Source organism: Zea mays, chromosome 1 (assembly GCF_902167145.1).
Source record: "Zea mays cultivar B73 chromosome 1, Zm-B73-REFERENCE-NAM-5.0, whole genome shotgun sequence".
NCBI classification, from domain to species: domain Eukaryota; kingdom Viridiplantae; phylum Streptophyta; class Magnoliopsida; order Poales; family Poaceae; genus Zea; species Zea mays.
Window position 1 is genome coordinate 287292852 of NC_050096.1, and position 142448 is coordinate 287435299.

Sequence of the window (142448 nt, forward strand, 5' to 3'; positions counted from 1 at the left end):
AATACGGAGTAAGGGAGAAACTAGCAACGCACACAAGACTCAAAATCAGAGCAACAGCACGCACACAAGTCGCAACAAGAGCTCGCAACACAACTCAATGAGTCCACAACTCAACAAGAGCTCTAGATGCTATCACAATGAACCAAATGCGTGGAATCGATGTCTTGGTGCTTAGGAATGTTGTAGGAATGCTTGGTGTCCTCTTCCATGCGCCTAGGGGTCCCTTTTATAGCCCCAAGGCAGCTAGGAGCCGTTGAGAACAAATCCAGAAGGCCATCCTTGCCTTCTGTCGTCGGGCGCACCGGACAGTCCGGTGCACACCGGACACTGTCTGGTGCCCGATTTCCTTCCTTAAACAGCGCAGTCGACTGTTGCAGGTCTGGGAGCCGTTGGCGCACCGGACATGTCCGGTGCACACCGGACAGTCCGGTGCCCCCTTCCGACCGTTGGCTCGGCCACGTGTCCCGCGCAGATCGCGCGGCCGACCGTTGGCCCGGCCGACCGTTGGCTCACCGGACAGTCCGGTGCACACCGGACAGTCCGGTGAATTTTAGCCGTACGTCGCCAGTCAACTCCCGAGAGCGGCCAGTTCGCCCGAGGCAGCCTGGCGCACCGGACACTGTCCGGTGCACCACCGGACAGTCCGGTGCCCCAGACCGAAACAGCCTTTTGGCTGTACATAGCCAACTCTCCTCTTTTCTTCTTCTTCCTGTTTCTGATTCTTAGACAAGTATATTAGTACACAAAACCAATGTACTAAGACTTAGAAACATACCTTTGCTCTAGATTTGCACTTTGTTCATCTATGGGCATTGATTCACATTTAAGCACTTGTGTTGACACTCAATCACCAAAATACTTAGAAATGGCCCAAGGGCACATTTCCCTTTCAATCTCCCCCTTTTTGGTGATTTATGCCAACACAACATAAAGCAACTAGAACAAGTGCAATATTACTTCAAATAAAATAAATTTGAGTTTTATTCAATTTTGGCATATATGGATCATCCTTTGCCACCACTTGGTTTGTTTTTGCAAATCAAACTCAAATCTCTATCTCTAAGTCAAACACACATGTTGAAGCATAAAGAGAGTCATTCCAAAAGAGATTGATCAAAGATTTCAAAAACTCCCCCTACTTCCCATAGTCAAAACTTCTCCCCACAAGAAGCCAACTTTTGACGAAAGAGACAATGCAAGAGTTTTGACAAACCAAAAGCTCTATCCTACTATTTTCAAAGTTTCTCAAGTGGTAGCTGATCCATTTATTGCTTTGGCCTTTATTTTCTCCCCCTTTGGCATCAAGCACCAAAACGGGATCAATCTTGGCCCTTTAACCCCATTGCCTCACCAAAATCTTCAATTAAGAGCAAATAGGCAATAAGAGTTTAAAGATGAACTTGGAATAAGTTACCCTATCATCGGAGTGCAGTGGAAGTCTTTCATGGTCCAAGTCCACCTTTTCCCTTTCAATTCCTCCTTCGAGACTAAATCATCAACTCAAGCACATGGTTAGTCTCAAAGGGTCAAGTTGTAACACATCTCCCCCTAAACATGTGCATCACTTTGCAACGGACTTGTGAGGTCCAGGGAGTGTTTGTACAACTTGAGCACCATAATAAGCAACAAAATGCAGAAAGGAACATGATCAAAAGCATAAATATAAGTATGCTACAATTCAATCCAAGTTCCGCGAATCTAAGACATTTAGCTCACTACGCAGCCTGCAAAAGGTCTTCTCATCTAGAGGCTTGGTAAAGATATCGGCTAGCTGGTTCTCGGTGCTAACATGAAACACTTCGATATCTCCCTTTTGCTGGTGGTCTCTCAAAAAGTGATGCCGGATGTCTATGTGCTTTGTGCGGCTGTGCTCAACAGGATTTTCCGCCATGCGGATAGCACTCTCATTATCACATAGGAGTGGGATTTTGCTCAGATTGTAGCCAAAGTCCCTGAGGGTTTGCCTCATCCAAAGCAGTTGCGCGCAACACTGTCCTGCGGCAACGTACTCGGCCTCAGCGGTGGATAGGGCAACAGAAGTTTGTTTCTTAGAGTTCCATGACACTAGGGACCTTCCTAAGAATTGGCACGTCCCCGATGTGCTCTTCCTATCGACCTTACATCCAGCATAGTCGGAGTCTGAGTATCCAACCAAGTCAAAGGTAGACCCCTTTGGATACCAGAGTCCGAAGCAAGGCGTAGCAACCAAATATCTAAGAATTCACATCACCGCCACTAAGTGACACTCCTTAGGATCGGATTGAAATCTAGCACACATGCATACGCTAAGCATAATATCCGGTCTACTAGCACATAAATAAAGTAGAGACCCTATCATTGACCGGTATGCTTTTTGATCAACGGACTTACCTCCTTTGTTGAGGTCGGTGTGTCCGTCGGTTCCCATCGGAGTCTTTGCGGGCTTGGCGTCCTTCATCCCAAACCGCTTTAGCAGATCTTGCGTGTACTTCGTTTGGGAGATGAAGGTGCCGTCCTTGAGTTGCTTCACTTGGAACCCAAGGAAGTAGTTCAACTCGCCCATCATCGACATCTCGAATTTCTGAGTCATTACCCTGCTAAACTCTTCACAAGACTTTTGGTTAGTAGAACCAAATATTATGTCATCGACATAAATTTGGCACACAAACAAATCACCATCACATGTCTTAGTGAACAGAGTTGGATCGGCTTTCCCAACCTTGAAAGCATTAGCAAGTAAAAAGTCTCTAAGGCATTCATACCATGCTCTTGGGGCTTGCTTAAGTCCATAGAGCGCCTTAGAGAGCTTACACACGTGGTCGGGGTACCGTTCATCCTCGAAGCCAGGGGGTTGCTCTACGTACACCTCCTCCTTGATTGGCCCATTGAGGAAAGCGCTCTTCACATCCATTTGGTACAACCTGAAAGAATGGTGAGCGGCATATGCTAGCAAGATACGAATTGATTCTAGCCTGGCCACAGGAGCAAACGTCTCCTCAAAGTCCAAACCTGCGACTTGGGCATAACCTTTTGCCACAAGTCGAGCCTTGTTCCTCGTCACCACCCCATGCTCGTCCTGTTTGTTGCGGAACACCCACTTGGTTCCCACAACATTTTGCTTGGGACGAGGCACCAGTGTCCAAACTTCATTGCGCTTGAAGTTGTTGAGTTCCTCCTGCATGGCTAACACCCAGTCCAGATCTAGCAAGGCCTCTTCTACCCTGAAAGGCTCAATAGAAGAGACAAAGGAGTAATGCTCACAAAAATTAACTAATCGAGATCGAGTAGTTACTCCCTTGCTATTATCACCCAGAATTTGGTCGACGGGATGATCCCTTTGAATCATCGCTCGAACTTGGGTTGGAGGTGCCGGTTGCGCTTCTTCCTCCATCACGTGATCATCTTGTGCTCCCCCTTGATCACACGCCTCCTTTTGATGAACCTGTTCATCGTCTTGAGTTGGGGGATGCACCGTTGTTGAGGAAGAAGGTTGATCTCGTTCATCTTGTTCCTGTGGCCGCACTTCTCCAATCGTCATGGTTCGTATAGCAGCCGTCGGAACATCTTCTTCATCTACATCATCACAATCAACAACTTGCTCTCTTGGAGAGCCATTAGTCTCATCAAATACAACGTCGCTAGAGACTTCAACCAAACCCGATGATTTGTTGAAGACTCTATACGCCTTTGTATTTGAGTCATAACCTAACAAAAACCCTTCTACAGCTTTGGGAGCAAACTTAGAATTTCTACCCTTCTTCACTAGAATGTAGCATTTGCTCCCAAATACACGAAAGTAAGATACATTGGGTTTGTTACCGGTTAGAAGCTCATACGACGTCTTCTTGAGGAGGCGGTGAAGGTAGACCCTGTTGATGGCGTGACAAGCCGTGTTCACGGCTTCCGACCAAAAGCACTCGGGGGTCTTGAACTCTCCAAGCATCGTCCTCGCCATATCAATGAGTGTCCTGTTTTTCCTCTCTACCACAGCATTTTGTTGTGGTGTGTAGGGAGCGGAGAACTCGTGCTTGATCCCTTCCTCCTCAAGGAACTCCTCCACTTGAAGGTTCTTGAACTCGGATCCGTTGTCGCTCCTTATCTTCTTCACCTTGAGCTCAAACTCATTTTGAGCTCTCCTGAGGAAGCGCTTGAGGGTCCCTTGGGTTTCAGACTTATCCTGCAAAAAGAACACCCAAGTGAAGCGGGAAAAGTCATCAACAATAACTAGACCATACTTACTCCCTCCTATGCTCAGATAGGCGACAGGTCCGAAAAGGTCCATATGCAGCAGCTCCAGGGGTCTTGAAGTGGTCATCACATTCTTGCTGTGATGCGCTCCTCCCGCTTGTTTACCTGCTTGACAAGCTGCACAAGGTCTATCTTTTTCGAATTGCACGTTAGTCAAACCTATCACGTGTTCTCCCTTTAGAAGCTTGTGAAGGTTCTTCATCCCCACATGTGCTAAGCGGCGATGCCACAGCCAGCCCATGCTAGTCTTAGCTATTAAGCATGCATCTAGACCGGCCTCTTCTTTTGCAAAATCAACTAAATAAAGTTTGTCGTCTAATACACCCTTAAAAGCTAGTGAACCATCACTTCTTCTAAAGACAGACACATCTACATTTGTAAATAGACAGTTATACCCCATGTTGCATAATTGACTAACAGATAGCAAATTATATCCAAGAGACTCTACTAAAAACACATTAGATATGGAGTGCTCATTAGAAATTGCAATTTTACCTAACCCTTTTACCTTGCCTTGATTCCCATCACCGAATATAATTGAATCTTGGGAATCCTTATTCTTGACGTAGGAGGTGAACATCTTCTTCTCCCCCGTCATATGGTTTGTGCATCCGCTATCAATAATCCAGCTTGAACCCCCGGATGCATAAACCTGCAAGGCAAATTTAGGCTTGGGTCTTAGGTACCCAACTCATGTTGGGTCCTATAAGGTTAGTGCAAATATCCTTAGGGACCCAAATGCAAGTTTTGTCTCCCTTGCATTTTGCCCCTAACTTCCTGGCAATTATTTTCCTATCCTTTCTACAAATAGCAAAGGAAGCATTTAAAGCACAATAAATTGTAGAAGGTTCATTCACTACTTTCCTAGGAGCATGAATAATATTCTTTTTAGGCACATGATGAATAGCATTTCTCCTAGATATATTTCTACCATGCATATAGGAAGAACTAGAAGCAAACATGGCATGAGAGTCAAAATCATCATAAGCATTATGATTCCTATAAGCATTTCTAGTTTGTCTCCTATCATGATACATAAAAGCATGGTTCCTTTTAGTACTACTTGCCATAGGGGCCTTCCCTTTCTCCTTGGCGGAGATGGGAGCCTTATGGCTTGTTAAGTTCTTGGCTTCCCTCTTGAAGCCAAGTCCATCCTTAATTGAGGGGTGTCTACCAATCGTGTAGGCATCCCTTGCAAATTTTAGCTTATCAAAATCATTCTTGCTAGTCTTATTTTGAGCATTAAGACTAGCCAATTCATCATTAAGCTTGGAAATTGAAACTAGGTGTTCACTACACGCATCAATGTCAAAGTCTTTACACCTAGTACAAATTACAACATGTTCTACACAAGAATTGGATTTATTTGCCACTTCTAATTTAGCATTTAAATCATTGTTGACACCTTCCAAAGTAGAAATGGTTTCATGACAAGTAGATAGTTCAAAAGAAAGCATTCCATTTCTCTTAATCTCTAATGCAAGTGATTTTTGTGCTTCTACAAATTTGTCATGTTCTTCATACAACAAATCCTCTTGCTTTTCTAAAAGCCTATTCTTATCATTCAAGGCATCAATCAATTCATTAATTTTATCTATCTTAGATCTATCTAAGCCCTTGAACAAGCATGAATAATCTATGTCATCATCGTCACTAGACTCATTATCACTAGAAGAAGTATAAGTGGAGTCTTGAGTACTCACCTTCTTCTCCCTTGCCATAAGGCATGTGTGATGCTCGTTGGGGAAGAGGGATGACTTGTTGAAGGCAGTGGCGGCGAGTCCTTCATTGTCGGAGTCGGACGAGGAGCAGTCTGAATCCCACTCCTTGCCGAGATGAGCTTCGCCCTTTGCCTTCTTATAATTCTTCTTCTTCTCCCTCTTGTTCCCTTGGTCTTGATCACTATCATTGTCAGGACAGTTAGCAATAAAATGACCAAGCTTACCGCATTTGAAACATGAGCGCTTTCCCTTGGTCTTGGTCTTGCTTGGTTGTCCCTTGCGATCTTTTAGCGCCGTCTTGAATCTTTTGATGATGAGGGCCATCTCTTCATCATTAAGTCCGGCCGCCTCAATTTGCGCCACCTTGCTAGGTAGCGCCTCCTTGCTCCTTATTGCCTTGAGAGCAATGGGTTGAGGCTCATGGGTTGGACCATTCAATGCGTCGTCCACGTACCTTGCTTCCTTGATCATCATTCGCCCGCTTACAAATTTTCCAAGAACTTCTTCGGGCGACATCTTGGTGTACCTAGGATTTTCACGAATATTGTTCACCAAATGAGGATCAAGAACGGTAAAGGACCTTAGCATTAGGCGGACAACGTCGTGGTCCGTCCATCGCGTGCTTCCGTAGCTCCTTATTTTGTTGATAAGGGTCTTGAGCCTGTTGTAAGTTTGGGTTGGCTCTTCTCCCCTTATCATTGCGAATCGTCCAAGCTCGCCCTCCACCAACTCCATTTTAGTGAGCATGGTGATGTCGTTCCCTTCGTGAGAGATCTTGAGGGTGTCCCATATCTGCTTGGCGTTGTCTAGGCCGCTCACCTTATTGTACTCTTCCCTGCACAAAGATGCTAATAGAACAGTAGTAGCTTGTGCATTTCTATGGATTTGTTCATTTATAAGCATAGGGCTATCCGAGCTATCAAATTTCATTCCATTCTCTACAATCTCACATATGCTTGGATGGAGAGAGAATAAGTGACTACGCATTTTGTGACTCCAAAATCCGTAGTCTTCCCCATCGAAGTGTGGAGGTTTGCCAAGAGGAATGGAAAGCAAATGCGAATTCGAACTATGTGGAATACGAGAATAATCAAATGAAAAGTTCGAATTGACCGTCTTCCTGTAGTCGTTGTCGTCGTCCTTTTGGGAAGAAGTCGACTCATCGCTATCGTCGTAGTAGACGATCTCCTTGATGCGCCTTGTCTTCTTCTTCTTCCCATCTTTACGCTTGTGGCCCGAGCCCGAGTCAGTAGGCTTGTCATCCTTCGGCTCGTTGACGAAGGACTCCTTCTCCTTGTCGTTGATCACGATTCCCTTCCCCTTAGGATCCATCTCTTCGGGCGATTAGTCCCTTCTTGAAGAGAACAGCTCTGATACCAATTGAGAGCACCTAGAGGGGGGGGTGAATAGGTGATCCTGTGAAACTTAAACTTATAGCCACAAAAACTTGTTAAGTGTTAGCACAATAATCACCAAGTGGCTAGAGATGAGTCTCAACAAAACACAATACCACAAAAGATCAACACAGAGAAGACACAGTGGTTTATCCCGTGGTTCGGCCAAGTACAAAACTTGCCTACTCCACGTTGTGGCGTCCCAACGGACGAGAGTTGCACTCAACTCCTCTCAAGTGATCCAATGATCAACTTGAATACCACAGTGTTATGCTTTTCCTTTCAATATCCCGTTTGCGAGGAATCTCCACAACTTGGAGCCTCTCGCCCTTACACTTAAGATTCACAAAGAAATACGGAGTAAGGGAGAAACTAGCAACGCACACAAGACTCAAAATCAGAGCAACAGCACGCACACAAGTCGCAACAAGAGCTCGCAACACAACTCAATGAGTCCACAACTCAACAAGAGCTCTAGATGCTATCACAATGAACCAAATGCGTGGAATCGATGTCTTGGTGCTTAGGAATGTTGTAGGAATGCTTGGTGTCCTCTTCCATGCGCCTAGGGGTCCCTTTTATAGCCCCAAGGCAGCTAGGAGCCGTTGAGAACAAATCCAGAAGGCCATCCTTGCCTTCTGTCGTCGGGCGCACCGGACAGTCCGGTGCACACTGGACACTGTCCGGTGCACACTGGACACTGTCCGGTGCCCGATTTCCTTCCTTAAACAGCGCAGTCGACCGTTGCAGGTCTGGGAGCCGTTGGCGCACCGGACATGTCCGGTGCACACCGGACAGTCCGGTGCCCCCTTCCGACCGTTGGCTCGGCCACGTGTCCCGCGCAGATCGCGCGGCCGACCGTTGGCCCGGCCGACCGTTGGCTCACCGGACAGTCCGGTGCACACCGGACAGTCCGGTGAATTTTAGCCGTACGTCGCCAGTCAACTCCCGAGAGCGGCCAGTTCGCCCGAGGCAGCCTGGCGCACCGGACACTGTCCGGTGCACCACCGGACACTGTCCGGTGCACCACCGGACAGTCCGGTGCCATAGACCGAAACAGCCTTTTGGCTGTACATAGCCAACTCTCCTCTTTTCTTCTTCTTCCTGTTTCTGATTCTTAGACAAGTATATTAGTACACAAAACCAATGTACTAAGACTTAGAAACATACCTTTGCTCTAGATTTGCACTTTGTTCATCCATGGGCATTGATTCACATTTAAGCACTTGTGTTGACACTCAATCACCAAAATACTTAGAAATGGCCCAAGGGCACATTTCCCTTTCAAACATGTTCTACACAAGATGTTGATTTATTAGCTATTTCTAACTTAGCATTCAAATCATCATTTGTGCTCTTTAAGCTAGAAATGGAGTCATGGCATGTAGACAATTCACAAGAAAGCATTTCATTCCTTTTAATTTCTAAAGCAAGGGATTTTTGTGCCTCTACAAACTTATCATGTTCTTCATACAAAAGATCCTCTTGCTTTTCTAATAACCTATTTTTATCATTCAAGGCATCAATTAATTCATTAATCTTATCAACCTTAGTTCTATCTAGGCCCTTGAATAAGCATGAATAGTCTATCTCATCATCGCTAGATTCTTCATCACTTGAGGAAGCGTAAGTACTAGTATCACGAGTGCTTACCTTCTTTTCCCTTGCCATGAGGCAGGTGTGATGCTCATTGGGGAAGAGGGCCGACTTGTTGAAGGCGGTGGCGGCGAGTCCTTCGTTGTCAGAGTCGGACGACGAACAATCCGAGTCCCACTCCTTTCCAAGGTGTGCCTCGCCCTTAGCTTTCTTGTAAGCCTTCTTCTTTTCCCTCTTGTTCCCTTGTTCCTGGTCACTATCATTATCGGGACAATTAGCGATAAAATGACCAATCTTACCACATTTGAAGCATGAGTGCTTCCCCTTTGTCTTGGTCTTGTTGGGATGCTCCTTGCGACCCCTTAGCGCCGTCTTGAAGCGCTTGATGATGAGGGCCATTTCTTCATCATTAAGTCCGGCCGCCTCAACTTGTGTTACCTTGCTAGGTAGCGCCTCCTTGCTCCTTGTTGCTTTGAGAGCAACGGTTTGAGGCTCATGGATTGGACCGTTCAACGCATCGTCAACGTATCTTGCCTCCTTGATCATCATCCGCCCGCTTACAAACTTTCCAAGTATCTCCTTGGGCGTCATCTTGGTGTACCTAGGATTCTCACGAATATTGTTCACAAGATGTGGATCAAGGATAGTAAAAGACCTTAGCATTAGGCGGACGACGTCGTGGTCCGTCCATCGCGTGCTTCCATAACTCCTTATTTTGTTGACGAGGGTCTTGAGCCGGTTGTATGTTTGGGTTGGCTCCTCGCCCCTGATCATTGCAAATCTCCCAAGTTCGCCCTCCAATAACTCCATCTTGGTGAGCATGGCGACGTCATTTCCCTCATGAGAGATCTTGAGGGTGTCCCAAATCTTCTTGGCGTTATCCAAGCCGCTCACCTTATGGTATTCATCCCTGCACAAAGATGCTAGAAGAACAATAGTAGCTTGTGCATTTTTGTGAATTTTCTCATTGATAAATGTGGGACTATCAGTACTATCAAATTGCATTCCACTCTCTACTATCTCCCATATGCTTGGATGGAGAGAGAACAAGTGACTACGCATTTTGTGACTCCAAAATCCGTAGTCCTCTCCATCAAAGTGAGGAGGTTTACCAAGTGGAATGGAGAGTAAATGAGCATTTGTATTTTGCGGAATACGAGAATAATCAAAAGAAAAGTTTGAATTGACCGTTTTCTTTTTCTCGTAGTTGTCGTCGTCCTTTTGGGAAGAAGAGGACTCGTCACTGTCGTCGTAGTAGACGATCTCCTTGATGCGCCTTGTTTTCTTCTTCTTCCCGTCTTTTCTTTTGTGGCTTGAGCCCGAGTCAGTAGGCTTGTCATCTTTTGGGTCATTGACGAAGGACTCCTTCTCCTTATCATTGACCACCATCCCCTTGCCCCTAGGATCCATCTCTTCGGGCGATTAGTCCCTTTCTTGAAGAGAACGACTTTGATACCAATTGAGAGCACCTAGAGGGGGGTGAATAGGTGATCCTGTAAAACTTAAAACTTAACACCATAAACTTGATTAAGAGTTAGAACACTGAAATCAAGTGAGTAGAGAGGAGAGCTCTTGTGAATCACAAAGGACACAATAAAGACAAGCACAAGAGACACGAGGATTTATCCCGTGGTTCATCCAAGTACAAAACTTTGCCTACTCCATGTTGTGGCGTCCCAACGGACGAGAGTTGCACTCAACTCCTCTCAAGTGATCCAATGATCAACTTGAATACCACGGTGTTCTTCTTTACTTTACTCTTTTCCCGCTTGCGAGGAATCTCCACAACTTGGAGTCTCTCGCCCGTACAATAAGAATCTCAATGAAGCACTAGAGTAAGGGAGGGAAGCAACACACTCAAAACCACAGCAAATACGCACACACAAGATCAAGACTTGAGCTCAAGACAATATCTCGAGGTTCTCACTAGAACAGAGCTCAAATCACTAAGAATGTCGAACAAGTGCGCAAGAATAAAGCGTGAGTGATCAACAATGCTCAAGGAATGCTTGGTGTACTCCTCCATGCGCCTAGGGGTCCCTTTTATAGCCCCAAGGCAGCTAGGAGCCGTTGAGAGCATTTCAAGAAGGAAATTCTTGCCTTCTGTCGCCTGGTGCACCGGACAGTCCGGTGCACCATCGGACACTGTCCGGTGCGAATTTCTTTCCTTCTTTGGCGAAGCCGACCGTTGGCGCTTTGGAGCCGTTGGCGCACCGGACACTGTCCGGTGCACACCGGACAGTCCGGTGCCCCTTCTGACCGTTGGCTCTTGCCACACGTCGCATGCGGATTATGCGGTCGACTGTTGGCTCACCGGACAGTCCGGTGCACCAACGGACAGTCCAGTGATTTATAGCCGTACGCCGTTAATTGCTTCCCGAGAGCAGTCAGTTGACAGTCGCCGGCCTGGCGCACCGGACACTGTCCGGTGCACCCAAACCGAGCTATCTATGGCTGAACAAAGCCGTCTCTTTTCCAACTTGATTTCTCCTGTTTCCAGCACTTAGACACAATACATTAGTCTCCAAAACAATGTACTAAGTCTTAGAAACATACCTTTTTACTTGATTTGCACTTTATCCATCACTTTGCATAGATTAACATTAGTCCACTTGTGTTGGCACTCAATTACCAAAATACTTAGAAATGGCCCAAGGGCACATTTCTCTTTCAATTATACCTCCTAGTTATGATAGGATAAATGCTTCCGACGAAGATCAACGATGTATATGCTTAAACTATCTAGCTTATGACATCTTAAGTAATTCTCTTAGCAATGAAGATTATCGTGCCTTCATATCAAATTATAATGAATCTATTCATGATGCACATGATATTTCGACTAGAATTAAAATCAAATTTGATGAGTCCAAACATGATAGTTCATTTTGTGCTTCTACTTCCTTTGGTATTTGCGAAACTAACCCTTTGAAGGAAGAGGAGGAAAATGAACGATGGAGACCAAACGATGAATCCACCTCTCCAAAAGGTTTGTCTTCCCATTTCGATTCCTACATATGTTGTGTGGCTAATGAAAATGATAGCGGAAGCACAAACGAGGATGAGGAGGAAGAAAGAAGCTTCATGCAACTCTATGCTCGCCTAAGCCAAGAAGATAAGGCGGTCATGCTCAAACTTCTAGAAAGAGCGAGAGAGCAAAGCGAAGCTCGTCAAAGGCTAGAAAATGTTCTCTCCATGAAAATGCTCCACTTTGACGAGTTGACTAAAGAACATGAGGAGCTAAAGTGCTCTCATGTTGATTTGGTCCAAAGGTATGAAACTATTTCAATTGAGCAAGATAACGCTCTACATTGTATCGCTCAATTAGTAAATAGGAATGCCTTGCTTAAGGACCAAGTAGAAAAGCTAAAAGATGAAAATCTAGCTTTTCAAGAAACATATGATATGCTCTATGTTCTCATGAAAATCTTATGGATGATCATATCATATTAAATATTACTCATGAGGTTGTGATAGAAAACTTAAAATCCCAACAACCTCACTCATGCACATGTATTCAAATTGAAACTACATTACCATGTGCTAATGCTTGTTGTCCGTCGACAAGCAAATCTTCCTTTGAGCTAGAATTTGCAGGAACAAACGATGATACATATCAAAAGCTCAAAAAAGAAAATGAGAGGCTAAAAATGAGCTTGACTCAACTAAAAGGGAAGTACATTGCTCAACCTTCTCAAGATAACTGTGATCACATGGTGAAGAAGCTTGAGACGGGAACAACCATGGCATGCACTAAATCCCTTGAAGAAAATGTCAAGGACTTGAGGATTGTCAAGAGGAAGGAACAAAAGAAGAAAATCAATACCTCTTCCAAAAGCCTCAACCACGCCTCCATAAAAGGTAACATCCAAGGTAATAATCAAGTCACACTTCATACTAAGAGAGGTAAGAAGTGTAGTGAATGCTTTGAAAAGGGACACTCGATTAGGTCATGTCCTTATATTAAAAATGACTTGATTACTAACAAGGATGATAAACTTTGTTTTAAATGCTCAAAGAAGGGACACTTAATTAAGTCTTATCCCTATTTAAAACAAAAAGGCATAATGTTAGAAAAGAAAATATTAACTAACCATGTAGCAAGCAAGAAACAAGGAAAGAAGAAATCTTCAAAACTTGAAGATCGCCTTTGCTACATATGCCGAAAGAAGGGACATCAATGCAAGGATTGTCCCATTGGTAACTATCCCTCCTCTAGCTTGTCAATTATTTCTCATGTAACTAGGCAACCCAAAATTGCAACTTGTGCTAGAAAGGTAATGAGTTTACCAAGTGCTAACACAAAGGACTCTTGGGTTCCTAGATCTTTGTTGACAAACCTTGATGGATCCATCAAGCGATGGGTACCAAAATATGCTTGACAAGCTTTGCAGGAGAAGGAGATGGTATGAAGATTTGGGGTGCTTGAGAGAATCAATTCAATTTTTATTAACTCAAGTTATCAATCCTCAATGATCTATATCCAAGATTGACCCAAAGTTATTTTGAATTGTTATATCTAAAACTCATATCATCTCGAGAAAGATATTGATGTTGTAGGAATTAAAGAATTAATCATATGCCGAAAAGTCGAGGCCTGCAACATGGAGGAAAATCAAAGGATGGTAACAATTATGCTTTTAAGTGCAAGTACCTTAAATTATCATTTCTTATGTGTCTTGTGAAAAAAGAAAGCACTTCAAATGTTTTTAAATTATGTCACCATTCCTTGAAGACATTCCTCTCATATGGTAGATTGTATATTCATCATTTCTATACCATGGCAATCTACATGCTTTAAATTGTTGTAAGTACCCCATGGCATGTTTTACTCTAATTATCTTATTATTGCCATGATTCTAGATATAGAGAGATATTCCAAGTTCCTAAAAGAATAAGGTGTCATGTAAGGAATTCAAATCCTTAGGACACTTATAAAAAGAAAATTCTCTCTATAACTAGAATAGTGAGACTAATGCTTTTATTTAAGTAACCCATGTAGTCTCACTAGTAGAGAATAAGTTTCTCTTTGGAAGTGCGCAATATAACATAAAAAGAAAAATCAATCCAATGACTTATGTTGTTGTGCTTCTTGCTTATATTGGATATGATTCTTCTACATTCATCGCTCTCCATGATTGAATTAGATTTGTTCCCATTATCTTAAAGAATTAACTATGCTTGTTTCATAAGTTAAAACTAAGCATATATCATGGAATAATCTAGTTCATATTATAAAGTTTCCATGCTTTAGTAATCCACTTTTCAATATTGTCAAAATGATTACAAAAAGGGAAACTTGTGCTTGTGTTACTAACCATGTATCTCTTGAGCTTACTTATGGAAATCTACAAAAGAGAAAGTGCATGTCTAAAGTCACAAGCCTCTAGGGTTACTCTTCACCCTAAGGAAGAAAGATAAAAGCAAAGGTATGGGAACTCTTTTTCCCATCAATGGATATTTACTCTTAATTATCTTATTCTATCTATGTAAAGAATAGATTCTTTATTAGACTTAATTTTTGCTAGGTGTGCATTCAATCTCGTTCTCATAAATACACTAGTCCATTAGAATCTATTTCATGCCTTTACTATATCTATTCTCATATTGATGTGCTTTTAAGATGTGATAATAAAATCAATATGAAGAAGTAAAAATCCATATGATTGATCAAAATATTTAAAAGGTGTTTATTCCTCCTTTTTAAATAATATGCACTAATGTTAAGGATTTTACTTCATATCTATGTGACTAGTGGATGATGAATTACTTACATTTATTATCAAAAAGAAATCATCTTTCACCTTTTACTCTCTTGTGCTATTAACATCTCTCTTGAAGTATTTTCAATAAGTTTGGAAGGAAAAAGAGTCAACTACAAGGGAGGTCACTCAAATGAAAAGGGAGGACATCAAGAACAACAACACCTACTTGGATAATGAGATCCTCAAAATATCAATGGTGTGGTTGTAAGCATTCTAAATCTTTTTCATTGTGAGAATACTAGGCATAAAATGTTTATTGCAAATTTTATAAGCCTTGATCAATATGAATAATGATTCTCCCTATTTGTCTTTAAAAGTGAGTGCATCTATCCAATTCATTCATTTTCTTGATGCATATCTTTAGGGGGAGCCTATTTCTATATCTTAATTATATTGAGACTAACACTTTATCTTAGTGATCTCATATAGTCTCAAGTATGAGAGTAAAGTTTCTCATGAAGTATGCTACTACATATCAATCCATCTTGGTAAAGTAATGACACCCTTATCAAGGATTGTAACTTTCATTGCTAAAGTAGCATATTTACTGGATTCTCCTCTTTCAAAGCTTATCTAATGCATATGTTGTTCTTTTGATCACATCTGTTATTTGTTTGATCATTGAATAAACACTTATGTTTCTTAGTGCCGCATATTCTATCAATCAATATCTCTTGATATGCACTAAGTTAAAAGGAGAATTCATGATACAATTATGCAATTTGTGATCCACTTGATATAAAATAACAATGATTTAGAAAAGGATCACTAGTTGTAGAACCCTCTCTTGTGCAAAATATTTCCATACGCTGTCTTGAATATAGGTCTTAAAGTAACTAAGACTAAGGACAAAGCACAATGAAGAGAGCGTCTCTATGTGAAGGTACAAAAGGGTAAAACTACTTCCTCTCATTTTTACATGTACCTACATCTTCCTTTTCTATACATTCCTTGCTTATCTTGTATAAAAGGAAGAGAAAGCATGTCTAGGCAATATCCATGCTTCATACATTTCATTCCTGCATTTATGCAATTTTGTTACAACTAGGTGAAGTGAGTTTATTGTCAAAGAGCTTAAAGCTTAACCTTGTAACGAGGATAAGCTACCTTTGTTTCAAAGGCGGAGGGTCCTTAAGTCTCTTTGAAATCCTTAAGGGTGATTGCTTAAAATGTTTTCAACATGCTTTCATAAGTGCATAGTCTGTCATGAGCATCACACTTTTATTATGACACATTGCACTTCACAGGTTCTATAAAGGTATGTTCTCATTAACCTAATTATGTGCACTTGGCATTTAAGGCCAAAATTTGTATTCCTCTCAACGCACAAATTTAGGGGGAGCAATCTATAGAACTGTTTAAGCTTAATTGACATATCCTTTTAACCATGTCTCTTTCCTTTGGTGCATTTGCATATTTCCTATCTCTCTTGTGCCAAGGCTAAGACTAATATGTTTCCATGAGTATCTTGTATATTAGGTCTTAGATTGAAAGGGAAATGGAGTATTCGGCAAAGACATCGCTTCCACTCTACATCTTTGATATTATCCTTCCTTGCCAGTATTTCGCCATCTCTCCAAATTTGGTATAATCTTAACTCATACATTATCTATCAAAGGGGGAGAAAGTATGAACAAGGGCTTATATTTCACTCACAAGTATTCGTTTTTGGCGATTCATGCCAAAGAGGGAGAAAGTATTAGCCCAAAGCAAAAGTACCGCACCACCACCAATTTCAAAAATTATAGTCTTTCAATTTGCATTTAAAGAAGTATTTTTAATTGATATCTTATTTTTTATACAATTTCAAATTGGTATAACCTCTCTTAAAATTAATATCTAAAACCATCTTGAACACTAAGAGGAGGATTTTATTGAGGGGGAGTTTTGTCTAGTCAAAGGAAAATCATTTGAAACAAGGGGAGAAAATTTCAAATCTTGAAAATGCTTCTCAAAATCTATGGAGACAAACCTATTGTACTCTAAGATCAAGTTGGCAAGTAGCCATATGAGCCCAAAGGGGTGAGGCACAAAGCATTGCATCCATGGAAATATTACATTGATAAGTTGGGTTGTAACCCAACATTTAATCAGACTCAACAACATGATAAAACTACATTATATAGTGTTTTCATACCACACCAAGCCCGATTAGACCCACTATACACAAACTCAATAAACAATTGGTCCTACAAGTACTAGAACCCAAAAAAATCCATTAAAAACATCCACAGCCAAGCATATAGAAATATATGATAGTAATAGCTCAGAGATTTGAAAAACATCGCATAAAAAACATTATGACGATAGGTATACAAAACAAGTACATTAGTAGCTTCACTTGCATAATAACTTCAATAACAACCACATCAAGAAACCAATATTAAATAGAAGTAACTTATCATATCAAACATTAAGTCATTAATGACATATCCCATCAAACCATAAAGGGATTTGGAGTAAGGGAATTCTAGTCATCTATACAATAAAATACTAATATGAAAGATATACGAACCCATACCCTTCCTATATGTGCAAGTGTGTCAAATTTATCTTCAAATTGCGTAGAATCTAAAGCCTATTCTCTGATACCAATTGTAACACCCCGGGATCCACAAACACCCCGGAATGCCACTGAACTACACTTTTGACATCCGTATATAAATTTTGGCAACATCTCGTTTGCAAAATTGCATAAATGAGGGGGCAACAGTGTATAAACATATATCATGACAAAAAACATACTAAGTATTATTAATTGGCTAGCAAAGGGAAGTTAAACATACGACATGAACTGAATTAACCAGTGTGCACAACTAGTTAAAAAACAAACATCCTCTGACAACAAGTTTCTAATTAAATCATGGCTGCGCCTGGACAGCGTTATTATGAGAGTGAAAGTGGACGTGCTGCTACTCCCCTCATTCCCAACATGTATCAAGTACCTGCATTGAGTAATGCAAGAGTAAGATGACACATCTCAGCAAGTAAAATAATAACAAACTGTTTAACCACATAAGAACATTGTTTTACCACCACTTAATTTCACAACCTTCTTATTACGAAGGTGCAGCACGAATACAACGTACAGCACGCCTAGTTACCACACATCGCAGGTAGAAACCACAATAGTAACATAGTAATGCAACACTTCATATATACCTCATGAGTGCAAATGTCTTCAAATACAATGATGACTTCTGCCTTCATACCTCTAAGGATATGAAACCGCATCGTACCCCTCCTCGGGCAACGTACGATGCTAAAAGTGTACCGGTACGGTCGGACCATAAGATCACGACATAACTTCAACATGCAAGATGGATGATGCGATGTGCATGACATGCCTACAACACTTCATATAACGTGATTCAAAAAGATACTCCAACTTCATCCAAGATGGGAATCAACCACATATATCATTCCCAAATCATGATCATCCGCAATATTAGACAATTGAGAATTAATACTTTCGAACAAATAAACTTCATCATAGAATTCAATGATTAACACATTTAATATTTATGCATACTCAATGACAAGGCATATGATGCAAACCAAACGGTAGCAACCACCACTGTATTTACTTGCCTTCACCGGGAATTTGGAATGGTACTAAGTACGATCCGGAAGTCCACCACCTGTTTTTGACACATATCTTAGTACACAAATCAACATAACAAATGCTAATAAACAACGCCGCACCTACGCACAATTCCAACCCGTCGCGAGCGACAACTCTCCCCATCACCACCAAACTGCAGCGACGCTGCTTGATAATTTCATAACTTTAAAATTATAACAGCAGTGATATCAATAAAAAACTCCGGAAGCATTTACATAAAATTTCCCACAAGTTTTATATTCAAATGGTAATTAAATTCCAACCCCTAATTAGCCCAAAACAGTCCACAAGATAAACCCTGCAATCTGTTTTTGGACAGCAGCATACCCGGATTCAAACAGCGATATCCCCTAAAATATAACTCCGAATCGAGCGCATAAGTACTCGTTAGAAAGGTATGACAAAGCTCTACATGATTATCATATTGATTATCACTAATTACCCACGAAAAATCCCCAGAAACTACTAATACTACTGCTGTTCGCCCACCTGCAAATCTGTTTTTTTGGACAGCAACATACCCGTATTCAAACAGCGATATCTCCTAAAATATAACTCCGAATCGAGCGCATAAGTACTCGTTGGAAAGGTATGACAAAGCTCTACATGATTCTCCCACTGATTTCCACTAATTACCCACGAAAAATGCCCAGAAACTGCTAGAACTACTGCTGTTCGCCCACCCACAAAATTTCTGGACAACACCTCTACCCATTCGCATACGTAAACATCTAATCGATTGAATTGCAGCACAAATAAACAAGAGTTAATCACAAAATCACCTTGACTTCTCCTCCTTTCCTCTCTCCTTCCTTTAACCAAATTCCAAATGGAGATTTGCACCCACGCGACGTAGATCAAGCAGGAGGGCTGCACCTAGGAGAGGAGGAGATGGGGGGCTAGGGTTTGTGGGATGGTGGCTGCAAGAGTTTGAGGGAGGAGGAGATGAGAGAGGGGGGCGGCTGCACAAAGGCTAGAGAGAGGGGGGGCTGCACAAGGGGGAGGGGATTAGAGGGAGGGCGGCTAGGGTTAGGGGGGCTAGTGGGCCGGATCGAGTTTCACGGCCCAACTCGCTAACACGACAGCTCCCGACCGCAGCGCATGAGTCTAACCAAAAATTCTACTGTTTTACTGGTAAATGCTTCCCAAAAATTCCAAACCCTTGTAGCAAAGGACCCGGAAGAGAAAACAAAGAAAAAAAAGAATAATCTTCTATTTCTCTTCTTTTTTTTTGAAAATTGGGTATCACAGATCAATATGAATAATGCTTCTCCCTATTTGTCTTTAAAAGTGAGTGCATCTATCCAATTCATTCATTTTCTTGATGCATATCTTTAGGGGGAGCCTATTTCTATATCTTAATTATATTGAGACTAACACTTTATCTTAGTAATCTCATATAGTCTCAAGTATGAGAGTAAAGTTTCTCATGAAGTATGCTACTACATATCAATCCATCTTGGTATAGTAATGACACCCTTATCAAGGATTGTAACTTTCATTGCTAAAGTAGCATATTTACTGGATTCTCCTCTTTCAAAGCTTATCTAATGCATATGTTGTTCTTTTGATCACATTTGTTATTTGTTTGATCATTGAATAAACACTTATGTTTCTTAGTGCCGCATATTCTATCAATCAATATTTCTTGATATGCACTAAGTTAAAAGGAGAATTCATGATACAATTATACAATTTGTGATCCACTTGATATAAAATAACAATGATTTAGAAAAGGATCACTAGTTGTAGAACCCTCTCTTGTGCAAAATATTTCCATACACTGTCTTGAATATAGGTCTTAAAGTAACTAAGACTAAGGACAAAGCACAATGAAGAGAGCGTCTCTATGTGAAGGTACAAAAGGGTAAAACTACTTCCTCTCATTTTTACATGTACCTAAATCTTCCTTTTCTATACATTCCTCGCTTATCTTGTATAAAAGGAAGAGAAAGCATGTCTAGGCAATATCCCTGCTTCATACATTTCATTCCTGCATTTATGCAATTTTGTTACAACTAGGTGAAGTGAGTTTATTGTCAAAGAGCTTAAAGCTTAACCTTGTAACGAGGATAAGCTACCTTTGTTTCAAAGGTGGAGGGTCCTTAAGTCTCTTTGAAATCCTTAAGGGTGATTGCTTAAAATGTTTTCAACATGCTTTCATAAGTGCATAGTCTGTCATGAGCATCACACTTTTATTATGACACATTGCACTTCACAGGTTCTATAAAGATATGTTCTCATTAACCTAACTATGTGCACTTGGCATTTAAGGCTAAAATTTATATTCCTCTCAACGCACAAATTTAGGGGGAGCAATCTATAGAACTGTTTAAGCTTAATTGACATATCCTTTTAACCATGTCTCTTTCCTTTGGTGCATTTGCATATTTCCTATCTCTCTTGTGCCAAGGCTAAGACTAATATGTTTTCATGAGTATCTTGTATATTAAGTCTTAAATTGAAAGGGAAATGGAGTTCGGCAAAGACATCGCTTCCACTCTACATCTTCGATATTATCCTTCCTTGTCGGTATTCCGCCATCTCTCCAAATTTGGTATAATCTTAACTCATACATTATCTATCAAAGGGGGAGAAAGTATGAACAAGGGCTTATATTTCACTCACAAGTATCCGTTTTTGGCGATTCATGCCAAAGGGGGAGAAAGTATTAGCCCAAAGCAAAAGTACCGCACCACCACCAATTTCAAAAATTATAGTCTTTCAATTTGCATTTAAAGAAGTATTTTTAATTGATATCTTATTTTTGATACAATTTAAAATTGGTATAACCTCTCTTAAAATTAATATCTAAAACCCTCTTGAACACTAAGAGGATTTTATTGAGGGGGAGTTTTGTCTAGTCAAAGGAAAAGCATTTGAAACAGGGAGAGAAAATTTCAAATCTTGAAAATGCTTCTCAAAATCTTATTCATTTACCTTTGACTATTTTGCAATAGACTTTGAAAAGAATTTCCAAAAGAGTTTGCAAAAACAAAACAAGTGGTGCAAGTGTGGTCCAAAATGTTAAAATTAAGAAAGCAATCCTTACATATCTTATGAAAATGTAAATTGGTTTAATTCCAAGCAACCTTTGCACTTATCTTATGCAAACTAGTTCAATTATGCATTTACATATTTGCTTTGGTTTGTGTTGGCATCAATCACCAAAAAGGGGGAGATTGAAAGGGAAATAGGGTCAAACCTTTTCCTATATGATTTTGGTGGTTGAATTGCTCAACACAAATTATTGGACTAACTAGTTTGCTCTAGAGTATATGTTCTACAGGTACCAAAGGTTTAACTCAAAACCAACACAAAGATTAAAAAGGGTTCAAGAAGAAAGATGCAAAGGAAACCGAAGTGCTCTCTGGTCTGGGGCACCGGACTGTCCGGTGCACCACTGGACAGCGTCCGGTGCACCAGGGAGGAACGACTTTAAACTCTTCACCTTCGGGTTTCCCAGGCGCACCTCCGCTATAATTCACCGGACTGTCCGGTGTGCCACCGGACTGTCCGGTGAGCCAGCGGAGCAACGACTATCTACGCGCAACGATCGACTTTGACAGTGAACAGTGCAGCACAGTACACGCGGCAGAAGTCAGAGCAGATGGTCAGAGGGGCACCGGACTGTCCGGTGCCGCATGAGGACAAAGCCTCCAACGATCGACAAGCTCCAACCCTGACGAACAGGATGACGTGGTGGCGCACCGGACACTGTCCGGTGGCACACCGGACTGTCCGATGCACCCATCGCCAGCAGCCATCTCCAACGGCTACATTTTGGTTGGTGGATATAAATACCACCCCAACCGGCCACTTCAAGGTGTGGGAGCCCAAGCAACATTCCAAGTCATATAGTTGACATATCCAAGCCCTCCCAACCACCTCTATTCATTAATTCATCCTATACACAAGATTTAGACCACTACACCCCACATAAGTGCCACAAAAGTGAGAGCAAGCAAAAGAAAGCTTCTCGTGTGAGTTTAGCTCTAGTGCCTTTTGAGATTCATTGAGAGAAAGTGTGTGCTACATCTTGCGTTCATTTGTGCGTGGAGTTTTGACTCCCATTGAACTTCCTCCAAAGTTTTGGAGGCTTGTAAAGCTAGCAAGAGACACCAAAGTGTGTGGTGATCCTTGCGGGGTCTTAAGTGATCCTTGAGAAGAAGAAGAGCTCGCCGATCTTGGGGATCAATTGAGAGAGGGAAAGGGTTGAAAGAGACCCGTCCTTAGTGAACTCCTCAACGGGGACTAGGCCTTTGAGGGCCGAACCTCGGTAAAACAAATCACCCGTGTCTCTTGTGTTTATTGCTTGTGATTTGTTTGTTCTTTCCCTTTCTAAGTTCTCTTGCGCTACTCTTTGCTAATATTATTGTGTGTTGCTTCAAGATAAATTCTCATTTAGAGAAGCAACTCCTTGCAAGAAAGAACTTGTGCTTATCTTCTTCTTATCTAAGCCCTCTTGCATTATTCTCCACTAACATTTCTAGGAGTATTGCTATTGATTAAAATTCCGCACTCTTTGAAAACAATACTCGTTGCAAGCAAAGGACTTAGTTTTATACTCCGATAATTGTGTGTCTTGTTCTAACCACTAATCAAGGGATCTAGTTGGGGGATAAAGTTTTTAATTTTCTGGTTTCGCCTATCCACCCCCCTCTAGGCGACTTTCAACCCTTTTCCTCTTCCATGTCCTGCTCTACTCGCCCCTTTGACGTCATTCATTATGACCTTTGAACATCCCCCATTTCCAGCATCTTCGGTATGAGGTACTATCTTGTCATTCTAGAAGACTTCTCTCACTACTTGTGGACCTTTCCCCTCCACCGTAAGTCTGACACCTTCTCCCACCTTTCTAACTTCTTCACGTGGGTGTCGACTCAGTTCGATCATTCCATCCAGGTTGTTTAGTGTGACAATGGACATGAGTTTGATAACTCTTCGTCTCGCACCTTCTTTCTCTCCCACGGCGTACATCTGCGGATGTCGTGCCCCCACACCAACCCTCGGAATGGTCGAGTCAAGCGCATGATTCGCACCATCACCAACATGTCATGTTGCCTGCTATTTCAGGTTTCTCTTCTCGCCCGCTACTAGGCTGAGGCCATGAACACAACCACCTACCTCCTCAATCGTCTTCCCTCCAAGGCGGTTTTCCATCCCACTCCTGTTGGGGATATAATCCCCGTCCCCTAGGGCCTATCGGTCAGTGAGCACACTGGGTAAAGGCTTCTGGCAACTGGGTCCCAAAGATCAGTCGGAGGAAATAGGTAACATCTACACTGGAAGAACCCGGCTTCGGACGAACTCTACAGCACTGAGCCTGGGGTCGGGCGTGGCGGAACCGGACAGGGTGTCAGACGCGTTGAAGGGAAACCACTCGAGTGGATCTCGCGTGTGGCCCAAGACCGACCCATCATAAAACGATCGATCACATTAACTACGTGTGGCGCCACACCACAGCGGAGGCGTCGGTCTGCCTCCCACTTCATCTAAAGAAATGTATCATTATTCTCCACGTTGTTCATAGCCTAGATCTATTATTTACAGTTAGACTGGTCCAGAGTGGTTTCACCGCCCTTGGTAGCGATTGAACTGACCTGCACAGTCGAACTGATAATTTGATTTTATTTTAAAGTTTGTGGTGAAAATTTTAGGTGTAGTCTATTCACCCATCTCTACTTTCAATACCGCACAATAAATTTCATATCTTGTATGGTGAATTCTTCCCTTTGTTGTTGAATTTATTTCTTGTACATTCGTAGAGCTTTGTTACTATAGGTTGCAAACCTATTTTAGTTCAACTTTGGTTGGACTATTTAATTCTCTTATGATTCTAACTAAATGTAATGAGCGTGTTCAATTTCATATCCTTCATCCTACAATATCCAGATGTTTTGTGCAATATCAATTTTTTTGCCTAGCTAGACTTTACAGTAGATAGTAAAAAATCCAAACGTACCCCAAACGTCTTTAGCTGGGCAAAGTGAGGTAAAGCCCTAGCAAGAGATTCGAACAACTTTTTTTTGGGGGATGGAGGGTGTACTCCTGAAGCCCTAGCAAGAGATTCTGCAAGAGATTCTGCAGTTTATAGAAACTTATGACATTGTAGTATATACATGACGTGATAAAGATTGGCGCAACTTTATAAGCCATGTCAAAAAATATGTACAATTACCGACATCTACAGAAATTATTTCATGCATTGAAAATACTTTAACAGATTGATTTTAAGTAAGATGTTTAATCCACCGAACGGCCCAAGCCCACTGGAGGCCTGGTGGGTGCACGCTAAGAGGTCTGTTTAACGTTTTGCTAGCGAACCAGATTGTAAAGGCATATAGGAAGCCCGACGTCTAGACAGATGTCAGCATTGTAAGTTAATGGGCCGAAGTTGTACAGTGAACCATCTCCCACCTTTGACACTTCGCGCTCCCCATCCAAACCGTACTGATCCGCCGGCCGCCGTTCTCCATTTCAAATTGCAAACCTATACTCCTTTTCCGCCTCCTCGACGCAACTCGTCGCCGTCTTCTCCAACTCGCACTTCGTCCCTCGCCCCACCCAGGGGCGGATCTCCACCCGGGGCTGCCTGGGCTGCAGCCCCTGTCGGCAGTCGCGGCCCAGTCCATCATCGCGCGACATGACCTAGCAGTAGCAGCAGACGTCCTACGTCCAGCCCCAGCCGCCGCCGTTTGGCTCCTGCGTTCGATCTCGCTGCGTCCTGGTCCTGCGCCCTGCGGTCCAGCCTCCTCTCCAAGACTCCACTTCTCCAGCGCGCTCGCCCGCGCCAGCCGCCAGGCCGCCACCGGCCACCGCCATTGGCCCCACCATTTGCCGCTCCCGCCTACGATGCCGACGAGTGAGGTGTGGAGCTTGTCCGATTTTGAAATCAGCAAGTACATCGCTGAGGGCAGGTTCGGCAAGGTCTACCTCGCCCGCGAGAAGCAGGTCTGCCCAATCAGCCCCTTCCAATGCTCTTGATTTACCCCAAAATATTGCCTACATGGAAGTTAATCTACGCGCGGGGACGATCCAGAGCGGGTACGTGGTGGCGCTCAAGGTGATATTTAAGGCGAAACTGAAGAAGCACCGCTTCCACGCGCACCTACGGCGGGAGATCGAGATCCAGCAGAGTCTCGACCACCCTAACGTGCTCCGCCTCTTCACCTGGTTCCACGACGAAGAGCGAGTCGTCCTCGTCCTCGAGTACGCGGCCCGTGGCGAGCTCTACAAGGTCCTTCGCGCTGCTGGCCGCTTCACCGAGCGCACGTCCGCCACAGTAAAAAACCCCCCGTTTTCCTTTTGCTTCACTTTTATTTCCCGGTTGTGCCTACGGCTGGATTGCCATTCCTCCTACTGTTATTAACCTAAATCATGTTAACCTGAACCATAATAACCGATGCAAAGTCTCATGTGACAGCGACTGTGTACATACAAAGTTCCCTAGGCAGCTAGACCATGAGCCGAGTAGTTATATGGTTGGTAATTCTGTGATATTACTTCTATTCAGGTCATGAATGGTAGCAAGAAAGTTTTGAGTAATGGCCTAACTTGATTTTACTGGAATCAGATATCGTGTATGACAGGAGTCATCAATTGCTGGTACATTGTGTGCAATGGTCAATGGTTACAAGTTACATCAAAGGCAGTTGACATTGAACAAAATTCGATATTTGCAAATTCTTAGTGCCATTTAATAAGCTTTCAAAATGATATTTTGGATTTTATGGATCTTTGCATTATCTGATTGCAGCATTAAGTACTCTTTAGAAACTCTTAATGTATTTCCTAGGAGTATAAGTTAAGCTGAACCAAATGTTTATGTGAACTGCTAATCATGTGTCACACATGCAGTGCGCTCTGCAGTTTATGACTTTATTGCCGTGAACCCATACATTTATACACAAAACATAGAGAGAATGCATGACATCTCTTTTAACATGACACTGTCTCAGTCTCAACTTGTGATGATGCCATTATTGCCAAGAACTTGTGCTGCCATTGGCATACCACACCCTAGAGCATGGTGTGTGTGTGTGTGTATGCAGGTTTCCTTCTGGTTTGCCATTCTTTTGTTAGATTGTGATAACCATGAATCTTATGTGTTTTAGTATGTAGCGAGTCTTGCTGGTGCACTGGCATACTGTCACAAAAAGCAAGTCATTCATAGGGACATCAAGCCTGAGAATTTGCTAATCGACATCGAGGTTGGTTCTTCTTTATGAAGTTGTTGCGGCTGTTATTGTTTCTAGCACCATATTTGATTCATGCGTTTATTCTGTTGTTATTTATTGTTGCAAACAATTTTATCCGTGTATGTCTTTGTACTTTTACTGTTTTGTGTTGTTGTAATTTACTAACTTTTATTACCAGATGGCTTTAAAAAAACTTGACATGTGGGGGTAAAACTGCCACACGACATTATATTAAGAAGACCATCTCAGCAGGTCGAGAAAACCCCTGCCCCACCCATACACGGCGAAACCGTAGCCCATATAAGAACGACCGCGACTCGGGCTAGACCTTAGACCTGTGCTTTGGCGTGGGACGGACGAGGTGATTTTTTAAACCATGGACTAAAATTCGCTCCCACTGTTATGACTAGAGATGGTATTGGGGAATTGAGGATGGATTGGAACAGGGGATTGGAGGCTAGAACCCCGGCCGGGCAAGAAGAAGTACTATCCTTGTTCTTGCTTGCCTTAGACTGATACAATCCCTCTCCTTATATAGAGAGGTTACCTTGGACTCTACGTAACTTGGACCCTAAGCAATAGATCTAATATTCTAATCTTATCTCTAACTAATCTTATCTAATCCCCCTTATAGGGCCCATGGCTGCTGGTGCCACAGCCCCTCCGTGGGCCTCCTGTAACGACCTAACCTATCATCGAAAAATGAACCTTTTACATATCGACTGGTTTTTTAATTTTTCTAGAAATATTGCAACTGCAAGCATCATCCTGTTTCCCAATGAAACGTTACACAACGAAGAGGAGAGTGTGAGCTGAAACCACGGAGGTAAAGACACAACAACCTTCGGAGGCCCGTGGAGGCCTACGTTGGTGTTGCCTGTAGCAAGTGGATCCCGTGCAGCGCAACCCCTCTTGGTCCTGTGGCCACCAGTGCACAGAGGGTGGCGTGGCTAGAGCAGAGGGTGGCAAGGCCACCAGACCCCCTTGTACGAAGGAGAGTAGTCGAGGTAGTTTCTCGGTCGCCACAGATGAGGGCCAGCGCCGGACAGAGCGATGCAGAGGGGCGTCGTGTCTTGCAGCCTCTCGTACGGTGAGGTGAACAACCACCATGTTGCTCAGCCGCGCTGGTGCAGTTATGACTCCCCGCAATGGAGCATCGCCAACATTTGCTTCACTCGTCGACGCGCTAGTAAACCGCGTGCTGCAACCTGCAGGTGGACGATCGTCGTTGTCTGTCATGGAGCAACCACACTCTGCTAGATGTCGCTCTTGGGGTCAAGGGTAGCGGTGATGGCTGCCCCTGATGACGGGGGCGGTGTCGGCGACGAGGACACGACAAACGTGGCAGCAGAAGTCGCCACTACCGCGAGGGAACCAAAGCGCTGCTGGCACATGATCTTGAACTGTGGCCACGTGACCTAATGCTCGCCGTGTTCCAGCCACTAGAACCACGTATGTGCGTGGCCCATGAGGTGATACTATGCCAACTAGGCCTTGTCGGACTCCAGGGTGCGCTGGCTCCAGAAGAACCGTTCGCTGTCGTTTAACCATCCCAGAGGGTCACCGCTGCCATCGTAGATGGGCAAGGAGTGGGGTGTTACGGTCACCGGCATGGTAGCAGCAGCGAGGGTTGGCGCCAGGGGCTGGTATACCAGTCCTAGTATGGTTGCCCCTAGTGTCGTCAGCCATGCAGCCGATGATGAAGACAACCTCGAGGGTGCAAAGCAACTGGTAGGCATCGCTGTTCACAAAGATGTAGGTGCCAAAACGGCCGATGACGACCAGGCCGTTATTGGCGTGCTGCTGGAGAGCGCCATGCTGATGGTGTTGAGCCATTGAGCCACGCAAACAGATTGTCGAAGTACACCTCGGGAACCTAAGCAAACAGAATGTCGAAGTACACCTCGGGAACCTAAGGACCATGAGAGGCAGAGGCGTGGTCGTGGGCCGCTCGTACTGTGTGACGTTGGTGTCAGGGTTCCAGTAGTAGAGGTAGCTGGTGATGTCGTCGACGAGCCCGCGCCATGGCTTGGGCAGCGATGGGTCTTTCAGCGCGTACCACGGGGCTACGCGCCCGAACGAGCCACTACCGCGCGACATCGGGTCCGATTGGGTCTAGGAAACCCGTTGTGGCGCCCGGCGGCGTGGGGCAGAGGCGTCCTGATGGTGCAGAGGGTGTCGCAACCTGCCGGCATGGAGGTGGAGGCGGTAGCGGACCCAGATCAGCGAGGCCTCTGGCGTGGAAGTGGCCTGGCGGGGGGCGCAGAGTGGGTCGCCGGGCTGCACGCGAGGGATCACGCGTCGGCGCTAGCGGGTCAGCTGTATGCACGTTGTTTGAGGTGTGGTGGTGAGTGACTACGTAGATGTGGCGGACGCACGATGGAGATGTGGTTGCGGCTATGCGTTGCGGGCGATAGCGCAGGAACAGACGCGATGGAAGGGCGGTGGGAAAAAAATTGGCTCCAAATACTAGATTGTTTTGACTAGAGATGGGATTGGGGAATTGAGGAAGGATTGGAACATGGGATTGGAGGCTAGAACCTCGGCCGGGGGCCTTTCGCCCACGGCCGGGGGCCTTTCGCCCACGGCCGGGGGCCTTTCGCCCACGGCCGGGGGCCTTTCGCCCACGGCTGGGCAAGAAGAAGTATTATCGTTGTTCTTGCTTGCCTTAGACTGATACAATCCCTCTCCTTATATAGAGAGGGTACCTTGGACTCTAAGCAATAGATCTAATCTTCTAATCTTATTTCTAACTATCCTTATCTAATCCCTTTGGAGGATCCATGGCTGTTGCTGCCACATCCCCTCCGTGAGCCTCCTTAGGCCCTGATACGGGTAGTCGAATTTAGGACATGAGTGCTATTCAGACCATCTAACCAACTTAGCTAGAGGCCTTTTAGCTTTACCAGACGGTCTTATTCTACAAAAAAATGAATTTTAATATCTAAGGGTAGTGCCTGTAGTTTTTGCACCATTTCGTTATAAGAATATAATAGAACCATTACGTTGAGTTTGCTCAAGAATCCAATTTACAGCTTTTTCTCATAGGTTGAAAATTATCTCTAAATGTTTGCCCTTCTTAAGTGTACATTATAAAAGTATTTTACTGTTTATGCAAACAATGCAGACTTGGCTCTTTGCAAGGGTTTAGGGTTTAGAGTAAGGGCAATTCATCTTGAATACAAGTTACACCTGGACAGGATATATATCATGCATCTGAATAAATCTGAAAACACATATAACAGTTTATTGCCGGTTCACTAACATACGTGGAGAAATGGTTATACAAATGTTTCTTCAATGCCTCATTTCTGAAAAACTGCATTGTCGTGTGATGGGTATTATTCTTGACGCATCAAATGCTAGGTGATGATTTGATAACTAGTTAACTTTTTCTCCAGGGCCGGCTTAAAATTGCAGATTTTGGATGGGCGGCTCGTTCAAATGCTAAACGCCACACACTCTGTGGCACAATCGATTATCTGGCACCAGAGATGGTAGAGAAAAAAGCTCATGACCATGCTGTGGACAACTGGACATTAGGAATCCTGTGCTATGAGTTCTTATATGGTTCACCTCCTTTTGAAGCTGATGAACAGGATGATACCTTGAGAAGGTATGGGCTGATAGATCTGTTTTTTCTCTCTTCCTGGTCTTCATTCCTTATCATTTTGTGCCATGTGAATTTTGTGCAGGATAGTTAGGGTGGATTTGGCATTCCCTTCATCTCCTTGTGTATCTTCAGAGGCTAAGGATCTCATTTCCAAGGTGACATCTAAAAGTAGTGGTTATATAAGAGATTAATCAAAAGTGATGGGTGTTGCCTGAACTATTGATTGTTAAGTGTGATTGTGTATGCAGCTTCTAGTTAAGGATTCAAGCAAGAGGCTTTGCCTTGAAGACATCATGAAGCATCCATGGATAAAGAAGAATGCAGACCCTTCAGGCAGTTGCATTAAGCAAAAAGATGTCACAAGATCAAAGGTAAAACGATAAGTGAATATGCAAGATATCTTCTGAGCCATGGTGTTTAGTGTTCTTGTTCCTTGGAGATAACCATGGTGTTTAGTGTAAGTAGAAGCCAGCCTATGTACTGTGATCTTAGTTATGGACCATGTGTCGAAGTTGCTAAACTTCTGTTGCCTGCCTCATCTGGGGAGGCAATTAATCTTAGCTTTTGTGTGGATACAGTAGTTCCATATTTTTCAGCCCCTCTGTGATATATAGATGTTTGGCGGGTGGGCGCTTTTATTTTGCTATTATGGACTCATTGACATTGTGCTTCGGTAAAGAAATTTGGGCTTACCGTTGTAAAAAAAACACACTGGTGTTATCTGATTACTATGCTGAGTATGAAAAAAATATAAGTTAATTTTATTTTGGCCTCATTGGCATGGTATTCTTGCTTAGCTTCACATGTCTATTTTTTATCATATAGTTTGCTCTCAAATGCAAATAATAAAACTATGGATTACACTCACAAGAATAAGTAGCTAGTATATATTTGAATGTGATAAAACACTTCAATCCCAGCTCAGCTACTTGGTCTGGATAAAAGGACGACTTTTTCCTTTTAGTTTCTGATCAATCTGCATGTTCTTCTAGACGAGAAGGGCACCTTTTAGTTATCAGAAATAGATATAATGTGTAATATCAGTACGACATTCACAGCTAATTTGGTCTCGGTTTTCTCTACAGCTTCTGTAATATCAGTACAACGTGCTTGCCAGTGGGCAAGAACCTTCTGATGTGGTGCCAAACTCGTCACTACTGGAGGACAAATATAATGACCTGTTGTAGTTTTAAGTTCCGATAGTTCTGGAGTGGATTGGTGTGTGTGTGTATCCCTGCAAGCTTTCTCCTACAGGCTGGAGTTCTAGTTCTGATACAGCGTTTGTGTTACCCTTTTGAACTGAGTGGTGAAACCAATGTTCACTGGAGAGGAATGTAGTTTTCAACTGAGTTGTTGAACCTTCGCGAATTGGAGGGTCAATGGTCTGTGGAGATTGGAGAGGAACGTGGCTTTCGCTGTGGCGATCGTATTTTGTAATTGTCGAATCTACAGTATTTTGGTCTTTAGCAATGAAATATGGAGATGCCCGTAGTTTTTCTATGACGCGAAAAGGGAGGGAAAAACTGGTAATTTCAAATGGCCATATATCTATTATTCTGAGTTTAATGGCTGTCTAGTCTTGATGCACACAGAGAATGGAAGTCCTATTGTCTTCTTCAAAAGTTGGTACCAACATCGTTCAAAATCTGCACACTGCAGCTAAGCCTGGGCATATTACCTGTTAATCGAACCTGAAAAATCTGGACTTATCCAAATCTGCAGTACCGAATTCTAGTTTGATAGTAAATGCTATTACCCGAATTTAGTTTGGATAATTCGGATAGCAGCACAGGTGCTCGAAATAGTGCCAGTGTGTGTCACCTGGCCCCTAGCACGTGTGGATGTTTCAGTCCAACAGGAAACACGCGGACATGGGCCACGCGGCCCATCAACAAATCAGTCCGCTTCCTCCATGGCTCTGTCCATAAGGTGCCCTCCCTAGTCCCTATTCTGGCATTCGACATCTCGACCACTCCCCAGGCCCTAGTAGCTTCCAATCCCTCCATAACCTAGCTGCCACCCGTCGCTCTCCTTGTGCCCGCCTGCCCAGAGGCTAGATAGCCGGACGCCAGAGCGACCTCCAGTGCCTGGAGGCCGGAGCGACCATGACGGTGTCACGATGCTCGCCGTCGCTGCCTCCTTCGTCCACCTCTGTCCTCTGACCTCTACTCCTCACAAGTCACAACCTCACTCACCTCACTGGTTAAGGATCGCGAGTGTTGAGGTTGACGATGCTGTTCGGGTAAATTGGATATAACTGAACCCGCGGGTAGCGTTTTGGTAAGACTGTGATCGGGTAACAAAATATATTACTCGAATTTATCAAAACTAGAATTACCTGACCCGAACTAATCGGGTAACCCGAACATCCCGAATCTTAACTGCAGCTACAGACAACTAGGTTTTTTTATCTCAAACATGTACGATAGCTACGTATCATTTTATTAAAGAGAGAAAGAAACAACATATTACAAAAGAGGCCAACACAGCCTTCCCCCGCCACACACACATACACTCAACACAACATGCAGGCTACAACCCCAAGAACACCTCAACCTAAGTCAACCACATAAGGTGAGAGCAAGGACAAACCTTTTGCTCCAACCATACACCACAATCTAAAATCATTTTCAGCAAGAATAAGGGCCTTGGAAATACTAGACCGCACACCATTGAGCATAGTCATTACGGTGGCAGCCACCAAAGACACCAAGCCACGTTCCTCACCACATTACTCCATTCCCCTTACCTACTACCAATGTTTATATAACTCTCTATTTTTTTTCATTTTACCCTCCTCTTTTGAGTTGGTTTAATTTAACCATTAACAAGATTTTTCTTTTTAGTTCTTTATGTACAAACTGAGTTTTCAGTCAATTTTTTTATTAGTAGCTAATAGCATAATTTAGTTTAGAAAATAAATTATATTTTTATAATTACTTTTATAGGTTAGGGATCTGATAAGACAAAAATTTAATGCTACAAAACTTAATATAAAATAATGATGAAAATTATTAACATATTTTTCAATATAAGGTATGATGTCTTTAATCACCTCAAAAAATATGAATTTAAAATTTAATTTATACATGTAGAAACGAAAAGGACGATCTTATTAGAGAGATTTTTATTTTTTTTGTTTCTCTATGTATAAGTTAAATTTGAAGTTTGTATTTTCTAGGTGATTGAGAAAATCATAATTTATGGAGAAAAAATGTTATTTTTTTCATTATTAAAGTTATTATTTTATTTTAAGTTTATATTTAATTTTATCTTATTACAGTTATTATTTTATCTAATTACTAACCTATTAAAAATAATTATAAAAAACATAATATATTTTGCTAAACTAAATTATGTTGTTAGCTACTAATAGGTAAAATTTTGAACTGAAAATTCAGTTTGAAATTGAAAAGGACAAATTTCTATTAAGGTGTAAACTGAACGGACTCAAAGAAATGGAGGGATAAAATGAATTGAAAAATAATTTAGGTAGTTACACGAACATTGTCGAGAGTAATGTGGGGGTTTTTTCTAGAATAAAAAGGATTGTCAAAATAAGCTAGGTTGATTCTGTTTTTTATACAAATAACAAGAGTAGGAATAAGTGAGGCTGGAATGAAGTAAAAAAACATATCGTTTGGGCGTTGATTTTAGCTTATTTTAACCAATAGCTTATAAGCTACACAGACAGATCAAATAACTTCAGTACATAGGAGCTTTATAATATTATATAGAATTTAGAAGAATCGATTTTATTTTGACATAGAACACATAAAAAGCAAGCGTTTGAAAAAAAGAAGAGGCTAGGCCAAGCCGTGACCGTGATGCTTTCTTTTTTGTGCCACCGTTTTCGAGCCACTTTCGACGATCCGAGCAGAGCAAGCGAAACCACTACGTAATCGGGTACATGGATTCTATTCCAAAATTTTGCCATCACAAGAAGCCTTATGAGGCAAGATGCATGGATTCAACTAAAACCTTTACACCAGACTGACCTTGCCTTAATCTTTGATCCAAGATGCAATAATGAATAGATACATAACACAAGTTGAGCAGTCTTTTATGCTTTGTATTTCCTTTTTACATAAGTTTCGAACACCATGTCGTCACATAAAACAAGAGAACTGACATCCTTATCACTCATTGATGCTTGTTCATCTACTTCTGCAACATTTATATGACATTCATTCTTAGCTACAGAGAAAATTTGTTGCTTTCGAACAAGCATCTGCCCGTAGGGAGTGAAAAAAAAAACAATCTGTCTGCCAAGCTGCGCAATCGACATTTGAGGCAAGGCTACAACCAAATAGCTAATAAATAAAGAACCTAAAGGCTCAGCATATCCCTTGTCAGCAGAGAAAGGAAAAATGGACCTGCAGCATGTGGTATTGCCACAATGTACTATCAGGATGCAGCAGCTGTGTACTGCACCATGTCATGCTCATATATTGTATCTGTTATCCTCGATAAGTATCGGAGCACAGATCTCCCAAGGATGTTCTTAAATGGAAGTGGACCCCTGCAGAAACCATACAACACGTGAGCTATTGCTGTAGAAACTGGGGTTAAAAATGAAACATAAAGCATCTATTTTAGTTCAACTTATGTTGGAGTATTTAATTCTCTTATGATTCTAACTAAATTTACTCAGCGTGTTCAATTTTATTTAAAACTGTCTATTCGCGTCTCTTCTAGCTGGCATCCTTCATCCTACAACATCCAAATGTTTTGTGCAATATCAATTTCTTGCCTATACAGTAGATAGTAAAAGATCCAAACGTACCCCAAACGTCTTTAGCTGGCAAGGTGAGGTAAAGCCCTAGCAAGAGATTCGAACTACTTTTTCTGGGATGGAGGGTGTACTCCCGAAGGAAGTTTATAGAAACTTACGACATTGTAGTATATACATGTTGGCGCAACTTTATAAGCCATGTAAAAAAAATGTACAGTTACCGACATCTACACAAATTATTTCATGCTTTGAAATTACTTTAACAGATTGATTTTAAGTAAGATGTTTAATCCGCAGAACGGCCCAAGCCCACTAGAGGCCTGGTGGGTGCACGCTAAGGGGCCTGTTTAACGTTTTGCTAGCGAACCAGATTGCAAAGCCATATAGGAAGCGCGGCGTCTAGACAGATGTCGGTATTGTAAGTTAATGGGCCGAAGTTGTACAGTGAACTATCTCCCACCTTTGGCACTTCGCGCTCCCCAACCAAACGGTACTGATCAGCCGGCCGCCGTTCTCCATTTCAAATTGCAAACCCGTTCTCCTTTTCCGTCTCCTCGACGCAACTCGTCGCCGTCTTCTCCAACTCGCACCTCGTTCCTCGCCCCACCATTTGCCGCTCCCGCCTACGATGTCGACGAGTGAGGTGTGGAGCTTGTCCGATTTCGAAATCAGCAAGTACATCGGTGAGGGCAGGTTCGGCAAGGTCTACCTCGCCCGCGAGAAGCAGGTCTGCCCAATCAGCCCCTTCCAATTCTCTCGATTTACCCTAAAATATCGCCTACATGGAAGTTAATCTACGCGCGGTGACGATCCAGAGCGGGTACGTGGTGGCGCTCAAGGTGATATTTAAGGCGAAACTGCAGAAGTACCACTTCCACGCGCACCTGCGGCGGGAGATCGAGATCCAGCAGAGTCTCGACCACCCTAACGTGCTCCGCCTCTTCACCTGGTTCCACGACGAAGAGCGAGTCGTCCTCGTCCTCGAGTACGCGGCCCGTGGCGAGCTCTACAAGGTCCTTCGCGCTGCTGGCCGCTTCACCGAGCGCACGTCCGCCACAGTAAAAAACCCCCCCGTTTTCCTTTTGCTTCACTTTTATTTCCCGGTTGTGCCTACGGCTGGATTGCCATTCCTCCTACTGTTATTAACCTAAATCATGTTAACCTGAACCATAATAACCGATGCAAAGTCTCATGTGACAGCAACTGTGTACATACAAAGTTCCCGAGAACTAGGCAGCTAGACCATGAGCCGAGTAGTTATATGGTTGGTAATTCTGTGATATTACTTCTATTCAGGTCATGAATGGTAGCAAGAAAGTTTTGAGTAATGGCCTAACTTGATTTTACTGGAATCAGATATCGTGTATGACAGGAGTCATCAATTGCTGGTACATTGTGTGCAATGGCCAATGGTTACAAGTCACATCAAAGGCAGTTGACATTGAACAAAATTCGATATTTGCAAATTTTTAGTGCCATTTAATAAACTTTCAAAATGATATTTTGGATTTTATGGATCTTTGCATTATCTGATTGCAGCATTAAGTATTCTTTAGAAACTCTTAATGCATAGGAGTATAAGTTAAGCTGAACCAAATGTTTATGTGAACTGCTAATCATGTGTCACACATGCAGTGCGCTCTGCAGTTTATGACTTTATTGCCCTGAACCCATACATTTATACACAAAACATAGAGAGAATGCATGACATCTCTTTTAACATGACACTGTCTCAGTCTCAACTTGTGATGATGCCATTATTGCCAAGAACTTGTGCTGCCATTGGCATACCACACCCTAGAGCATGGTGTGTGTGTGTGTATGCAGGTTTCCTTCTGGTTTGCCATTCTTTTGTTAGATTGTGATAACCGTGAATCTTATGTGTTTTAGTATGTAGCGAGTCTTGCTGGTGCACTGGCATACTGTCACAAAAAGCAAGTCATTCATAGGGACATCAAGCCTGAGAATTTGCTAATCGACATCGAGGTTGGTTCTTCTTTATGAAGTTGTTGCGGCTGTTATTGTTTCTAGCACCATATTTGATTCATGCGTTTATTCTGTTGTTATTTATTGTTGCAAACAATTTTATCCGTGTATGTCTTTGTACTTTTACTGTTTTGTGTTGTTGTAATTTACTAACTTTTATTACCAGATGGCTTTAAAAAAACTTGACATGTGGGGGTAAAACTGCCACACGACATTATATTAAGAAGACCAGCTCAGCAGGTCGAGAAAACCCCTACCCCACTCATACACGGCGAAACCGTAGCCCATATAAGAACGACCGCGACTCGGGCTAGACCTTAGACCTGTGCTTTGGCGTGGGACGGACGAGGTGATTTTTTAAACCATGGACTAAAATTCGCTCCCACTGTTATGACTAGAGATGGTATTGGGGAATTGAGGATGGATTGGAACAGGGGATTGGAGGCTAGAACCCCGGCCGGGCAAGAAGAAGTACTATCCTTGTTCTTGCTTGCCTTAGACTGATACAATCCCTCACCTTATATAGAGAGGTTACCTTGGACTCTACGTAACTTGGACCCTAAGCAATAGATCTAATCTTCTAATCTTATCTCTAACTAATCTTATCTAATCCCCCTTGGAGGGCCCATGGCTGCTGCTGCCACATCCCCTCCGTGGGCCTCCTTAGGCCCTGACACTCACCCCCACTGGACAAGCAGCTCGTTCTCGAGCTGCAACATTCAACAAACGACCTGTAAAGACCTTAGCTATCATCGAAAAATGAACCTTTTACATATCGATTGATTTTTTAATTTTTCTAGAAATATTGCAACTGCAAGCATCATCCTGTTTCCCAATGAAACGTTACACAACGAAGAGGAGGGCGTGAGCTGGAACCACGGAGGTAAAGACACAGCAACCTTCGGAGGCCCGTGGAGGTCGACGTTGGTGTTGCATGTAGCAAGTGGATCCCGTGCAGCGCAACACCTCTTGGTTCTGTGACCACCAGTGCACAGAGGGTGGCGTGGCTAGAGCAGAGGGTGGCAAGGCCACCAGATCCCCTTGTACGAAGGAGAGTAGTCGAGGTAGTTGCTCGGTCGCCACAGATGAGGGCCAGCGCCGGACAGAGCGATGCAGAGGGGCGTCGTGTCTTGCAGCCTCTCGTACGGTGAGGTGAACAACCACCATGTTGCTGGGCCGCGCTGGTGCAGTTACGACTCCCCGCAATGGAACATCGCCAACATCTGCTTCACTCGTCGACGCGCTAGTAAACCGCGTGCTGCAACCTGCAGGTGGACGATCGTCGTCGTCTGTCGTGGAGCAACCACACTCTGCTAGACGTCGCTCTTGGGGTCAAGGGTAGTGGTGATGGCTGCCCCTGATGACGGGGGCGGTGTCGGCGACGAGGACACGACAAACGTGGCAGCAGAAGTCGCCACTACCGCGAGGGAACCAAAGCGCTGCTGGCACATGATCTTGAACTGTGGCCACGTGACCTGATGCTCGCCGTGTTCCAGCCACTAGAACCACGTATGTGCGTGGCCCATGAGGTGATACTATGCCAACTAGGCCTTGTCGGACTCCAGGGTGCGCTGGCTCCAGAAGAACCGTTCGCTGTCGTTTAACCATCCCAGAGGGTCACCGCTGCCATCGTAGATGGGCAAGGAGTGGGGTGTTGCGGTCACTGGCATGGTAGCAGCAGCGAGGGTTGGCGCCGGGGGCTGGTATACCAGTCCTAGTATGGTTGCCCCTAGTGTCGTCAGCCATGCAGCCGATGATGAAGACAGCCTCGAGGGTGCAAAGCAACTGGTAGGCATCGCTGTTCACAAAGATGTAGGTGCCGAAACGGCCGATGACGACCAGGCCGTTATTGGCGTGCTGCTGGAGAGCGCCATGCTGATGGTGTTGAGCCATTGAGCCACGCAAACAGATTGTCGAAGTACACCTCGGGAACCTAAGCAAACAGAATGTCGAAGTACACCTCGGGAACCTAAGGACCATGAGAGACAGAGGTGTGGTCGTGGGCCGCTCGTACTGTGTGACGTTGGTGTCAGGGTTCCAGTAGTAGAGGTAGCTGGTGATGTCGTCGACGAGCCCGCGCCATGGCTTGGGCAGCGATGGGTCTTTCAGCGCGTACCACGGGGCTACACGCCCGAACGAGCCACTACCGCGCGACATCGGGTCCGATTGGGTCTAGGAAACCCGCTGTGGCGCCCACAGCGTGGTGCGGAGGTGGCGCCCGGCGGCGTGGGGCAGAGGCGTCCTGATGGTGCAGAGGGTGTCGCAACCTGCCGGCATGGAGGTGGAGGCGGTAGCGGACCCAGATCAGCGAGGCCTCTGGCGTGGAAGTGGCCTGGCGGGGGGCGCAGAGTGGGTCGCCGGGTTGCACACGAGGGATCACGCGTCGGCGCTAGCGGGTCGGCTGTATGCGCGCCGTTTGAGGTGTGGTGGTGAGTGACTACGTAGATGTGGCGGACGCACGATGGAGATGTGGTTGCGGCTACGCGTTGCGGGCGATCAGCGCAGGAACAGACGCGATGGAAGGGCGGTGGGAAAAAAATTGGCTCCGAATACTAGATTGTTTTGACTAGAGATGGGATTTGGGAATTGAGGAAGGATTGGAACATGGGATTGGAGGCTAGAACCTCGGCCGGGGGCCTTTCGCCCACGGCCGGGCAAGAAGTATTATCGTTGTTCTTGCTTGCCTTAGACTGATACAGTCACTCTCCTTATATAGAGAGGGTACCTTGGACTCTACATAACTTGGACTCTAAGCAATAAATCTAATCTTCTAATCTTATTTCTAACTATCCTTATCTAATCCCCTTGGAGGATCCATGGCTGCTGCTGCCACATCCCCTCCATGAGCCTCCTTAGGCCTTGACACGGGTAGTCGAATTTAGGACATGAGTGCTATACAGACCATCTAACCAACTTAGCTAGAGGCCTTTTAGCTTTACCAGACGGTCTTATTCTACAAAAAAATGAATTTTAATATCTAAGGGTAGTGCCTGTAGTTTTTGCACCATTTCGTTATAAGAATATAATAGAACCATTACGTTGAGTTTGCTCAAGAATCCAATTTACAGCTTTTTCTCATAGGTTGAAAATTATCTCTAAATGTTTGCCCTTCTTAAGTGTACATTATAAAAGTATTTTACTGTTTATGCAAACAATGCAGACTTGGCTCTTTGCAAGGGTTTAGGGTTTAGAGTAAGGGCAATTCATCTTGAATACAAGTTACACCTGGACAGGATATATATCATGCATCTGAATAAATCTGAAAACACATATAACAGTTTATTGCCGGTTCACTAACATACGTGGAGAAATGGTTATACAAATGTTTCTTCAATGCCTCATTTCTGAAAAACTGCATTGTCGTGTGATGGGTATTATTCTTGACGCATCAAATGCTAGGTGATGATTTGATAACTAGTTAACTTTTTCTCCAGGGCCGGCTTAAAATTGCAGATTTTGGATGGGCGGCTCGTTCAAATGCTAAACGCCACACACTCTGTGGCACAATCGATTATCTGGCACCAGAGATGGTAGAGAAAAAAGCTCATGACCATGCTGTGGACAACTGGACATTAGGAATCCTGTGCTATGAGTTCTTATATGGTTCACCTCCTTTTGAAGCTGATGAACAGGATGATACCTTGAGAAGGTATGGGCTGATAGATCTGTTTTTTCTCTCTTCCTGATCTTCATTCCTTATCATTTTGTGCCATGTGAATTTTGTGCAGGATAGTTAGGGTGGATTTGGCATTCCCTTCATCTCCTTGTGTATCTTCAGAGGCTAAGGATCTCATTTCCAAGGTGACATCTAAAAGTAGTGGTTATATAAGAGATTAATCAAAAGTGATGGGTGTTGCCTGAACTATTGATTGTTAAGTGTGATTGTGTATGCAGCTTCTAGTTAAGGATTCAAGCAAGAGGCTTTGCCTTGAAGACATCATGAAGCATCCATGGATAAAGAAGAATGCAGACCCTTCAGGCAGTTGCATTAAGCAAAAAGATGTCACAAGATCAAAGGTAAAACGATAAGTGAATATGCAAGATATCTTCTGAGCCATGGTGTTTAGTGTTCTTGTTCCTTGGAGATAACCATGGTGTTTAGTGTAAGTAGAAGCCAGCCTATGTACTGTGATCTTAGTTATGGACCATGTGTCGAAGTTGCTAAACTTCTGTTGCCTGCCTCATCTGGGGAGGCAATTAATCTTAGCTTTTGTGTGGATACAGTAGTTCCATATTTTTCAGCCCCTCTGTGATATATAGATGTTTGGCGGGTGGGCGCTTTTATTTTGCTATTATGGACTCATTGACATTGTGCTTCGGTAAAGAAATTTGGGCTTACCGTTGTAAAAAAAACACACTGGTGTTATCTGATTACTATGCTGAGTATGAAAAAAATATAAGTTAATTTTATTTTGGCCTCATTGGCATGGTATTCTTGCTTAGCTTCACATGTCTATTTTTTATCATATAGTTTGCTCTCAAATGCAAATAATAAAACTATGGATTACACTCACAAGAATAAGTAGCTAGTATATATTTGAATGTGATAAAACACTTCAATCCCAGCTCAGCTACTTGGTCTGGATAAAAGGACGACTTTTTCCTTTTAGTTTCTGATCAATCTGCATGTTCTTCTAGACGAGAAGGGCACCTTTTAGTTATCAGAAATAGATATAATGTGTAATATCAGTACGACATTCACAGCTAATTTGGTTTTCTCTACAGCTTCTGTAATATCAGTACAACCTGCTTGCCAGTGGGCAAGAATCTTCTGATGTGGTGCCAAACTCGTCACTACTGGAGGACAAATATGATGACATGTTGTAGTTTTAAGTTCCGATAGTTCTGGAGTGGATTGGTGTGTGTCCCTGCAAGCTTTCTCCTACAGGCTGGAGTTCTAGTTCTGATGCAGCGTTTGTGTTTCCCTTTTGAACTGAGTCGTGAAAACCAATGTTCACTGGAGAGGAATGTAGTTTTCTACTGAGTTGTTGAACCTTCGCAAATTGGAGGGTCAATGGTCTGTGGAGACTGGAGAGGAACGTGGCTTTCGCTGTGGCGATCGTATTTTGTAATTGTCGAATCTGCAGTATTTTGGCCTTTAGCAATGATATATGGAATGGAGATGCACGTAGTTTTTCTATGACGCGAAAAGGGAGGGAAAAACTGGTAATTTCAAATGGCCATATATCTATTATTATGAGTTTAATGGCTGTCTAGTCTTGATGCACACAGAGAATGGAAGTCGTATTGTCTTCCTCAAAAGTTGGTACCAACATCGTTCAAAATCTGCACACTGCAGCTAAGCCTGGGGATATTACCTGTTACTCGAACCTGAAAAATCCGGACTCAGACCCGAATTACACGAATCTGTAGTACCCGATGTCTAGTTTGATAGTAAATGCTATTACCCGAATTTTGTTTGAATAATTCGGGTAGCACCACCGGTGCCCGAAACAGTGTCAGTGTGTCACCTGCCCTCTAGCACGTGGATGTTTCAGTACAACAGGAAACACGCGGACATGAGCCACGCAACCCATCAACAAATCAATCCGCTTTCTCCATGACTCTATCCATAAGGTGTCCTCCCTATTCTAGCATTCGACATCTCAGCCACTCCCCAGGCCGTAGCAGCTTCCAATCCCTCCATAACCTAGCTGTCACTCGTCGCTCTCCTTGTGCCCGCCTGCCCAGAGGCTGGATAACCGGACGCCGGAGCGACCTCAAGTGCCTGGAGGCCGGCGCGACCATGACGGCGTCACGACGCTCGCTGTCGCTGCCTCCTTCGTCCACCTCTGTCCTCTGACCTCTACTCCTCACAAGTCACAACCTCACTCACCTCACTGGTTAAGGATCACGAGTGCTAAGGTTGACGATGATGTTCGGGTAAATTGTGTTCGGGTAAATTGGATATAACTGAACCCGCGGTAGCGTTTTGGTAAGACTGTGATCGGGTAACAAAATATATTACTCAAATTTATCAAAACCAGAATTACCCGACCCGAACTAATCGGAGAATCGGAACATCCAGTCTTAACTGCAGCGACAGATAACTAGTTTTTTTTTCTCAAACATATATGAGAGCTACGTATCATTTTATTGAAGAGAGAAAGAAACAACATATTACAAAAGAGACCAACATAGCCTTCCGCCGCCACACACACACTCAACACGACACAACACAACATGCAAGCTACAAACCCAAGAAACACCTCAACCCGAGTCAACCACATAAGGTGAGAGCAAGGACAAACCTTTTGCTCCAGCCATACACCACAACCTAAAATCATCTTCAGCCAGAATGAGGGCCTTGGAAATACTAGGCCGCACACCATTGAGCATAGTCATTACGGTGGCGCCAAAGACACCAAGCCACGTTCCTCACCACATTACTCCCTTCCCCTTACCTACGACCAATTTTTATATAATTCTCTAAAATATTTTTTTCATTTTACCCTCCTCTTTTGAGTCGGTTCAATTTAACAATTAACAAGATTTTTCTTTTAAGTTCTTTATGTACAAATTGAGTTTTCAGTCAAAATTTTTTAGTAGCTAATAGCATAATTTAGTTTAAAAAATAAATTCTATTTTTATAATTACTTCTATAGGTTAGGGATCTGATAAGACAAAAAAATTAATGCTACAAAACTAAATACAAAATAATGATGAAAAATTATTAACATATTTTTCAATATAAGGTATGATGTCTTTTTAATCACCTCAAAAAATATGAATTTAAAATTTAATTTGTATATGTAGAAACGAACAAAGACAATCTTATTAGAGAGAGATTTTTCTTTTTTTTTGTATCTCTATGTATAAGTTAAATTTGAAGTTTGTATTTCCTAGGTGACTGAGAAAATCATAACTTATGTAGAAAAATATGTTAAAATTTTTCATTATTATTTTATATTTAATTTTATCTTATTAAATTTATTATTTTATCTAATTACTAACCTATCAAAATAATTATAAAAAACATAATATATTTTGCTAAGCTAAATTATGTTGTTAGCTACTAACAGGTAAAAAATTGAAATAAAAATTCAGTTTGGAAATGAAAAGGACAAATTTCTATTAAGGTGTAAATTGAACGGACTCAAAGAAATGGAGAGATAAAATGAACTGAAAATAGTTTAAGTAGTTATATGAACATTGTCGAGAGTAATTTGGAGTTTTTTCTATAATAAAAAGGATTGTCAAAATAAGCTAGGTTGATTCTGTTTTTTTATACAAATAACAAGGGTAGGAATAAGTGAGGCTGAAATGAAGTAAAAAACATATCATTTGGACGTCGATTTCAGCTTATTTTAACCAATAGCTTATAAGCTACACACAGATCAAATATCTTCAGTACATAGGAGCTTTATAATATTATATAGAATTTAGAAGAATCAGTTTTATTTTGACATAGATCACACAAAAAGCAAGCGTTTGAAAAAAAAGGGGCTAGGCCAAGCCGTGACCGTGATGCTTTCTTTTTTTGTGCCACCGTTTTCGAGCCACTTTCGTCGATCCGAGCAGAGCAAACGAAACCACTACGTAATAGGGTACATGGATTCTATTCCAAAATTTTGCCATCACAAGAAGCCTTATGAGGCAGGATATATGGATTCAACCAAAACCTTTGCACCAGGCTGACCTTGCCTTAATCTTTGGTCCTAGATGCAATAATGAATAGATACATAGCACAAGTTGAGCAGCCTTTTATGCTTTGTATTTCCTTTTTACATAAGTTTTGAACAACATGTCGTCACATAAAACAAGAGAACTGACATCCTTATCACTCATTGATGCTCGTTCATCTACTTCTGCAACATTTATATGACATTCATTCTTAGCTACAGAGAAAATTTGTTGCTTTCGAACAAGCATCTGCCCGTAGGGAGTGAAAAAAAAATCAATCTGTCTGCCAAGCTGCGCAATCGACATTTGAGGCAAGGCTACAGCCAGTAAATAAAGAACCTAAGGGCTTGTTCGGTTATATCCCAATCCATATGGATTGAGGGGGATTGAGGGGGTTTCAATCCCTAGTAAGTCAAAATCCCCCTCAATCCGTATCAATCCCCTTCAATCCATATGGATTGAAAATAACCGAACAAGCCCTAAAGGCTCAGCATAACCCTTTGTCAGCAGGGAAAGGAAAAATGGACCTGCAGCATGTGGTATTGCCACAATGTACTATCAGGATGCAGCAGCTGTGTACTGCACTATGTCATGCTCATATATTGTATCTGTTATCCTCGATGGTGGCCAGTATCGGAGCACAGATCTCCCAAGGATGTTCTTAAATGGAAGTGGACCCCTGCAGAAACCACACAACACGTGAGCTATTGCTGTAGAAACTGGGGTTATAAATGAAACATAAAGCATCTATTAGAGGTTTATCATACCAGTTATGTGAATCAAAGCTGTTGTTTCTGTTATCCCCCAGGACAAAGACATAGCCTTCAGGCACAGTCTGGCCAAGCAACAATAAATCAGGATTCATTGGATGAAAATAGTAAACTTAATATGTGATCAACACATAACAGGTGCAGCCTATAGAACTATCCACCAACATAGAACACAGGAATAATTTCGAGGCTGCAACCTATTTATAACAATTCAAAAGTAAAGAACTGATGCCACATAACTATGATGGTGTTAATTTAACAGGACTACAAAAAATGGTTCTTTAGTAGCATGTGGTAAGATTAGTTATTATACCAGCGGATCCATTTCATAGTTGGCTGGTTCCAGCACAAATTCCTCCTCCTGAACTACTCCATTAACCAACAAGTTACCATCACGTACCTATTAAATACAAGGGACACTGATAAGCTCATATACTCCCAAAAAAAGTAATGCCAAAATGATGGAAAATATAGAGAAGGTTACTACCATTGGGATAAAAGCTTACTTCAACGGTGTCCCCGCTCTTAGCCACAACTCTCTTGATGAACACATCACCTGAGTTGTAGCCCAATGCCTACAAAGATTGTTCTGATTATAATAAGAAGCCCCGAAGAACTACATAAGACAATGGAGAAACAATGTATCACACCTGAAGGACTGGAGGTGCACGAAATATCACAATGTCCAAAATTTCTGGCTCCCGGAAAATGTACGAAACCTACAGCCACAATAGGGGCTAGACATTAGATGCATGTTCACCAATAGAAGCAGATGATACATTATAAATTCACATCTGTATTCATATAACAAAGGGAACCAAAATAAAACATACTACCTTCTCAGCAAGGATCCGGTCACCAACATCAAATGTTGGGAACATTGACCTGGATGGGATGGATCTCGGCTCAGCTAGGGATGATTTATAGAGCAGTGGCACGGTCACGGCGGCGAAGACTGTCTTTGCATCATCTGAGCATGAGCTCACCCACTTTGAGAGCCAACCAGTCTTCCTTCTCACCCCTGCACCAGCAGGAATACTAGCACCACTCTTCTTCACCATTCCAGCCACACCAGAGGCAATGGCTCCCCTTCCAATCTCAGCTGAACCTGAGGCGATGCTAGCACTACCAACCAATGCTTGTATGCCGACCTTGGAAGGAGCAGCAACAGCAGGTGATGGCACAGGGCAGGGAGATGGAGCGGCTGCGCGTTGTGTAGGACGGGGCGATGGTGCAGTTGTCCGCGGTACAGGCGAAGCAGTTGAACCTGCTGGGCGTCCTGAGCTGCGCGACGTCGTTGCAACAGTGACTATGTCGCTGCAGGGGAGCCACTTGCTCGCCTGCAAGAACGGGAGGAGCGCCGCAGGGTTGAACCCGGCTGATATTGACGGCGACGCAGCAAGGGAGGACGCACCAGCAATGCCACCAGTCGATCCCATCCCAGACGCGAACACCGACAGCAGCCCCACGGCCAACGAGGCTGGGGGGTCATCCACCGGCGGCGCCGCCTTCCCGGAACACGACCGCGGCAGCAGCAATGAGTGGCCGCCTCCTCTTGCTGCGGCGGCGGGGGCTAGAGCCTTGGACCTGGGCTTCGGGTGGTTGTGATCCTCGGCGTCATGGTGGGGGTCGGCGCGGCGGGAGGAAGCGAAGAGGCAGAAGGGGTGGGATAGCGCGTCCTGGAGGAAGCGGCACCCCGGGCCGAGCGCCGCGCTTGCGCCCGCAGCCACGGTGCAGCGGAGGCCGAAGGACGCGGCCAGGTTCTGCGCCACGTAGCCCGAGTAGGACACCGTAATGCGGATCGCCATCGCGGCCGCGCTTCGCGCACGAGCGAAGGCGGAGGAGGGTTCCCTTGGGTCCTTAGACCTTACTGAAGACAGCGGCCCATTCCGGTCGGGTGGCCGTCGGCGGGAGGGAGCGCGGGGTATCGGAGATCTAGAGTTCCGCGGGTGGGCAGCCGGAGGCGGCTACGCGGATCCTCGGAGTAGGATATAATATCGAGTAGCGGGGGTGGGTGACCGGCGAGGTGCGGCCTCGCCGGTGGCGGCCGCCGAGGTGAACGTCGGAGGCGGCGGGGTTGGTGAGGAAGGGGAGAGATGCGGGGTGCTGTGCTGTGCTGTGCTGTGCAGGGAGGCGGGAGGCCTGGACCCTGGAAGCCGGGAGGGAAGGGACGACGCGGAGTTACCGGATTTTTGGCCCAACTAGTTGGAACGAGTGCGGTGGCCACAGGCCAGTGGCTGGCCCGTGTGGGTGGGTAAAAACTGGATGTCGCGTGTTTTATAACATTCTGGAAAAGTAAATAGTAAAAAACGATTGAGAGTGAGAGACCTTTTCCATGCTTGGATAATTTGGTGCTCGGTGTACTTTGTGCTTCCCATCACTAGTATATCTGTACATTGATGCCTTGATGCTTATGGTATTTTTCATATCCTATTTTCAGTAGAAGAAAAGAAGCTTTGTGGATATTTATATTTAATCACATCTATACTACTCTTTAAGACAATAGTGTAGGCGTCCATATCCACGGTTATGCCCCTATCCTCCGCGATCCCCAAGCGCGCAAATCCCGTCTCTAGCGCACTCGTCGCTCGCGAGATCTCGACGCCGCCGCCGAGGCCCCAGCACCGATCGTGGCAGCAGAGGAAGAGAGGGAGGTGGTGGGCTTGTCCAGGGCGACAGCACCTGCACCGATCGTGGCAGCAAATGATGAAGGGAGGGAGGCGGCGGGCTTGTCCACGGCGAAAATGGCCATCTCCGGCATGGTCGCCCCTAGCTCTAGAGACGGTGCCGTGGTAGGGTGGGCTGCGCGTGGCGGCTGCCCAGGTGCCGAGGTGCGGTCGTGATGCTCGGGAGCCGCAACAGCCAGCCGCCACCTCCCCCGTGGCCCTGCCCCCAAACCCGCGATCCTCTCGAGCCGCCCCCACCCCGCCCCACCGTTCTCTAGCAGTCTGGCTCCATCCGCAAGCCCCGCACGTCTCCATGATTCCACGCCCCCCGCCACCAGCTCTACACCCGGTGCTCCGCCTCCATGCCGCAGATCGATCACGTCCCCACTCCCCAAGGCTTTGGTTTACACCGGCAACTATTCGCCCTTCCCTACTAAATCTGCGATCATTTCTTCTCGATTGTGACCATGGCGACTCAGGTATCCCTCGTCATGTGGAGGGCGGTCTTCTCAGCGCTAGGCTTGCTCGTGGTGGCCACGCTGGTGTACACATTGGCCACTGACGGCTCGCTGTTCCATCCTGAGCTGGTTACGCCGTAAGTACTGCTTTTAGCAACGTTTCTAGCTTCTTATGTGCACGGTTCTATATTAGTAGGAACCCACCACATTTTTGTGGAAACAGGTATTTGTGAGGGATTCGGGTTATATTTGAGTTGTATGCTGAGAACAAGGATGAGACTAAAGAATTCTTTCAAACAACAGCTGGTGCCATTTTTCTCTCTTAATTTTCATGAGCATCCAACACATAAAATTGAACGTTTCATCTAAGCTGAGCAGGTTCATCATTTTTATTCTTACATTTAAAATTGTTCTTTTGAGGAGTAATTCAGAACATATTAGTGCCTTATAACGTATGTCTTCTCTTAAATTCAGAACATATTAATGCCTGAATGATGGTCTTCTACCAATCGTGAGTTGATACATGTTTATGCCTTTTATGGTTTTCTTCAAAAGGTTGGCAGTGAATACAACTTTACAAATGTAATTTCTCTCAAGGAGCTATTCAGGCAACTTTGTATTGTTAATTAGAATTTTTTGGATCATGTAGAGGAATGTTTCTAACTCTAATAATCACAGGGATTAGCATGGGGAGGTATATGGGACAGGGAGTAGTAATGTTTGTCTGGTTATGAATGCATTCAAGAAAGAATATCTAAAATAACTCCCAAATCCAAATAGTATGGCGAGCATTGTAAAATCATTATAACGAATTTTTGCTTTTAAAGTTCTGCTCTCTTTGCAGGTCAATTTTGCTACTTAGCATTCTTTTAGATATCATAACTTGTTGCATTCTTAATTTGTTCCCACATGTATAAGTTTTAGGCAAAGAAGGAAATGGTTATTTGAAGCTTCCCGTTTTGCCTTAAAATATGCTCTCTTTTCATTTCCTAAAATTAAACCATCTCTTTTATTAAAACTCCATGGCGTTTTAGCCTCTCTCCAATATTTAACTCATTCATTTAACTCTGATGAATGATTTGTAATGATTTTTGTTAACCTCGTAGCAACGCAGACACCTAAATTATTTTTATTCTTCACTACATGTTACCTTCTCTGTGGTACGGGAGTAATATATAGTGACGCTAAAGTATGAGAGTTTTGAGTTCCTTATTAATGTAGCACCCCATTTTTGTTGGAGCTCCTTATTATCATAAAAACATTTATTTATTTCTTGACCCCTTCTTTGCTAATAAGAAGTTTCTTGCGTTTTTCTTTTTAGTCGCCTGATCAACTTTCGCTCTTATGTTCATCTTCACAAGAAATGGAGCAGCAACATTTGGACGATCCACAACCTGTTGCGGCCCTACCTGCAAGCCTGCACCTGTGGTCTCTCTAGCTATTGTGGTATTTCCTCTTGTGCCTGTGGAAGCTCGCTTCAGTTCCATCGCCAGTTCGGCAGTTCAGGTCTCAGTTCCAGTTTCATCTCCAGTGATGATATCTCAGCCTATGGAACAGGACTAAGATGCCACAAGTTCAATTGCTGGAGAGGCAGGGACGGTGATGCCAGGAGCCACGACTCCCAATCTTTACCGAGTGCTGATTCTTCCTTCATACTATCAATACTGTTTTTGTGCCTGTGCACTGCTACGATTATATTCCTTTTTATTGTGGGCCACCAGAAGTTGCACAAGCTCTGCATGAGGTTATCAAGCCAGTGGTTGTGCACTCAACGCCTCTATTGAACACCAAGACCTTTACAATATGTCTAAATTAGACGACTCAAATGCAAACGGTGGTATTATATGTTCCCGTTGCAACGCACGGACACTCACCTAGTAATAAAAGAAATCAAACAACTGAGTTTGAAAGACGTTACATGATTGGCTAATAAGTTATATATATATATATATATATATATATATATATATATATATATATATATATATATATATATATATATATATATATATATACACACGTATAAAACCACGATAAACTATGTACAAATGTGTGTTATACTTTTATAGGTCAGTGCACGTGCGTTGCAACGGAGACATATAATATCTCGATAACTTATATATGCACATGTGTTATATATACAAAATATGTCTTATATTGTTATAGGTATATGCTCGTGCGTTGCTACGGAATCAATATGATAAAAATTATGGGAACTACATAATCTAGTTTATCACTTACCAGTATACAATATCAAATAACTTCAGGAGGTCAACTTTCTGACGCAATGACGCTTGCCACAAGTTTATCTGTTTTTGATTAAAAGAATTAGGAAAGGTCCACCTAACTGTTCTAGTTGCTCAGTGTCTTGTGGGGTCGAGGCAGATACTTGTTCCGAATTCAAAGCAGATGTGAAACTGCCAAACCTTAACTTGGTCTGCTCATATTCTAGCACACGAAGATGTTCCGGAATAATAACATGCTCCACCTCATGCAAGTTAGTTTGTGAAATTTTTCAGACAATTCGTTTACATTCAGTGTGTTGGCACTTTCACAGTTGATAGCTGAAGGAGATGTAGCATCAGCTATACTGTTATCTGCATCGATGGTCGGTGACTTCTTTGTCGATTTTGGCTTCCACTCCTTAATAGGGTGTATTACTGAAGATAAAATGTAATTTTATCAGATTGTTTACCTAATATATAATGAATAAAGAAAAACTATAAAGCCAGACATCAAGTGGCAAATATAATTTTTTAAACTCAGCAATTCTGTGGTAACACAAAACATTTCCAGAAAGTGCATTCTAAGTTCCAAATCCATTTTGCCAATTAACAAGTATTTCAGTGAATAGTCAGTCACATGAGAATAAATCTTAGGGTAGCTATATAGATCTTCATACAAAGCAAAAAGTAACATACAGTTAAAATGAAGTTAAACATGAGGTCCACCATTTTTTATATATAAGGGGGAAAAGGAATTGCCCAGGGCTGAAACCCTCACAACACAAGGTGGAGATAAATGTACATGGAAACACAAAAAAGCAAAATATGTCGATTCCTGGAACACAATAGTTATATGCCCGTTCGTTGTTACGGAATCAATATGATAAAAATCATAGAAACTACATAATCTAGTTTATCACTTATCAGTATACAATATCAAATAACTTCAGGAGGTCAACTTCCTGACGCAATGACGCTTGCCACAAGTTTATCTGTTTTTTATTAAAAGAATTGGTACATCAGTTCTAACAAGCACATCAGCAGTCGATCTACGCACCGCCGACCCCGTCCGTACTGGTGATATGGCAGCGGCAGCGTCAGGGTTCCAACTTCCAACAAGTCAGTGCTCCTAGTCCTAGCATAGCCTGCCCTCCCTACTCATGCTTAACTACGTCAGCATTTAGATCTAGAACAGAAACTTGAGGTCCGCCTCTGTAAGCTTCGACATGGCATCCGGCGAGTCCCCCACGGTGCTGGAGAAAGAGAAATAGGCAGCAGCATAGCATCGACATTCACAGAACAGCGGCACTCAAATAAAAATTAGTACACATTACTGGATGGACGATGGAGGAGGTCTAGCTGTTACCCTTCAAACACCAGCTGCTTCTTCTGTTGCAGTTGCAATATGCGCTCTTCAACCGTGCCCTTTATCACAAACCTAGTGCTCCTGCCCAACCACAACCGGAAGGTAGTTAGAAAGGAGAGGGGTGTTGCACCGGGGAAAACATTTCGATTGATTCAACTAATCAGCATTGCGAGCTCTACTCAACTTGATTGTCTTGAACTGCCCAATTCGGTGGATACGGTCCTGCGCTTGGTTCTCGACCGCTGGATTCCACCAAGGGTCCATCAGGAACACCTATAATCCAGCAAGGTATGGACCCACTATCAGAAAAATAAACTGTCTCCTCCCCCCTGTAGAGTTCACTGCAAGTTTAAGAAATTTTTGCTGTGCAAAAGTTGGCAAAGAAATAAGGTTGGCTAAGCTCACATGAGATGCTACAGTGAGATTCAGCGCGACTCCTCCAGCTTTTAAGCTCATCAGGAAGACCCTGTAGTCTGCATCCTTGGGATTTAGCTCAGAAACACGCTTTTGGAGAGGTCCAAGTGAATACTCCTTCTGAAGCTTATACTCTTCGATACACTTTATCACAGCCCTTAAAGCGAGCAGCACCCTAGATTTTGGGTCATCCTAAAAATTGGATTCAAGTCACAAGACAAATATGTTGAGTTATAATATAACATTAGAAGTCAAACATAAAAGAATTACAAATCCGAGCAGAAGATTTAATATAAGAAAAGACTTATTTCAAATCAGCATTGATAACATTGTGGTCATCATCCCACAATGCAAAAGTCAGTTGTGAGGTATAGTCTAAGCGCCTAACAACACATGCAGTAACATTCACAGACAGCACACCAACCATTATATGATGAGAGCAATATAACATTTCCCGTGAAAAAAATTGAAGGTAGAGATAAAAATAAATTTCATGAAATTAAAGATGGGCTCTCAATGGTCAATCTTATCAAACATCTAAATACTTATATTTGACCAAAGAAAACAAACATAAGATTAAATTTGGGATTTTAAAACAATCACAATAATATACAAGGATGTCATCATGTTACTGAAAGTAACCATAAGATTATATTAGGACTTCATAAAAATACAATAATACAGGAGGAGATCCTTCTTGTACTGAAAATGCTGGATTAGCACAACTGAGTGGAAATGATAGTTCAGTTAGGCGGGTGGGGGTGCCTCCTCCACGTCGCGCGCAGTCGCTACCGCCCGCCGCAAGCAGAGCTAGGGTTTTTGTGGAGGGGCGGTGCAGATGGGGCGGGCGGTTGGTGCGGGGTGGGGAGGGGGAGGGGACGGACATCGTGGACAGGGAAGGAGCGCGTGCGGCTGGATGGCATAGACAATAGAAACAGGCGGTCCAGATAGATGGGAGGCAGAATGGTAGAACGGCAGAACGAGGGGAGGCAGACTACTATTGCTTACTTAATAAGTAGTAGAGATAGAGATAGATGACCTTCTATCCTAAGTGTAGACAAGCAAACATGCACAATCCTGAGGGTAACTCATATCTTTTACACTAAAGCCAATGAAGAAAAGAACGATATATATACCAAATGGTTTGTGATGGAAACATACGCCACATCAGAGAACAAAGGGGATCGAATATGTGTATTGAGTTGTTGTTGACTTACTATCTGCCGTCCATCTTCTCTATGCATTTGGCACCATCTTTCCTGTCTTTGAATCTTACCAATATGACACCTTGTGGATTATTTTCACAAACCTGCAAGCAGCAAAACAATAAGCATCTTAATCAATGTAACTGTGGCGGTTTAGTGGAGAACAGCAACAGGAACAGTTAAGCAAATTATGGCTGACCCATGCCGATTTGGCTTATTTTTCTTTAGTATAAAATATGTGCCTCATCATTGTTACTGAAACGGTGAGAAGTTTCCTTTGGAAAGCGGTTGGTCAGATCTGTTTTCCAGACAAGTTCACAAAAAAACTATATATCTGGGGGTTAGGTGTACCTTGACATTATCCACCAGACCAAACTTGATGCATTCCTCTCTAACATCAGCCTCAAGCTCAGAAAGAAGCTCTTCATCAGCCTGCGGGATATTATCGGTGAGAATCCAGTAAGAACGAAAATAAAGCTGCTATGAAGCATGAACCTCATATGAGCAACCTGAATGATCCAATGGGCAACCAAGTACAACAAGAGCTGTCTCAGATCAAAAGAACACATTTTGCAGGAGGCGTCAAGCATATTTCAGCTACTTACTCTCAGCTCAGCAGGAGTGAACATGTGCCTTAAAATTACTGTAGCAGGAATCATCAGCTTCTTATCGTCATGCCCACCTAGTTAGAGGAAATTGTCAAGAAAACAAATGAAATAAGACCCTATTCTTGAATCAACTGTATAATTTAAAGCAACTGTCAAAAAACAGCAGTCCAAATTACCCCATCGAAGCATTTTGTCCTCAACCTTCTTTATCTTCCTTTTCTTTTGCTTGTCAGTTTCTTTGAAACGAAAACATCACCTAAAACATGTACATATGCGATGGCATCAGTGACAGCTGACAAGTTCTGTAGCTGATGTATTTGATTTTGGCATCACGAAACAATACCTTTCTGCTCAAATTTGGCTGGACTTACAGACATATGAGTCTTACCACCAGGACGGAATGGTGTCCCATCCAACAATTGAACCGCTAAAGCTACAGAAGGCTCCTGAATCATTGGAAAAAGAAGGCACGTGAAAAAGAAATGCATAATGAGTCCAAATAATCTGAGCACGTTAACAAGGTGATACCTTGAAATATGTCACCAAGGCATCACCCTTCTTCCTGCCGGTTTCTCTATCAGTATAAATCTTCACTCGTGGCTTTTTAGTCTCTGGGTCCTGTATTATAAATTATCAGCATTTAAAGGTGTCTAAATGCTTTGATGTTCAGGAAAGAACTATAAATGCCACAGCACAACCGTATGCTTTTATAACATAATATTAATATAAGAGAAACAATAGTACCTGCTCAAAATAAAATATCACATAAATGTTGTTATCTTTTCGGTTTATAAGGCATCCACAACAACAAATATCATATCCATCTATGACCAATGGAAAGCTGTACCAATATCTAGTATTATAACGCATGCTGCAAGGACAGCTAAAATTTGCTAAATGCTTGGTTAGACAGTAAAATACATAATTGATGAGTTGAACAGTGCAATAATGAACAGCCTTGACATGATTAATTTAAGGTCCCAAGATTCTGATAAGTTAGCATAGTTCCTTTGCCAGTATTCCAATTAGTTGCGTTCTCAGATCGCAACTATAATTAGTCCAAATACTGACAACTAATTCTTTCCACGAGTGAGAAACATCAAAACAACATCAAGAATGAATGTTACAGCACAACAATTTTGTCTTTGCAACATAGCAGACTAAAAGTATACCTCCTTTATTATTCCGCACTTGGAAAATACCTCCACAATCTGCAAAAGAAATCCAGCATCACAAGTGCAGAACAAGTACTTTTTAAATAACCAAATAATTAAGCATTTGCTACATGGTCATTAAACAAAATTATCTCTATAAGAGAAATGAAATGTAGAGTTAGTTGGTAGAAGCAATTTACCTCCTCCACCGTGACATCATTAGGCAAACCAGTTACATAGACATGTGTGTTTACTTTGAGATCAAACCAACTGTCCGGAGGTTTGTTAGCTTCCTACCACAAAAGTTCAATAGGTTACTACTAACTCCAGCAGCTTTATCATAAAATAGTCAATTGACTATAAAACTGGACATGGAACCTTTTGGTTCAAATAGGAAGAGAGCACCCCAACTGAAACAGAAATACAAATGGGCAGGGACATGATGGTAGAATACAACTCACATGTGCTGCTCGTTGGCGAAAACATAGAATCTCCGTGCTTTGTTGATACACAGTGCCTTGATCCTGTTGAAAACTAAAAGGTTCTTATTCTTCACCTCGTCCAGCATCACTGACAGCAGGACGACATCCTCAATCGCCGGGTTCTCCAGCAAATCGATCTGACGCAGCATCTCAACTCATCATCCCAGCGCACCCTCACACCTAGGCTAAGCGGGAGATGGAGGAACACTTCAGTTACCTGGTGGAGCACGACGTTGGTGTCGACGACGAAAGGAACACTTCAGTTACCAGAAAGGGATTGTTTGTTACTGGGCCCATGCCTACCTGTGGCTGCATAGGTGGTCCAAAAGGATTTGGTTGCATCATCGTGGGGATCTGCTGATGCTGCTGAGACATGGCAGCCATTTGAACTGATGGTGGGGGAGCAACATGGTTTGACATCACGAAAGGATCATTTGTCATGAATGGATTAGGCATTGCTGAACCATACACCTGTTGCTGTTGCCTCTGCCTGTAGGCCCCGTCATCATAAAAGCTGTCCAAAATGAGCTTGTCGAATCCACCACCCTGTAAAACGAGGCCACAAGTTAGTTTTGATTGAACGCAGTTTGCAATGCCACATTGTATGAAATATTATTGCTATGATTCAATGCTTAGCCAGTTAAACTTTTCTAAATTTCATTCTGGCTAGCATACTGATCAATTGATTCAAGTGCCCAAGGTATACTACTACCACCTCCGTTCCAAATTCTAGGTCATTTTAACTTTTCTAGAGTGTACAGTAAAAACTATGTACCTTGAAAAGCTAAAACAACTTAATAGTTTGGAATGGAAGTATTTCACAAGGTGCACATGCTCTGCCAAACGTGTAATTAACGTCATTGGCATCACTATGCAGTTTAGAGCTACTGATTATGGGCGTAAGGCATAAGACTTATGCATGTTTATCTTCACAAATGTTGAAGTGCAGAAAAGAAGAGCTACTCATTATGTTTATCTTCAGCCAAAAATCTATAACAATGATCTGAATTTATACATGTAGTTAGGCACTCCCCACTCTTCAAATAAGGGAAAAGGAAAATAAGACTATAAATGCCTTATGATGGTCATATGTAAGATAAGATATGCAAGGCTGCATATGATCTATGGGCCACAGCAATACTGAGTACATCAAGCGACATGGCCTTGATCCACGGAAAAACCTGGCACATGGCACAAGTTGTCTCTAGAACATATGGCTACAGAAATGATGGGACAAATTTTTGACCAAAATGTATGGATTTGTTTAATAGTACAACTGGAACACCATACTAAATAGTTCTGATGATGTCAGAGATGTGTGAATATAGCAGCTTTGACATAATTAGATGCCACAACATTTGAACATGCAATGGAAACATAAATACATCAGAAAAAGGATACGATGGTTAAAGAAACAAACCAATTGACCGACAGACGCAGATGAAGTCGTGTTGCTAGGTGCAGTAACAAGGGCGAGTTCCCATCCTGTAGGATCAAACCCCTTATCTTGAAATGCAGTGTTACCAGTTGTGGAAGCCCCATCTGATGAAGATGCAAAAAAGAACCGACTGGTTAACCAAAGATACTTGACAGGTACTTCACATGTGCTAGGAATTCAGTGGTAACAGACTACCTGTTGGAACAATAGCCAAGGCAAGAGCATTGCTTTCCTCTATAGCTGATACAGCAGGATTTGGATCATTTAAGCCCTATGAGCAAACAAAACTTCAGAGTATCAACCAAATCCTCAGGGGCACTGCAGTAGCTGGGGCTCTGGTTTGCACCATCCAACTGATGAACCTAGTAGTTGAATACAAAGAATAATAGCAGGGATGAACTGAACATACGAGGCTTTAGAAAAAAATGGATCATGATCCAAACCAAAAAACAAGAACCGACACATTTACTGAGACTATAAAGATCGTTTTTAATTCCTGATTTGCTAGAACAATGCATATGGAAAAACAAAGCTTCACAATTTAGTATTGTACTCTCATGTATCAACCAAACAACTAATGCCTTTTGTTTGTAAGTATTTATCTGTTTTCACAAATCATACCTTTTGTTTGGAAGTCTTTATCTGTTTTCACGAAACCAGCAACTAATGCCCTTGCCCTTGGCAATGCAGCTGACCACTCCTCACTTGTAAGATTTGGAGGAATAGCAGCCAAGACATTGTTTAAAAGGCTCTCCTTTGTGTATATGGCAGCTGCAGGCCCACAATTACAAATAAAATAAAAATGGATGTTTAAAAGGCCCTCCCGCAGTCACTGATAAAATACCCCAGACCAAGGCAGCCATTTTCATTTGAACCCCAAAAATACAGATCGCAGCTATCTATCAAAACATCAGCACATAATTTTCAAAATTGTATGACAAGTTAACAAATGAAAATTTTGATAATTCCGCATTAACAAGATACAAAACAAAGACTGCACAAACACCAATACCTGTTACAACAAAAGGATGGTAACCTCCACAAGCAACTTCTTTTGAAAATTGTATCTCTTCAACAATATTAGGTCTAAATTCTTCGTTCGATCTTCCAAATCCATAAAATGGTTTGTTAAACCCAAAGAAATGGAGGGAGATAAAAAGTATTTTGATAACATGTGAAGGTGCCAAGGTGGTCTGATTGGATACGACCTGCTCAGTGTTCTGCACAAATATGAACAAAGTGCATTTTCTGTAAGCTTACCATCAATGCAAGCTGAGTGCAACATTCATGTAGCTATCTTTTAAATCTAGCCAAATGCATGTAACTAAAAGTCACTACACGACTAAAAGATGTGAGACTACTGAGCTTTGAGAAAAACTGCCCAAATATAACTCTTCAATGGCACTCTGGAAGCCAACCATTGTCAATCTTTGTGCCTTATTTGCAGAAGAGCATTGTTTTCAAACAAGCATAGTACCATACACAGCACAAGTTCGAGGCCACAAGTATGCTCAACAAAGGTTCTTAAATAATGAAAAGAACATATATGTTAAAGCAAGGCAAGGATGATGAATCAAAATGAACTAACCAGCTTGCCCTTTCACCAGAAGACGAGACCGACGGTCGCCTTCTCTGTGTGATCTCAAACTTGAGATACCCAGAGTCAACAGTGCAAGGCCAAGAACAATACCAAAACGAAGAGCAGAGGTACTTCCAGTCAACATGAAGTTGAGGAAACCCCCTACTGTAAGAAAGGTACCTACAAAAGGCGATGCAAGAATAACTTTAACCCTTCCAGTCAGCATGGAATTATATCAACAGCTAATTGACGGTACAAAACATCACATGGTCTAGTTTTCAGATGTGTCATCTAGATCCATGTACTATTAAATGTCACAGGAACCCCCATTAACTATTTAAAGTATGTCATCTATTCTAGATCCATGTACTATTAAAGGTCACATGAAACCCCATTAACTATTTCGGGTGTGTCATCTAGGTCCATGTACTATTCAAGGCCGCGTCAGTACGTCACCAGTTGGACTGAGGTGGAACGCCACGTCAGTTGTGCATGGACCTAGATGACACACCCTAAAAAGTTTAAATAGTTAATGGGGGTTCTTGTGACTTAGAATAGTACATGCGCCTAGATGACACACCCAAAATAGTTCATGACTGCTGATGCACTTTACTCTCCTCAACCCAAGGTAACGAAATTAAATTGCATTGAAAATTTCACCAGTGTAGAACATTGACATACCAAACGGAATGCCCACATGATAATCCTCATACTCTGATGGCCAATTCAATCTCTCAAGAGCCCTGAACGTTGTTGTAATATCCTTGATCGAGTCTGGGGAGCTCCGAGCTGCCATCACCAGATATTCATGTCCCTCCTGACTAACCTCGGTGGCGATCACGCTGAGGTCCTTCTGTGCTTTGTCTGCCTGTATCTTCAGCTTCTCAGAGGCTTCCAGCAAGACCTCCCTCGCCCTCTTGGAGTAGACATCATATGCCTGCATTGACAGGGCCTGCATCCGCAGGGCCTCAGCCTTGAACTGCTCCAGCATTACCTTCCAAGCTTCCTGAGCCTCCTCGGGCTTTATCTCCCCGTTGCTGTTATCCTTGTCATCGCCCACCTCTGAACCCTCCTGGATCCAGTACCAGGATATAGATAATTTAAGCGCCAGCGTTCAGCGACTGAATTATTAAATTTACCATAACAAAGTGAACGAAACATAGCGAGGAGCCCAGTAATCGAAATCAGCATCGCCATACGACAGATAGGCTACACTCTACACCCATTACATTCATGAAAGTGAAACGAAGCACCTGAATCAACATTTTATTGCCGGAATTTTTGTGGCAGCGTAGAGAAAAGGGGAAGGTGAAACTACGAAAAATGAGTTAGGGAGAAACAAACAAAAAAAACACGCCTGAGGAGAGGAGAATCTCGTCGCCGGAAACGGCAAGAGACGCAGGGATCTCGGAGAGAGGGTTGACTCACAGTTGGCTCCCCTGCTAGGGCGGCGACGACGCGGCGGCCCCGGGGTGCTCCCCTCCCCGCGAAACGGTGACCGGCCAAAACCGCCCGGAGTGAAACCTCGAGGCGGCGATTGGACGAGAACGAGGAGCGTGCGAGGCGTATGGATGGGGTGGACGCGAGGGGGTGAAAGGCGGTGGCGGCGCCCGCGCCCGCGCGTGCGGGCTGGGACGAGCTCTGGAGCGAGGCGGTGGCGGCGTGGAGGAGAGTGGCAGCCATCGGGGTGGGCACGGCTGGATCGTGGACAGGGAAGGGGCGCCGGGGCGGGCACCGCTGGATCGTGGACAGCGTGTGGCTGGATGACATAGGGCAATAGAAACGGACGGTCCAGATAGATGGGAGGCAGAACGGCAGAACGACAGAACGAGGGGAGGCAGACTACTATTGCTTACTTAATAAGTAGTAGAGATATATATATATATAGCTTGGCATGTTCATTTGAAATTATAATCTGTTTAGATTATATAATCTGATTTATTTTAATAAGTTAGATTATATATAATCTAGATAAATTATAATCCCAACAAATAACCCCTTAGGATAATCATCAAAGCACTGCATGACCCTCCATTGTTGATCGGTTACCACTTCATACTCTCTTTAGGACTTTGAATGCATTAGACCTAATAATTAAAGACATCAAAACAATCTAGTTAATAGTTTAATTATTAGTTGCTTTTAGCTGGAGAAATCCAAACACCCTTAGTTAATTCTCTAACTAACCATCAGCTACACTTCCAACTACACATTAGTTCATTAGCTAGTTCAACCTAGCTAAAACCAGATAATAGTTAGCTAGGTATTTCACTACCGGAAACGGGCGCTTTGCCGAGTGCCCGAAGCACTCGGCAAAGCCCCAAAAACACTCGGCAAAGGCTTTGCCGAGTGTCGCACTCGGCAAAGAAGGCTCGACAAACAGTACATCGGCAAAGGCTTCTTTGCCGAGTACTTTTTCTCGGGCACTCGGCAAAGAGGTTTGCCGAGTGCCTGAAAGGGAAATGTGCCCTTGGGCCATTTCTAAGTATTTTGGTGATTGAGTGCAAACACAAGTGCTTAAATGTGAAAATATGCCCATGGGTGAACAAGGTGCAAATCACAAGTAAAGGTATGTTTCTAAGCCTTAGTACATTAGTTTTGTATACTAACATCTTGTCTAAGTGATAGAAACAGGAGAAAGAAGAAAAGGAGAGTGGCTGTGTACAGCCAAAGGCTGTTTCGGTCTGGGGCACCGGACTGTCCGGTGGTGCACCGGACAGTGTCCGGTGCGCCAGGCTGCCTCGGCCGAAGAGGCCGCTCTCGGGTTTTTCTCCGGCGACTTCGGCTAAAATTCACCGGACAGTCCGGTGTGCACTGGACTGTCCGGTGAGCCAACGGTCGGCCGGGCCAACGGTCGGCCGCGCGATCGGCGCGCGACACGTGGCCGAGCCAACGGTCGGAAGGAAGCACCGGACTGTCCGGTGTGCACCGGACATGTCCGGTGCGCCAACGGTGCGCCAACGGTGCGCAGATCTGACTCAGACAGCAACGGTCGGATGCGCTGTTTAAGGAAACAAATCGGGCACCGGACAGTGTCCGGTGTGCACCGGACTGTCCGGTGCGCCCGACGACAGAAGGCAAGGATAGCCTTCCAGATGTGCTCTCAACGGCTCCTAGCTGCCTTGGGGCTATAAAAGGGACCCCTAGGCGCATGGAAGAGTAGACCAAGCATTCCTTGAGCACTCTTGATCACTCACACATCAATCTCGCGCACTTGTTCGACATTCTAGTGATTTGAGCTCCGTTCTAGTGTGCTAGTCTTTTGAGCTCAAGTCTGGGTCTTGTGTGTGCGTATTCGCTGTGATCTTTGTGTCGTGTGTGAGTTGCTAATCCCTCCCTTGCTCCGTGATTCTCTGTGAACATCTTTTGTAAGGGCGAGAGGCTCCAAGTTGTGGAGATTCCTCGCAAACGGGATTGAGAAAAGAAAAGCAAGAACACCGTGGTATTCAAGTTGATCATTGGATCACTTGAGAGGAGTTGAGTGCAACTCTCGTCCGTTGGGACGCCACAACGTGGAGTAGGCAAGTTTTTGTACTTGGCCGAACCACGGGATAACCACCGTGTCATCTCTGTGATTGATTTCTTGTGGTTATTGTGTTTTGACTCCTCTCTAGCCACTTGGCCATACTTGTGCTAACCATTAACAAGTTTTTGTGGCTTAAGTTTTGAAGTTTTACAGGATCACCTATTCACCCCCCCTCTAGGTGCTCTCAATTGGTATCAGAGGCGTTCTCTTCAAGAAAGGGACTAACCGCCCGAAGAGATGGATCCTAAGGGGAAGGGAATTGTGATCAACGACAAGGAGAAGGAGTCCTTCGTCAACGAGCCAAGGGATGACAAGTCAAATGACTCGGGCTCGGGCCACAAGCGAAAAGATGGGAAGAAGAAGAAGACAAGACGCATCAAGGAGATCGTCTACTACGACAGCGATGAGTCCTCTTCTTCCCAAAAGGACGACGATCACGACAAACAAAGGAAACCGGTTAATTCTAACTTTTCTTTTGACTACTCTCGTATTCCGCAAAGTTCAAATTCACATTTGCTTTCCATTCCACTCGGCAAGCCCCCACACTTTGATGGGGAGGACTACGGATTTTGGAGCCACAAAATGCGTAGTCACCTATTCTCTCTCCATCCTAGCATATGGGAGATTGTAGATAGTGGAATGCACTTTAATAGTTCGGATAGTCCTATATTCATTAATGAGCAAATCCATAAGAATGCACAAGCTACTACTGTTCTTCTAGCCTCATTGTGCAGGGATGAATATAATAAAGTGAGTGGCTTGGATAACGCCAAGCAAATCTGGGATACCCTCAAGATCTCTCATGAGGGAAATGACGCTACCTTGCTCACCAAAATGGAGTTGGTGGAGGGCGAGCTTGGACGGTTCGCGATGATAAGGGGCGAGGAGCCAACTCAGACATACAACCGGCTCAAGACCCTTATCAACAAAATAAGGAGCTACGGAAGCACGCGATGGACGGACCACGACGTCGTCCGACTAATGCTCAGGTCCTTTACCGTTCTTGATCCTCATTTGGTGAATAATATTCGTGAGAATCCCAGGTACACCAAAATGTCGCCCGAAGAAGTCCTAGGAAAATTCGTCAGCGGGCGAATGATGATCAAGGAGGCATGGTATGTGGACGACGCCTTGAATGGACCGATCAACGAGCCGCAACCTTTTGCTCTCAAAGCCACAGGGAACAAGGAGGCGCTACCCAGCAAGGTGGCGCAAATTGAGGCGGCCGGTCTTAATGAAGAAGAAATGGCCCTCATTATCAAGAGATTCAAGACGGTGCTAAAGGGTCGCAATGGACAGCCGAGCAAGACTAAGACCAAGGGGAAGCGATCATGCTTCAAATGCGGTAAGCTTGGTCATTTTATTGCTAACTGTCCCAATAATGATAGTGACCAGGAAAAGGGAAACAAGAGGGAAAAGAAGAAGCATTACAAGAAGGCAAAGGGCGAGGCGCATCTAGGCAAGGAGTGGGACTCGGATTGCTCCTCGTCCGACTCCGACAATGAAGGACTCGCCGCCACCGCCTTCAACAAATCAACCCTCTTCCCCAACGAGCGTCACACATGCCTTATGGCAAGGGAGAAGAAGGTATGTACTCGCAACTCTACCTATGCTTCTTCAAGTGAGGACGAATCTAGCGATGAGGATGAAGTAGATTATTCATGTTTGTTCAAGGGCTTAGATAGATCTAAGATAGACAAAATTAATGAATTAATTGATGCCTTGAATGAAAAGAATATACTTTTAGAAAAGCAAGAGGATTTGTTGTATGAAGAGCATGATAAATTTGTTGAGGCACAAAAATCCTATGCTTTAGAAGTTAAGAGAAATGAAATGCTTTCTTTTGAACTATCTACTTGTCATGAAACCATTTCTACTTTGAAAGGTGTCAACAATGATTTAAATGCTAAATTAGAAGTAACAAATAAATCCAATTCTTGTGTAGAACATGTTGAAATTTGTACTAGGTGTAAAGATTTTGACATTAATGCTTGTAGTGAACACCTAGTTTCAATTTCCAAGCTTAATGATGAACTGGCTAGTCTTAATGCTCAACTTAAGACTAGCAAGAATGATTTCGATAAGCTAAAATTTGCAAGGGATGCCTACACAATTGGTAGACACCCCTCAATTAAGGATGGACTTGGCTTCAAGAGAGAAGCTAAGAACTTAACAAGCCATAAGGCTCCCATTCCCGCCAAGGAGAAAGGGAAGGCCCCTATGGCTAGTAATGTGCAAAAGAACCATGCTTTTATGTATTATGATAGGAGACAAACTAGAAATGCTTATAGGAGTTATAATTCTTTTGATGATTTTGACTCTCATGCCATGTTTGCTTCTAGTTCTTCCTATATGCATGGTAGAAATATGTCTAGGAGAAATGCTATTCATCGTGTGTCTAGAAAGAATGCTATTCATGCTCCTAGGAAAGTAGTGAATGAACCTTCCACAATTTATTATGCTTTAAATGCTTCCTTTGCTATTTGTAGAAAGGATAAGAAAATTGTTGCTAGGAAGTTAGGGGCAAAATGCAAGGGAGACAAAACTTGCATTTGGGTCCCTAAGGATATTTGCACTAACCTTGTAGGACCCAACATGAGTTGGGTACCTAAGACCCAAGCCTAAATTTGCCTTGCAGGTTTATGCATCCGGGGGTTCAAGCTGGATTATTGATAGCGGATGCACAAACCATATGACGGGGGAGAAGAAGATGTTCACCTCCTACGTCAAGAATAAGGATTCCCAAGATTCAATCATATTCGGTGATGGGAATCAAGGCAAGGTAAAAGGGTTAGGTAAAATTGCAATTTCTAATGAGCACTCTATCTCTAATGTGTTTTTAGTAGAGACACTAGGTTATAATTTGCTATCTGTTAGTCAGTTATGCAACATGGGGTATAACTGTCTATTCACAAATGTAGATGTGTCTGTCTTTAGAAGAAGTGATGGTTCACTAGCTTTTAAGGGTGTACTAGACGGCAAACTTTATTTAGTTGATTTTGCAAAAGAGGAGGCCGGTCTAGATGCATGCTTAATAGCTAAGACTAGCATGGGCTGGCTGTGGCATCGCCGCTTAGCACATGTGGGAATGAAGAACCTTCACAAGCTTCTAAAGGGAGAACACGTGATAGGGCTAACGAATGTTCAATTCGAAAAAGATAGACCTTGTGCAGCTTGTCAGGCAGGGAAACAGGTGGGAGGCTCTCATCACACCAAAAATGTGATGACGACATCAAGACCCTTGGAGATGCTGCATATGGACCTTTTTGGACCCGTCGCCTATCTGAGCATAGGAGGAAGTAAGTATGGTTTAGTTATTGTTGATGACTTTTCCCGCTTCACTTGGGTGTTCTTTTTGCAGGAAAAGTCCGAAACCCAATGGACTCTCAAACGCTTCCTCAGGAGAGCTCAAAATGAGTTTGAGCTCAAAGTGAAGAAGATAAGGAGCGACAACGGATCCGAGTTCAAGAACCTTCAAGTGGAGGAGTTCCTTGAAGAAGAAGGGATCAAGCACGAGTTCTCCGCTCCCTACACACCACAGCAAAATGGTGTGGTAGAGAGGAAGAACAGGACGCTCATCGATATGGCGAGGACGATGCTAGGAGAGTTCAAGACCCCCGAGTGCTTTTGGACGGAAGCCGTTAACACTGCTTGCCACGCCATCAACAGGGTCTACCTTCATCGCCTCCTCAAGAAGACGTCGTATGAGCTACTAACCGGTAACAAACCCAATGTATCGTACTTTCGTGTATTTGGGAGTAAATGCTACATTCTAGTAAAGAAGGGTAGAAATTCTAAGTTTGCTCCCAAAGCTGTAGAAGGGTTTTTTTTAGGTTATGACTCAAATACAAAGGCGTATAGAGTCTTCAACAAATCATCGGGTTTGGTTGAAGTCTCTAGCGACGTTGTATTTGATGAGACTAATGGCTCTCCAAGAGAGCAAGTTGTTGATCTTGATGATGTAGATGAAGAAGATATTCCGACGGCCGCTATACGAACCATGGCGATTGGTGATGTGCGACCACAGGAACAAGAAGAACAAGATCAACCTTCTTCCTCAACTATGGTGAATCCCCCAACTCAAGACGATGAACAGATTCATCAACAGGAGGCGTGTGATCAAGGGGGAGCACAAGATGATCTTGTGGTGGAGGAAGAAGCGCAACCGGCACCTCCAACCCAAGTTCGAGCGATGATTCAAAGGGATCATCCCGTCGACCAAATTCTGGGTGACATTAGCAAGGGAGTAACTACTCGATCTCGATTAGTTAATTTTTGTGAGCATTACTCCTTTGTCTCTTCTATTGAGCCTTTCAGGGTAGAAGAGGCCTTGCTAGATCCGGACTGGGTGTTGGCCATGCAGGAGGAGTTAAACAACTTCAAGCGCAATGAAGTGTGGACACTGGTGCCTCGTCCCAAGCAAAATGTTGTGGGAACCAAGTGGGTGTTCCGCAACAAACAAGACGAGCACGGGGTGGTGACAAGGAACAAGGCTCGACTTGTGGCAAAAGGTTATGCCCAAGTCGCAGGTTTGGACTTTGAGGAGACTTTTGCTCCTGTGGCTAGGCTAGAGTCAATTCGTATCTTGCTAGCATATGCCGCTCACCATTCTTTCAGGTTGTACCAAATGGATGTGAAGAGCGCTTTCCTCAACGGGCCAATCAAGGAGGAGGTGTACGTGGAGCAACCCCCTGGCTTCGAGGATGAACGGTACCCCGACCATGTGTGTAAGCTCTCTAAGGCGCTCTATGGACTTAAGCAAGCCCCAAGAGCATGGTATGAATGCCTTAGAGACTTTTTAATTGCTAATGCTTTCAAGGTTGGGAAAGCCGATCCAACTCTTTTTACAAAGACATGTGATGGTGATTTGTTTGTGTGCCAAATTTATGTCGATGACATAATATTTGGTTCTACTAACCAAAAGTCTTGTGAAGAGTTTAGCAGGGTGATGACGCAGAAATTCGAGATGTCGATGATGGGCGAGTTGAACTACTTCCTTGGGTTCCAAGTGAAGCAACTCAAGGACGACACCTTCATCTCCCAAACGAAGTACACGCAAGATCTGCTAAAGCGGTTTGGGATGAAGGACGCCAAGCCCGCAAAGACTCCGATGGGGACTGACGGACACACCGACCTCAACAAAGGAGGTAAGTCCGTTGATCAAAAAGCATACCGGTCAATGATAGGTTCTTTACTTTATTTATGTGCTAGTAGACCGGATATTATGCTTAGCGTATGCATGTGTGCTAGATTTCAATCCGATCCTAAGGAGTGTCACTTAGTGGCGGTGAAGCGAATCCTTAGATATTTAGTTGCTACGCCTTGCTTCGGGCTCTGGTATCCAAAAGGGTCTACCTTTGACTTGGTTGGATACTCAGACTCCGACTATGCTGGATGTAAGGTCGATAGGAAGAGTACATCGGGGACGTGCCAATTCTTAGGAAGGTCCCTGGTGTCATGGAACTCTAAGAAACAAACATCCGTTGCCCTATCCACCGCTGAGGCCGAGTATGTTGCCGCAGGACAGTGTTGCGCGCAACTACTTTGGATGAGGCAAACCCTCCGGGACTTTGGCTACAATCTGAGCAAAGTCCCACTCCTATGTGATAATGAGAGTGCTATCCGCATGGCGGAAAATCCTGTTGAACACAGCCGCACAAAGCACATAGACATCCGGCATCACTTTTTGAGAGACCACCAGCAAAAGGGGATATCGAAGTGTTTCATGTTAGCACCGAGAACCAGCTAGCCGATATCTTTACCAAGCCTCTAGATGAGAAGACCTTTTGCAGGCTGCGTAGTGAGCTAAATGTCTTAGATTCGCGGAACTTGGATTGAAGTGTAGCATACATGTGTTTATGCCTTTGATCATGTTCATTCTGCATTTTGTTGTTTATTGTGGTGCTCAAGTTGTACAACCACTCCCTGGACCTCACAAGTCCGTTGCAAAGTGATGCACAGTTTTAGGGGGAGATGTGTTACAACTTGACCCTTTGAGACTAACCATATGCTTGAGTTTGTTTGACTTAGTCTCGAAGGAGAATTGAAAGGGAAAAGGTGGACTTGGACCATGAAAGACTTCCACTGCACTCCGATGAGAGGGTAACTAATTCCAAGTTCATCTCATGAACTCTTATTGCCATTTGATCTTAATTGAAGATTTTTGTGAGGCAATGGGGTTAAAGGGCCAAGATTGATCCCGTTTTGGTGCTTGATGCCAAAGGGGGAGAAAATAAAGGCCAAAGTGATAAATGGATCAGCTACCACTTGAGAGATTTTGAAAACAGTAGAATAGAGCTTTTTGTTTTAGCAAAACTCTTTTATTGCGTCTCTTGTCAAAAGTTGGCTTCTTGTGGGGAGAAGTGTTGATTATGGGAAATAGGGGGAGTTTTTGAAATCTTTGATCAATCTCTTTTGGAATAACTCTCTTTATACTTCAACATGTGTGTTTGACTTAGAGATAGAGATTTGAATTTGATTTGCAAAAACAAACCAAGTGGTGGCAAAGGATGATCCATATATGCCAAAATTGAATAAAACTCAAAGTCAGTTTTTATTTGAAGTGATTTTGCACTTGTTCTAGTTGCTTTATGTTGTGTTGGCATAAATCACCAAAAAGGGGGAGATTGAAAGGGAAATGTGCCCTTGGGCCATTTCTAAGTATTTTGGTGATTGAGTGCAAACACAAGTGCTTAAATGTGAAAATATGCCCATGGGTGAACAAGGTGCAAATCACAAGTAAAGGTATGTTTCTAAGCCTTAGTACATTAGTTTTGTATACTAACATCTTGTCTAAGTGATAGAAACAGGAGAAAGAAGAAAAGGAGAGTGGCTGTGTACAGCCAAAGGCTGTTTCGGTCTGGGGCACCGGACTGTCCGGTGGTGCACCGGACAGTGTCCGGTGCGCCAGGCTGCCTCGGCCGAAGAGGCCGCTCTCGGGTTTTTCTCCGGCGACTTCGGCTAAAATTCACCGGACAGTCCGGTGTGCACCGGACTGTCCGGTGAGCCAACGGTCGGCCGGGCCAACGGTCGGCCGCGCGATCGGCGCGCGACACGTGGCCAAGCCAACGGTCGGAAGGAAGCACCGGACTGTCCGGTGTGCACCGGACATGTCCGGTGCGCCAACGGTGCGCAGATCTGACTCAGACAGCAACGGTTGGATGCGCTGTTTAAGGAAACAAATCGGGCACCGGACAGTGTCCGGTGTGCACCGGACTGTCCGGTGCGCCCGACGACAGAAGGCAAGGATAGCCTTCCAGATGTGCTCTCAACGGCTCCTAGCTGCCTTGGGGCTATAAAAGGGACCCCTAGGCGCATGGAAGAGTAGACCAAGCATTCCTTGAGCACTCTTGATCACTCACACATCAATCTCGCGCACTTGTTCGACATTCTAGTGATTTGAGCTCCGTTCTAGTGTGCTAGTCTTTTGAGCTCAAGTCTGGGTCTTGTGTGTGCGTATTCGCTGTGATCTTTGTGTCGTGTGTGAGTTGCTAATCCCTCCCTTGCTCCGTGATTCTCTGTGAACATCTTTTGTAAGGGCGAGAGGCTCCAAGTTGTGGAGATTCCTCGCAAACGGGATTGAGAAAAGAAAAGCAAGAACACCGTGGTATTCAAGTTGATCATTGGATCACTTGAGAGGAGTTGAGTGCAACTCTCGTCCGTTGGGACGCCACAACGTGGATTAGGCAAGTTTTTGTACTTGGCCGAACCACGGGATAACCACCGTGTCATCTCTGTGATTGATTTCTTGTGGTTATTGTGTTTTGACTCCTCTCTAGCCACTTGGCCATACTTGTGCTAACCATTAACAAGTTTTTGTGGCTTAAGTTTTGAAGTTTTACAGGATCACCTATTCACCCCCCCCCTCTAGGTGCTCTCAGTGCCAGGGAGCACTCGACAAAGAAAAGTGGTCGTTACGGCGACGAGGTAACGGAGACGGCTTCTTTGCCGAGTGTCAAGGACGACACTCGGCAAAGGCTTCACCTTTGCCGAGTGTCTTCCCGGAAGCACTCGGCAAAGAATACATCACCAGAGTCTACCTCCATGAACCTAGACGATGTACACTTGGGACAGTATTTTGCCTCCGCGTATTCTTTCCTAAATAGCACGCAGCCCTTCGGACAAGCATGAATCTGCTCATACGTCATCTTGAGTGCACGAAGGAGTTTCTGTGCCTCGTACATGCTCTTTGACAGAACGTGATCATCTGGAAGCAGGCTCCCAATAACCGTCAACAAGCCATCGAATGCGTCTCTACTCATGCTGTACTGCGACTTGAACGCCATTACACGCTCAATGGCATCCAGTTGAGAAACCTTTGTCTGGCCGTGAAGGGGCTTCTGTGCCGCATCGAACATGTCGTAGAACGCCTTTGCAGTCAGCTCTGGCTCGTCATCCATACATCCTCCCGTGTACTGTGCCTCCTGATAGTCGTTCAACATATCTGCTACCCCCGCATCCGCGTCATAATCCTCGACACGTTGTCTCAGCACCTCCTCTCTCGTACGATGCGCTTCACCATGAAATATCCACCGAGTATAGCCCGACGTAAATCCATTCTTCCAAATATGTTCTACCATGGCCTTCTTTGGTTTTCTTTTCCGGTTGGTGAAAGGGAATTAGGCTTACACCTAGTTCCTATATAATTTTGGTGGTTGAATTGCCCAACACAAATCTTTGGACTAACTAGTTTATTCTAGTGTATAAGTTATACAGGTGCAAAAGGTTCACACTTAGCCAATAAAAATACCAAGTATTGAGTTCAACAAAAGAGCAAAGGAGCAACCGAAGGCTCCTCTGGTCTGGCGCACCGGACTGTCCGGTGTGCCACCGGACAGTGTCCGGTGCACCACCGGACAGTGTCCGGTGCACCAGAGGACTCCCACTCCAACTCGTCACCTTCGGGAAAATCCAGAACCGGCACGCTATAATTCACCGGACTGTCCGGTGTACACCGGACAGTGTCCGATGCTCCAACGAAGACGCTGCTCCGGAACTCGCCAGCCTCGGGATTTCACGAAGGCTGCTCCGCTATAATTCACCGGACATGTCCGATGTGCACCGGACTGTCCGGTGCATCCTCGGAGCAACGGCTACTTCGCGCCAACGGCTACCTGCAACGCATTAAATGCGCGCGCAGCGCGCGCAGAAGGCAGGTGCGCCCATACCGGCACACCGGACACTGAACAGTTCATGTCCGGTGCGCCACCGGACATCGAGGCGGGCCCAGAAGTCAGAACTCCAACGGTCAGATTCCAACGGCACTGGTGACGTGGCTGGGGCACCGAACATGTCCGGTGTGCACCGAACTGTCCGGTGCGCCATCGAACAGACAGCCTCCACCAACGGTCAAGTTTGGTGGTTGGGGCTATAAATACCCCAACCACCCCACCATTCATTGCATCCAAGTTTTCCACTTCCCAACTACTTACAAGAGCTCTAGCATTCAATTCTAGACACACCAAAGAGATCAAATCCTCTCAAAATTCCACACAACGCTCTAGTGACTAGAGAGAGAGATTTGCTTGTGTTCTTTCGAGCTCTTGCGCTTGGATTGCTTTCTTCTTTGGCTTTCTTTCATTGCGATCAAACTCACTTGTAATTGAGGCAAGAGACACCAAACTTGTGGTGGTCCTTGTGGGAACTTTGTGTTCCAAGTGATTAAGAAGAGAAAGCTCACTCGATCCGTGGATCGTTTGAGAGAGGGAAGGGTTGAAAGAGACCCGGCCTTTGTGGCCTCCTCAACGGGGAGTAGGTTTGCGAGAACCGAACCTCGGTAAAACAAATCCCGTGTCACACTCTCCATTTGGTTGCGATTTGTTTTTCACCCTCTCTCGTGGACTCGTTTATATTTTTAACGCTAATCCGGCTTGTAGTTGTGTTTATATTTGTAAATTTCAGTTTCACCCTATTCACCCCCCCTCTAGGCGACTATCAATTGGTATCAGAGCCCGGTGCTTCATTAGAGCCTAACCGCTCGAAGTAATGTCGGGAGATCACGCCAAGAAGGAGATGGAGACCGGCGAAAAGCCCACTACAAGCCACGGGAGCACTTCATCGGAAGAGTCCCGCACCAAGAGGAAGGAGAAGAAGAAGAGCTCCTCCAACAAAGGGAAGGAGAAGAAATCTTCTTCTCACCACAAAGAGAAGAAGGAGAGATCTTCCTCTCACAAGCCACATCGGAGTGGGGACAAGCACAAGAGGATGAGGAAAGTGGTCTACTACGAGACCGACACTTCATCAACATCGACCTCCGGCTCCGATGCGCCCTCCGTAACTTCTAAACGCCAAGAGCGTAAGAAGTTTAGTAAGATCTCCTTACACTATCCTCGTACATCTAGACACACTCCATTACTTTCCGTTCCATTAGGCAAACCGCCAACCTTTGACGGTGAAGATTATGCTAGGTGGAGTGATTTAATGAAATTTCATCTAACCTCACTCCACAAAAGTATATGAAATGTTGTTGAGTTTGGAGCACAGGTACCATCCGTAGGGGATGAGGATTATGATGAGGACGAGGTGGCCCAAATCGAGCACTTCAACTCCCAAGCCACAACCATACTCTTGGCCTCTCTAAATAGAGAGGAATACAACAAGGTGCAAGGGTTGAAGAATGCAAAGGAAATTTGGGACCTCCTCAAGACCGCGCACAAGGGTGATGAACTAACAAAGATCACCAAGCGGGAAACGATCGAAGGGGAGCTCGGTCGCTTTCGACTTCGCCAAGGGGAAGAGCCACAAGACATGTACAACCGGCTCAAGACTTTGGTGAACCAAGTGCGCAACCTCGAGAGCAAGAAGTGGGATGACCACGAGGTGGTTAAGGTTATTCTTAGATCACTCATTTTCCTTAACCCCACTCAAGTTCAATTAATTCGTGGTAATCCTAGATATACTCAAATGACCCCCGAGGAAGTTATCGGGAATTTTGTGAGCTTTGAATGTATGATCAAGGGCTCCAAGAAGATCAACGAGCTTGATGAACCCTCCACGTCCGAAGCACAACCGGTGGCATTTAAGGCGACGGAGGAGAAGAAGGAGGAGTCTACACCGAGTAGACAACCAATTGACGCCTCCAAGCTCGACAATGAGGAGATGGCTTTAATCATCAAAAGCTTTCGCCAAATCCTCAAGCAACGGAAGGGGAAGGATCACAAATCCCGTTCTAAGAAGGTTTGCTACAAGTGTGGTAAGCCCGGTCACTTTATCGCTAAATGTCCATTATCAAGTGACAGTGACAGGGATAACGACAAGAAGGGAAAGAGGAAAGAAAAGAAGAGGTACCACAAGAAGAGGGGCGGCGATGCCCACGTGTGCCGCGAGTGGGACTCCGACGAGAGCTCCACCGACTCCTCCTCCGACGAGGACGCCGCCAACATCGCCGTCACCAAGGGACTCCTCTTCCCAAACGTCGGCCACAAGTGCCTCATGGCAAAGGACGGCAAAAAGAAGAAGGTAAAATCAAGATCCTCCACTAAATATGAAACCTCTAGTGATGAGGATGATGCTAGCAATGAGGAGGATAACTTGCGCGTTCTTTTTGCCAACCTTAACATGGAACAAAAGGAAAAACTAAATGAGCTAATTAGTGCCATCCATGAAAAGGATGACCTCTTGGACTCCCAAGAGGACTTCCTAATCAAGGAAAATAAAAAGCATGTTAAGGTTAAAAATGCTTATGCCCTAGAGGTAGAAAAATGTGAGAAATTATCTAGTGAGCTAAGTACTTGCCATGATACTATTACCAACCTTAGAAATGAAAATGCTAGTTTAAATGCTAAGGTTGACTCACATGTTTGTAATGTTTCAATTCCCAATCTTAGAAATGATAATGATGATTTGCTTGCTAAGATTGAAGAATTAAACATTTCTCTTGCTAGCCTTAGAGTAGAAAATGAAAATTTAATTGCTAAGGCTAAAGAACTAGATGTTTGCAATGTTACAATTTCCGATCTTAGAGATAATAATGATATCTTGCGTGCTAAGATCGTTGAACTTAATTCATGCAAACCCTCTACATCTAGTGTTGAGCATGTTTCCATTTGTACTAGATGTAGAGATGTTGATATTAATGCTATTCATGATCACATGACTTTGATTAAACAACAAAATGATCATATAGCAATATTAGATGCAAAAATTGCCGAGCATAACTTAGAAAATGAAAAGTTTAAATTTGCTAGAAGTATGCTCTATAATGGGAGACACCCTAGCATTAAGGATGGCATTGGCTACCAAAGGGGAGACAATGTCAAACTTAGTGCCCCTCCTAAAAGATTGTCAAATTTTGTTAAGGGCAAGGCTCCCATGCCTCAGGATAACGAGGGTTACATTTTATACCCTGCCGGTTATCCTGAGAGCAAAATTAGGAAAATTCACTCTAGGAAGTCTCACTCTGGCCCTAACCATGCTTTTATGTATAAGGGTGAGACATCTAGCTCTAGGCAACCAACCCGTGCTAAGTTGCCTAAGAAGAAAACTCCTAGTGCATCAAATGAGCATGACATTTCTTTTAAAACTTTTGATGCATCATATGTTTTAACTAACAAATCCGGCAAGATAGTTGCCAAGTTTGTTGAGGGCAAACACAAGGGGTCAAAGACTTGTGTTTAGGTACCCAAAGTTCTTGTATCTAATGCCAAAGGACCCAAAACCGTTTGGGTACCTAAAGTCAAGAACTAAACTTGTTTTGTAGGTTTATGCATCCGGGGGCTCAAGTTGGATACTCGACAGCGGGTGCACAAACCACATGACAGGGGAGAAGAATATGTTCTCCTCATATGAGAAAAACAAAGATCCCCAACGAGCTATCACATTCGGGGATGGAAATCAAGGTTTGGTCAAAGGTTTGGGTAAAATTGCTATTTCACCCGACCATTCCATTTCCAATGTTTTTCTTGTTGATTCATTAGATTACAACTTGCTTTCTGTTTCCCAATTATGTCAAATAGGCTACAACTGTCTATTCACTGATGTAGGTGTCACTGTCTTTAGAAGAAGTGATGATTCAATAGCATTTAAGGGAGTGTTAGAAGGTCAGCTATACCTGGTAGATTTTGATAGAGCTGAACTTGACACTTGCTTAATTGCTAAGACTAACATGGGTTGGCTCTGGCACCGTCGACTAGCCCATGTTGGGATGAAGAATCTTCATAAGCTTCTAAAAGGAGAACACATTTTAGGATTAACAAATGTTCATTTTGAGAAAGACAGGATTTGTAGCGCATGCCAGGCAGGGAAGCAAGTTGGAGCCCATCATCCACACAAAAACATCATGACGACCGACAGGCCACTGGAGCTCCTACACATGGATCTATTCGGCCCCATTGCTTACATAAGCATCGGCGGGAGTAAGTACTGTCTAGTTATTGTGGATGATTATTCTCGCTTCACTTGGGTATTCTTTTTACAGGAAAAATCTCAAACCCAAGAGACCTTAAAGGGATTCTTGAGACGGGCTCAAAATGAGTTTGGCTTAAGGATCAAGAAAATAAGAAGCGACAACGGGACGGAGTTCAAGAACTCTCAAATCGAAGGTTTCCTTAAGGAGGAGGGCATCAAGCATGAGTTCTCTTCTCCCTACACACCTCAACAAAATGGTGTAGTGGAGAGGAAGAATCGAACTCTATTGGACATGGCAAGGACCATGCTTGATGAGTACAAGACTTCGGATCGGTTTTGGGCCGAGGCGGTCAACACCGCCTGCTACGCCATCAACCGGTTATATCTACACCGAATCCTCAAGAAGACATCCTATGAACTCCTAACCGGTAAAAAGCCCAACATTTCATATTTTAGAGTCTTTGGTAGCAAATGCTTTATTCTTGTTAAAAGAGGTAGAAAATCTAAATTTGCTCCTAAGACTGTAGAAGGCTTTTTACTTGGTTATGACTCAAACACAAGGGCATATAGGGTCTTTAACAAGTCCACTGGACTAGTTGAAGTCTCATGTGACGTTGTGTTTGATGAAACTAACGGCTCTCAAGAAGAGCAAGTTGATCTTGATGAGATAGGTGATGAAGAGGCTCCGTGCATAGCGCTAAGGAACATGTCCATTGGGGATGTGTGTCCTAAGGAATCTGAAGAGCCTCCAAAAGCACAAGATCAACCATCCTCCTCCACGCAAGCATCTCCATCGACTCAAAATGAGGTTGAAGCTCAAGTTGATGAAGTAGAAGATCAAGCAAATGAGCCACCTCAAGATGATGGCAATGATCAAGGGGGAGATGCAAATGATCAAGAAAAGGAGGATGAGCAAGAACCAAGGCCGCCACACCCAAGAGTCCACCAAGCAATACAACGAGATCACCCCGTCGACACCATCCTCGGCGACATTCATAAGGGGGTAACTACTAGATCTCGTGTTGCACATTTTTGTGAACATTACTCGTTTGTTTCCTCTATTGAGCCACACAGGGTAGAGGAAGCACTACAAGATTCGGATTGGGTGGTGGCGATGCAAGAGGAGCTCAACAACTTCACTAGAAATGAGGTATGGCATTTAGTTCCACGTCCTAATCAAAATGTTGTAGGAACCAAATGGGTTTTCTGCAACAAGCAAGATGAGCATGGTGTGGTGACAAGGAACAAAGCACGACTTGTGGCCAAGGGATACTCCCAAGTCGAAGGTTTGGATTTCGGTGAAACCTATGCACCCGTAGCTAGGCTTGAGTCAATTCGCATATTATTGGCCTATGCTACTTACCATGGCTTTAAGCTTTATCAAATGGACGTGAAAAGTGCCTTCCTCAATGGACCAATCAAGGAAGAGGTCTATGTTGAGCAACCTCCCGGCTTTGAAGATAGTGAGTACCCTAACCATGTCTATAAGCTCTCTAAGGCGCTTTATGGGCTCAAGCAAGCCCCAAGAGCATGGTATGAATGCCTTAGAGATTTCCTTATTGCTAATGGCTTCAAAGTCGGAAAGGCCGATCCTACGCTATTTACCAAAACACTTGAGAATGATTTGTTTGTATGCCAAATTTATGTTGATGATATTATATTTGGGTCTACTAACGAATCTACATGTGAAGAGTTTAGTAGGATCATGACACAAAAGTTCGAGATGTCTATGATGGGGGAGTTGAAGTACTTCTTAGGATTTCAAGTGAAGCAACTCCAAGAGGGCTCCTTCATTAGCCAAACAAAGTATACTCAAGACATTCTAAACAAGTTTGGAATGAAGGACGCCAAGCCCATCAAGACACCCATGGGAACTAATGGGCATCTCGACCTCGACACGGGAGGTAAGTCCGTGGATCAAAAGGTATACCGGTCGATGATAGGTTCTTTACTCTATTTATGCGCATCTCGACCGGATATTATGCTTTCCGTTTGCATGTGTGCAAGGTTCCAATCCGACCCTAAGGAATCCCACCTTACGGCCGTAAAACGAATCTTGAGATATTTGGCTTATACTCCTAAGTTTGGGCTTTGGTACCCTCGGGGATCCACTTTTGATTTAATTGGTTATTCGGATGCCGATTGGGCGGGGTGTAAGATTAATAGAAAGAGCACATCGGGGACTTGCCAGTTCTTGGGAAGATCCTTGGTGTCTTGGGCTTCAAAGAAGCAAAATTCGGTCGCTCTTTCAACCGCCGAAGCCGAGTACATTGCCGCAGGTCATTGTTGCGCGCAATTGCTTTGGATGAGGCAAACCCTGCGGGACTACGGTTACAAATTAACCAAAGTCCCTTTGCTATGTGATAATGAGAGTGCAATTAAAATGGCCGACAATCCCGTCGAGCATAGCCGCACTAAGCACATAGCCATTAGGTATCATTTTCTTAGGGATCACCAACAAAAGGGGGATATCGAGATTGCATACATTAATACTAAAGATCAATTAGCCGATATCTTTACCAAGCCACTTGATGAACAAACTTTTACCAAACTTAGGCATGAGCTCAATATTCTTGATTCTAGAAATTTCCTTTGCTAACTTGCACACATAGCTCATAAATATACCTTTGATCATGTCTCTTATATGCTATGACTAATGTATTGTCAAGTCTATTTCAAACCAAGTCATAGGTGTATTGAAAGGGAATTGGAGTCTTCGACGAAGACAAAGGCTTCCACTCCGTAACTCATCCTTCGTCGTCACTCCGAACCGCTCTCTATCTTTGGGGGAGAGAGCAAAGCAAAAGGACTCCTACTTTGGTTTAATCTTCACTCTTTTATTTATGACCAAAGGAGGAGAAAGTAATTTAAAGGGCTCTAATGACTCCGTTTTTGGCGATTCATGCCAAAGGGGGAGAAAGTATTAGCCCAAAGCAAAAGGACCGCACCATCACCTAATTTTAAAATATAATTTTCAATTGTCAATTTGGTATCTTAATATGTTCAAAAAGGGGAGAAAGTAGTATTTCAAAATTGATTCATCAAAACCCTCTTGAACACTAAGAGGATGATTTCATTTAGGGGGAGTTTTGTTTGGTCAAAGGAAAAGCATTTGAAACAGGGGGAGAAAATTTCAAAACTTGAAAATGCTTTGCAAACTCTTATTCATTTACCTTTGACTATTTGCAAAAGAACTTTGAAAATTTTTTTACAAAAGATCTTGCAAAAACAAAACATGTGGTGCAAGCGTGGTCCAAAATGTTAAAAATGAAGAAACAATCCATGCATATCTTGTAAATATTTATATTGGCTCAATTCCAAGCAACCTTTGCACTTATATTATGCAAACTAGTTCAATTATGCACTTCTATATTTGCTTTGGTTTGTGTTGGCATCAATCACCAAAAAGGGGGAGATTGAAAGGGAATTAGGCTTACACCTAGTTCCTATATAATTTTGGTGGTTGAATTGCCCAACACAAATCTTTGGACTAACTAGTTTATTCTAGTGTATAAGTTATACAAGTGCAAAAGGTTCACACTTAGCCAATAAAAAGACCAAGTATTGAGTTCAACAAAAGAGCAAAGGAGCAACCGAAGGCTCCTCTGGTCTGGTGCACCAGAGGACTCCCACTCCAACTCGTCACCTTCGGGAAAATCCAGAACCGGCGCGCTATAATTCACCGGACTGTCCGGTGTACACCGGACAGTGTCCGGTGCTCCAACGAAGACGCTGCTCCGGAACTCGCCAGCCTCAGGATTTCACGAAGGCTGCTCCGCTATAATTCACCGGACATGTCCGGTGTGCACCGGACTGTCCGGTGCATCCTCGGAGCAACGGCTACTTCGCGCCAACGGATACCTGCAACGCATTAAATGCGCGCGCAGTGCGCGCAGAAGGCAGGCGCGCCCATACCGGCACACCGGACACTGAACAGTTCATGTCCGGTGCGCCACCGGACATCGAGGCGGGCCCAGAAGTCAGAACTCCAACGGTCAGATTCCAACGGCACTGGTGACGTGGCTGAGGCACCGGACATGTCCGGTGTGCACCGGACTGTCCGGTGCGCCATCGAACAGACAGCCTCCACCAACGGTCAAGTTTGGTGGTTGGGGCTATAAATACCCCAACCACCCCACCATTCATTGCATCCAAGTTTTCCACTTCCCAACTACTTACAAGAGCTCTAGCATTCAATTCTAGACACACCAAAGAGATCAAATCCTCTCAAAATTCCACACAACGCTCTAGTGACTAGAGAGAGAGATTTGCTTGTGTTCTTTCGAGCTCTTGCGCTTGGATTGCTTTCTTCTTTGGCTTTCTTTCATTGCGATCAAACTCACTTGTAATTGAGGCAAGAGACACCAAACTTGTGGTGGTCCTTGTGGGAACTTTGTGTTCCAAGTGATTAAGAAGAGAAAGCTCACTCGATCCGTGGATCGTTTGAGAGAGGGAAGGGTTGAAAGAGACCCGGCCTTTGTGGCCTCCTCAACGGGGAGTAGGTTTGCGAGAACCGAACCTCGGTAAAACAAATCCCGTGTCACACTCTCCATTTGGTTGCGATTTGTTTTTCACCCTCTCTCGTGGACTCGTTTATATTTCTAACGCTAATCCGGCTTGTAGTTGTGTTTATATTTGTAAATTTCAGTTTCGCCCTATTCACCCCCCCTCTAGGCGACTATCAGTTGGCACATTTGCTGCACGGGCATGGGACTAGACTCGCTCCTTTAGCAGCTTCGTCATATGCCCGTTCCACGAAATCATCGGTCTTTCTAATCCATTCAGTGGTGACATCGTTCCTTCCTCTACGGCCCGTGTATATCCATTCACGGTTCACCATCCTCTAACAGAAGCCTAGCAACAGAAAATTTCGGCAGCACCTCCCCTGCACGGGGAGGTTTCGAAATCCTGCAAATAAAAGTATCAGCACGATGGCTGTCTTCCACTAATAATTCAACGGCACGATGGCCGGCAATCATATATATATATATATATATATATATATATATATATATTCAATTCAACGGCACGACGACGAGGAATTGTAGACGTTGGCGTGGTGAGGGTCGGTGCGGTGGTGGATAGGATGGGGAGTGTGTTGTGCGAGTGGCGTGGTGAGGGTCGGTGACGGCGTGATGGATAGGATGTGATAGTGTGTTGTGGGAGTGTGTTGTGTGAGGGTCGGTGACGGCGTGGTGGATAGGATACAACATAATATAAACATGTGTTTATGAAATACATAATATAACACATTAATATAAACATGTGTTTATGAAATACATAATATATGAAACATCAATACATTAATCTATAAAACATAAATACATTAATATAAAAATTAATACATAATTTAATAAAATTATACCTTAAGACGGTGGCGGGCGGGGGAGACGGTGGCGTACGGCAGGACGACGGTGGGGCGGCGCGGCGAGCGGCGCTCGCGGTGGCACGGCGAGCTGGCGGCGCGCGGCGGGCGGCCTCGGCGGGCGCGGGCGGGCGCGGCTTGCGCGGGCGGGCGCAGGCGAGCTCGACACGTCGGCGGCGGCGCAGGGCGCGGCGAGGCGGCGCACTGCGGTTAGACAGAGAGAGTGAGAGGAGAGAAAGAAGAAGAAAGAAGCCGGGCGCGAAGTATATTTTACTTCTTTGCCAAGTGCCCGCGATCTGGCACTCGGTAAAGATTTTTTTTATTTTTAAAATAAGCTTTGCCGAGTGTCAGATCGGCGACACTCGGCAAAGGCTCCTTTGCCGAGTGTCGGCCAGTAGGCACTCGGCAAAGTACATTTGTATTTTTTTACACATTGTAGATCTCTTAGGTTTTTACACATTGTGTCTCACAAAATTCTCCAACCATTCTAAAATTTTTATCATAGTCTGTACATATGATATCATGACACATGAACAAGTTTCATGATTTTCTGACTTTGTTTGTGTTTTATACAATTTTTAAACATGTGGATGGTAAGTTCACGACCATGTTTAGTGAGCATGTTGCTCGAAGTTTTCGGTACGATCCTAGAATTGGTCGTAACTTATGGTAAGTAACATGAATATCATTTTTGCATGCACGGTTTTCTAAGTTTCGAGTGACCTACAGTTCAAATATGAATTTTCCGAAGAAATTCAAATAAACAAACTAAATCTACTAGATAATGCAAACACAGTTATAATTGTCCACAAATGATACATGTAGGTATACATAGTGTAGGAACATACCACAAAAAGTTTGGTAGACAAAATAAAAAAACAAAAATATACTTTGCCGAGTGTCTAGAGAAGACACTCGGCAAAGAGTCCTTTGCCGAGTGCCTACAAGTTGGCACTCGGCAAAGAAGACTCTTTGCCGAGTGCCAACCTGAAAGGGAAATAGGCTTTAAACCTTTTCCTAAATGATTTTGGTGATTGAATGTCCAACACAAACAATTGGACTAATTAGTTTGCTCTAGATCATATATTCTACAGGTGTCAAAGATTCAACATAAAACCAATAAAAAGAAAAAGACAAGGGTCAAGAGAAAGGAGCAAAGGGGCAACCGAAGGCACCCCTGGTCTGGCGCACCGGACTGTCCGGTGTGCCACCAGACAGTGAACAGTACCTGTCCGGTGCACCAGGGGACTCAGACTCAAACTCGCCACCTTCGGGAAAGTCCTGGGCCGGCGCGCTATAATTCACCGGACTGTCCGGTGTACACCGGACAGTGTCCGGTGCTCCAACGGAACGCGGCCTCAGGAACTCGGCAGCCTCGGGATTTCACGAAGACTGCTCCGCTAAAATTCACCGGACTGTCCGGTGTACACCGGACTGTCCGGTGTGCCAGCGGAGCAACGGTCATCTTCGCGCCAACGGTCGACTCTGACAGTAAACAGTGCAGAAGTCAGAGCAGAGGATCAGAGAGGCACCGGACTGTCCGGTGTGCACCGGACTGTCCGGTGCCACATGAGGACAAAAGCCTCCAACCGTCGACCAGCTCCAACCCCAACGGATAAGATGACGTGGCTGGGGCACCGGACATGTCCGGTGTGCACCGGACTGTCCGGTGCGCCCATCGCCAGCAGACTTCTCCAACGGCTACAAAATTGGTTGGTGGCTATAAATACCACCCCAACCGGCCACTTCAAGGGGTGGGAGTCCAAGCAACATTCCAAGTCATCTAGTTGACATACTCAAGCCCTCCCAACCACCTATATTCATTGATCCATCCCATACACAAGATTTAGTCCACTACAACCAACACAAGTGCCACAAAAGAGAGAGCAAGCAATTGAGAGCTACTCAATTGAGTTTAGCCCTAGCGCCTTGTGAGATTCATTGAGAGATAGTGTGTGCTACATCTTTGTGTTCATTTGCGCGTGGAGTTTTTGACTCCCATTCGAACTTCCTCCAAAGTGTTGGAGGCTTGTAAAAGCTAGCAAGAGACACCAAAGATTGTGGTGGTCCTTGTGGGATCGAGAGTGATCCTTGAAAGGAAGAAGAGCTCGCCGATCCTTGTGTGATCGGGAGAGAGGGAAAGGGTTGAAAAAGACCCGTCCTTAAGTGGACTCCTCAACGGGGACTAGGCCTTCGAGGGCCGAACCTCGGTAAAACAAATCACCCGTGTTCATTGTGCTTTTGCTTGTGATTTGTTTGCTTTCCCTTACTCTAAGTTCTCTTGCACTATTCTTTGCTCATATCATTTGGTGTTGCTTCAAGTTAAAATCTCATTTAAGAGAAGCAACACTCCGCAAGAAAAGAACTTGAGTTAGTGCTCTTTTTCATCTAAGCTTTCTTGCTTTGTTATCATAGAATTATTAGTTGTATTGATTTATCACTTCCGCATTATTTGAAAGCTATACTCTTTACTAGCAAGAACTTAGTTTTTATACTCCGATAATTGTTCATCTTGTTCTAACCACTAATCAAAGGATCTAGTTGGGGGATAAAGTTTTAATTTTCAGGTTTCGCCTATCCACCCCCCCTCTAGGCGACTTTCAATTGGTATCAGAGCTAGGCACTTCATCTTGAGTCTAACAACTCGAAGTGATGGCTCGTAGAAGATCCCAAAAGAACAAGAAGACCCAGGAGAACCCAACTCGGAAGGAGGTAACTCTTGAGATTTTATTTGATGATTGTTCTAACTATGATTCATGGTCATCTAGTGTGATAAATGCTTTTAGAACCATAGATCCTCGATTAGAACAAATTATAGACAAGAGTATTTTTCCCTCTAATTTCAATGGAAAAATTAATTCCGAGGAGGATCAAAGATGTTATCGCTTAAACTATCTAGCTTTTGACATCTTAACTAATTCTCTTAGCAAAGAAGATTATCATGCCTTCATATCAAACTATGACGAATCCGTCCATGATGCGCATGATATTTGGACTAGAATTAGAAGCAAATTTGATGAGTCCAAACATGATAGTTCATTTTGTGTCTCTACTTCCTTTGGTATTTGTGATACTAACCCTTGCAAGGAAGAAGAAGAGAATGAACGATGGAGACCAAACGATGAATCCACCTCTCCAAAAGGTTTGTCTTCCCATTTCGATTCCCACATGTGTTGTGTGGCTAATGAAAATGATAGCGGAAGCACAAATGAGGATGAGGAGGAAGAAAGAAGCCTTGTGCATCTCTACGCTCGCCTAAGCCAAGAAGATAAGGCGGTCATGCTCAAACTTCTAGAAAGAGCGAGAGAGCAAAGCGAAGCTCGTCAAAGGCTAGAAGATATTCTCTCCATAAAGATGCAACACTTTGACGAGTTGACTAAAGAACATGAGGAGCTAAAGTGCTCTCATGTTGATTTGGTCCAAAGGTATGAAACTATTTCAATTGAGCAAGATAACGCTTCACATTGTATCGCTCAATTAGTAAATAGGAATACCTTGCTCAAGGACCAAGTAGAAAAGCTAAAAGTTGAAAATCTAGCTTTTCAAGATAAATATGATATGCTTCTATGTTCTCATGAAAATCTTATAGATGATCATATCATATTAAACATTGCTCATGAGGTTGTGATAGAAAATTTAAAATCCCAACAACCTCACTCATGCACATGTATTCAAATTGATACTATATTACCATGTGCTAATGCTTGTTGTTCGTCGACAAGCAAATCTTCTTTTGAGCTAGAACTTGCAGGAACAAATGATGATACATATCAAAAGCTCAAGGAAGAAAATGAGAGGCTAAAAATGAGCTTGACACAACTAAAAGGGAAGTGCATTGCTCAACCTTCTCAAGATAATCGTAATCACATGGTGAAGAAGCTTGAGACGGGAACAACCGTGGCATGCACTACATCCCTTGAAGAAAACGTCAAGGATTTGAGGATTGCCAAGAGGAAGAAACAAAAAATGAAATTCAACACCTCCTCCAAAAGCCTCAACCACGCCTCCACAAAAGGTAACATCCAAGGTAATGATCAAACCACACTTCACATTAAGAGGTGTAGTGAATGCTTTGAAGTGGGGCACTTGATTAGATCATGTCCCTATTTTAATGGCTTGATTATTAACAAGGATGATAGACTTTGTTTTAAATGCTCCAAGAAGGGACACTTACTTAGATCTTGTCCCCATTTAAAACAAAGAGGCATAGGGTTAGAAAAGAAAATTTTTACTAACCATGCAGCAAGCAATAAACAAGGAAAGAAGAAATCTTCAAAATTTGGAAAACGCCTATGCTACACATGCCGAAAGAAGGGACATCAATGCAAAGATTGTCCCATTGGTAAAAATCTCACTACTAACTTGTCATTTGATTCATATATAACTAAGCAACCCAAGATTGCAACCTGTGCTAGAAAGGTAACAAGTTTACCAAGCGCTAGCACAAAGGACACTTGGGTTCCTAGATCTTTGTTTACTAACCTTAACGGACCCATCAAGCAATGGGTACCAAAATGTGCTTGACAAGATTTGTAGGAGAAGGAGATGGTATGAACCTTTGGGGTGCTTGAGGGAGTTAATTCAATTCTTATCAACTCAAGCTATCAATCTTCAAATGATCTACATATTCAAGATTGACCCAAGGTTACTTCAGTTTATTGTATTCAAAACTCATATCATCTCGGCAAGATATTAATGTTGTAGGAAATAAAGAATCATCATGTGCGGAATATCAAAGCCTACAACATGGAGGAGAGTCAAGGGATGGTAACATTTATATTCTTAAGTGCAATTATCTTAATTCGTCATGTGTCTTGTGTAGTCACATAGAAATAGAAAGCACTTAAGGATGTTTTAAAATTATGCCATCATTCTTTGAGGAAATTCCTCTCATATGGTAGATTGTGTATTTATCAAATTCTATATTATGACAATCTACATGCTTTAAATTATTGCAAGTTCTCATGGCATGTTTCTACATTAATTATTCTATTATTGCCATGTTCTAGATATAGAGAGATACTTCATGTTCTTAAAGGAATAAGGTGTCATGTAAGGAATTCAAATACTTAGGACACTTATAAAAGGAAAATTCTCTCTATAGCTAGAAAAGTGAGACTAATGTTTTTTATCTAAGTAATTTAAGTAGTCTCACTTGTAGAGATAAATTTCTCTATGGAAATGCGTAATCCATTATGATTCTTCTACATTTATCGCTCTCCATGTAATAAATTAGATTTATTCCCTTAAGTTTCAAGAATTTAACCATGCTTGTTTTATGAGTTTAAAACGAGGCATACTTCTTGGAATGATCTAGTTCATATTATAAAGTTTCCATGCTTTAGTAATTCACCTTTTCATTCCCTATCAAAATAATTACTAAATGGAAACTAGTGCTTGTGTTGCTAACGTATCTCTTGAGCTTACTTATAAATATGCATAGAAGGGAAAGTACACAAGCCTCATGGGTTGATCTTCACCCAAAAGAAGAAAGGTAAAAGCAAAGGTATGAGAACTCATCTTCTTAATTAAGTTTAGTTCCCATCTCAATGGGTATTTAATCTAAATTATCATATTCTACCCTTGTGAGGAATAGATTCGCTATTGGACCGAAATTAACTAAGTGTGCATTCAAATATCATTTTCTTAATGTTCATGTCCATTAGAATCTATTTAATGCCTTTGCGATATTTATATATATGTTATCATATTGATTTGCTCCCAAGTGATGATTAACTAACTTCAATATGATAAAGTAAAATCTCCAATGATTATTAAAATGCTTAAAAGGTGCTCACTCATTTTTCTCAAATAAAATGCACTAATGTTAAGGATTTTACTTCATGTCTGTGTGACTTGTGGATGATGAATTTTGTATGCTAATTATCTAAAGTAATCATCCTTCACCATATACTCCCTTGCGCTATTAACATGTCTCTTGAGTATTTTCAATAAGTTTGGAAGGAAAAAGAGACGAATACAAAGGGAGGACACTCAAATGAAAAAGAAAGAACATCAAGAACAACAACACCTACTTGAACAATAAAGGTTTCACAACAATCAATGGTGTGGTTGTAAGCATTCTAAGTCCTTTTTCATTATGGAGTTTCCCGGCTTAAGTTGTTTATTGCAAAATTTATGAGCCTTGATCAAGATGTATAATGATTCTCCTTTTATGTTCTTAAAATTGAATGCATTGAAATCAATTCTCTCAATTACTTGATGCATATCTTTAGGGGGAGTCCATTATTATATGTTGATTATGTTGAGACTATTGCTTTATCTTAATAATTTCATATAGTCTCTTGCATGAGAATAATGTTTCTCATATAGTATGCTACTACACATCAATCCAACTTGTTCAAGTAATGTCGCTTTTATCAAGGATTGTTGCTTTCATTTCTAAAGTAGCATGCTTATTGGATTCTCCTATTTTTAAGCTTGATTGAAAATTTAATGTCTTTGTTGTTTTCTTGATCGCATATTGGTTGATCATTGAACAACTTTGATTATCACTTATGTTTCTTAGTGCCTCATGTAATTTCAATTTGATTGACATCTATCTTGATATGCACTAAGGAAAAAAGGAGAATTCATGATTCATTTATGCAACTTGTGATCCATTTGATATATGCTAACAATAACTTGAAAAAGATCACTAGTTGTAGAACTCTCTCTTGTGCAAAGTATTTCCATATATTCATTGAGTATAGGTCTTGAGCAACTAAGACTAAGGACAAAGCACAATGAAGAGAGCGTCTCTATGTGAAGGTACAAAAGGGTAAAACCACTTCCTTTCATTCAAACTTGTACCTAAATCTTCCTTTTTCTATACTCTCTTTACATATCTTATTTATAAGGAAGAGAAAGCATGTCCTTTGCATTTATCCCTGCTTCATACCTAGTTTAACCTCTTAAAATTTCACTCATGCATTATTGCATCTTTGCTAAAACTAGATGAAGTGATTCTATTGTCAAAGAGCTTAAAGCTTAACCTTGTAACGAGGATAAGCTACCTTTGTTCCAAAGGTGGATGGTCCTTAAGTCTCTTTGAAATCCTTAAAGGAAAATGCTTAAAATATCTGCAACATGCTTTCATAAGTGCATAAACTGTCTTGAGCATCACTCATATACTATGACACAATGCACTTCACTTTCTCTATGATATAGACTTGTTCTCATTAACCTAATTATGTGCACTTGGCATTTAAGGCCAAAATATGTATTCCTCTCAAGGCACATATTTAGGGGGAGAAATCTATATTATATAGAACTATGATCATGCTTAATTGACATATCTCTTGATCATATCTCTTTCATTTTGGTACAAATGCATATATCCTATTATTCCCGTACCATGACTACGACTAATATGTTTCCAAGTATATTACTATGCTAAGTCGTAGATTGAAAGGGAAATGGAGTCTTCGGCGAAAACAAAGGCTTCCACTCCGTATATCATACTTCGCCATCACTCCAAGCAACTCTCTATTCTTTGAGGGAGAAATGAGCATCAAAGAAAAGGACTTCGTCTCTGGAAGAGAGTAAGAGCCCTAAGCTAAAAGACCGGACTTCGCCTTTGGTATAATCTTAACTCATTTATTTATGACCAAAGTGGAAGATAGCACTTCAAGGGCTCTAATGATTCCGTTTTTGGCGATTCATGCCAAAAAGGGGGAGAAATGAGCCCAAAGCAAAAGGACCGCACCACCACCACCAAATTCAAAAACTTAGTGCTTTCCAAAAAGTATTTATCATTTGGTATCCTATTGTGTTCAAAAGAGGGAGAAAGTAGTATTTCAAAAATGGTATATCAAAACCCTCTTGAACACTAAGAAGTGGATCTCTTTTAGGGGGAGTTTTGTTAAGTCAAAGGAAAAGCATTTGAAATAGGGGGAGAAAATTTCAAATCTTGAAAATGCTTTACAAACTCTTATTCATTTACCTTTGACTATTTGCAAAAGATCTTTGAAATGGATTTACAAAAAGAATTTGCAAAAACAAAACATGTGGTGCAAACGTGGTCCAAAATGTTACATAAGAAAAGAACCATTCATGCATATCTTATGAAATCAATATTGGTTTAAATTCCAAGCAATCTTTGCACTTACCGTAGGCAAACTAGTTCAATTATGCTCTTATATTTTTGCTTTGGTTTGTGTTGGCATCAATCACCAAAAAGGGGGAGATTGAAAGGGAAATAGGCTTTAAACCTTTTCCTAAATGATTTTGGTGATTGAATGTCCAACACAAACAATTGGACTAATTAGTTTGCTCTAGATCATATATTCTACAGGTGTCAAAGATTCAACATAAAACCAATAAAAAGAAAAAGACAAGGGTCAAGAGAAAGGAGCAAAGGGGCAACCGAAGGCACCCCTGGTCTGGCGCACCGGACTGTCCGGTGTGCCACCGGACAGTGAACAGTACCTGTCCGGTGCACCAGGGGACTCAGACTCAAACTCGCCACCTTCGGGAAAGTCCTGGGCCGGCGCGCTATAATTCACCGGACTGTCCGGTGTACACCGGACAGTGTCCGGTGCTCCAACGGAACGCGGCCTCAGGAACTCGGCAGCCTCGGGATTTCACGAAGACTGCTCCGCTAAAATTCACCGGACTGTCCGGTGTACACCGGACTGTCCGGTGTGCCAGCGGAGCAACGGTCATCTTCGCGCCAACGGTCGACTCTGACAGTAAACAGTGCAGAAGTCAGAGCAGAGGATCAGAGAGGCACCGGACTGTCCGGTGTGCACCGGACTGTCCGGTGCCACATGAGGACAAAAGCCTCCAACCGTCGACCAGCTCCAACCCCAACGGATAAGATGACGTGGCTGGGGCACCGGACATGTCCGGTGTGCACCGGACTGTCCGGTGCGCCCATCGCCAGCAGACTTCTCCAACGGCTACAAAATTGGTTGGTGGCTATAAATACCACCCCAACCGGCCACTTCAAGGGGTGGGAGTCCAAGCAACATTCCAAGTCATCTAGTTGACATACTCAAGCCCTCCCAACCACCTATATTCATTGATCCATCCCATACACAAGATTTAGTCCACTACAACCAACACAAGTGCCACAAAAGAGAGAGCAAGCAATTGAGAGCTACTCAATTGAGTTTAGCCCTAGCGCCTTGTGAGATTCATTGAGAGATAGTGTGTGCTACATCTTTGTGTTCATTTGCGCGTGGAGTTTTTGACTCCCATTCGAACTTCCTCCAAAGTGTTGGAGGCTTGTAAAAGCTAGCAAGAGACACCAAAGATTGTGGTGGTCCTTGTGGGATCGAGAGTGATCCTTGAAAGGAAGAAGAGCTCGCCGATCCTTGTGTGATCGGGAGAGAGGGAAAGGGTTGAAAAAGACCCGTCCTTAAGTGGACTCCTCAACGGGGACTAGGCCTTCGAGGGCCGAACCTCGGTAAAACAAATCACCCGTGTTCATTGTGCTTTTGCTTGTGATTTGTTTGCTTTCCCTTACTCTAAGTTCTCTTGCACTATTCTTTGCTCATATCATTTGGTGTTGCTTCAAGTTAAAATCTCATTTAAGAGAAGCAACACTCCGCAAGAAAAGAACTTGAGTTAGTGCTCTTTTTCATCTAAGCTTTCTTGCTTTGTTATCATAGAATTATTAGTTGTATTGATTTATCACTTCCACATTATTTGAAAGCTATACTCTTTACTAGCAAGAACTTAGTTTTTATACTCCGATAATTGTTCATCTTGTTCTAACCACTAATCAAAGGATCTAGTTGGGGGATAAAGTTTTAATTTTCAGGTTTCGCCTATCCACCCCCCCTCTAGGCGACTTTCACAACCTACGGCTCTCGGCAAAGACTGACGGCCGTCAGCTCTAAGACGGCCGCTGACGGCCCTTTGCCGAGCGCCGCCTTTGCCGACGTGTCTTTGCCGAGTAGGGTCCTGTGCCGAGTGTCTAGCACTCGACAAAGAGGCTCGTTGCCGAGAGCCTAACTTTACCGAGTGCGGCTCTCGGCAAAGCCTTCTTTGCCGAGTGCCCGACAAAAGACACTCGGCAAAGAGGCCGACACTCGGCAAAGCCTCGGATTCTGGTAGTGTTTGTTAGCAAGTTAATTCCACCAGTAATTTTTAGGCAACTAATTATTAGCTCTAGCGTATTCAAACATGTCCTAAACAAGCAAGAATGCTGCTGTCTTAATTTTGATTTTCATATGTATAATGTAACATGTTGCCCGGGAGAATATAACCGTGTGGCGCATCGCCTAGCTAAGCTTGGTGCTTCCCTGAACCCTGATGCCATGCCATCTGAAACCGGTGTTTGGCCCTTCCCCAAAGATTGTACCTGAAGTAGTAAACAGTGAGTCTGCTGGGCTGCATGATCAATGAAACTGTGATTTCCTAAAAAATAAAGACATGCACACTGTACGGGACTCCAAAATTTCATAAAACTACAGCTCCCGGCACTCGTGAAACGTGAGAGCATGAGCAAAATTCAGAGCATCCCACCATCGGAAAGAACCTGTTCCGGTTCCACTTGGGAGACGACTGAAGCATATAACAGGTAGTGCAGATCCACTAGGTTTTACGTGTTGCGATGGCGATGACGATGACTGACACATCTTTACACCTCAAAGCAAAGACCAGCCCCAGGTGGCTGGCTAGTTGCCGACTTGTGGGCCGATGCTTCCTCGCAGCCTCTCCATCCGCAATACAGGTCACAGATTGTCTCACGTGGTGACCGCCCACGAGCTGAGCTATGAGAGAGGTACGCAGTACGCTGCAGTGGACAGGCATGACCTCCGAACTGCAAGGGGGAATTCAAAAAGAAATACAATTAGATCCGTACATTCGTTCGTCGAACAAGTTTAGGTTCCAACAGAAGGAAAAAAAACAGTAACATCTGAAGACTCTGATAGCGAAGACAACATGCGATAAACACGTCAGGGCCCTCCTCCATGACAAGTGACACGCCAGCAACACGGAACAACAACCACGCAACTTACCAATTCAGAAGTTAATATAAACCAATGCTCCTAAATAAGCGTACAGGTCATGATCTGAGAGCGTGGATTTTTCTAATCCACTGCACCATCAAAGGAGCTGAACTTTTTGGCTAAAAGCTTTCAACATGTGGAAGATAAAAATTGGCCGTGCATTCCAAATGACACGCAGAGACCAGAGCATTGTGACAAGTTGACCAGAAGCAGATAAAAAAATGGGAGGGTAAAGACTAAAGAGACGAGGGTTAAAATGGCATACAAGAGGATGGTATACACGGGGACATGGCTAGCGGTTTCTTCTGGATGGCCTCCTTCCCTGTGGATATGCACAGAAAAACTGGCATCAAATTAATAAAAAAAAATGAAGAGCAATCAACAAAATAAGGACAGCTCTGACTCTGCAAAATTCAAAGTTAACTCACCATAGAAGGTACACGATTGAATTTGACGCCGGAAGCTGCTGTTCCACCTATATGGATACAGAGGCACGGCATTAGGTAATTCTTACAAATAAGGGATTTTAATTATTTGAAGAACAATAGCCAAAGTAACCACGAAACTCAGGCAGGAAGTAAGCTAAATCTTGTAAGGATGGAAACTAGCAATCAGGCACAATGATCAATGATTACTACAACTGCATGGAGCAAGGTAAAATGAAGTGTCGATGCATCCTCCTTTGACCATTTTTCACTGTAAGCGACTCAGATATGTGCCAAACAGCATACAGGTCTGAATTCAAATAATGACAATATTTACAAAATTTGTTATGCTGCCGGTTGGAAGTCTGTACTGAAGTTCAAGTAAACGAATGGTTTCTGATTCTATCCAGTTGCATATAGCATGTGACGTATACCTCCTGATGGTACTGGGACAAGTGAAGTAGCAGAAGATGGGATACGAGTCCCGAACAAAGATGCTGCGGGCATGGATCCTAGTGCAAGTGTGGAGAACGGATCAAATGGCATGGATTGCAACACAGGCCCGGATGAATTGAAAGGGTTGGTTGATGGAGCGGGACTTGTTTGTATGCTGGATGGAGGCAAAACAGATGGCAGTGGAACAGTTGGGCAAGAAGATGGGAAAGTTGCTACAGTATGGAATGAAGTTTGCTGTAGTTGGCTTCCTATCATTGGCGCCACCACCAGCGTTGTTGGCTGGCATGGAGGTGCTAGATGCAACATCGGATGGATTATTCTGTCAGTTGCTTGTTTAACTGCTTCTCTGTTATTTGCCTCGAGAAAAGGATTGCTCAAATCACCCCTGCGCCGTCGATCATTTAGATACTGAGTTTTTACTGTTTCAACGTACTGATGAAAATGTTCCACCTGGACAAACAGGAATGTTCAGCATAAATGAACATATGCCAAGATAAGCAGTTTCCAAACAGGACCTTTCCTGTTTACAGTATATTAGAGGGGAGAAAACACAGTGCACATAAAGGATTTAATTTCCTTTTTGCAGTTATGATACGAAGTAATATCAGGTCACATTCTTATCAGAATTGCAAACAGGAAGTTAAAAAGATGGACAGGAACTCTAGGAAAGGAGGTTCAAAATGGGAAGTAACATAAACAACGGAGACTTAGCATTCCCAGCAGACAAGTTTATTATGAATCTGTAGTGATTGAAGAAGTTGTTTTAGGAATTTCGTTAGCATGATAGAAAAATGCATGTGGCGTTAAGTTTTGAAGTATCTGTGATGACTAGCATTCTGTGTAAGACTTACCTTAGATGCCACATGGATTAGATAGTCATGGACATTAGACACAACGTTTGAAAGAGATTTCAAAGATTCTGCAAAGGTCTTGCCATCCTTCATCTGGAGAAGTTGTTCTAGTTCTAGAATCAATTTGCAGCAGTAACCAAAATCATCCTCGAACCTGGCAACTGTTTGTTGCACAAAAGGAGAAGGCCGCCTGGCAGCACTACTATAACAACGAAACCTTGGTGTCGTGGCTAAGAGCTGATGGAAATCAGTCTGAGCACCAGAAGATCCAGAGTGATTTGAAAAACCAGAGTTTGCACTTTCAGCACTTGGATAGACAAACCTTGCCCTCAATTGTACATAAGAACGTATGGCAAATTCTGTGTTCCGCATAATTTCTCTGATAACAGTCATTAAGCACTCAATGGAATTCTTCTCTCTATTCATGATGGTAGAGATAGATACAGCCTCCTGTTAATGAAGAAAACAAATCTTGCTATGAAAAACAGTCTCTCAAAATTATAAGTGCTACTGTACCTATCTGGATTAACACATTGTGCAAAACAACCTATATTTTCAAGCGACGAATCATTAAAATTTAAAAGTAAGCTTTAGGGGAACAGAACTATCCAAAAAGGAGTCAGAACTTACACCAAATACTTCACATCATATGGTTCTAAGTGCCCTAGTCAAACTTAAAAATGTCTATGCTGAAGAAAGCACTTAGGCATTGGCAGTGACAACTCTGGAATTAGGTAAAGACAACTCTATCAGTGAAATTCAGATTATAAAATAACAAACCAGTAGTAAACTAAGTTACGAAGGCAAATATATAATTGAGGTGATTGTCAAACATGCAATTGCAAATGAATATGATGACAATTTTAATATCATAGATAATACATGAAGTCTGCAACATAGGAGTATATTGTTTCTGCAAAACGTAGGAGTGTACTGAATTTACCACTCAACAAAACATGCATTGCAGATTGAACAACTATTACAAAAAGTGGTAAAACCGACCTGAGTAATCTAACTAGCATTGAGTTCGAAACTCATGTTGCACAGTGATAGGTCATCACAACAAAACATGCATTGCAGATTGAACTATTAAAAGAAGTGGTAAAACCGACCTGAGTAATCTGACTAGCTTTGAGTTCGAAACTTATGTTGCATAGTGATAGGTCATCAAAGCGTCTGCATTGATCCAACTGCTCACTATCATCCCTGTGCTCTCTAATTCTGCCCCTGAAATCACACAATAACCAGGTGGGGTCATAGGGCTCTTAGTGTTGGGTCGGACTCCTCGCGGATGATCGGGGGCGCAACAACCACATTGGTTGTGGCCCCATTCACGCCGTGCTATAAAAACAAGGGGAGAACGGCACGCAAACCAACATTCTCCATACCTCCTGATCCCAACAATTATGCGCATCCAATCTGCACTAGCGCGGTTACTGAGAGGAAAGCCTCCACCACCACTTCACCGACACTACACCGAACGCCAAAGCTTCCATGGCAGCGGCAACTACGCTTGCACCTATGGCGACTCCTTCCAATCTCAAAGGTATATTCCCCCCAGTTCTTCCCTTCTAGTGGCTAGGGTTACGCGAAAGGGCCTCTAGATGAGTTGGTTAGGTGGTCTGAGTAGCAATCCTCAAGTCTTGGGTTCGACTCTCCGTGAAAGCGTTAAAGCATAGGTCTAAGACCCAGCCCCGTGGTGGTTGTTCTCACATGGGCTACGGTGCCGCTGTGTATGGGTGGGGCGGGGGTTAGGTCTTCTTAATACAATGCCGTGGGGGTGGTCAGGCTAAGATCATATAGAGTCTAATAGTGGCATCGAAGCCAGGCTTTCGAATCTAAACCATAACCCTAGAACCCAAACCCTTCGAGTTTTGGGACCTACCCGAGCCAAATCACTCATATCTTGTCAAGATCTACTCCTACGACAATTAGAAAAAGGGTAAATTAGATTTCGATTAGTTGATTTTAACACAATCCCCAAAATTCCACATATTTCAAAACCGTGACCCCGATTATACCTAGGGGTGGATATCGAGCCAGCTCGGCTCGTTATGGCTCGGCTCGTTATAGCTCGTTATTGTAACGAGCCAGCTCGGCTCGGCTCGTTATACTAACGAGCTAAACAGCTGGCTCGGCTCGGCTCGTTAGGAAGCTCGAGCCAGCTCGTTAGGCTCGCGAGCCACACAACTAAATATAAAGATCTATGTACATAAATATATGTATAATTGAAAAATCATATTTTAAGTGTTTAACACTACAAACATGTAGTCATGCAATAATACAAATATCTAAGCACATGACACATCCACACATGTCCATATCACAGATCATAACAACGAGAAAACAAGACTATGAGAGATGAGACAACACCAATTACTAGACAAACTTGTGTTGTGGCTTAGCTCGTTTGGCTCGCGAGCTAGCTCACGAGCTAACCCGAGCTGGCTCATTAGAGAACCGAGCTAGAATGCTAGCTTGGCTCGCTACAAAATTAAAACGAGCCGAGTCGAGCCGAGCTACTAACGAGCCGAGTCGAGCGAGTTATCGAGCCACGAGTATTTCGTCCAGCCCTAATTATACCTACCCTAAGACATAAGAGAAAAGGTGAGTGCTTACCTAGGCCTACCTTGACCATCAGGTCGGCGGTGGCAAGGAAGAAGCGGCGACTCAACCGTCGGTCGTGCATGCACAGGCCACGTGTGGCTTTAGGGCACCGTTGTTAGGGTGCTCGACGGCGGCACACTCACCCTTGAGTGTGTGTGCACACCATCGAGGGGCCATGTGGGCAACGCAACCACTCCACCATGTCTCTCTCACTAGAGAGCAGTGGGGGTAGAGGAAGAACTAGTGTTTGGGGAAGGAGAGCAAACAGAGAACTGCAAGGGATGGATAGAATGATTTAGGGTTTCAAGGCCACAACAATTTTTTCGCCATTTATACACATGCACATTCGATGTTGGCCGACAGATCAAAGGCAATGGTTCAAATTATTTGGTCCAGGTGGGAGCATGCTTTCCTCGCCTAGGCCAAGGTTATGGCCTAGGGCACAGGGGCGCACGCGGCATAGGCTAGTCCGACTATGTTGGATCAGTTTGGCCGAGCATATTGTTTTTGTTTCTATTTTTTATATTTTCTTAAGTTTAATAATTGCATAAGTGTTTATACATTTATTTTAGCACTGTTTAAAATTACACTTACTAGAAGAACATTAAACATGGTTATCACGGTGCCACGGCGAGATGAGTCGCCAGCCGTATGCCTAAATGCCCATTTATCTAGCAGTAGGTATGCAACATATATTATGTGATATATCAAAAACTAGCAAATAAAATATAGATCTAGCAAGTAGCAAGCAACCATGGTTGGGCGTGGGCGCACGCGACATGGGCGGCCGAGTCACTCCTTCACCGACGCTACAGTGACCGCCGGAGCTTCTCCGACCCAACGAAAACTGTACTTGCACTTATGGTGACTCTCGTTTCAATCTTGAATGTATATTCTCTAGTTCTCCGCTTCTAGTAGCTAGTGTTACATGCTAAGATCCTATAAAGTCTCATAGTTAACAAAGATCACAAAGAAAGACGCAAGGTGAATGTTCGATAAAAAAATTAAATCGAAATCTATCCCAAGATCTTCAAATTCACTGTAGCATATAGATGATCAACTGGATGATTTGTATTGATCGCATATGTTGTACATTTATAGATTACAATGGCCTTTGCTCATGGCCACATGCATGTGAGTGAATGAGCGCAGCGTGGGCAGCGTGAAGACCAGACATGGTGATGTGCGCGGCACGCGCTCTCTCTCAGGTCCTTGGTGAGTGCACGAGGAACGAACGTAGAACGTGAGCAATGTAGGAGACCCAGACCGGCTTAGCCGTTGGTCCACTGACACCCCCACGTAGTCTCGACGAGCGCTGTGGTGACAGAGAAGTTGTCCCTGAAGTCATTGAACAATGCCTAAGGAAGTCCTTTGGTGAACACGTCTGCGAGTTGCCGCGAGCTAGAACATGCATGACATGGAGCTCATCAATGACGACATTCTCTCGAACAAAATGAATGTCAAGCTCTATGTGTTTGGTGCGCCGGTGGTGCACTGGATTCCGGGCCATGTAAATCGAGACGCGGAATGCGACCGTCACGGAGGGGACCTTGTAGAGCAGCTTGGCAAGGAGGTGGCGAAGCCAGGAACATTCAGCGATGGCATTGGCGATGGCTCAATACTCGGCCTCGGCGCTGGACCTCGATATTGTACTCTGTTGTTTAGATGACCACGAGATGAGGAAGTTGCTAAGGAAGACGCAGAAGCCCAATGTAGAACGACGTGTATCAGGCTTCTGGCCCAGTCGACGCCAAAGTAGGGAGTGATCGTAGACGTCGCGGCGGTGCGCAGCTGGACGCCGAAGCCGATGGTGCCTTTGATGTACCATAGGATGTGCTTGACAATTGTTTGGTTCATGTCTCGAGATGCGTGCATGTGCAGATACCTATTGCACGACGTAGGCAATATTCGAACGCGATGAACGAGCGCTGGATGTGGGCAACGCAGTAGACCCGGACCGGCTTAGCTGTTGGTTCGCTGACATTCACCACCATAGCCTGGTGGAAACCCCTAGGTCAAAACTCACAATAGAAACAAATTCAACAATAAGTTTCTTAAACAACTAGTATAATGTCCATATGTTGCGACGGCACACAATCATATTTGATGGTATTGATTGGGGTGGGTCAAACCCTGCCAACCGGTGGACCTCCCAAAACAATCTATAAAAAATTAATATCAAAGTGAACATATGATCCACATATCAGATATTTAACTGATAAGAACAACTATTAAACTTTACCTTAGCCAAAAGGCCGAGAAAAGTATGAGTTGAAAATGAGCATGTCCCCCTTTTAGCTTGCTCAGTCGCTTGTCCTACTTTAGCTAGCGGAGTGGTAATATATGGGAGTGTTACGCTGCATGTGGCTTCCTATCATACTGGGCTTGGGTGTTTCTCACAGCCCATCTGCAACCTCCTAATAGGCAAAAAGCAGGGGAGACAAACAAACTTATGAGCTTCACATATGTGAGGACATATCTTGTGCAATCACTCATTTTGGTGCAAGCGTGCAATCAAACTATCCAGAGCATCCAATCTAGATCCAACGGTTTCATATGGAAGGGGTTAAAAGTAAAATAGGTACTATGTTTTAGGTGGAAGGGGTTAAATATAAAATAACAGTCATCATTAGATCTAGATCGGATGCACCAGATCGCTTGATTGCATGCTTGCACCAGGATAAATGATTGCATAGGATAAGTGATTGCATAGGATATGACACACGACACACAATGTCTGAAACTGTTGCTTTAAAGCAGTAGAGAAAGGGGCCTCACTATGCGCCCTATATCCACCATCCTACTAAAGAAAAGAAAGCATCACATTAAGGCAGCCTAAGATACCACAATTCTGATCTAAAAAATCACAATGTGTCCTCCATTCACCGTACTAAAGAAATCAAGAGCGCACAATGTGCCCCCAAGAAGCCCACAATTCTGACCGCAACAGCACAGCGCGTTCCCTATTCGCCAAATAGAAACAAATAATGAAACGTCTCTGTCACCAATCTCTCGAGTCTCAAGCTGCAGAAGTAGAACAGCAGGCAAGAATGCAGAGGGAGCCATACTCGATTTGAAGCAGCAGCATCTGGGAGACCGGGTGCAGCTCGTCCCACTTGGTCTCGTAGCTGGCGGCACGCCCGTCCACCGTGTACAGCATTAGCTGCTGCGACTGCTGTTGCGACCATAAAGCCTGCTGCAACCCCGCCACCAGGCGTTGATGCTGATACTCAGCTAGGGGTGGATATCGAGCCAGCTCGGCTCGTTATGGCTCGGCTCGTTATAGCTTGTTATTGTAACGAGCCAGCTCGGCTCGGCTCGTTATACTAACGAGCTAAACAGCTGGCTCGGCTCGGCTCGTTAGGAAGCTCGAGCCAGCTCGTTAGGCTCGCGAGCCACACAACTAAATATAAAGATCTATGTACATAAATATATGTATAATTGAAAAATCATATTTTAAGTGTTTAACACTACAAACATGTAGTCATGCAATAATACAAATATCTAAGCACATTACACATCCACACATGTCCATATCACAGATCATAACAACGAGAAAACAAGACTATGAGAGATGAGACAACACCAATTACTAGACAAACTTGTGTTGTGGCTTAGCTCGTTTGGCTCGCGAGCTAGCTCACGAGCTAACCCGAGCTGGCTCATTAGAGAACCGAGCTAGAATGCTAGCTTGGCTCGCTACAAAATTAAAACGAGCCGAGTCGAGCCGAGCTACTAACGAGCCGAGTCGAGCGAGTTATCGAGCCACGAGTATTTCGTCCAGCCCTATACTCAGCAAACGACGCCCGCTCTTCTTTATGACGCCGCTGCTCCGACATCCTCCTCGCCGTTCCCGCCTCCTGCGCTTGCTGAGACTGCGGCTGCGCGGGAGGGCGGAGGGCAAGCGCAGTATCCATGGGCACACGGACCGTCGGCGTCGACGTCTCTCCCGGCGCTGGGTATAGCGCACTGGTCGTCCGCGGAGATATCGGTGTCATCAATTCCTCGGGGCTCCCGTAGATCAGCGGGAGAGGCGGCGTCCTCGAGGACGAGGGGGAGTTGGCGCCACCGTAGCTGAGGCGCCTGCACACGTCCTGCAGCTCGGGGGGAAGGTTGAGGTCCAAGCCGAGGCCAGGCATAGGCGGTTCGTTCCCGAAAGCGGAAACAGAGAAAAGAAGGCACGCTGCCGGGTGGGCTGAGGGGGGTGTACGGAACTGCCCTTCTAGAGGCGCACGACGGCACGACTGCTGGACAGCTCGAGTGTTTCTTGTGGGGGAAAGCGGGCCGAGTCGGGTGTGGGGTTTCGTGGAAGGTGTATCTAGGTTTTCGTGTAAACTAAGTTATAAAAAAATAAAAAATTATAAATGGATTTTATTGTCTACTTTACCCCTATATAAAATTTATCTAGGTTCGAATTTATCATATATTGAGAGATTCAAAAAATTGAAAATTTTGTGAGATATTTTTTATTTTTTATCTTTTAATTTATAATAAATTCTATAGTAGTAGAGTGAATAAAGAAGTACACCCATAATTTTCAAATTGTTTTGCGACTTTTATTAGTTAGTTGTGCGGAATTTGTACAGAAGCTGGTTTGCACCTAATACATTGCCTGCTATTTAAGTGCCCGTTCATTTCAGCTGGAGTACTGGTTTACACATAATACATTGCCCGCTATTTAACCACGTGTTCAGGATGGCTCTAGGTTTCATCTCCGGTGTGAAGTTGTAGTTTATAAAATTAATTTAAATAATTTTAAAAATATTTTTAATTTAAATAATAAATGAAATGACTTTTGTAAATGTCTTTTAAAGATTTTTAACTTCAGTTCTACGATTTTCTGAAGCACCTAATAATATGCTCCATCGACTCTATAAGATTTTCTGGAGCTGTACCAAACAGGCTTAAGTGCCCGTTCATTTCAGCTGGTTCCGGGTGGGAAGACGTTCATTTCAGCTGGTTCCGGGTGGGAAGAAATGAGCTGGATTGGTATTTGATCCGGATTGAAACTGCTGTTCATTTGGATTTGAATAAAAACAGATCACAGTGATCTGGTTTGGAGATTCTCCGTCGTTCATGGCCTGGGTAGGAAACGCAGTCTCATATCCTCTGTTCCAGGCCAGGAAATAGTAGACCTGCAATCTTTCTTAGACGCCGTTCGGTTATTATGGATTGGTGGGTCGGAACGATTTCTAACCGGATTACTTCTTTAATTTATATAAATTTTGATTAGCTGAACGATTTCGGGTGCAATCCGACATAAACGAACAAGGCTTTAGGCAGCCGAACGGGGACAACGACCGGTTTTGCAACAGATCAAATTAATGAAAAAAAAACAAACAGTTGAGAGATGTATAAGCAGAATTGCCACCAGAACGCAGAACGTGTGATGTCAAATGCAAACCCCCCCCTCCCCCAACACACACAACTATAATGACCAGAAACCAAAGTAAAACCCAGTGATTTTATTCGATGTTATGTACAAGGAAATTCATTAGTACTCCGTACTTCAGTACACAGAACCTCGAACAAAACATATTCTGAACACTCCAGGTATTTACAGCATAAACCGCACACACCGGTTTTCATTAATAAGTAGAAAAGGACAAGTCTAATCTGCATAGCAGCATAGGTGCAACACTAAAATATTACCACATACCATAAAACGAGCTTCAGCTTCAGATTATCATGCTGCAAAACTTCCAAAAGGGACACCTGGATGGTAGATGACTTGATTCAGTCAGTCTCATGATCAGGGCGTGGGGTGTACCATTCAGGGTATCTACCCATCCTTCTCAGCAACCTTGTGTATGGAGACTCTGGCATCAACGCCTCCTCTTCTTCGGTGAGCTCTTCCTGTGTTTTCGGTATCCCATCAGGCACGGGGAACGGCCTTGGCTTTGCAGTTTGCCCCTGGGAGCCTGATGGTACTGAATTACGAGATTTCTCTGCTATCTTCTTCCGCAAATCTGAGCGATGATGGATGCTCTCGATCAGGTACCTCACGTCACCCTCTGAGTCCTTCACCATCCTTGAGATTTCCTCTTTGGGCAGCTCTCGCTGTGCAGCGTTGGGTGAGTATGAGTCCAAAAGACAAGTGATTTCAAATGTCTGTCGACGTAATTAGAACGTACCTCAAGTTTATTCAGTTCAAAGTAAGCATCCCAACAGCTGCAACATTCGTCACCTTCGACGGTCATGCAATAATCTGTTCCCGACAAGAAGAAGTATTGTTAAGTACTAGTTGCAAATAACTTATATGCCCAGCGATCGAGGGCACGAAGTTACTGCACTGAGATCCTACTCCTACCTGATCTACACTAGTCAGAAAGAAAAGGCTGACTGATGAGTTCAGTAAATTCTGTCCAACTTTCTCTACTAGCACTACATCTGTGGTCTGCCTTGTCTATGATACCTCAAATTTCACAGTTCGACATCATGATGCAGATTATGCCTCTCACGAAAACAATCCTGCTTTATAATTTTAGTGCGGCGATACGAAGGTTCAAGTGCAAGCCTATTTAGTATTTACAGACCTTTTTTTAGGGTAGCTTTACTTGCAGACCAATTGGCAACACAAATGACAAATATTATCTTACAACGAGACCATGTGTATGTAAAAAGCATATACCACCAAAACAATTCAGAGACCTAAATATCCAATACCGTTAAGTAGATATACCGCTGCAAATGCTTTGTGCCTCTGAAACAATGGACAGCACTCTGACCAGAACATTTTCTTCTTGTGCTCGTTCACCAGAACATTCTAACCAGCAAAGCGGTTTCCGATTCAGTATTAATACATGCTAGTTACATGGCCCTCCGACTTCAAAAAAAAAACATGAAAAGAATGTTTGAACTACAGCAGAAGGTAGATAACGAATCTACTTAATCCTATGCCAAAATGACATGTACTACCAACCAAAAGTAATCCAGTTTAGTCAGGAAGGCAAAAGAACTATAAACAAATCTAAACTACAAAAATCGTGGCAGGACGACGCGTCGACGCATGACGCGCATAAAAAATCATTCAGAAAAATAGATCATGCACCGAGGCGACGACGGTGCGGCCGGCAGAGCAGATACCTGTGATCTGGTCCTTGGTACGCTGGACGAGCGGCTTGTCCAGCCGGAGGAACTCGTCGAGGGTGCTGCGGTTGGAGGTGAAGGGCTCCCGCTTCGGGATGGAGTCGTAGTTCCGCACCGCGCGCACCGCCGCCGCCGGCGCACGCCGCCCCGACGCGGGCAAGAAGCAGGCGGTAAGGTGCGCTGGCGCCGCCGCCGGAACCAGCGGCCGCAGTGTGGTGGGAGACAGCATTCGCTTTCGATTCTCCGTTTTTCAGCGAATCAGTTGATTTTTTTTCGCGTCAGCGAAATTTCGAGCTTATATAAAGCAGAGGGGTCGGCAAGTGACAAAGTAGAACGGATAAGGATGGAACTGTGTTTTGCACGTTGGTCCTTCATTGTGTAATATTTTTGTAAACAGCCTTTTTTTGTCTGTTAAATTAAAGAGACACTTGGGAGCGGATACGAAGGGGCTATGGGGCTGCAGCCCTCGCCAACGATGGATTAAAAGTAGTAGGTTACGTCTTCAGATTATACCAAATGTCTCACTCAATAACCCACCACTTATCATCCACGCTATTATCTAACATAACAACATAATATTTTACCATCTTTATTAAGTGGATGACACATATAATGCCATATTAATGACTTTTAGTGTCATCCGTAAAGACGACCCATCCGACACAGACATTTCGGTCTGTATACTATAAGGTCTCAGCTGTCTATCATTAGACCAGCAATGTTACAATTAGTTAGCTTAGTAGCATATCAATTTCTACAGATGGGTTTGCAAGGAAAGAATAGAAAAAACTTGTAAATTTATGGAGACTTGCTTGGGCGGCGACAGCTTTTTTATCACATCTTTTATTATATTTTGTATTTTAAACTTTACTCTATAAATCGTGTATCTACGAGATAAAACGGTGTTTTACACAGCTATACTCACTATTGCTAAAGACTAAAAAATATCTTCAGCATAAATTCTGAAGAGCCTCAGTCGCGAGCAAGAGTACAAAAAGACAGTCTCGAGAGGGTAAGGGGTGTTTGAATGCACTAGAGCTAATAGTTAGTGGCTAAAATTAGTTGGAGACATCTAAACACGTTAGCTAATAGTTCAACTATTAGCTATTTTTAGTAAATTAGTTAATAGTTAGCCATCTATTTGTTAGCTAGTTAATTCCACTAGCAATTTTTTAGCTAAATAACTATTAACTCTAATGCATTCAAACACCCCCTAAACCGGTAAAGAAATAACTCCGTATACTTCATTTCTAGGTCCAGCTGCATGCGTGCACCCGCCAGGTCGCTACCTGGTAATGGGCTTCTTTCCTGTGGCGCATGTGAGCCATCGGATTTAGAGGACGTAGATTCTGAGATCCATTGGGACTAAGCCATGAAGAGACAAATTCAAATGTGCTAAAAGCAGTCACAACTTAGAAACTACTAAGTAATTTTTATAGATGTCACTTCACAAAGAAATCACATATAGAAATTATAAGTTGCAACACTAATTTTTTTTGTTGTGGAGTGTATGTGGGCTCCACAGATAGAAACCGGATGCACATCTCCCGCCAAAACAGTGATTTTTGTGTCTTCATTGCATGTGTAGACCTAATTTCTCATATAGGAAAATATTTCCTCGTCTTTCTCATTAATTTTCTTGACACGTCAACAAATTGCTTATGTTGTAGCTAAATTAACGTTATATAGAAACTAGATGACGTGGAGGGTTAGGACTGATCTAACTAAAGTGCATGATAACGTTTGAAGTTTGCTACGTACTTGGTGCTAAAATAACTTTTCGACAGAAGTAAAATGTTTAAAATTACCTTAGCACCAATTAGGATGTGCTAATTAATTATAAATTGCATGATGCTAAAGAAAAAGTATTGCTAGATAATTGCTCTTAGGCTATCATTACTAGTGTGTATAAATAGATATACAAAATATTATTTTGGTACGCAGATATAAACTATAGATAAAATAAAGTTTAAAATAGCTAATGGTGAGGATAGCTTTAAAGCCCGTGTTTGGAACATTTTGTTTTTTCTCTCTTGAATCCCTTCAATAAGGAGGAGCCGTTTGAATCCGTTGGGAACGAATTAGAATCTACTTAATAGAGTATGTTATTTGGTTTAGAATTCAACATTCTGCCACTTTTTAAAGTTTAGATACGAGTATATCCTAAATTTATAGGATGATGATTGAAAATTAATTTTATGTATCGCTAAATTATGTTTCTACTCTGCAGATAGTCTCTAGGAGTCAGCGTCGGACGCAATACTGCAACAGGGGGGAGGGGGGCGAGCGCACCCCCTACGCCCCACTGATCCTGACCACCGCACGTAACAATTCATTTCTTTTAGCTAGGCGGCAAGTAAAAATAAGCTAGATATGTTTGCTAATAATAAGTCAATGGCCATGAAACAAATCACACGCACATGGTGGAATCGGTCAAGGACTCAGGTTACGTCGTAACCTGAGTAGTTATTGCGATCGCTAAGTGCACTGTGGCGGCGGCACGACCAGTGCATCTGGTTCTCATGGCCGTTCTTGGGCGCTCGCTAATCGCCGCACTTATCAGCCACCGTGAGGTAAGTTAGTTGTCTTCCCCAATTGCCTTGCTTTTTTTTATCAAGTCCTAGTCCTAGCAAGCAGCAACTCAGATTTCTATGTAACTTAATGTATTCATAGATTAGCAAAAAGACATGTTGAGAAGACTTAACATGCAACTCAGATTTCCTGTCACTAAGGAAAATCCAAATCAAGGATATTATCAAGACTGCTTTACAAAATAGAGTTTCAGTTGAGTGGTTTAGTGACTTGATATGCTATATCAAGTGAGATATATTTAGAAGCCTTGATGACCATATAATTATCAAACGTTCTCATGCCATGAGTAAATGTAGAATGCCATTGCCTACAACTCAAACTACTCATGGCTAGCAACTTAGAGTCTTTTTTGAAACACCTAGTTTTTAAGAAACTGCTTTATAGAAATTGGGGTAGTTCCAAACATACCAGTTTATGTCTTAGTTTATAGAAATTAGGTTTACAGTTTCTTAAAAACTAAGAAGCTTGTCTCTTCTAACTAAAAAGGAAAAAAATCAGTTTCTTAAAAACTAGGTTACTTCGAAACATGATCTCCAGGGTATGCTACATAATGTTTCATTGCTACTTACTATATACCACATATATGCTATTTTTGTTGTTACACTAGCACCTTCTTAACTTCAGTCGTGTGTTCGCCACTGTCCAGACTCCATATGTGCTTGCTGAAAGAAGTGTCAGCTTTTAATTATTTCGCATCAAAGTTTAAAGGAGTCATCATCAAAGATTAAAGGAGGCGGGAACAGGGAAGCTTTGCCTAAAGACGAGCGCTATCACTCCAGTTGGAAGCACCGAAGCAGGGAAGAAAGCGCCAAGCTACCATAGTACCATGTACCATAGTGGATACATCAATCATGGAAGTGCCAATATTCATGCAACTATTTTAGCAAAGGTCTGCAATTGCATCTATACCACTATACCAGCATGCATCGATACTGAATTACTGATACAGTACAAGCCTAGTTTTAAGGAAGGCTGACACCGCCCCTGGTTGGGCACCATCGCCCTCACCTCAGTCGGTAGGCACCAGTTTCGAGAGAATATAAGTGCCCCCCTCGTCCATTGATAGAGACCAATATCACGCCTACGTTAATGTCACATGTACTAATCCTTGTCAAGTGTTTGAACTTAAAAAATCTAAAAAACATTTCAACGTCAAATTATCTATAAATAGAGAAGATTGGTTGAAGCTTATTTCTCATACATTTAGGGTATGTTTTGTTCAACTTTCTGAACCAGATTTGTTGTTAAAAATATAGAATCTTAGCTAATAAATGGGTACATCAACAGAATAGATTTCTGAAAAATCTATGGTTTCTTTTAGTTCAATTCAAAATCTATTTCTACTCTAAATTTTTCAGATCCCTGCCATCCATGTTACAAAGCTATCATTCTCTTATAGAACCTATAGCTGACAGTTATTTCAACCAAACATATTTTAGCTATCGCCTCCTAGGTAGTATTTCATATTCTTGTCATCCATGTTACAAAGCCATCATGCTTTTACAGAACCTATAGCTGACAGTTGTTTTAGAGCAACTCCAAAAGAACGTGTAAACTAACCCCAAAACAGATATTAGTCAATAATAGTGGTTTTTCTTACTTCAACAGTTCCCTCATTTTCCCAAAAAATTAGCGCCCCGCATCCACATCCTTATCTCCCTCATATTTTGGTGTGTTTCATCCCTCCCCAATCCATTCCTCAACGTATCAGATCATCCACAGCCTCCCGACGACTGTACAGATTCCGCCACATGTCACATTTAAAAGAATTGTTGGAGTACCCATCATAATTCACTCTTAAAACTTTTTAGCCTAATCTTAATAATCAATTTTTGAGGTAAAATTTTTAACATCCTTTTGGAGTTGCTCTTAACCAAACATATTTTAGCTTTCTCACAACCATCAACTCACAACAGCTTCTAACATCTCACAACTATAATTAGATTCTTAGAAATTCACGGCTGAACCAAATCTCTACTCCTATTAAGAACGTAACGAGGGCGTCCACAGTCTCTCGTGCCCCCGCCCGTGACGTCAGCAGCCGCCTACCCCGCGCGACAACGCCCGTGATGCCCGCCGCCGCCTACCCCGCGCGACAACGCCAGTGATGCCGCGCGCGCGCCCACCACCAAGCTCGCCGCCTACCAAACCCGCCAGCTCCGCGCGAGAGCCGCCAGGCAGATCCGCTTGCTCGCCGCAGTGCTGGCGCGCGATGAAGGCCGCGCGTGGGAGACGCTGGGAAAGCCACACCTCCACGCCCCCATCAATCCCGCCCACCACCAAGCTCGCCGCCTACCAAACCCGTCAGCTCCGCGCGAGATCCGTCGTAGTTATGCCGCGCGAGGGAGACGGCGGGATAGCCGCCGGCCAGATCCGCTTGCTCGCGAGGGAGAGGAAGGAAGGCCGCTCGGGGGGAAACGCCGGGAGAGCCGCTACCTCCGCGCCCCCGCCAATCCCGCCGCCCACCAACCCCGTCCTCGAGCCCGCCCCCCTCCAAGCTCGCCCCATTCCATACTCGGCGACAGGATTCACCGCGCTCCCTTCCGCGCCTGCTATTAAAAGCTAGGACACAGGTGATCCCTCCAACCCATCCCCACTCTCCTCAGATCCACCGATTCACAGCCGTTCTTGCATTTCTCAGAGGTAGGCCGTTCTTGCATTTCTCAGAGGTAGGCCGTTCTTGCATTTCTCAGAGGTAGGCCGTTCTTGCATTAATGTTTATGCCCGATGATGAAGGGACGGTAGATCAGGCATGCATGGTTGGTTGTGGTGCTTTCTGAATTCAGAACCTCAAAAGCGCAGGGGAACTGCGCCTTAAAATATATTAAGAAGAGGCCGCCGTGGGACGATACTCTTGCTCAATCTCTTAGTGCTGGTATTTTTTCAGGTTTCATAATCACTACGACCTGCATACAAAAATAAATGCCAGTAGAGCCAACTGTAACTTTTCATGTATTGGTGGTGCAGGTGCAACAAATAACTGTTCAGGTAGCACAGAGAGTCCGTCTGGTACTTGGCCAACTTCTGAAGCAGTTGAGCAAGAAATTATGGTTCCATCACTCCGTGGTGAGCACTCCCCTCGAAAAGTTTTTCTTTGGGATACCAAATTTCTAGATTATAGGTTACTATTTGCTACATCAATCTTAGTTGGAAAGTTTATGATGAACCATTCAACCCATTCCATAGAATTACAAGCACGCAAAGCTTGAACTCTAACAGACTCGCTTGTTTAGTCCAAATGTAGGATAAGAAATAAGAATTCGATGAAGTAAAAAATAAAGAAAATAAATGGAAAATAAAATGTAATGACTCGTCCTAGCTATGTTCTTTGCTTATATACTTGAGTTTTTTGTTCTGACTAATACCATGAACTTCCATGCAAGTGGTTGAGCTGATGGCTTTCAACTGAGTTTGAGAAACATCTGACGCCCTATCTGCAACAACCCTGATTATTGACAGCAAGCCTAGCAAGGGTCAGCGCAATTCTTGCAGAAATTTGTTCGGGCGAAATATTAGTTGTTACTGATTCTAAGCTTGGAAATGTTATAAAAGAAAAGCTGGTTAGTGGTGTTTGTCAATTTATTGCTTTCTTTACATGGATAAGCCATCCTTAAATATTCAACGCGCTATTGCATAAAATTGGCTATCTCTACAATAGTGTTGTGATGGAGCTGATGCGAGGGCTGAGAAATCAGCTCATTGAGCTTATAAGTGGGTTGGGTACATAAGACCTGGGTCCAATGAGCTTGGGATTGTCGCACAACTTGTTTTTGGCTTAGTGGGTTCAGTCCCGAGAAGGTGAGTCTTGTATTGGTGCTACCGGCCATCTTATTTATCATGTTGTTATGTGCTCCATTTTTTGCTTTTATTGTATCAACATTTGTCCTTGGCATGAAATCATCTGGAAACATCTCTCAACTAAAAACAATGTCAGGGATCAATCTTTTTACCGAAGTCTCTATTCTTGTCTGAACATTATGCAAGTGGTTTTCTTTGAAATCATAAGCATGGAGTGCATCTATTTAAAGATAAAGCTTGGACAACCAATCATTTATTATCCGAGAATTTAATTTGGTTTTATTAATTAATTTAAACCTTTCTATAGGAAGAGAGTGGCTCTTCACTCCCATCGGACTGACAAAAAGTGAGTCACATGTTTTCTTATTTGTTTGACTTATGTTGGTGTGATATTTTGCCAAACAGATTTATATGGTTTTTCAGAAGCATTCTTACTATTTTATATGGTTTTTGAACAAGTGAATGTTTGGACTGCGTTCTAATGTTAATCATGTTTTGTTTTGTTTTGTTTTTGCCAGGCTAACGTTCCGGAGAAAGAAATGTAGTTTGGTTATGTGGTTTTGCAGACCTGTATCTATTTGTGTAATACATTTGCCTGTATATGTGCAGCTTATGTCCATAATTCTTCAAGTCTGCATATGACTGCATCATTCTTCAGCCTTCTAGACTCCTTCCACTTCTGCCCCTCGGATACAAGGTTAGTTTGAGACCGTGAGCAAGCATACCCATCCATCTTTTTCTCTTTCTTCAACCATATAGGTACAACAATAATTCATCTGTCTGCTACTAAGACATATCTGCTCTTTTCATTGTTCTGAGTTGGGTAATCATTTCTGCTCAGATTAACAAGTATTCAGTACACCAATTTTTTAATCTTTATAAGATAAGAAGCAAAGTCAACAAACCATGGAGCATGTAGTATCGTAGCTATTTGTGCCAGAGATATTTTAGCTACAGTTTGATAATAATATTCAATAGACATATTTTCATTGACATAATATTCAGTAGGCCTATTTTAGCTACAGTTTGATCACCATCTAAGCCGTAGCTATTTGTGCCAGAGATGACCACTCCTTTATTTTTTGTTCCTGTGTGCCAAAACAGTGCTTGCATGTTTTCCACACAGAAATTCACTAAATACATAAATCTGGACGAGTGCATTTGATATCTATGTGATTACATGGTGAAAATAGGCCTTTTGATGGCCTGCTCGGATTCTCCTAGGTAAAAATGGTAAAGTTACTTTTACTGAGCATGCACATGCGAGTTGAGTATCCTGTATTTTTTGGAATTTGAGTTTATTCATGAGTTCCTTTATGGTGTGATGATATCTGCATGCAAACTAGAATTCTGCTCCAAACTTGCATATGAAATGATGAAATGCAATGAACAATACTTTTTGAGCTGTTGTAAAGTTTAATCTCTACTACACCATATGTTGGTAACGAGGGCGTCCACCGGCATCACCACGCCTCCGCCCTCGCCCTCCCGCCGCCAATCTCGCAGCAGCGCGCCATCCTAGCTCGGAAATCTCGCATCGGCTCTCACCGCGTCGAAGCCATTCCCCAGTCGTCACCAGTGCGACGCCATTCCCTCCCCGTCCAAGCCCTTCCCCACCGGAGACCTCTCCCTTCCCCACTTCCCCACTGTGGTCCCCCTTCCCCACCCACCGTAGACTGCGCCATTCACCGGATACCGCTTCCTCCAATCCCATCTCGACCCTCTGCCCTCCTCGGGTTCCTAGAGCACATGAGCAGGGGAGGTTTCCACCAGGCCGAGGCGCCATACCAGTCCGCTCTCGCTGCACGCGTCGTCGCGTGGGCCGTTGACTTCAGCTTCTCCTTCCTCATCATCGAGGACCTCGTCACCAGTGGGTCCTCCATGCTCGAGATCGCCGCCCCACTCCGCGTCGAGGGGCTCGTGGTCGCCGACGCCATCGTTGTCGTCAACCCTGAGCAGGGCGACAGGAAGAACCTCAGCTAATGGGATCATGCTGCACTCGCTCATGACCCTAATAGAGTTCCTAAGGTGATTCATATACATTGTAAGTGAAACGAAGAACATGCATTTTTACGGGTGTTATACTGCTAATGGTAGTTTCCCCTTATAATTAATTTAATAGTTTAATAAAAGATAACACACCCAGCACTTGATTTTTGTCAAAGGTTTTGCAAACCTGTTACCTATCTGGTTAATTTTGGATTTTTTAAATTCTACTTCAGAAATAGCAGCTTCACATGACTTTTCTTCACTGGTAATTGATGCTTCGATGTTGGAGGAAATATGATTTTAAAATAAAAACCTCAACAGTTGGGTTGATCAGTTCACTTGCTTTAAGAAGTATAGTACTGATAGTATGAGAATGGACTACACCAATAAAAAAGGTTACCGCTTCCATACCTAATGGGTTGTAGTTCAAAAATTGAGGTTCCTTCCTTTGTTTTCCTTCGTACAATCTTGATTGGCTGCTTCTGTTGTAAGCTAAAGTAATTGTTCCATTTATGAACAAATTGTCCCTATGCATATTCTCATGTTTTTCTTTTGATTTATTTTAGAAAATGGTTTAGAGATCGAGGAAGTCACTCGTGAGAAAGTGAATTTCTTAGAAGAGCTTTTGAGCAGCACATAATTTGCTTACCAATTAGCGGATCCGATGACTTCAGCAAAAGCATATGTCATCCTTGCAAAGAGCATGATAATCTTTCGCTTGCATGGGAGCTTAGTTCGCAGATAAGGAATTGCCAAATATTGTTCTCTAAAGGGGCAGTTAGTGGGAGAGCAATCACTTGCTTTAGTTAGTAATTTAAAAACTTTGGACTCCAATCAGTTATGTATAGTAGAATCAATTGTCAGTTAACATAAACATAAGGGGTCTTCCCATGACATGATATGTTAGCATGGATGTCCATCGAGGCTGTGATGCACTCTGCATTTGTTTTATTCATGTATAACTGTAATCATATTATAGTTTTTTTTGGAAATGTTTGCTCTATACCCGATCATATTCTAAAGCCACCATTGAGTCTCAACCTGTCTTACTTAACATTTGTAGTCACCTATCTGTGTGTAGAGCTGCACTAGCTGTTCTTATTGTCAGGTTCTGTTGGTGAGAACATGTTCCATTGGCAAGCGACCATCATGGGGCCTTCAGACACCCCATTTGCAGGTGGGGTATTCTTGGTGAACATTCACTTCCCACCGGATTACCCTTTCAAGCCACCAAAGGTATTTTTTCTCTAATTTATGATTTCTAATGCCACCTTTACTTGTATATTTGGATTCCTAGAGCTACAATTGTGCATCCTTGGTCAACATATCATATGATAACTCTTAAACCAGTTATAGTGATCTAATGCAAAGATGATATGCTTATGTGCAGGTGTCTTTCCACACCAAGGTTTTCGACCTGAACATTAACGACAACAACATTTTCCTTGGACATTCTTAAGGAACAATGTGGCAAAACTTATTTCACACTCTGTAGGAAAGGGAAACACCATTCTTTCGCATAAGCACGATGGTTCGGCCAACTGAACATGTCCCAGTCCACAACTATGTAGCTGAGAACCTCATAGGTAGATTCACAGTAGTTAACTGTCTGCTTGAACAAACTGATGCAGATGTTTGTTCTATGTAAAAGATGACACTGTTGTTGGTTTTAATACTGAAATGTCATCCTAACCATTTTACTGGCTATGTCCAACACATTCTATTTTCATTTCTCTAAATGTTGGCAGCTGCTCTCCAATACGTATTACATGGTTGTCTCATGGTCTATGTAAGGAAACCTTGAACCTGAATGCGCACAACTTTAGTTGCTCTACCTGTTTTTAGAGGAATTATATTTAGATGGGTTGAATATTGTCATAATATATGTCCATATGTAAGTAATATAGAAATCACGCCACAACATATTTCTCCACAACATATAAGATAAGAGGGTTATATTTGTGAGCTAAAATAATTTTGATAGATAAGAGGGTCATATTTGTGAGCTAGAATAGTTTTGATAGCCACAACTCGCCATCTCCTTTTTTTCTACTTTTCACCCTGCAATGCAAAATTGTTCTAAGAAGGTCATGGTACATCACCATATCATATATTACCAACTTTTAGGATTTGCCTAATTCAATTAATAGTGATATTGAGCCAAATTTTGGTTGTTCGAAATGTCAGACTTCAACATTTGTTAATTTTGTTGAGTTGAGTCTTGATAGCATCACTAAATAAAGACTTATGCATGCACAAACATCCCCCGTTGCAACGCACGGGCATATACCTAGTAGATCATTAAGCTCATTTCACTCCCTGTACTCCCTCTTCTACTCTCTTCCATAATGACGGGTTGGACCCTAGTTTCCAAACCTCCATCGATCTAGTACAATCCGATGCCTCTCCAGTCTCAACGTCGGAGGATTTGATGTTGGATCTTTTATGGGCTTGGCCCATTTATTGAATAAACTCTATGATGTGTAATGGTGGAGAATACCAATAGTACCACATTGGAAGTCCAAGGGTCTTTTGCCTTGACTTATATGGTGGGATTTATTCCACTTAACTTGAGAAGTCAAGAAATGGACAAGGGCGTGCCACACGCGCGCGCGCGCTGCCGCCGCCGCCGGCCGGGCCGGGCGTGGCGTGGCGTGGCGTGGCGTGGCGAGGCGAGGCAGGCAGGCAGAGCGGGCGTGGTGCTCACTAACCGCGTACGTCAGCCGAGTGACCCTGTCTCTTCGTCTGCCGAGTGACCCTGTCTCTTCGTCAGCCAGCCGAGTGACCCTTCTCCTAGAGCTGGCCGACTCATGGCATAACTCGGCTAGAGCTGGCCGACTCTTAGCGTGACTCGGCGACCTTTCTCCTTCAGCTTCCCTCTGCGAGAGGTTAAATAGAGGAGCACCCCTATCACTCGGAACACGCGAGAAAACACTTTCAGAACACAGTCCAGCAGCCGAGTGAGGGTATTTCCATCTCGTGACTCTGCGCGCACAGAGAATCGAGAGGGCAGGTGCCTCCGGAGCCCTTGCCGTTCGAGACCTTGCACGAGGGATCGGCAATTAGGTTTTTGGGGAGCGTCTACGCGACTGCCCAAAGTCTTCTTCCTGCTGACATGACAAGTGAAGTTGGACAAGGATCTAGATCCTCGGAGCGCATGGGAGGGTATGATCAATTCATCTCCTTACTGTTTTTCATTCTGCAAATTATATATGTTCATACCTGCTGTTTTATTTATAGCCATAAATTTATCCAATCTGTTTTGTCATATTATATCATGACATGTCTGATGCCTGATCATACTAGTAATATGATAAATCTGTTTGTCTTAATTTTACAGTCATGCTGTTTATGTTGCTATCTGTTTATTTTCAGTTGTTCCATAATAATACATGTTCCATGTTTATATGCTTATTATATTTATATGATTCAAATGTTTCATGTTCTCTTGATCCATATTGTTATGGATATATTTGAGATAATGATTTCTATGATTAAACATATTTTATATGTCATCATCATAATGTTAATTTATGGAATTAAAATAATACGGAAAATGCCTATATTTCTAACATTCCAAAAACCTAATGTTAGACATTTTTCTGTCAGAGGTTTTGCTGCTGTGCTAAAGCCTGATCCTTTTGATGGTAAAAACTTCTTGATATGGAAAGCTAAGATGGAATTGTGGCTAACTGCAATGTCTTGTTTTCATGCCGCTGAGGGCAAGTCTGCCAACTTACCTCCTGAGGATGAGGCTAAGTTTAAGGCTGAAGACAACCTCTTTCGAGTGATTAGCGCACTTGACACAAAATTCCAGAAAAGCTATATCATCCTTCCCACGGGGGAAGAGCTGTGGGATGCTCTTGTTGGAAAGTTTGGAGTTACTGACGCTGGTAGCAAGTTGTATCTCATGGAGCAGCTGTATGACTACAAGATGGTTGAGAACCGATCTGTAGTGGAACAGGCTCATGAGTTTCAGGCACTAGCTAAGGAACTTGAACTTTTTCCTTGTCCTTTGCCTGACAAGTTTGTGGCTGGCGGTATAATCGCCAAGTTACCACCTTCTTGGAAGGACTTTGCTACCTCTCTCAAACATAAGAGACAAGAGTTCAATGTGGAAGAGCTCATTGGTACTCTTGATGTTGAGGAAAGGGCTAGAACAAAGGACAGTGGAAAAGGTGTTGAGACCTCTACTGCTAATGTGGTGCAGAAGAGAAACTTCCGCAAGTTTAACAAGAAGAAAAACCAGAACAAACAAGATAATGCAAATAAACCTGTTCATACAACACAGTTTAAAAAGAAGAACAACAATAACAAGGGAAAGGGAGGATGCTTTGTCTGTGGCAGTGATCAACACTGGGCAAGAGAGTGCCCTGATCGCAAGTTCACTCAAGACAAGAAATCAGCTAATGTTGTAACCACTGAAACTGGAGATGGAACATCTAGGTATGGTAATTCTTTACCATTTGTTCTTTCAGTCTGTAATTCACCTGAGTGGTGGATGGACAGTGGTGCAAACATTCATGTGTGTGCTGATGCCTCTATGTTCACTTCCTATCAGGTCGGGAGGTCTGGCGCCTTGTTAATGGGAAATGGGTCGTGTGCTCATGTTCTTGGTGTTGGTACGGTCATTCTAAAGTTTACTTCGGGAAAGACGGTGCCATTGAAGAGCGTGCAGCATGTGCCCTCTATCAAGAAGAATCTCGTTAGCGCATCTATGCTATGTCGAGATGGGTACAAAGTTGTTCTTGAGTCTAATAAATGTGTTGTGTCGAAACATGGTACTTTTGTTGGTAAAGGATATGACTGCGGAGGCTTGTTTCGCTTATCACTGCATGATGTGTGTAATAAACTCGTGAACTCTGTTCATTTTTCTGATGAGTCGGATTTATGGCATTCACGTTTTTGTCATGCAAGCTTTGGCTGTCTTATGCGGTTAGCAAATATAAATTTAATTCCTAAATTTAACTTGGTCAAAAAGTCTAAGTGCCATGTGTGTGTTGAATCAAAACAACCCCGCAAGCCTCACAAGGCTGCTGAGGCGAGGAGTTTGGCACCTCTAGAACTTGTTCATTCTGATCTGTGCGAGATGAATGGAATTTTGACCAGAGGTGGTAAAAGATACTTTCTCACTTTTATAGATGACTCCACTAGATTTGTTATGTGTATCTCTTAAAAATAAAAGATGAAGCGTTCAATTATTTTAAGGCCTATAAAGCTGAAGTAGAGAACCAACTTGAGAGGAAATTAAAACGTTTAAGGTCCGACCGAGGTGGAGAATATTTCTCTAATGTGTTCGATGAGTTCTGCGTGGAACATGGTATTATTCATGAGAGGACACCGCCATTCTCACCACAATCCAATGGGATTGCTGAAAGGAAAAACCGCACTCTAACAGATTTGGTGAATGCCATGTTGAGTACAGCGGGATTATCCAAGGCATGGTGGGGTGAGGCGATTTTGACAACATGTCATGTCCTGAATAGAGTTCCAACAAAGAACAAAGAGATCACTCCATTTGAGGAATGGGAAAAGAGAAGATTAAATCTCTCATATTTACGCACTTGGGGTTGCTTGGCTAAAGTGAATGTGCCAATCAACAAAAAGCGTAAACTTGGGCCTAAAACTATTGACTGTATATTCCTTGGGTACTCTTTTCACAGCACTGGGTATAGGTTCTTAATTATAAAATCGGATGTGCCTGATATGTATGTTGATACTATCATGGAATCAAGAGACACAACATTTTTTGAGAATGAGTTTCCCATGAAGAATACACGTAGTGATACAAGTCATGAGACTATAATTCCCCATGAGCACGGACTGTCGATTCCTATAGATCATGCTGAGGATTCTCACGTGCACATCCCTGAGGAGGATGACACTATGGTCACTCGAAAGAGCAAGAGACAGAGGGTTGCAAAATCCTTTGGTAATGACTTTATAGTGTACCTTGTGGAAGACACACCAACTACCATTAGTGAGGCATATTCCTCTCCTGATGCTGACTTATGGAAGGAAGCAGTAAGGAGTGAGATGGAATCTATTATGTCTAATGGAACTTGGGAGGTCGTTGACCGTCCTTATGGTTGTCAACCTATAGGTTGCAAATGGATCTTCAAGAAAAAGCTTAGGCCTGATGGTACAATTGAGAGGTACAAGGCAAGGCTTGTGGCCAAAGGATATACCCAAAAGGAGGGTGAAGATTTCTTTGATACCTACTCTCCGGTGGCTCGATTGACTACGATTCGCACATTGATAGCCGTGGCAGCCTCTTATGGTCTTATCATTCATCAGATGGATGTTAAGACAGCTTTCCTTAATGGAGAGTTGGATGAGGAGATCTACATGGATCAGCCAGAAGGGTTCATTGCGGATGGTCAAAAGAACAAGGTGTGCAGGTTGATAAAATCATTGTATGGACTAAAACAAGCACCTAAGCAATGGCATGAAAAGTTTGATAATACTCTTACAGCAGCTGGTTTTGTTGTAAATGAATCTGACACGTGTGTGTATTATCGGTATGGTGGGGGTGAGTCTGTTATGCTATGCCTTTATGTTGATGACATCTTGATCTTTGGATCAAATCTCAATGTGATTGAGGAAGTTAAAAATCTTCTATCGAGCAATTTCGGGATGAAAGATTTGGGAGAAGTTGATGTCATTCTAAACATCAAGCTTGTTAGAGAAGCTGATGGTGGGGTTACTTTGTTACAATCCCATTATGTGGAAAAGGTATTGAGTCGCTTCGGTTTTAGTGACTGTGATCCTGCTCCAACACCTTATGACCCCAGTGTGCTATTAAGAAAGAATCGGAGAATAGCAAGGGATCAATTGACATACTCCCAGATCATTGGCTCGCTCATGTACCTTGCAAGTGCAACAAGACCAGACATCTCTTATGCTGTGAGTAAGCTAAGTCGGTTTGTGTCGAAACCAGGAGATGATCACTGGCGTGTGAAAGCATCTAGACCCCTGGTTGGTTTTAGTGATTAATGACAACGTAATATTATATGTGACTAACGTGTGTTTTGCAGAGACAAATGGTAAGTTAGGTCGCATGACAGGTAGAAGTACTACAACGGTGAAAACAATCCCGGAGATAAGAACTCGAAGCGACGGCTAAAACGACGAAACAAAAGGTGAAGGTCTACGGAGTCCGAGTGTCAAGGAGATGTGGACACTCGCGGTTTAGTTAGGTCTTTTATTCTCTTTTAGCCGTACTATAAAGAGGGGTTGTCGATGAGTAGTTTGACCAAGAGAGTTCTAGTGTAGTGTTGGTGCACAATCACACTCATATACAGTGCTAGGTGTCACTCTAGAACTCACACACAAGTTAGAGCGAAAACCGATTTGAAAAACAAGAGTTAGTGTTTCTGGCCTTGGGGCACCGGACTGTCCGGTGTGCACCGGACTGTCCGGTGCACCCTCTGCCAGGTGGGGCCAGGCTGGTCCGCGACAGAGGCTTTCCCTCCGTAGAAACCCGAGAGCGCAGGTTTGGGAGTTGAATTTTAGTGGCGCACGGGACATCGCACCAGACTGTCCGGTGTGCACCGGACAGTGAACTGTTCACTGTCCGGTGTGCCATGAGTCCAACGGCTAGCTGTCAGAACTAGCCGTTGGAAACGACCGTTGGCGCACCGGTGGCGCACCGGTGGCGCACCGGTCTGTCCGGTGCGCCATTGCGCAGTGAAATGCCTGTAACGGCTAGTTGGTGGGTGAGGGCTATTTATACCCCCTCCACCCACCATATTCAATGTCTTGCACTCCACATTTATTCTAGCACATTGCTAGAGCATTGCAAGCACCAAAAGCCTAGTGAGGAGATTAGAGAAACATAATCCGCGTTTGTTCCTCATTAGCGCTAGTGAGAGCCACCTAGAGCACACACCACTTGCATTAGGCTTCTCTTGGTCAAGCGAAAGTCTACGGCTTGTTACTCTTGGTGATCGGCATCACCTAGACGGCTTGGTGGCGTTGGGAGCTCGGTGATCACCGTGAAGATCTTGTTGGTGACCCGACTCAAGTTTGTAAGCGGTCTCGAGGGATCCACCGCGCCGGAGTGGCAAAGGATCATCTCGTAGTGAGCACTTGGTTCTTGCGAGGACCAAGGGGGAGCGATACCCTTGCGCGGGTGCTCCAACGAGGACTAGTGGAGAGTGCCGACTCTTCGATACCTCGGGAAAAATTGGAGGAGTCTTCTAAACTTTGCTTTACATTCCGCACTTAATTCAAGCACTTTACATTGTGTATTTGTTTAGCAAGTATTTGAAGTATTGTCTTAGCTTTATTGCATTTCTAGTATTACATTCTTAGTGCTAGTTGTTGGGGTGAAGTTGGGCTCTTGCTTAGCTCTTGCTTAGGTTTTAATTAGTGTTAATTTTTAGAGAAGCCCAATTCACCCCCCCCCCTCTTGGGCATCGTGATCCTTTCAATTGGTATCGGAGCCTTGTTGCTCATAGATTAGCTTAACCGCTAGAGTTACGATGTCCGGTGGGGATGGACCTCCTCCCGTTTTTGATGGTGACGATTTTCCTTATTGGAAAATTCGTATGGAAGCATACTTAGAGGCTATAGACATTGGTGTCTATAAAGCCGCCACACAAGGATTCCCCGAACCTAGAGATCCCACAAATCTTGTAGGTGATGAGTTCAATTATGAGAAATGGAATGCTAAGGCCAAAAACACCCTTTTTAGAGGCCTTTGCAAAGATGTGTTCAATAGAGTAAGAAATCATAAAAATGCTCATGATTTGTGGATGGACATTTGTGCTCTACACGAAGGAACTAGAAGTGAACGTGAGGAAAGATATCACATAGCCATGCGAAAGTTAAATTCTTTTGAAATGCTTACTAATGAAAATGCAAATGCTATGTACTCACGACTTAATATTCTTGTAGAGGAAGTTAATGGATTTGGGCTTACTCAAATCTCACAACCGGATGTTGTGAGGAAGATTCTCAGTGTCCTCCCAATAGACAAATATGGACACATTGTCACTGTGCTACATCAAATGGATCTTTCAGTTACCACACCTACACAAATTTTGGGAAAGATCAATGCCCATGAAATGTACATGCACATCAACGACAAAGAAGAATCATCTTCCAAAAGAAAGGATTTGGCTCTCAAAGCAAATCATGAAAGAAAAGGAAAAGCAAAGATACAAATTGAGGAAGAATCCTCAAGTGATGATGACCTTGATGCAAACATTGCATTGATGGTAAGGAAGACCACCAAGATGTTGAAGAAGCTAAATAGAGAAGGCATCAAATTTGATTCAAGGAAGAAGAAATTCTTTTCCAACAAAAGAAAGCCCATTTCTGAGATGGACTGCTACAACTGTGGTGAGCTCGGTCATCTTGCTCATCAATGCAACAAGCCCAAGAAGAATAAGTTCAAGGGCAAGAAAGAAGATGACAGCGATGATGAAAAGAAGGAAAAGAAATTCTTCAAGAGGAAGGATGGGAAGCAAAATAGGTTCCACAAGAAGAAGAATGGAAAGGCATATATTGTTGGCGACTGGCTCACCGACATCGAATCATCAAGTGGGTCTTCTTCAAGTGAAGAAGAGAATGATGAAAAAGTTGCCGCCATCGCCAGGGACTTCTCTTCACCACCACCATCGCCATCATCCACTTCTCACCTATGCCTCATGGCTAGGGGTGAACAGAAGGTGAACTACAAGACCGGTGGGAGTCATTGGGTTATTGACAGTGGATGCACACAACATATGACAGGCAACCCACGGATGTTCACCTCACTAGATGAGAATGTTGATGGTCAAGATAAAATCACATTTGGAGACAATTCAAAAGGAAAAGTGCAAGGACTTGGCAAGGTGGCAATCTCAAATGATTTATCAATATCAAATGTTCTCTTAGTTGCACCTTTGACCTTCAATTTATTATCAGTGGGTCAACTCTGTGATCTTGGACTTCAATGCTTATTCACTCCAACAGAGGTTATTGTAACAAAGATGGATGATGAATCAATGGTATTCAAGGGATTTAGATACAACAACCTCTACTTAGTGGATTTCACTTCAGAAGATGCAGACTTAAGAACTTGCCTTTTCACCAAAGCTTCTCTTGGATGGCTTTGGCATAGGAGGCTTGCACATGTTGGGATGAGCACACTCAAGAAGGTATTAAAGAAAGATATGGTTAGAGGATTAAAGGATGTGGTGTTTGAAAAAGACAAGCCATGCAGTGCATGTCAAGCTGGAAAGCAAGTTGCTAATACACATCCCACTAAAGCTTTCATGTCAACATCAAGGCCACTGGAACTACTTCATATGGACCTACAAATTATGTCAGTGCCGGTGGCAACCTCTACTGTCTAGTGATTGTTGATGACTTCTCAAGATACACTTGGGTGTTCTTTCTCCATGACAAATCTGAAGTTGCATCTATATTCAAGAAGTTTGCCAAGAAAGCACAAAATGAATTTGATTGCAAGATTAAGAAGATTAGAAGTGACAATGGCAAAGAATTTGACAACACCAACATTCATGAGTACTGTGATGAAATTGGGATCAAGCATGAAGTATCTGCCACATACACACCTCAACAAAATGGAGTTGTTGAAAGGAAAAATAGGACCTTGATCACTCTTGCAAGAACAATGATTGATGAGTATAACACACCGGAGAGGTTTTGGGCCGAAGCTGTCAACACTGCTTGTTATGCATCAAACAGGCTATTTCCTCACCGGCTACTTGCGAAGACTCCTTATGAACTGCTAAATGGGAAAAATCCAGACGTCTCCTTCTTCCAGGTGTTTGGGTGCAAATGCTACATCTACAAGAAACGCCATCATCTAGGGAAGTTTCAAAGACGTTGTGATATTGGTTTTCTTTTGGGTTATTCATTAAAGTCCAAAGCATATCGAGTATTCAACCATGCCACTGGCGTGGTAGAAGAAACATATGATGTGGAATTTGATGAGACTAATGGCTCCCAAGGAGCACTTGAAAATCTTGATGATGTAGGTGATGAGCCACTTAGGGAAGCAATGAAGAACATGCCTATTGGAGCTATCAAACCAAAAGAAGATGAAGAAGAAGTGCAAATCATTGACAGGCCTTCTTCATCAAATGTACCACAAGATGATGAAAAAGATGAGATGCATGCAAATGAAGATACATTTGTCTCTCATGAACAAGCAAGGGTACAAGCCAAAGATATTGATGCTCCAGGATCTTCTTCCCAAGTAGTTGACAGGAGAAATTCATCACTACTTCAAGCTCATCCTCAAAACCAAATCATCGGGAGTCCTTCACAAGGGGTTATTACTCGATCACATAGACATGCTTCTTTTATTGAACATCACTCTTTTGTTTCTTGTGTTGAGCCTACTTGTATAGATGAGGCGCTACAGGATCCGGACTGGGTGAATGCCATGCATGAAGAACTTAACAACTTCACCCGTAACGAAGTCTGGACCCTGGAGAAGCCCCCACAAGATGCAAGAATCATTGGAACAAAGTGGGTGTTCAGAAACAAACAAGATGATCAAGGTGTGATTGTAAGAAACAAGGCAAGACTTGTTGCAAAGGGATTCTCTCAAGTTGAAGGCTTAGATTTTGGAGAGACCTTTGCACCGGTTGCTCGACTGGAAGCCATCCGTGTCCTACTTGCATATGCATCATGCTATGATATAAAACTTTATCAAATGGATGTAAAAAGTGCATTTTTAAATGGCTCCATAAATGAACTTGTATATGTTGAGCAACCTCCTGGATTTGAAGACCCTAGATATCCTAACCATGCTTACAGGTTGTCCAAGGCGCTATATGGGCTAAAGCAGGCTCCAAGGGCCTGGTATGAGCGCCTTCGCGACTTCCTCATCGAAAAGGGCTTCAAGATCGGGACCGTCGACACAACTCTCTTCACAAAGAAACATAACGGTGATATTTTCATTTGTCAAGTATATGTTGATGATATAATCTTTGGCTCGACAAATGACTATCATTGCAAGGAATTTGGTGAGTTGATGTCGAAGGAGTTCGAGATGTCAATGATTGGTGAGCTAACGTACTTCCTCGGCTTTCAAGTCAAGCAAATGAAAAATGGTAACTTTCTCTCACAAGAGAAGTATACCAAAGACTTGTTGAAAAGGTTCAACATGGAGAAGTGCAAACCAATCAAGACCCCCATGCCTACAAATGGACATCTCGACTTAGATGAGGGAGGTAATCCGGTTAATCAAACTCTCTACCGTTCTATGATTGGTAGTTTATTGTACCTTACCGCATCTAGGCCCGATATTATGTTTAGTGTCTGCATGTGTGCTAGATTTCAATCTAATCCTAAGAAAGCTCATCTTCGCGCTGTTAAGAGAATTCTTAGGTATCTCAGGCACACCACAAGCGTTGGTCTGTGGTATCCCAAAGGAGCTACTTTTGATCTAATTGGCTATTCCGATTCGGATTATGCCGGTTGCAAAATTGATAGGAAAAGTACTTCTGGGGGATGCCATCTGCTTGGTAGATCACTAGTTTCATGGACATCCAAAAAGCAAAATAGTGTTGCCTTGTCAACTGCCGAAGCGGAATACATTGCCGCAGGTGCTTGTTGCACACAAATTTTATATATGAAACAAACTCTTCTAGACTATGGCGTAGTTCTAGAAAAGGTACCTTTGTTGTGTGATAATGAGAGTGCTGTTAAAATTGCTAATAATCCTGTACAACACTCTCGCACCAAGCACATTGATATCCGTCATCACTTCCTTAGAGATCATGTTGCTAAAGGAGATATCATTTTAGAAGGAGTGAGGTCGGAAGATCAATTAGCGGATATTTTCACTAAGCCACTTGATAAGACCCGCTTTTGCATGTTGAGGAATGAACTAAATATTCTTGATCTCAGAAATTTTATGTAAAATGTGAAATGGTGTTGTCAAGCTTGCATTGCATGTTTAAATTCCTTGTATTGCATCTAGAACTTGTCTAACCTAGTTGAGATAACCGCCAACAAAGCGAGCGAAAAAGCTTAACTCGGGTCAAACCTGACAAGTCTTAGTTTTAAGCTTTTAGCACTTAAATTCTTACTTTTTATGTAATTGTTGGTTCTTGAAATATGCATTAGGTACTGCACTTAGGGGGAGTATTCAAAACTCAAAATCACTCATGAAAACCCCTAGTGCAAGCCAAAATGCAAATTTCACCATTTGCCTATTTTCTCTAAAAATTATCTAGCCTATGGCAAAATATTTTGAAAAGTATTTGAGGGTGCCAATACCTGTCCCAACAAGTGTTATTTTGTGTGATTATAAGTTGGGATTTGGTTTGGTTGGGAGTTAGATAGAAAAATTCAAAATTTTCCAAACTCCCCTCTGTCTGGGCTCACCGGACAGTCCGGTGTGCACCGGACACTGCACTGTGCAATGTCCGGTGCACCGGCAGCCGCGCGCTAAAAATCCGTTTTCCTGTGCGCTGTCCGGTGAACCACCGGACAGCTACTGTGCGCTGTCCGGTGTGCACCGGACAGGCACTGTAGACTGTCCGGTGCGCCCATATCGCGTTTTAAAAAAAGGCCTCCAGCCCGAGACCGAGCCAGAGGCTCATTCTTTCTCCCTGCCAGCGCCCTTTTTCTATCTGTCTCTGGCGACTCCTCCCCGTCGCCGGCGATCTCCCTCACCGGCGTGCCCTGTCTCCGGCCGAGCTCCGGCGACCCCGACCTGTGCTTCTCGGTGAGCAGGCTCCCTTCCTCCCCTGTCTCCACTCCCTCTCAGTTCTCTGTCTGAGGCAGTAATGCACCTTCCTTCCACCCCTTTTGCCCAACTTCAAATCCTGTGAAATCTTGTGAATCCCTGTTGTGGTATGTGTGTCTCTGTGTGTATTGAGTATCCCTGCAGGTTCTTAGCTCCTTCGGAGGGTTTTCCCACCTCAAATAGCCGTTTCACCGAAACCCTAATTCCTCGCACGCCACGTGCTCGGTGAAATGCCCAAACCAGCCAAAAATGCTCCAATTGAACCCAAATTTTTCAGGCACCTTCACAACACTTCCAGTGACACTCTTGCCAAATTTCACGCCAATCCGAGATTCCAGGCTTAAATTTCACCAAATTCCCCGTTTCGAGCGATCGTTTCCGAGCCGAGTGCCCAAATCTCTTTTTCTTCGCCTAAATTCAAACCAAGCACACACTTCACTCATATTCACCTATATAAACCTATTCGTGAAGTATCGGCTCAATTCCATATCGATTCGTGCCTCAATTTGAATTCCAAACCTCCTATGGCACTATTTATCGTTCAAACGTCGTTTTCACGCCGTTTGACCTATCGATCGTCTCGTCTCGTGTTTTCTGTGCCATATCTCTCTGTGTATGTATTTATTCACATTTCATATACTTATGACTATGTGACTAATACGTGTTCACCTCTTCTGTCATTTCAGTGACCTTGATTGCACGTGTGCCGTCTCCCGTCCTGCCTGGATCGTCACCTCTCGTGTGAGCTTTCCAGGTAGTCATCTCATCTTTTGCTAATCTATCGGTCATTTTTGCTCTGTGCTTAGTCACTCTCTCTCATTTGCAGACATCAGTTCAGGATGCCGCGCACGAAGAATGTGTCGGCGCCAGGGGGAGGCGATGATGAGGATCCTCGTCGCCCCTTCAGGCAGGTCAAGGGCAAGACTGTTTACTTGGAGCAGCAGGAAGGCCGCAAGAAGCGGCGTACGGACAGAGCAGCCCGTGCAGCGGCAGCAGCTGCAGCAGCCGCTGCGCAGGTCGAGCTTGGAGATCAGCTGCAGACTCCGTCAGATCAGATCGCCTACCGTGTTCGTCGTCTCGCCTCCCGGCCTCGCTCCTCCACTCACACCTCCGCTTCCACTCCGCCACCCACTCTGCCTGCTCCCGTCACTCCTATTGCTCCATCCACCTCCATAGCCATACCCGCTACCTCCACTACGCCAGCTTCCACTGCTCCTCCTCCTCCCGCTCCCGCTTCAGCTCCTCCTGTCCCTCCACCTCGATTCCGGGAGCGCGAAGAGACTGAGGTTCGCCCTCTGGCTACGGATCCTCGACTGTTTGACCTTCAGCGTGCTACAGCGGCACGGGTACGTAGGTTCAGATACGTACCCGTGGAGTCTTGGCTACCAGCTCAGAGAGACCCTGCAGCAGGTGACCTTTTCAGCACACGTATTCAGGAGTCGTTTTTCAGAGCTCAGATGTCTGCTCAGATAGCTCTGCGAGTGCACCGGCTTTTGGATCTTCCAGCCTTTCTGCTTGCAGCCGGTGCTGACTCTGAGGCGCACCTCACCTATCTGCCTGGCCTTTAGACCCTTCTGACTATCAGCGACAGGTATGTTGAGGAGTGGGTCCGAGTCTTCTACGCCTCTGTTTGGATAGACCCGGATCATCACTGGATGAGGTTTCGTTTTGAGCGAGAGGATGTCACCATTACTGCCAGTCAGATCCGCCAGCTCTTTGGATTCCCCGAGTCGACGACTCGCCTTCACAGCCTCTGCTACGGCACTTCTGACCCTCCTCGTCGCCCTCATGGCGGTGTGGCTCCGGGTACAGCTCACGTCGCGGCTCTGTTCCGCCCACCCTTCTCAGATGGGTCGCGACGTTCTCCGGCAGATTTTACTACAGCAGCCAAGTATTTATATGAGCTTATCAGACGGACTCTTCTGCCGAGGATGGGATACAGGGAGGCTACCACTCATATTCAGCTTTGGCTCCTTGGTGCCCTGGTCTCCCACTCTGAGTTTGACGTTGTGGACTTCCTGATTTGTGAGATCGAGGACACCGTTTTGGATGGGATTCGTGCTCGTCGGCAGTTGCCCTATGCTCACTACTTGTGCCACATCTTTGCGCAGCTGATTCGGCCTCCTCGATTTCAGGGCACCCTTGAGGCCTCACGCCTCGTTTTTGGATCCTACCGTCCTGCGCCTGAGATTCCTGTGCCAGCTTCTGCTCCTGTTTTTGACTCTCAGGCCGAGGATGCAGCTCTTCGACAGTTTGACACTCAGGGTACAGCAGCTGATGATGATGATGATGATGATGATGATTTTGGGGTTCCTCCTCCGCCTCCGCCTCCTATGCCTCCACGCTCACATGATCATGAGGCTGGGAGTTCTAGTGCTGCCCCTGCTCCTCCTCAGGCTATGGACCCTGCTCTTGCTTCGATTCTGGCTCACCTGGCGGCCGAGCAGGCCCGGTTATCCGAGAGGATGCTCTCGATGTTTTAGAACATGCAGGACAGGCAGGATGCACTTCAGCAGCAGCTACTTCAGGATCGGGCTGAGAGTAGGGCATTCATGGCTCTTATGCTTCAGCAGTCTGGTGTCTCAGTACCTCCGGTTCAGTCTGCTCCACCTCCTCCACTTCACGCTCTAGTGGTGCCATCGATTTTGTCAGGACCCCCTGTTGGTACCTCTCCGCTCCGGCCGGTCACTTTGGCGTTCACCTCTCTGGTTCTCAGCTCTGTCTGCCCGCAGCCGCCAGTGCCACCAGCATCTGCTGTTACCACTACTGCTGTGGCAGTATCTGTGACCGCTTCTGTTCCGGTAGCTCCTGCAGCGCGGCCTTAGTCCGAGTCAGTACCAGCTCCAGCTTCTACCGCAGATCCTGGATCCGAGACTGACTCTGACCCTCCGCCGGCGTTCGCTCTGCTGCCTCGACCGCGACCGGATGCGCCCCCGCCGCCTCCTCCTGCTTCAGATGTTTAGGTTCAGGTCCCTTTTGGTGTTTGACGCCAAAGGGGGAGAGATATGAGTTGTGAGAGCTAGGGGGAGTTAGAGAGTTAGTAGAGAGTCATTTTGATGTAATATATGTGCTTGCTACTCTCTGTACTAGCTTGATGTTTTTGGCTCACAAACTCGACATATACTCTCGTTGCTTATGATTGACTGTGTGTATTATGTTTTCACCTTATATTTTATCACCAGTCCTCTAGTTCTTGTTTCATTGATTTAACTTCACTTCTATATGAACAAGAATCTTATGATATGTATGCGCTCACTCTTATTATTATGGTACACGTTCTTTCTGTCAAAGATTACTGAGTATAACTAACCATTCTTTCTATTGACAGAAACTTCAAAACAAACTACTCTCACAAAACTTGTAGGGTTGTCATCAATCACCAAAAAGGGGGAGATTGAAAGCATCTAGGCCCCTGGTTGGTTTTAGTGATTAATGACAACGTAATATTATATGTGACTAACGTGTGTTTTGCAGAGACAAATGGTAAGTTAGGTCGCATGACAGGTAGAAGTACTACAACGGTGAAAACAATCCCGGAGATAAGAACTCGAAGCGACGGCTAAAACGACGAAACAAAAGGTGAAGGTCTACGGAGTCCGAGTGTCAAGGAGATGTGGACACTCGCGGTTTAGTTAGGTCTTTTATTCTCTTTTAGTCGTACTATAAAGAGGGGTTATTGATGAGTAGTTTGACCAAGAGAGTTCTAGTGTAGTGTTGGTGCACAATCACACTCATATACAGTGCTAGGTGTCACTCTAGAACTCACACACAAGTTAGAGCGAAAACCGATTTGAAAAACAAGAGTTAGTGTTTCTAGCCTTGGGGCACCGGACTGTCCGGTGTGCACCGGACTGTCCGGTGCACCCTCTGCCAGGTGGGGCCAGGCTGGTCCGCGGCAGAGGCTTTCCCTCCGCAGAAACCCGAGAGCGCAGGTTTGGGAGTTGAATTTTAGTGGCGCACCGGACATCGCACCGGACTGTCCGGTGTGCACCGGACAGTGAACTGTTCACTGTTCGGTGTGCCATGAGTCCAACGGCTAGCTGTCAGAACTAGCCGTTGGAAACGACCGTTGGCGCACCGGTGGCGCACCGGTGGCGCACCGGACTGTCCGGTGCGCCATTGCGCAGTGAAATGCCTGTAACGGCTAGTTGGTGGGTGAGGGCTATTTATACCCCCTCCACCCACCATATTCAATGTCTTGCACTCCACATTTATTCTAGCACATTGCTAGAGCATTGCAAGCACCAAAAGCCTAGTGAGGAGATTAGAGAAACATAATCCGCGTTTGTTCCTCATTAGCGCTAGTGAGAGCCACCTAGAGCACACACCACTTGCATTAGGCTTCTCTTGGTCAAGCGAAAGTCTACGGCTTGTTACTCTTGGTGATTGGCATCACCTAGACGGCTTGGTGGCGTTGGGAGCTCGGTGATCACCGTGAAGATCTTGTTGGTGACCCGACTCAAGTTTGTAAGCGGTCTCGAGGGATCCACCGCGCCGGAGTGGCAAAGGATCATCTCGTAGTGAGCACTTGGTTCTTGCGAGGACCAAGGGGGAGCGATACCCTTGCGCGGGTGCTCCAACGAGGACTAGTGGAGAGTGCCGACTCTTCGATACCTCGGGAAAAATTGGAGGAGTCTTCTAAACTTTGCTTTACATTCCGCACTTAATTCAAGCACTTTACATTGTGTATTTGTTTAGCAAGTATTTGAAGTATTGTCTTAGATTTATTGCATTTCTAGTATTACATTCTTAGTGCTAGTTGTTGGGGTGAAGTTGGGCTCTTGCTTAGCTCTTGCTTAGGTTTTAATTAGTGTTAATTTTTAGAGAAGCCCAATTCACCCCCCCCCCTCTTGGGCATTGTGATCCTTTCAGCGTGCTCTTGAGAGAGTGTTGCGGTATTTGAAAGGTACTATGACATACGATATTCATTATACCGGAAACCCAAAAGTGCTGGAAGGCTATTGTGATGCCAACTGGATTTCTGATGCTGATGAGCTTTATGCCACAAGCGGATATGTGTTTCTGTTTGGAGGTGGCGCTGTTTCCTGGAAGTCTTGCAAGCAGACTATCTTAACGAAGTCTACCATGGAAGCAGAACTCGCAGCAATAGACACTGCTGGGGCTGAGGCCGAGTGGCTTCGTGATTTCCTATTGGACTTATCGGTAGTTGAAAAACCGATACCGGCTATTTCCATGAACTGTGACAACCAAACGATGATTACAAAGGTTAACAGTTCTAGGAATAACATGAAGTCTACAAGGCATGTTAAGAGGAGATTGAAATCTGTCAGAAAGTTGAAAAACTCCGGAGTTATAACTGTGGATTATGTCCACACATCAAATAATCTGGCAGATCAATTCACTAAGGGTCTATCACGCAATGTGATAGAAAGTGCATCGAGGGAAATGGGTATGAGACCCATGTGAGATCTACTCTAGTGGTAACCTGCTCTATGTGATCGGAGATCCCGTGAAGTAGAGTGGAGAAACAAGCTAGGAGTAGATTGTGAGGAAAGATCCCTTCCTTAACTCATTTCTGATGCACATCTTTCCTATCTGTAAGGCAGGATGGTTTTTACCTTAATGTATTCCAAGAGTCTTATAAAGGTGAGATGTTGTCCTACGGAACATCTTTTGAGGAATACACCTATATGAGTCAGACTGCTGGTCACAGTCTATGGGACTTGGGTAATCCCTAAATACTCATGAAAGACACTGAAGTGTGACTTATATGCTTCTAAACAGCGGGAATACCCTTCTGCAGCCTAGTATCAGCAAAGGATTTGAGTGAATCTTATTTCGCACAAAACTGTCAATTCAAGGCATAGTCCATTGTTCAGTTGTGAATGAGTGAAACTCTTATTCTAGATGGATGTTCAACTTAACAGTCTCCATCGAAACACTGGTATATCAAAGGATTGTGATTCTGATACTTCATCATTACAAACCCTAGAGTTTGGTGGGGATTGTTGGATCTTTTATGGGCTTGGCCCATTTATTGAATAAACTCTATGGTGTGTAATGGTGGAGAATACCAATAGTACCACATTGGAAGTCCAAGGGTCTTTTGCCTTGACTTATATGGTGGGATTTATTCCACTTAACTTGAGAAGTCAAGAAATGGGCAAGGGCGTGCCACACACGCGCGCGCGCCGCCGCTGCCGCCGGCCGGGCCAGGCGTGGCGTGGCGTGGCGAGGCGAGGCGAGGCGAGGCAGGCAGGCGGGCAGGCGAGCGGACGTGGTGTGGTTGTGTTAATTTTTAGCACTCACTAACCGCGTACGTCAGCCGAGTGACCCTGTCTCTTCGTCAGCCAGCCGAGTGACCCTTCTCCTAGAGCTGGCCGACTCATGGCATAACTCGGCTAGAGCTAGCCGACTCTTAGCGTGACTCGGCGACCTTTCTCCTTCAGCTTTCCTCTGCGAGAGGTTAAATAGAGGAGCACCCCTGTCACTCGGAACACGCGAGAAAACACTTTCAGAACACAGTCCAGCAGCCAAGTGAGGGTATTTCCATCTCGTGACTCTGCGCGCACAGAGAATCGAGAGGGCAGGTGCCTCCGGAGCCCTTGCCGTTCGAGACCTTGCACGAGGGATCGACAATTAGGTTTTTGGGGAGCGTCTACGCGACTGCCCAAAGTCTTCTTCCTGCTGACATGATAAGTGAAGTTGGAAAAGGATCTAGATCCTCGGAGCGCATGAGAGGGTATGATCAATTCATCTCCTTACTGTTTTTCATTCTGCAAATTATATATGTTCATACCTGCTGTTTTATTTATAGCCATAAATTTATCCAATCTGTTTTGTCGTATTATATCATGACATGTCTGATGCCTGATCATACTAGTAATATGATAAATCTGTTTGTCTTAATTTTACAGTCATGCTGTTTATGTTGCTATCTGTTTATTTTCAGTTGTTCGATAATAATACATGTTCCATGTTTATATGCTTATTATATTTATATGATTCATATGTTTCATGTTCTCTTGATCCATATTGTTATGGATATATTTGAGATAATGATTTCTATGATTAAACATATTTTATATGTCATCATCATAATATTAATTTATGGAATTAAAATAATACGGAAAATGCCTATATTTCTAACATTTGAATGGGTTTCCTTTGTTGCATCGAGGAGGCATAGAGAATACTCAGTCGTTCGTTCCACGGACACCATTTTTTTCGGTATATCTGTACCACTATCTCGAGCAAGGCGGTTCGCGGGGCAGAGGGGCAATGCCCCCCTAAACCTTCCCAAATTATATACTCTCTATATCTCTTATCTTAAGGTCACGAAACTTTATGCTAAACCATTTTTCAAACTTTGACTAACAATATCTATAAAAATATTTATTTTAAAATTACAGAAATTATATATTGTGATACATGTTTTAATAATGAATCTAATAGTTTCTTTTTTATCTAGACACACTTATGATTATTTTTTAGTAACGGTCAAAGTTAAAAGCGCTTAACTTAGGACATACCTTCGTGACCTTAAGATAGGAAACAAGGGGAATAGGAGATACTAATTTTGTTAGCTAATTACCATGTAAATAATGTAAAATACCTTTTAACAACCTCTCATAATTTGATTTATTTCCCTCAATTTCAAATCCTGGTTTCGCCCCTGATCTCAGGTTTTTATACCCTCCACCGCAAGTATCTTCGATGGGACCTTCAACTCCATTCCACTGCCCTCTACCAATTATGGTGCATTTTATTATTTTTAGTTAGTCCATGTATTTTAATATTCTCAATTATCATGTATAATTTGGTTTCTTGATTCAATAAAATCATTTGATTGTGTCATTTCATGTATTAAAATAGAGGTACAAAATAATTAAGTGTGAAAAAGAGAAACTTATATAGTGCTAACGTTGCTATGGACTAAGGTTGTAGCATTTGGCGCGCTAACATAAATGAGAGATTAAGACAAATTTAAGCCTTATCTTTTATTGAAGTTAGAGATGAAAGCGAATGTTTATTCAAATATCAGTTTTTTGTCGTTTTCTTTGATTATGAATAAATAGTATATAGAATTTGCTATGCAAATTCATATTTTTGTTTTTATTGAACTTGTAAATATTCATATAAGGTAAATCTCAAATTTGTCATATATCTTCTCAAATAGTAGATACAAAAATTCGGATATAATTTAGATACAAATATTTTCTCAACTTTTTTATTGTAGGGAGCAAATAATGTATAGAACAATTTATGCAAAATTTATTTTTATTTATAATAACGTGCTCCATAACGTAAGCAAAGATTATCATCAAATTTCATATGTATCTGTTTTAGATTATTAAATTTATCATAACACGTCGGATACCCACTTTCATATTTAATTGGAGATAGTGGTGACTTTATAAAAAGGTTTTCAAAAGCTACAGTTAGGTGTACATCCTTTGACGGTGTGGTTTTCGTCCGAAAGCTTTTTCTTTCCTGGGGAAAATGAGAATGCTTTGATAAAATAGAGTTGCCAAACTAACCCTTAGGCCATGTTCGTTTTGTGCCAATCCATAGGGATTGAGGGGGATTAAATCCCCTACAAGTCAAAATCCTCTCCAATCCCTTCCAATCCCCCTCAATCCCTATGGTTTTGGGATTAAACGAACATGGCCTTAGTTATAGCGAAGGTGCCAGAAAGCAGCATGATGGCATGGCCCAGTTGTGACTTGTGAGACAGATTTGGCTTCTGACCCTTCTTCCTTTTTCCAAGGCTTCGCTGCTCAGGGGAGAGAGAGATGGAAAACCAGATTGTTCCTCCTAACATTTTTGAGTATTCATCATCTGTTCACGTCCAAAAAACTGTACATTTTCATTAAGTGTCAAAGCCTCCCTTGCAGATAAGTCTCTAAAGAGCTTGACTTCTCACGAGGTCTTTTTACATTCGGCAAAGCCTTTATGAAATGAGTATTACACTCGACAAATATTTTATCGGCAAATAGTTCTTTACCGAGTACTTTTTTCGGGCACTCGGCAAAGATTTTGCTGAGAGTCAAAAAACACTCGGCAAATTAAGAATCACAAAAAAACATCAAAACCTTTTTTAATTAGGGGAACAACCCCCAACCATCACCATGTTTTATGGCCATTTTTTGAACTAAATTCACATGTTTTGTTACCGGTGCTGAGATTCAAACTCGTAACCCTCTCTCGCGCACAACCTACTCTACCATTAAACCACTATATCTCTTGTGTCTATTTATGTTTTTCTTCCCCATGTATAATAACAAACCAAGATTAAATTGATTATTTTAGAAACTAAATTAATTTAAATAAAAATGTTGTCAACTGTAAAGTTACATAACTTTTTAAGATCTACAACTTTTATGTAGATAGTTTCTTTATCCGGGGTCGTTTACAAAATTTGAAACTCCAAACATATTTTTCTATGACAAGGTGATTTCAGATAAAAATGGCAATTATAAAGTTTCATAACATTTCAAGACTTACAACTTTTATTTTAGTGTTTTTTCATTCGAAGTCGTTTGAAAATTTTGAATTTTAAAATTCAAACAAAGTTTTGCATGACAAGATGATTTCAAAATAAAATGTTATCAACTGCAAAGTTTCATAACTTTTTAATACCTACAACTTTTATTTTCAGTGGTTTTCCATCTGAGATCGTTTTGAAAATTTAAATTTTAATGTTTTAAAATACGAACATAGTTTTCATTGACAAGATGATTTCAAATAAAAAAGTTGCCAACTAGAAAATTCTGTAACTTCTCAAGATATACATAGTTTATTTGGTTGTTTGGTCATTTATTCACCCCACATGTTGGTCTAACATTATTCACAAATCTTATATATCTCTCTTGTAGTTTTATAAACTACCAGGGAGATATAGTTTTTATGAACAAATTTACTTTTATTTTGTCATATGAAGAAATGATCGAAATATAAATTGTACATCTGGACGAGTTATACAAATTTGTAGTTGAAAACTTTTTTATTTGAATTAATTTACTGCTTCAAATGCGATTTTTAAATTTTCTTTGCCTAGTATTAAAAAAAACACTCGGCAAAGAAGCTCCTTGCTGAGTGTCAAAAATAAAACACACGGTGAAAAAACTATTTGCTGAGTGTTTTTTTACTGAGTGTTTTTTTACCGAGTGTTTTTTGTTTGACACTCGTAAAGAACTTTGTCAAATCATTTAGCAATCGACAAAGAGTTAGATTCCGAATAGGACGAACATCATCTATAATTGAGTTGTGAGCTCTTGTGTGGTATCAGGAGTAACCAGTCTAAACACATTATTCTAGAAAAGAAAGCTACGTGCATCCTATGGTCATGCCAAGCTTTAAACTAGTATCATGGGCCCGCTCCACATGGAGAAGAAAAAAAAAGTAATGGAAAGATTGCCATCCATGGTCATTGACCTAAAAAGTAATTATTTACATAATCTTTCGGTTTTAAGGATATGGTCACATTGGTGGCTTTGTCCATCCAATAATGTTGCTAGTTTGTGCAGCGACCGAGTCATCACGCCATGATTTGGTTTAATAAAGTCAGACCACTCATACATATGCCTATGCATAAATTAAATTACTGTTCCGGCAGTCAATTTTGACACATCTCAGCCGCTGCTGTGTGGATATAAAGAAATAAGTATGCGTATATATATGTTTATGTGTATAATATATATACTTATACATAGAAACTTACAAACATATAAATGCTGATCTCAAATAGTTTTTTTAATAATTTTAGTTTTAAAGACCAATGGAATAGTCACATATACAATAAATAAGATTGATACAAGAAATAATATTTCATATGAAATAGAGACATTAGAATATTTAATGATCAACAATTAATCTGTGAGATTAAACACATATATAATACATATATATATATAATACAAGGACTAGTACATTATATATTATGACTATAGTCATCTAACGAACACGTACTCAGCGCGTCGCCGTGTCGTATTAGCAGTCTGCGACAATTTATTTTCGGTAAAACTATATCAGACTCATCAATTCACTTCTTAGATTTCCAATAAGCTGCATTAACGAACGGACTACTGAATGGTGACTAAACTAAAACCAATTAATAAAAATATATAGCATGCATCATATATTTGGTACATACTTAGGGGGCTCATAGCCACATGTGGATCCAGGATAAAATATAACCGATGACATACTTATAAGGACAAGCACCAAAAATACTAAAGTAGGAACATATAAATTAGACTGAGCAGAGGATCTTATGATGAAAATCTAAACTCTAATACTTAGAATAAAGAAATAAGCGGGGCCATATGCCCTCATACATGCCTAAATGAGCGGGGCATATGCTCTCACTCGGCCCTACTCAGGCCCTACTCATGAGCTGGGGCATGCTGACGTAATCGAAGAGACATACGATTATATGTTGCAATCACAGCAGACATGCATGATCCTGAACATCTCACATCGAAGGGCTAAAACTTTCGCCAGCCAGTCAGCCACTATGGCAGCGCCCACATGTCTGACTAACTTGATAATGAGCATTGCGCTAGAAGCATGAAGATGCCCTAGCCCCCGACCCCGATGCATCAACGTCGAGTTGGGCAGAAGCTCGAGCAGACACGGTCGCCGACGTTGACGCCGTGTGCAAATTTTAACGTTCGACCGAACGCGAAAAGATTTCGTGGATGAGCAGACGACTGACAAGTAGCTCGAGGAGCTTAATTTCGCCGAGAATATGCTTGCGTCTGATTATGTCAATCCGGACATGATTTACCGTTGATATATGCAAAGTGTGTGTGTTTTTACTAATGACCGGAAGCTGAGGCTGTTCTGTACTGTATATGTGGTGAACTGAACATGGAGGATCATGCGCAGCACAGCAACGGGTTTAAAGCTGATGCGGAAGTATTAGGCTGTTCAGGATTCCATACGGAAGCTACGGGGTTTTTTTTTTCAAAATAAACACAGAAACGAATGAAAGCTACAAATTTAAAGCTTCACATCCATCCCATGTCCCCAACAGCAGGCGAGTGTTCTTCATCAGCAATTTGAACAAGTGGGTACGCAAATACGCATGCTTCCATACATGGGTGGGTGCGGTGTTGAAACCCGAAATTTGTATACGTGCCTTTTTTTTTCCCGTGCCATTTGAACATTTTGGACAGGAAAACGACCGCACGCGGTCAAATCCGGCCGGTCGTGTACTCGTGTGTTCGTTTTGGCTGCTATCGGCGTAAGTTCGACAAGATCGCATGGTTCAACGAGTTTCTATGGCATACACGAGAAGGTCTGTTTGTAATTAAAAAACTGATTTATGAAAATTGGAGTGCTTCCAAACATATCAGTTTATATCATTGTTTATAAAAAATAGATTCTCGGTTTCTTAAAAACCAAGTCTCCTATAACTAAAATCAGTTTATAAAAATTATGTTAGTTTCAAATGTTGGATCTTTTATGGGTTTGACTTATTTATTGAATAAACCTTATGGTGTGTAATGGTGGAGAATATCAATAGTACCACATTGGAAGTTCAAGGGTCTTTTGGCTTGACTTATATGGTGGGATTTATTCCAATTAACTTGAGAAGTCAAGAAATGGACAAGTGCGTGCCACGCGCGCGCGCCGCCGCCGCCGCCGGCCGAGGCAGGCGAGCGGGCGGGCGTGGCGTGGTTGTGTTAATTTTTAGCACCCACTAACCGCGTAAACCTTTCAGTTGCTTGTCTCTTCGTCAGCTGCATGCGAGACTGTTGTCCTTCAGTTGCCCGTCTCTTGGCGTGTCGCGTGCAGACTCTTCTCCTTCAGCTTCCCTCTGCGAGAGGTTAAATAGAGAAGAACCTCTCGCACTTAACACACGAGAACAGAACAGAGTCACAACCCAGCCGCAAGTGAGAGTGCTCCCATCTCGTGACTCTGCGCGCACAGAGAAGCGAGAGGGCAGGTGCCTCCGGAGCCCTTGTCGTTCGAGACCTTGCACGGGGATCAGCAATTAGGTTTTTTGGGAGCGTCTACGCGACTGCCCAAAACGTCTTCTTCCTGGCGACATGACAAGGGAAGCTGGACAAGGATCTGGATCATCAGAGCGTATGGGAGTGTATGATCACTTTATTTCCTTACTGTTTTGCGTTCTGCAGATTACATATGTTTCATATATTCACCTCTGATGTTTTATATGCAGTCAAGTATGTTTTATATGTAGTCAAGTATTTATCTCTTCTGTTCTGTCATTTTATAATATGTTATATTTGTTTGTTTTAGTTTTACAGTCATGCTGTTTATATTGCTATCTACTTATTTTTAGTTGTTCCGTAATAATTCATGAACCATGTTTATATACTTATTATATTTATATGATTCATATGCTCTATGTTCTCTTGATTCATATTGGTATGGATCAATTTGATATCACGATTTCTATGGTTAATTATTTGTTATATGTCATCATCATAATGTTAATTTATGGAATTAAAATAATATGGAAAATGCCTATAATTCTAACATTCTAAAAACCTAATGTTAGGCATTTTTCTATCAGAGGTTTTGCTGCTGTGTTAAAGCCTGATCCTTTTGATGGTAAAAACTTCTTGATATGGAAAGCTAAGATGGAATTATGGCTTACTGCAATGTCTTGTTTTCATGCCGCTGAGGGCAAGCCTGTCAACTTACCTCCTGAGGATAAGGCTAAGTTTAAGGCTGAAGACAACCTCTTTCGAGGAGCAGTAATTAACGCACTGGATACTAAATTCCAGAAAAGCTATATCATCCTTCCTACAGGGAAAGAGCTGTGGGATGCACTTGTTGGAAAGTTTGGAGTAACTGACGCTGGTAGCGAGCTGTATCTCATGGAGCAGCTGTATGACTACAAGATGGTTGAGAACCGATCTGTAGTGGAACAGGCTCATGAGTTTCAGACACTAGCTAAGGAACTCGAACTTTTTCCTTGTCCTTTGCCTGACAAGTTTGTGGCTGGCGGTATAATCGCCAAGTTACCACCTTCTTGGAAGGACTTTGCTACCTCTCTCAAACATAAGAGACAAGAGTTCAATGTGGAAGAGCTCATTGGTACTCTTGATGTTGAGGAAAGGGCTAGAACAAAGGACAGTGGAAAAGGTGTTGAGACCTCTACTGCTAATGTGGTGCAGAAGAGAAACTTCCGCCAGTTTAACAAGAAGAAAAACCAGAACAAACCAGAGAACGCAAATAAACCTTTTCAAATAGCACAGTTTAAAAAGAAGAACAACAATAACAAGGGAAAGGGAGGATGCTTTGTCTGTGGCAGTGATCAACATTGGGCAAGAGAGTGCCCTGATCGCAAGTTCACTCAAGACAAGAAATCAGCTAATGTCGTAACCAATGAAACTGAAGGTGGAACATCTGGGTATGGTAATTCTTTACCATTTGTTCTTTCAGTTTGTAATTCACCTGAGTGGTGGATGGACAGTGGTGCAAACATTCATGTGTGTGCTGATGCCTCTATGTTCAATTCCTACCAGGTCGGGAGGTCTGGCGCCTTGTTGATGGGAAATGGGTCGCGTGCTCATGTTCTTGGTGTTGGTACGGTCATTCTGAAGTTTACTTCGGGAAAGACGGTGCCATTGAAGAGCGTGCAGCATGTGCCCTCTATCAAGAAGAATCTCGTTAGCGCTTCTATGCTATGTCGAGATGGATACAAAGTTGTTCTTGAGTCTAATAAATGTGTTGTGTTGAAACATGGTGTTTTTGTTGGTAAAGGATATGACTGCGGAGGCTTGTTCCGCTTATCACTGCATGATGTGTGTAATAAACTAGTGAATTCTGTTATTTTTTCTGATGAGTCAGATTTATGGCATTCACGTTTTTGTCATGCAAGTTTTGGCTGTCTTATGCAGTTAGCAAATATAAATTTAATTCCTAAATTTAACTTGGTCAAAAAGTCTAAGTGTCATGTGTGTGTTGAATCAAAACAACCCCGCAAGCCTCACAAGGCTGCTGAGGCGAGGAGTTTGACACCTCTAGAACTTGTTCATTCTGATCTGTGCGAGATGAATGGAATTTTGACCAAAGGTGGTAAAAGATACTTTCTCACTTTTATAGATGACTCCACTAGATTTTGTTATGTGTATCTCTTAAAAACAAAAGATGAAGCGTTCAATTATTTTAAAGCCTATAAAGCTGAAGTTGAGAACCAACTTGAGAGGAAAATAAAACGTTTAAGGTCCGATCGAGGTGGAGAATATTTCTCTAATGTGTTCGATGAGTTCTGCGTGGAACATGGTATTATTCATGAGAGGACACCGCCATTCTCACCACAATCCAATGGGATTGCTGAAAGGAAAAACCGCACTCTAACAGATTTGGTAAATGCCATGTTGAGTACAGCGGGATTATCCAAGGCATGGTGGGGTGAGGCGATTTTGACGGCATGTCATGTCCTGAATAGAGTTCCAACAAAGAACAAAGAGATCACACCATTTGAGGAATGAGAAAAGAGAAGATTAAATCTCTCATATTTACGCACTTGGGGTTGCTTGGCTAATGTGAATGTGCCAATCAACAAAAAGCGTAAACTTGGGCCTAAAACTGTTGATTGTATATTCCTTGGGTACTCCTTTCACAGCACTGGGTATAGGTTCTTAATTATAAAATCTGATGTGCCTGATATGTATGTTGATACTATCATGGAATCAAGAGACGCAACATTTTTTGAGAATGAGTTTCCCATGAAGAATACACCTAGTGATACAAGTCATGAGACTATAATTCCCCATGAGCACGAACTGTCGATTCCTATAGATCATGCTGAGAATTCTCTCGTGCACATCCCTGAGGAGGATGACACTATAGTCACTCGAAAGAGCAAGAGATAGAGGGTTGCAAAATCCTTTGGTAATGACTTTATAGTGTACCTTGTGGAAGACACACCAACTACCATTAGTGAGGCATATTCCTATCCTGATGCTGACTTATGGAAGGAAGCAGTAAGGAGTGAGATGGAATCTATTATGTCTAATGGAACTTGGGAGGTCGTTGACCGTCCTTATGGTTGTCAACCTATAGGTTGCAAATGGATCTTCAAGAAAAAGCTTAGGCCTGATGGTACAATCGAGAGGTACAAGGCAAGGCTTGTGGCCAAAGGATATACCCAAAAGGAGGGTGAAGATTTCTTTGATACCTACTCACCAGTGGCTCGATTGACTACAATCCGCACATTAATAGTCGTGGCAGCCTCTTATGGTCTTATCATTCATCAGATGGATGTTAAGACAGCTTTCCTTAATGGAGAGTTGGAAGAGGAGATCTACATGGATCAGCCAGAAGGGTTCATTGCGGATGGTCAAGAGAACAAGGTGTGCAGGTTGATAAAATCATTGTATGGCCTAAAACAAGCACCTAAGCAATGGCATGAAAAGTTTGATAATACTCTTACAGCTGCTGGTTTTGCTGTAAATGAATCTGACACGTGTGTATATTATTGGTATGGTGGGGGTGAGTCTGTTATGTTGTGCCTTTATGTTGATGACATCTTGATCTTTGGATCAAATCTCAATGTGATTGAGGAAGTTAAAAGTCTTCTATCGAGCAATTTCGAGATGAAAGATTTGGGAGAGGCTGATGTCATTCTAAACATCAAGCTTGTTAGAGAAGCTGATGGTGGGGTAACTTTGTTACAATCCCATTATGTGGAAAAGGTATTGAGTCGCTTTGGTTTTAGTGACTGTGATCCTGCTCCAACACCTTATGACCCTAGTGTGCTATTGAGAAAGAATCGGAGAATAGCAAGGGATCGATTGACATACTCCCAGATCATTGGCTCGCTCATGTACCTTGCAAGTGCAACAAGGCCAGACATCTCTTATGCTGTGAGTAAGCTAAGTCGGTTTGTGTCGAAACCAGGAGATTATCACTGGCGTGCTCTT

At 43.2% G+C, this 142448-nt stretch overlaps 8 protein-coding genes, 2 long non-coding RNA genes and 2 pseudogenes across 24 annotated transcripts; 4 read left to right on the forward strand and 8 right to left on the reverse strand.

Annotated features, from left to right (window-relative positions):
• The first annotated feature begins 24744 nt into the window (after positions 1 to 24744).
• LOC103644061 (uncharacterized) lies at positions 24745 to 31708 on the forward strand. 3 transcript variants are annotated; one of them, XR_004851222.1, is made up of 7 exons: positions 24745 to 25282; positions 25371 to 25613; positions 26446 to 26541; positions 29931 to 30145; positions 30225 to 30297; positions 30374 to 30513; positions 31228 to 31642. XR_004851222.1 is itself a non-coding variant. In NM_001368674.1 (7 exons), exons 1-7 carry the CDS (start codon positions 25184 to 25186, stop codon positions 31234 to 31236), a joined length of 858 nt encoding a protein of 285 aa, NP_001355603.1. In that variant the 5' UTR covers positions 24854 to 25183; the 3' UTR covers positions 31237 to 31708. The 3 variants fall into 3 exon arrangements, 2 of the variants coding, with proteins under 2 accessions (XP_020402562.1, NP_001355603.1); NM_001368674.1 differs by having other exon boundaries at positions 24854 to 25282; positions 30391 to 30513; positions 31228 to 31708; XM_020546973.3 differs by lacking the exon at positions 31228 to 31642 and having other exon boundaries at positions 30391 to 30917.
• A 2596-nt stretch (positions 31709 to 34304) lies between these two features.
• Positions 34305 to 47503, reverse strand: LOC100284377 (uncharacterized). 3 transcript variants are annotated; one of them, XM_020552707.3, is made up of 7 exons: positions 46093 to 47503; positions 45907 to 45975; positions 45763 to 45831; positions 45570 to 45656; positions 45254 to 45321; positions 45072 to 45165; positions 34305 to 34576 (listed from the first exon to the last, which is right to left on the reverse strand). In XM_020552707.3, the coding sequence occupies exons 1-7, from the start codon at positions 47062 to 47064 to the stop codon at positions 34550 to 34552; spliced, it is 1386 nt and encodes a 461-aa protein (XP_020408296.1). In that variant the 5' UTR covers positions 47065 to 47503; the 3' UTR covers positions 34305 to 34549. The 3 variants fall into 3 exon arrangements, 2 of the variants coding, with proteins under 2 accessions (XP_020408296.1, NP_001353627.1); XR_002269214.3 differs by lacking the exon at positions 34305 to 34576 and having other exon boundaries at positions 44474 to 45165; positions 45744 to 45831; NM_001366698.1 differs by lacking the exon at positions 34305 to 34576 and having other exon boundaries at positions 44920 to 45165; positions 46093 to 47478.
• LOC103644058 (uncharacterized) lies at positions 35298 to 42003 on the forward strand. 3 transcript variants are annotated; one of them, XM_020540040.1, is made up of 7 exons: positions 35298 to 35604; positions 35693 to 35935; positions 36768 to 36863; positions 40298 to 40512; positions 40592 to 40664; positions 40758 to 40880; positions 41589 to 42003. In XM_020540040.1, exons 1-7 carry the CDS (start codon positions 35506 to 35508, stop codon positions 41595 to 41597), a joined length of 858 nt encoding a protein of 285 aa, XP_020395629.1. In that variant the 5' UTR covers positions 35298 to 35505; the 3' UTR covers positions 41598 to 42003. The 3 variants fall into 3 exon arrangements, with proteins under 3 accessions (XP_020395629.1, XP_020395634.1, NP_001306677.1); XM_020540045.2 differs by lacking the exon at positions 41589 to 42003 and having other exon boundaries at positions 40741 to 40879; NM_001319748.1 differs by lacking the exon at positions 41589 to 42003 and having other exon boundaries at positions 35400 to 35604; positions 40758 to 41097.
• Positions 47504 to 47731: 228 nt separating the features above from the next.
• LOC111590572 (uncharacterized) lies at positions 47732 to 50225 on the forward strand. 8 transcript variants are annotated; one of them, XR_004855647.1, is made up of 3 exons: positions 47732 to 48517; positions 48604 to 49826; positions 49938 to 50225. XR_004855647.1 is itself a non-coding variant. In XM_023301367.2 (3 exons), exons 1-3 carry the CDS (start codon positions 48390 to 48392, stop codon positions 50162 to 50164), a joined length of 492 nt encoding a protein of 163 aa, XP_023157135.1. In that variant the 5' UTR covers positions 47732 to 48389; the 3' UTR covers positions 50165 to 50225. The 8 variants fall into 8 exon arrangements, 4 of the variants coding, with proteins under 4 accessions (XP_023157135.1, XP_023157136.1, XP_023157134.1 ...); XR_002749703.2 differs by having other exon boundaries at positions 49742 to 49826; positions 49926 to 50225; XR_002749704.2 differs by having other exon boundaries at positions 49742 to 49826.
• A 1278-nt stretch (positions 50226 to 51503) lies between these two features.
• On the reverse strand, positions 51504 to 53271 carry LOC111590615 (helicase-like transcription factor CHR27). Its single transcript, XM_023301415.2, has 5 exons — positions 53068 to 53271; positions 52377 to 52577; positions 52156 to 52244; positions 51972 to 52052; positions 51504 to 51858 (listed from the first exon to the last, which is right to left on the reverse strand). The coding sequence occupies exons 1-5, from the start codon at positions 53269 to 53271 to the stop codon at positions 51792 to 51794; spliced, it is 642 nt and encodes a 213-aa protein (XP_023157183.2). The 3' UTR covers positions 51504 to 51791.
• Positions 53272 to 54314: 1043 nt separating this feature from the next.
• LOC103645633 (HIV Tat-specific factor 1-like) lies at positions 54315 to 56994 on the reverse strand (annotated as a pseudogene).
• A 298-nt stretch (positions 56995 to 57292) lies between these two features.
• Positions 57293 to 57560, reverse strand: LOC109943803 (uncharacterized). The gene is made up of 2 exons (XR_002266884.1): positions 57468 to 57560; positions 57293 to 57376 (listed from the first exon to the last, which is right to left on the reverse strand). It is a non-coding gene; the product is annotated as an uncharacterized lncRNA (long non-coding RNA).
• Positions 57561 to 58840: 1280 nt separating this feature from the next.
• Positions 58841 to 60543, reverse strand: LOC109943804 (protein FATTY ACID EXPORT 3, chloroplastic). Its single transcript, XM_020547307.3, has 3 exons — positions 60280 to 60543; positions 59533 to 59923; positions 58841 to 59031 (listed from the first exon to the last, which is right to left on the reverse strand). Exons 1-3 carry the CDS (start codon positions 60532 to 60534, stop codon positions 58856 to 58858), a joined length of 822 nt encoding a protein of 273 aa, XP_020402896.1. The 5' UTR covers positions 60535 to 60543; the 3' UTR covers positions 58841 to 58855.
• Positions 60544 to 81080: 20537 nt separating this feature from the next.
• On the reverse strand, positions 81081 to 100528 carry LOC103645634 (nuclear pore complex protein NUP58). The gene is made up of 7 exons (XM_020544330.1): positions 100238 to 100528; positions 99458 to 99585; positions 94895 to 95009; positions 93783 to 94232; positions 92910 to 93381; positions 92479 to 92525; positions 81081 to 81290 (listed from the first exon to the last, which is right to left on the reverse strand). The coding sequence occupies exons 1-7, from the start codon at positions 100526 to 100528 to the stop codon at positions 81081 to 81083; spliced, it is 1713 nt and encodes a 570-aa protein (XP_020399919.1).
• LOC111590800 (uncharacterized) lies at positions 98496 to 98657 on the reverse strand (annotated as a pseudogene).
• Positions 100529 to 101823: 1295 nt separating the features above from the next.
• On the reverse strand, positions 101824 to 103867 carry LOC100276501 (uncharacterized). Of its 2 annotated transcripts, XM_008672231.4 has the most exons (4): positions 103476 to 103867; positions 103072 to 103155; positions 102524 to 102597; positions 101824 to 102449 (listed from the first exon to the last, which is right to left on the reverse strand). In XM_008672231.4, the coding sequence occupies exons 1-4, from the start codon at positions 103705 to 103707 to the stop codon at positions 102126 to 102128; spliced, it is 714 nt and encodes a 237-aa protein (XP_008670453.1). In that variant the 5' UTR covers positions 103708 to 103867; the 3' UTR covers positions 101824 to 102125. The 2 variants fall into 2 exon arrangements, with proteins under 2 accessions (XP_008670453.1, NP_001143746.2); NM_001150274.2 differs by lacking the exon at positions 103072 to 103155 and having other exon boundaries at positions 101830 to 102449; positions 103476 to 103752.
• A 5182-nt stretch (positions 103868 to 109049) lies between these two features.
• On the forward strand, positions 109050 to 111338 carry LOC103644063 (uncharacterized). The gene is made up of 3 exons (XR_002266885.2): positions 109050 to 109136; positions 109454 to 110214; positions 110387 to 111338. It is a non-coding gene; the product is annotated as an uncharacterized lncRNA (long non-coding RNA).
• The last annotated feature ends 31110 nt before the right edge of the window (positions 111339 to 142448 follow it).

Bases quoted from the DNA above. Each gene is read 5' to 3' on its own strand.
- LOC109943804 (XM_020547307.3), bottom strand. From the start codon at position 60,534: ATGGCTGCCACTCTCCTCCACGCCGCCACCGCCTCGCTCCAGAGCTCG. The intron at 59,924-60,279 runs GTGAGTCAACCC...TACTGGATCCAG, and splicing joins CCCTAGCAGGGGAGCCAACT to GAGGGTTCAGAGGTGGGCGA. The intron at 59,032-59,532 runs GTATGTCAATGT...CGCCTTTTGTAG, and splicing joins TCATGTGGGCATTCCGTTTG to GTACCTTTCTTACAGTAGGG.
- LOC111590572 (XM_023301366.2), top strand. From the start codon at position 48,390: ATGGCGACTCAGGTATCCCTCGTCATGTGGAGGGCGGTCTTCTCAGCG. The intron at 48,518-49,701 runs GTAAGTACTGCT...TTTTCTTTTTAG, and splicing joins CATCCTGAGCTGGTTACGCC to TCGCCTGATCAACTTTCGCT.
- LOC103644061 (XM_020546973.3), top strand. From the start codon at position 25,184: ATGCCGACGAGTGAGGTGTGGAGCTTGTCCGATTTTGAAATCAGCAAG. The intron at 25,283-25,370 runs GTCTGCCCAATC...GGGACGATCCAG, and splicing joins ACCTCGCCCGCGAGAAGCAG to AGCGGGTACGTGGTGGCGCT. The intron at 30,298-30,390 runs GTGACATCTAAA...TTGTGTATGCAG, and splicing joins CTAAGGATCTCATTTCCAAG to CTTCTAGTTAAGGATTCAAG.
- LOC103645634 (XM_020544330.1), bottom strand. From the start codon at position 100,528: ATGCCTGGCCTCGGCTTGGACCTCAACCTTCCCCCCGAGCTGCAGGAC. The intron at 99,586-100,237 runs GCGAGGAGGATG...GCGGGGTTGCAG, and splicing joins AAGCGCAGGAGGCGGGAACG to CAGGCTTTATGGTCGCAACA. The intron at 93,382-93,782 runs GTAAGTCTTACA...CTGTTTGTCCAG, and splicing joins TAATCCATGTGGCATCTAAG to GTGGAACATTTTCATCAGTA.
- LOC100276501 (XM_008672231.4), bottom strand. From the start codon at position 103,707: ATGCTGTCTCCCACCACACTGCGGCCGCTGGTTCCGGCGGCGGCGCCA. The intron at 103,156-103,475 runs GTATCTGCTCTG...TTTGCTGGTTAG, and splicing joins TACCAAGGACCAGATCACAG to AATGTTCTGGTGAACGAGCA. The intron at 102,598-103,071 runs GTATATCTACTT...TGTCGGGAACAG, and splicing joins GGCACAAAGCATTTGCAGCG to ATTATTGCATGACCGTCGAA.
- LOC100284377 (XM_020552707.3), bottom strand. From the start codon at position 47,064: ATGGCGATCCGCATTACGGTGTCCTACTCGGGCTACGTGGCGCAGAAC. The intron at 45,976-46,092 runs GTAGTATGTTTT...TTGTGGCTGTAG, and splicing joins ACCGGATCCTTGCTGAGAAG to GTTTCGTACATTTTCCGGGA. The intron at 45,322-45,569 runs GTATAATAACTA...TTGCTTGGCCAG, and splicing joins ACTATGAAATGGATCCGCTG to ACTGTGCCTGAAGGCTATGT.
- LOC103644058 (NM_001319748.1), top strand. From the start codon at position 35,506: ATGTCGACGAGTGAGGTGTGGAGCTTGTCCGATTTCGAAATCAGCAAG. The intron at 35,936-36,767 runs GTAAAAAACCCC...TATGTGTTTTAG, and splicing joins CCGAGCGCACGTCCGCCACA to TATGTAGCGAGTCTTGCTGG. The intron at 40,665-40,757 runs GTGACATCTAAA...TTGTGTATGCAG, and splicing joins CTAAGGATCTCATTTCCAAG to CTTCTAGTTAAGGATTCAAG.
- LOC111590615 (XM_023301415.2), bottom strand. From the start codon at position 53,271: ATGTCCGTCCCCTCCCCCTCCCCACCCCGCACCAACCGCCCGCCCCAT. The intron at 52,578-53,067 runs GTATTATTGTAT...TCCAATTTTTAG, and splicing joins TACAAGAAGGATCTCCTCCT to GATGACCCAAAATCTAGGGT. The intron at 52,053-52,155 runs GTTGAGTAGAGC...GTGGTTGGGCAG, and splicing joins GGGCAGTTCAAGACAATCAA to GAGCACTAGGTTTGTGATAA.